The 144,179-nt window shown below is 35.6% G+C and overlaps 3 protein-coding genes and 2 long non-coding RNA genes across 5 annotated transcripts; 2 read left to right on the top strand and 3 right to left on the bottom strand.

Annotated features, from left to right (window-relative positions):
- Window positions 1-10,009: 10,009 nt before the first annotated feature.
- LOC123541145 (vitelline membrane outer layer protein 1-like) lies at window positions 10,010-13,224 on the bottom strand. Its single transcript, XM_045326549.2, has 4 exons — window positions 13,086-13,224; window positions 12,139-12,260; window positions 11,081-11,272; window positions 10,010-10,304 (listed from the first exon to the last, which is right to left on the bottom strand). The coding sequence occupies exons 1-4, from the start codon at window positions 13,150-13,152 to the stop codon at window positions 10,059-10,061; spliced, it is 627 nt and encodes a 208-aa protein (XP_045182484.2). The 5' UTR covers window positions 13,153-13,224; the 3' UTR covers window positions 10,010-10,058.
- Window positions 13,225-16,199: 2,975 nt separating this feature from the next.
- LOC128549738 (uncharacterized) lies at window positions 16,200-19,104 on the top strand. Its single transcript, XR_008367905.1, has 2 exons — window positions 16,200-16,601; window positions 18,807-19,104. It is a non-coding gene; the product is annotated as an uncharacterized LOC128549738 (long non-coding RNA).
- Window positions 19,105-49,876: 30,772 nt separating this feature from the next.
- LOC128549737 (uncharacterized) lies at window positions 49,877-57,094 on the bottom strand. The gene is made up of 2 exons (XR_008367904.1): window positions 55,018-57,094; window positions 49,877-54,431 (listed from the first exon to the last, which is right to left on the bottom strand). It is a non-coding gene; the product is annotated as an uncharacterized LOC128549737 (long non-coding RNA).
- A 2,069-nt stretch (window positions 57,095-59,163) lies between these two features.
- Window positions 59,164-127,574, bottom strand: LOC123541152 (uncharacterized). The gene is made up of 10 exons (XM_053527176.1): window positions 127,453-127,574; window positions 121,671-121,753; window positions 118,703-118,773; window positions 115,531-115,731; window positions 114,105-114,252; window positions 100,501-102,017; window positions 63,238-63,405; window positions 60,632-60,909; window positions 60,101-60,158; window positions 59,164-59,659 (listed from the first exon to the last, which is right to left on the bottom strand). Exons 7-10 carry the CDS (start codon window positions 63,376-63,378, stop codon window positions 59,600-59,602), a joined length of 537 nt encoding a protein of 178 aa, XP_053383151.1. The 5' UTR covers window positions 63,379-63,405; window positions 100,501-102,017; window positions 114,105-114,252; window positions 115,531-115,731; window positions 118,703-118,773; window positions 121,671-121,753; window positions 127,453-127,574; the 3' UTR covers window positions 59,164-59,599.
- LOC123540214 (uncharacterized) lies at window positions 94,669-99,056 on the top strand. Its single transcript, XM_053525962.1, has 2 exons — window positions 94,669-96,298; window positions 98,861-99,056. The coding sequence occupies exons 1-2, from the start codon at window positions 95,148-95,150 to the stop codon at window positions 99,054-99,056; spliced, it is 1,347 nt and encodes a 448-aa protein (XP_053381937.1). The 5' UTR covers window positions 94,669-95,147.
- Window positions 127,575-144,179: the final 16,605 nt, after the last annotated feature.

Raw genomic sequence — 144,179 nt, 5'->3', positions numbered from 1 at the left:
GCTTTGATCTCCACTTAGATGCCATGATACCTGACATACTTTTTTTAGCCCTTTGAGGGGGTTTTAATTGATGATGAAAACAAGGTCAATTACTTAGTTTATCAACAGAATAATTACCGAAACATTTTTTTTCTCGCTTTCAATACAAGTGGGTGGAGGATGATGATTATTGTATCTATATTTTTGGGACACTTCAAAATAATTATTTTTCAGGAAATATCTCTTGAGAAAGTGAAAATAACAAAATATTTTATGCTGTCTTAACACTTTAGGAAAATACGGTAGGGATTATAAGTACTATCGATGCAGTTATTATAGAGAGCAACAACAAAACAGAGTGAAAGAAAAATAGGAATGTCTGCTGTAAAAGGGAAATTTAAGAAGAACAAATATGCGTCTTTAAAAAGGAAGTGTAGTGTACAAAGAATATTATTTTCTACATTTTATATTTACTTACTGAACATGTAAAATACTCCTTTTATAAAAATGACAATATTTTATATGTCAATTGTTAGGGCAAGTGACTGTTCACTGAGGGCGGGTAGATTTTACTGGCTACTAGTCCTGCAGTGGTGCGAAATTTTTTTTACACCCTACTGAGTATCGCCAAATGTTGAACAATAATATGGTTTTTATAATTATGAATCCATCACTTCCTGTGTCCAGATTAATGATAGTGGGTACACAGAATTTAGACAAAAGATGTAACAGTTGCCACCATTTTATTCCTAGCAAAGATGTAACAGAGGCCACCATTTTGTTCCCATCAAAAGATGTAGCTGAGGCCACAATTTCATTCCTGTCACAAGATATAACAGAGGCCACCATTTCATTTCTATCATTAAAAATGTAAAACAGGCCACTATTTCATTGATACCAGGGGAAGGACAGCAAATATTTTTCAATACCTACCTCTTTCCCCACCCCACCCCCACCACCACCAGGTTGAACAGCTTTGGAGGTCTGCAGTGAGGTCATTATAAACTTTCTGTCTCTACCTGTGTCCAGATTAATGACATTTGAATACTCAAAACTCATAACAGAGGCCACCCTTTCATTACTGTCAAAAGATGTAACAGAGGCCACCCTTTCATTCCTATCAAAAATGTACCAGAGGCCACCACTTCATTCCTATCAAAAGATGTAACAGAGGACACTATTTCATTCCTGTTAAAAGATGTAACAGAGGACACTATTTCATTCATATATTTCTAACATTTCCAGGGGGAGGACAGCAAACATTCTTCCTTACCTACCTCTCCCCACCCAACCTTACATTACTAACAGGTTAGACAGCTTTGGAGGTCGGTAGTGAGGTCATTATAAACCTTCTGTTTCTTCCTGTGTCCAGATAAATGACATCTGAATACTCAAAACTTAGACCAAAAATGCATCAGAGGCCATAATTTCATACACAAAGGGTCTGACAGCATCTGTAGTGAGAACAACTGTCCTGTAAAAGGTTTTAGGGAAATTCAATGAAGGTTGGGAGTGTCGAGATTGTTTGCTGCATTCTTAGTCTATACATCCACAGTAGTGTCATTCATTTTACAAAAAAAAATGACTGATTATATAATGTAAGATCTGGTTAAAAATGTCTGCATACAAACATGTGCAAGTTTGTGCTTTGTTAAATTACTGGTAGAATTGTCAGCCATGCATGTTCTAACTTAAAAAAAATCAAAAAAAAAAAAAAAATCCCTACCTACCCTACCTACCTACCTACCTACCCACTCCTAAAAATCCGGGTCGGAGCACTACAAACAATGTTTTAATTTAGGCCTAAGAATAAAAATTGTTATTTAACTAGGAATGAAACATGATTAAGGTATGCTTTAAAAATAAAAAATGCAAATTCATTTTATTCATTGAAACTTTTCATCGGTGATATCTTTCAGTTTCTTCATTTGTATTTTCAGTTTTCTTTTCAAGCGCAGTGCAGTCGGAACATTCACAACATCTTTAGCTGGAAAGAAAATTGAGTTCTAGTTATTTTGTTAGCGGAAATACATAGTTCTGTACACAAAGTTTGGAATTTTAACTGATTACTGATAAAACGTAACTTTGTCTTTTCATATGAATTTAGTTCTGATAAGCTGATTCGAAATGGACGCTTTTATAAGCCAATAAATTTTAAATAATATCATTATCAGATCCCTTTAAATACATTAATGTGATTCAAGGTTAGGTAGAAGTTATTAGTATGTAAATATGTAAATTATTTGAACTACATTGAAGTGCAAGGAGCTGTGACTGCCATCATGAGGCTTGAACGACATTCACTGACGGGCACATTTGATGTGACCTCGTATGCATCCTCTGTGTTATCGTCAGATCTTAAATGAAAGACACAGATGAAAAAGATTCAGTCCCATGTTTTAAGTATTTAAAGTAATTTATCAATGATCTTTCGATTACAAACCCTTCATCAACAAAATGTAAATTACAGCATGGCTGAATTTGATTGCCAGTTAAATAAAGAAGAAAATCAAACTCCGTATATTCTGCGATTAACCACGGTTGATGCGCGGCGCGGACTGCTAAGAGATCAGTATGGCTTCAAATTGTATGACGTCTGGTTCATTACTACTCGCAAATATGAAGTTCAGCATGGTTTTAATCAAACTGTTTCAATGGTCATGTAAGAATGAAAGCTATCAAGGAATTCTCGTGCTTAATCGCCTAATTTACCACGGTTCATCGTTCAGATGCTTAGGTATTTAACCACTCCTGTTAACGCCCTCGTGGTTCAATTCCTGCGCATCTGAACTCTGAACAGGAGGGGCCCCTGGGGTCTTCCTCCACCATCAAAAGCTTGAAAGTCGCCATATGACCTATAATTGTGTCGAAGCGACGTTAAACCCAACAAAATAAATAAATAACTTCATGTTTAGTTAAAGCAGATATTGTATGTTAGTTTCATTTAATTACACAATTGTGATATTCCTTCTCCATTTTTAGGCAGAACCGTTGCATAAATTATTCAATATGTGCCATCCCGTGTGAAATCCGAATTCTGTGCTGTGCTTCTGGATATAGAACTCGTTGTGCTTTGGTACAGGTTTGCTTTTTCTTTTAAACATTTTTCTGCATTTGTCCATTTCCAATCTTCAGTGTTAGTTAAACTGCTAGTAGAAGTGACTAAATTATCAATCACATTTGCATCATGTTCCCATGACTGGGTGAGACATTTGAAAACTGGATCAGTTTTTGTTTGGTCTTGAGACAAATTTTAAGAAGAACTTTCCCTGCTATGAATAAAGGTAAATTGAGAACACATTTATTAATATATAACAGCAAATTTGAATAAAACTCACAGCTGTCTATAACATGTACATCTTTCCTTCAATGAAATACCACAATGGCGTGGTTATCAAATAGGACAGAGGTCCTAATGCTTTCAATCCTGCAATAAATTCAGGAATAAGAACGCCATGCTTGACAAATTTCAGACTCTATTTGAATCATCAACACTTGGATATTCTGTGATTTTAACGCTCATAAAGAAGACCAGTGCGGCATTGTCAAACAATATATTAAATAGATTTCCATGAAATCTTTTAATTGGTATGCTGTATAGATTATTCTGCTTGAAACATTCTTTTACAAAGACATTAAATGCACCATAAGCTCCACATTTCTTCACCACAGGAAAATGCTTTACTCGCTGTCCTTATAAGCCTAAGGGCACCTGTGGCCGTTTAAGGTATTGTACCCCTAATATTAATGTTTAAAAAATGATAATTGCTACGTATATTCTAGTTGACTGTGTTTTCCATTGTGTTGCAAATTTTAAACAACTTTTAGCGTGCCGTTTTGAGACAAATTGCAAAGTGATGGCCACTGTCCAAAAGGTTTGCAGAGAATTCATTATACCATTTATTTTAATAAAAGAAACACCAAACTATTGGTAACAAATAATAAAACACAAACACTAAAGGGAGATTATTCATAAATGGGGTAAGGTAGGGTTGTGGTTCATGGACGTTTGCACTTTTCTTTCCACTATGTTTGTATGCAGTGTGAAAGAAAATGGAATCAGAAGTTTTACAGTGATGGAGCAGACAGGTAAATTCTTAAAATGAAATTATTATGAAAGTAGGTCAGGCAGAGATATGATTCTTGTACATTGCACTTTCTGTCAATGTGCTATTTTATTGCGTGAAGTGTCAACAAAATGCTTTCACAAATTAGTTATGTACATGATGCTCGATATGCTACAATGTGTAAAGTGCACAGAAAATATTGTATAAACTGCTTTAAGTTAAATGATAATTCACCATACTGCTGTGTATATAAATGCAGTAGAGGTAGCTTTTATGACAACATGATAGAGTGTCCGCTTAGAGAGCTAAAGGTCCTGGGTTCGAATCTAGCTCGGGACAGACATTTTTCTCGGTTACATTATAGTATAGAAACAAACATGACACACAGATCCCAAGTCATGTTAGTCACATTTATTTCATTAATAGTCAATAATTCAAAATCATATCTTTGAGCCATGAAGTTAATGCAATCACTATGTAAGAGCCTTTTGAAAAGAAACAAGTCCTTTTATTCATAAATGTTACCAGATCAGGAGGTTTCGCGTCATCATCACTTGGTGGCAATGTAGTAAGGTCACTACAACTGAGAAACACACTTACACATTATTACATGAGTAAAGTTCACTGTTAATTTTTAATGAACAAGATGTTTTTTTTAAAACATAAATGCCCCCATTGGGACAAAAAGAAATTTTGACATTAAAAAGATCATATTGAATGTCATGGCCACATGTCTATACATTAACGTAAAGGGCATGTGACAATGAATGGTATATGTGAATATTGAAGATATTCATAAACAAATGTAAAACTTATGTCAAAATTCCGAAAATTTGCTAAGTGTTTGACCTTTAAAAAGGTCACCTTGAAGGTCAATATCATACATCTATATATCAGTATAAAGGATTTGTAACAAGGATTTTATGTGACTGCGAGTCGGCTAAATCATTAGGCAAAAAACAAAACAAGGTCCGTTTCCGGTCTTTTGACCAACCCTTTTTTTTACCCCCGACCCTAAACATTTTATCGGTGATAATGTTCCGCCTTTCCGATTTTTAAAAATATTTCCGTTTCATTTTAAACCTTTCGCGTCCGCCGCGTTTTGACCCGCGAAAATCAAGAAAAACTCGTATTCGACCCGCATAGAATATGCCCTGTGCGTCGGCTTGACTAGCGGAAATTTTCTTTGATGCGTCTCGAGTTCGAAAGCTCTGCCCCTTGTCAATCAAAATCCCGGTGAATTTCAATATTGTTCGCCAACACAAGCAGAAGTATGGCAGTAGGCGGAGCGTTGTATATTAATTAGCTACTGACAGATGTCAGTCACGCCACGCGCCGACTGACACGTGGTCATCTCGCGGTTGGTATAATTTAGTACAATAATGCCTAGTCATTTTCAAAGGTGTTTATCAAGCAATTAGATTATCGTGTTTGTACCACTTGTTAATTAGCGGTAAACAGCTTGTGTTGTAATGTTATACGTCTTGCCGACGTAAAATAAAAATTACCTTATCTTATTACTGATAGAACAACATATTGGATAATCAAAATCATTATTGTGTGTGCTTGATGCGATTATATGAGCCGGTCGGCCGTAACGATCCTTCGCAAATAATGTCATTGCCGATGCTTTGTTTGGGCCAAAAAATATAAATGCTTTAAATAAGCAAACATTATAAATATTGAATAGGTATGGTGAAATAATGAAATTTAAAACAGGATTTTTGTCAAGAATTTTAAATGTTTACTTTCGTTTTCCTTATTTGTCACCCGTTTTCGCGACCGTGATTTTCGGACATTTTAATCATTTTTTACAAGATTTTCTAGTTCAGTCTAAATAAGAGGCTATAAATGTCTGCATTTAAGAAGATATGATAACTGTGGCAAAAGCAGATCTTATTTTGAAGCACTTTTTGAGAGAGAAAAAACATGCAAAGGCATCAAACCCCGTCCACTTTCAGGCAATGTGCAAAATGACTAAGAATAAATTGCTCAAAAAATCTGTAATGACTGATGTACTAGTTTTAGATAAAGTCTGTGGAAGTTGTATTTATAACAGTATAGCTTAACCCAAGAAAAGCTGATCTTGACTCTTAAAAATCTTATTTTGACCCTTGAAAATTTAAGCTGAAGAGTCAATGACTCTCGAGTTTCAGAACCTACAGAACGCCTTGACGCGATTCTGATTGGTTGGCAGTTATATCAAAGATTGCTGCGCCCGTATTGCCGGCTTCATCAGGTTTTGGGCTTCAGTTCAAAGTTTGTTTGCATTATAAGACGGCCAAAAATTTAATAACAACGGTTCCACATCACAAATTAGTTGATGACATATTTCACCAGTATCCTGACTTACCTGGCCAGAGAATTTCAAGGCCTCTAAAGTTTGCATCCGCTGTTTCATCTAAATTATTTGATGTCGAATGTATTGTGTGGGTGAATAGTGTCAAAAATTATCTGTTTCATATTATATTTCGCATCATGTTATGTTTTAATACTAAGTCTCTTGTTCAATTTCATTAACGTTTAGGACTGCATGTTTTAATATTAAAATGGCAGAGCCGTAGTGTCAGGTATTTTCAATTGCTAATTTGAGGCAGGATCATAGTCGAGAGTCAGTATATAGGGAGAAAATTAGCTTTGAACAATTATTATTTCATTTTTGGATAATGGATTCATTAAATTTAAACTGCTACACACATCTCTGGAAACTTTAATTCTAAGTTTAAGGTTCTTGTAAAGCCTTTTCATTTCAGAATATCACAAACATTCATATATGAAAATGTAACAACACACAGATGAACTTCTTTCAAAATCATATAGACATATAAATCTGCTTTTATTTCATAATATTATAGGTATACAATGTACTAAGAAGTATTTGACATTTTACACTGAGTTTGACTAGTATTCTTGTTTTATTTTAAAGTACATGTATACAATTTTAATCTATTTCTAATGTAAAAGATAATCAAATTTTAGTTCAATGCCTATCATTTCTGTTAAAAAAAGGGCTATAACGACAAACACAACTTTCACAATAAAAAAAAGAAGATTTTCGTATCTACCTACCCTCTTTTTTTTGACAGGAGACCGGAAACAGACCTATTTTTTGGTCTTACTGGACAAATTAGTTGAACTTGGCTGTCCGAAATGTTTTCCATCCGTGCAAGGTGATTTGTTGAACACAAACTTCCCACTGTTGCTCCCATAAAACACTTTTCACACCAATAACATTTAAAGACAAAACTCGCACGACCCAAATTGGCAATATATTTTTTTTGTGCAAGTACACTGCATATCCGAGAACTATGCACTTTCGGTGGCGAATTGTGAAAACTGCTTACTGTGGATATCGCTTGCTGCGCGATTTAGTTGTGCACAAAATATTGCAATGAACCCCTTTAATGGATAAGGCTAAGTCTCGATAGACTAAAGTTGGAGTTGCGGTACCTGACTGATCGATACACACTTGAGTTGTTCAAGTAGAACGTGTTATATATGATTGCATAACTAATGCATATACAAGATCTTGGACGAGTCAAACATAGCAACCCAAGAAACTAAAGAACAGTAAAATTGTAACCAATAACTATAGGCGTATCATCTTGACTTTGTAAACACTCCAAAATGGCGAGGCCCAAACAAACAATAAACAAAAATCAATAAAAAGTGAAAATTCTGTCCTGGTACACTAAGTTACTTTTTATTATGAACTACGTGAATCAAATGAAATCCAAAACTTAATTAAGTAATTATTTACCGTAAATTAGTATTTCCGGTTTCCCGTTCTGTAACAAAAATGATAAATACTGTCTGTGAACTGAAACCGCAACATTTTTTTTCGAACGACTATTTAAATTGACCAGTTATAAGAAAACAAAATAAGATGTTCCATATCCGCAGAATAACAATATCTGTAACGAGCGGAAGAATCTTTATTTAAATACTGTGTGAACAAATTCGTGCAATAATTATTTACAAAAAAGAAGGGGCATTGATAAAAATGAAAGACGCATTTAATGCGGATCTTCGTGTTGTTGAAAGAACATATTTCGAAATACTTTCTTCAGGTTTTATATGATACTTTCTTTACATTCGAAACTGTACATCATCAGATATCTTGTACTTCAGGGTTTATTATGCGTCTTTTCAGTGATTTGTTTCGCCCTTTAAATTCAATTGCAAGATAATTTCTAGATAATTGTCTGAATACAAACTTTATTAGTTCAACAGTAGAATGAAAATGTAAAAGATTAGTCATCATATGGCGAAATCTTTCTTAATAATAAAATTTGTGAAAAAAACTTAAATTTATGTAGGAGGCATTTTTGCTAAATACATTCAGATACATGAGTTCATCTCGAAATTACTGAAATTATCTATAACAGATTGAACGAATTGGTATTTCAACCGTTTTAGTACACGATCGTTATATTTATTCTAATGTGCTGTTCGTCTACCCACTATACATCTGCTTGTCTTGTATGCTTGTTTGTAAATTCGAAATGTTTCTCACTCGTATGTATGCAGAAGTTAAATAGTAGCGTTAAAGATGGACCGTAACAGTCGTTAACGTAGCGTACCGTATACAGGTATAATAGTAGTTCATTTGTTATCATATTAAGTCTTTCATAATATTATGTTTGGTTTGATTATAAGGGTGAATCAGGTTGTGTTGTTTATACTATGTATGAGAGAAAATTTGCTGACTAAAATCTAAAATAAAGTGCTTAACTTACGTGTGATTTTTTTCGATTTTTTCACATACATAAAGCACAGACGAGATAAATCAATCCTATGCTACAAAAATATCTGGATATTGACCCATATTTTTGTTTAGGATTTCACACAAGTACTAATACTAGAGGCATGTAATTGGGATGACAATTTTGTCTATTTGTTGCAGAAAGTATACACTCTTTTCATCTTTACTTCCCTTGTTTCCTTTCGATATGTATGTTCCTGATGTCGTAAATTCAAATAGTAGCAATAAAATGTTGTGGTAAAAGAATTTGTGTCTCATGCAAAAGAAGCAGATTTATGGAAAATATGGCAACAATTTTGTCGATACGAAGGAGTATGTTTGGAGGTAGCTCGATTCCATCTTCGCTTTCATACCACAGTTATTTTCTAAGGACTCATGATACAGCAACTCAGATGTACATCATATCAATGTGAAACGCAGCTTTTCTCTACAGAAGAATGTTTGAGAGAGGAATATGATACTTGTCGTTCGTTCAAATCCATTCCATCATCTGAACTTGTAAAAGTTAACATGTAAGTATAGATATTCATATTGTTCTGAATAAATATGTTTAAACCAAACGATCGTTTACTTTTAAAAAAAATAATCTGCAATAAGGTCCTTTGGAAGCATAGATGGAAACTGAAAAAAGGATAACAGCAGACTGGGTTTGATTGAGTCTGATTATAAGAGTTAAACTCTCTTTCAATGCGCTTGTGCATTGTCGAGAATATGATAGAATTACTAACAAACGTGAAATGAACCTATTTTTAAATGTGTTTACGTAACCACGCGTGATGGCGTCAAAGTTAAAGTACTTTGAGCGGTTGATGAGATACTAAAATCACTAAGAAGAAAAATATTATCAAGCAAGCAGAGGTACACTGCGTTTTTATGGCACTGAACTAGTTTTAAAATCGCAGTTTTTCCGTGTTCTTATAAAGTTAAAACTAAATTATTAAACAAACTAATTCAGAGAAGCAATTATACGACATATCGCCTCAAATCTCGTTTTAGTCATTTGAATACAAATCATTAATAGAAAATCTACATGGAATACCTTTTTTCTTGATAATGTAAAGGGCGATAAAAGACAAATGAGATATTTCCTTACTTTTTACAAAACAGTTTGCATATTCGACTTAAATGTACAAAATGATTCTTTCTTACCAAATTGAGACATATAAAAAATAAGTTGCCAAATAATAAGGGAGAAAAGTTAAAGGTGAAGATATACATTTATTTTTTGTCGATTATAATGTAACATTTCACGTGCAGCAATAGAACTCTACATCATTAAGGGCACTGTCGTCTCCATTTATGGGTTCTTCTAATTTTGTGATAATACCACAAATGGCTGAATTAGAACTACAGTCTCCACTGAAGTCGCCATATGTACCATAGTGCCCATATCCTGGCTCTTTCGCAAGTTCGTAAGTCTGATCGATTGATGCGCCGAAACTACGACATTTGAATTTGATAAAGTTTGCTGCTGAATCGTCTGAATTTCCTTGCTAAAACACAAAAGGCAACCAATAGTTTTTAAGCTTTGCATTTTTAGTTTCCGTATCAGTCCTGGTTTATGAGCTGCAGTTCATTTTTAACACCAAAATCTTCTTTTATTGTTTTACATTTAATCATTATACGTTAAATGAAGTGAAATATTGTACTGGAAAAGAAAGCATATGTCCCTAAGAGCCACAACGATATGTAACTTAAAAACAATTCATACAGGTCGAGGTCTTGGATGTGGTAAAATAGTGGCGGGTATGCTAGAGGGGTATACGTGTTTTATAAATTTAAACAGTTGACACGAATATACATTACAAGAGCAGCTTTGTGTTCGAAACACAGACCTTCATATCTTATACAAAATATGTTACAGTTTTACAAGCAACGTTAGCCGATGAATGATTCTAGAGAGCCCAGAATCCTCAAATTAAAGTCAAAGAAAGTATGCGCCATCTGTATAAAAGACTAGGCACGTTTCGGATACGTGTATTTTCCCCATTTCCACCGGAGAAACAACAGATAAAATCGTCTGAATGTCATCTAGACCAAAAACACACCAGTCTAAGGCAAACACGTCTTGAAAGAATGAACTATTTTAAACCTTATTTAAACGCAATACCGAAACTGAAAAGGAAACACGTACACTCTTTCTATAAATGTTGAACTTCGGACTACCGATCATTCGGTCAGATGAGTGGTCAGTGTTACTTTTCGGACAAGCAGGCCTTAGTTTCAGTAACATCCGAATTCATACTTTTGTAGAAAAATAATAGCTTACGTTTTCTTCTACTTGCAAGCTGAAAGCAACTAATACATCAGAACCATCACATTTTGTTTCTCCAACCCATTTCCCCCAAGCCGACCTTTCTGAGGAGACAGCTCCTACACAATCACCGTTTAGCGATTTACATAGAATTTTTATGGCATTCAAAGATGTGTCATCGCCGCCTGAGCCATGCTTTACTTCGATCTGTAATAAATGGAGTCATTGAAAAAGGAATTTAACTCAAATAAAATGTTTTAGATTGAGGTAAAACATTTAATGCGGCTTAGAATTGTTAACATTAGCTAAAAATACAATGGCTCGTAATGTTAGCACACCCAATACTTTTAAAGAAAAATAATAGTTCGTGACAAGAAAGGGAGCTCTACCAAAACATTTTTGATGAAGACACAAATATTTGTGCAACACTACTTGTTCAAAAATGCAATTATTAAAATACACTTTAAACTTTTTTATCGTTTAATATAAAATGAGAAACAATAAATATGTTTGTTAAACAGCAAATATCTATTGCATAGGGCTGTTCGGGACTTATTGACCGTTGACTTTATATGCCGCCCTCATATCCAGTAGCCACCTTTGTCTGAAAATGCTTTCCAGAGAGGTGCGTTGGTTCCTCCCCCAACAGTTAGAGTTCGAATTATACCTTATGACAGAAATTGCGTAGGCAATTTCATACTTACAATTATCCGATTTGATTCTTGAGAGCTTCAAGAGCCTTCAAACATGCATACACGTCTGTATGAACGTACGCACAAACGCAAGCACGCACACATAACATTTTAAAATTGGTCTTTAGATAGGCAGTGCAGAAATAAAAAACATTTGATAAGTAATCAAGTACTCAAATCGAAACAGTAGTGAAACTCCTATTTCACTACGCTTCATTTGACGGGAAAAAAGCCAAAGTATATCTATGAACAAGTTACATGTTAATTTGATAAATTACTTTAAATGTTCATTAAACATATCACAGCAAAATATTCTGTGCTCGGAAGTCGTGTTATAGTTCAACATAAAAAGGTCATAAAGTTATCGAATGTTAAACTTGCTTTCATGTCATATCCATAAGCATACGTCCCTTCAGCACAAAATTCGGCGTTAGCCCACTTTCCGTAACTTCCGCCATTCGATACTGTCAACTTGGCTGTATAATTCCGTGCACTTATTGCATCTATCGTAATATAACAAGGAATAACATATTTTTGTAGTAAATAGCTTAAGGCTATACCTGTTACGTATAAAACGGAAATGCACAAATGTTAATGCGAAAATATTTCCAGATTGTTTACAAATTGAGTCGTACATATTATGATGAAGGTGATTTTCCCGAATTGTTAAATTCTTTTTCTTTTTTTGTATTTTGCCGCGATTACCACGTCTAGAGGTGATAATAAGAGTTTAAAGGAACTTATATTGAACTAATCATTACATACATATTCTTTGTACAAATGGATTAAACAATTAAAGAGTGAGCGAGTTACTTGTTCACACAGGTTGCATACACGTGGAATTACAATGCTACTGATACAGTGTTACTGACCTTGTTACATTAACCATCTTCAAAACAAGACATTTATCACAAATATTGAACAGCACGTTAAACACTTGTAAAAGTATCAATCAGTTATCTATTAATTGTTTGTTATTGAAAGCTGTTTGAAATCTTAAAATAGTTAGGATAACTATTTAAAAATAATAACGAGCAGGACTTTTATGTTATTTAGATAGAAAATTTAATATATAATGCTAGGAAGTGCTGTTGATATTGTTAAAACGGCGTCTTTAAGGTAGCGTAAGTGCAGAATAATATACACATCAACAATGTGCATAACTGCATGATATATACACATCAACAATTATACCAAGTATGCGTAACATATTTAACCCAGTAAACTAAGGTTTAGGTAGCAAACATACTTAATCCAGTTAAGCAATAATTCATAAATATAGCAAGAAAAACAATTCTGTATTATAGAAAATGTTAAATGCTACTTACCTGCATTATCCCAGGTGCAAACAGAGAAAAGAAATATAAAATAGGCGATAGGTTTTAATGTCATCATTGCCAGCGTCAGTTGTAACACAGATATACCAAATGAGTCCGGTATTATATATACTACGCGATGTGCTTACGAGTGGTCTCCTTTATGTCATTACGAACTATTAATTACATATCAGTTAAAAAATTGCACCATCCATGTCAGGATAAACTTCCCACAGACATCTGTCTTTAATCAAGGCTCGTTTATAATAGACTTCAAGTCAGACTGCCCTGACCATAAAATGATTTATGCCTTTTGAAAACAAATCCAATAATACCTGTTTTATCTTTAATTAAATCTCTCGCAAGTGCAGCAATAAGTATATTGCAATTCAAGTTTTGGATTTCGTTTGACGCATGAAAAAAAGAACAATACAATGTTTGAACAAACGACTTTTAGTTGGCTAAAATTAAAATATTCAAAAAACGCCATGGCAAAAGGTTACTTCCTGCGCTCTTAGAATAGTCTCTTGCGGGGACATGAATTTCTCTTCTTGCCTGCCTTAGTACAATAAACTGAAATTCGTAGTGACTAACTGTAAAATCTTTGAACACGATACATGCAAATAATATATAGGACGGTCTAAACATCTTACAAGTAAACGTTAAATACTTTACCATATGACGGTCGGAAATGGCTATGCCAAAAAACATACCCGGTTATTTAAATTTCATCTCCATACAAATTAGGTCGTGATATACTTTGTCGTAGAAGAGTCTAAAGATTACTTTAAAGACGCTCGCTACAGTTACGCAATTTTTTCCCCAATAATAGATTTTGATGAAATGTCCTGTATTAAAAGATCATGTTATAATGTATTGAAAAATGAAATAAAAATACTAAGTCACCAGTTTTGTTTCAATTTTATTTGCTCCTAGATATGATGCTATTTTTAACATTTTTCTAAATTTCTATACTCCTAAAATATATTTCAGTTAAGTACAATAACCAGCATAAATTTTATATCTAAGCAGTTTTATAACGGAAAACAATATATCTATTTAAAGCTTGCTCAGAGAAATCAAAAGAAAATGATTTTGTAAAGAAAGGAATACTTGTTCAGCAGACCCAAGGGCTACTTTTGCATATTTTTGTCAATTTTAAATTGGTACTCTGCTATTTTATCGAGTTTCACATAATAGAATTAAATCAAACTCTGCACATACCTTTGTTATGTCTACCTAATCTAAAACAAAAAGAAAATTGATAGGTCACCATATTAGATTTCGGTTAAGTTAAATCAAATTACAACGAGGTGTAGTGTGGTGGGCATTCATACAACGCAGGTTGGTACCAAATACGTGACGTTAAAGGGTTTCAGAAATCCCATGTCCGGAGCCCGGGGGCTACCAGAAAATTCTGTCGGGCTACCTAATTTTTTCAGAGCGTGCCCGCCGGACTACCTTGAAACTCCGTATCGGGTAGCCCGGAAATCAATAATTTAGTCTCCAAATATAATTTTGATAGTTGTCTATAATCCCCTTGTTTATCAAGAGATACACGCCCGAGGCTTTAAATATCTTACCACCTACTGTCACAATCGGCAAACAATTAACCGTTTAATCGTACCCGCAGGCAAATGTTTACAAAAACATGTGCACGAGTGATTTTAGGCTGATCCAATAACATCAAATTCGCTGATCGGTATTGTTTAAAATAATATGCAAACCAGTCTTAAAATTACGTCATTTCAGCGCCACCTGCCAAAGTGTACATTCGGTTTCGCTGACCTCAATATTTATCGAGCGATCAGAAAGAACAGATGTTTGATTTTGAGGCAGTTTAGTGCCAACACTGACTGTTTATGCTTTTCAATTTAAAAACTTGCCTAACATGCAAAAAAAAATCGACCATGATTTAGCAAAATATCAGAAAGTATACAGAATTTTGGACAAACATAATTTCGGATAAGTGAATATACAGTGCCAAGAAACTGAGAGACGTTATATACGCGGTTCTAGTCCGTTTATTAAACCAGACAGATGTTTAGAATCAGACAGAATTATTATGTCAGCTTTAAATAATTTTGAGATAAATCACAATTCATACAGCTCTAAAAAATTTGCAAGTTTATAAAAATTGATTTGCATTCCTTTTACATTGCCATGTTGCAATAATTTAACTATCAAGAGTACTCCTTATAATATTTCTCAGTTTAAATACATCTAGTTTTATCTTTTAAAATGATAAAAAGGAGTAATGATAATTGCTATTTAAGAGAACAAAATTTATAACAATGTGCGTATGGCTAAAATTATGAAATTTAAACATTCCATCCACTGTAGTATAGAAGCACATTGTAAATTAACCGAAATGACCATTGCCAAATAAACTTAAATGTTCGGGCTACCAGCTTAAAATTTTGGTAGCCCAATGGGCTACCAATAAATTTGCAGATTTCTGAAACGTAACGTGATCAATTTTTATTTCAAACAAGGGCATATATTCAGCCAAACTCTTGACAGTATTCTGTATTTGTCCACAGCTTAAGGCAGAGATATTTAACAAGAGGATCAAATGGCCCAAGGTAGCTCACCTTAGGAACATTTGGAATAAACTCGCTGAAAATGTGATTGTAGAAACTTTTTTTCTGGATTTCTATAGGAAGAAATCATTTCATCATTTCGGCTGCCGCATCCTTTACCTTTAATATATTGATCTTAAAAGCAATAGATGTTATCCACCTCATTTAGCCAATCACCCCACTAAGTTTGAAGAGTACAGGTTAAAGGCTTCTCGACAAATGCCACGGAAACTCTTTCAGTGTTTGAGCAAATGAATCAGAGATATATCAAATTATTAAACGGCAGATTTCTTAATTAGCGGATTTTAACGTGTTTCTGAAGTATTTTGATGTCATAGAACGATGTAAGTTTCCGCCTTTCTCCGAACAAAACATATAGTTTACGAATACTGATGTACGGTATGGGTACGGTACGGGATTAGAAACGGCTGTGACTCAATGCAGAGTTTGAGCGCCGGCATAAATTACAGACTCGGGTATATGCCGGATTGAAGCATTTTGAACTAAATTTTAAGTACTTTAAATATATATATTTTGTAACCATGGTGATACTAACCCTAACCTCTGGTCAGTATATCATACATATTATAATCTAAATGCGTGCGAACATGCAATAATTTGCGCATTTTTGCCGTACGCGACATTAGATAATCACTTCCGGGCATGCGCAGAAGACCGCTCCAACTCTGCAATGAGCTACATCGATTAGAAACAACTAAATGAGCACGGTGTTGGGATAAATATCGACCCGTCCGGAAAAAACTATCGTGAGCGCCTTTAAGAGGGTTTGGTATCTTGTTCTGTGTTATTGTTATAAAATTTAGCTGGATATTGCAAAGTTTATGAAAGCGAAAGCCCTGCTGAATAAGCATACCTGTAGTGTGATAATAGATTATAGACACTACGACGTGGCAAAAAGATGTTACACGAAGACATCTAAATGAAGGTGAGAGAAATTGTCAATACAAAAAATGATTGCCATTTTATTTGTTGGCTATCACATGTTGTACATGGAGTAGATCGCATAAGCAGCGTAAGTGCATTCTTTCAAAATGTTCAGGAAAGATATTTTTTTTTTCAATTTTAGATTATATCTGCTGCAGACATTTTACATCACTAATAAAATATTTTTCCTTAGTTTTGATTGAATATTTTAAGATTTGTTTATGAAAAGAAATTAAAAATCATACTTCTGTAAATTTTAAGTGCAAAACAGTGTGAAATATTATATATTTTTCATCTTTTTACTACCGCAAATGCAGTAATTCAACAGCTATACTGAATACATCTAGAAACGCAACACTTGGTCTACAGTCAATACTTCTTAACTTGATACTGCGCTTACTTGATTTTTTAAAAAAATTTTTTGGTTTATGTTTTGAATGATGGTCAGGTTTCTACACGATTTTGCAATACTACACAAAGGTCAAATATACAATGTATAAGAGAGTATGAAAAATCGAAGGAAACCCAAGGAAACTAGTCTTGTGTAAAATTCTTTTGAAATCAGTTTTCTGTATAAGTCCAAAGGACAGGAACAACAAAGGGAAGAAATTTAACCAAAAACAAAAAGAAAATCCAGGCTGTCAAGTGGCCTTTGATGAAAAGTAGGAAAAAAGTAGGAAAATAGTAGGAAATAGTAGGAATATTTTGGTAAAAAGTACGAATATTAAACGGTGTTACTTAAAGCTTTGAACTGTTTTTGGTACTCACAACTATACCTGGCAGACTGCAATTTGTTAAGACTCTACTTGTACATTCATCAACACAGAATGATTTTTTTATTAATTTATCAAAGGAATTTAAAACATCTAACGAAAAACATAATGCTAAATCAAAACAGCACTTAGATTCATTTTTACAAAAAACAATAGCTGTAACATTTTCTCATTATACAGACTACTGACTGGCCATGGTTTCATATCAAATAATGTAGGCTATAAGCAGTTTTATTCTTTTTAGTCCAATGCAACAACTAAAATAATGTATTAAGCATTATGGTTGTGTACATGATCCATTTTCAAATTAAAAATTCATAAAAACTGTACTGTTGGATGATTCCATTTAAAACTTATATAGATCTATATTCGTACAAAGTAAGCAATACAGCCACAAACTCTAATACATGCAACTATCTAACAAGTGTTTCAAGTTTCAAAGCATTAACTTTGATAGAAAATTTAGGAGAAAACTTGACCTAAATCATAAAACTTAACCAAGATATCTGTTATTTTTTAAGTCCAAAAGGGGCCATGCTTCTTGCAAAAAGCATGGTGGAGTTATGTTTCTTGCTGTACAGAGTCAGCTATTGGTGGTGAACAAGTGTTGCAAGTTTTTAAGCAATAGCTTTGATAGTTTAGGAGAAAAGCTGACCTTAACATAAAACCAACCAGGCAAGGCCAACGCCAACCTTGACGCAAATCGTATTATAACAATAACTTTTTTAAATCGTTTTTTTTTCTCAAAAAATCAGAAGAGCTAAAAAAGTTAAAAGATAGCAAACATTTCAGCAACAGTACGGTTCAGTTCCCTGTTTCCATCCCCATTTATCTAGCTTCTCCATCCAAGGATTGAATTTTGTTTTTCCACTTGGCATTTTAATTCTAGTCTATTCTCTCAGTCATTAAAATTGCATAATTAAGTATCCTGTTAAAATAACAAGTTTAGATACAAACCTTAACCACAGCATACATACTGATTAATCCTTCATTACACTCATGTGCTTAAATTACTCAAAATTGTTAATATATGCATTTTAAAAAGCTATTAATTGTTTTGTTTCTCAGTCATAATCATCAGTCTGTAATGACAGAGTTAAAATGATGGCATGAGCTATCAGCATAATCTGACAAGGAAGATGAAATTCAGCATTCTGACAAAATTAGATAATAAGAAAGGAAGATAAATTTAAATTTGATCTTCAAACATATCTGTTTTGAAATTTAGAAAAAAAAGTTTGTTTGTGGGGGGTTTAAAATTCAATATCTGAATTAATATTAATTGGTGAAAAGATTTCATTTTTTATTTGAAAAAAAAAAAACAGTTTTATTTTGTGCTTTTTGCCAAATTGACACATGTAACATGCATTGTATTTGCATTCATATCTGATTTCACATTAAGTTTTGAGCTGCATAACTAATTTATATTACAGTGTACATTCCGAAAACAGAACGACCTCCGGACCAGCATAAAAGTTCGGTATTTGGAAGTTTCCGGAATTCAGAAGTTTTGAAGTTTGCAGGCAAAGTGGACGTGGTGCACTAGAGTTATGTTTTCTTATACGTAGGATGAAGGGGATTATAATCTTTTATAGTTGTATAAGTGTGTATAAAGTAATTAATTAATTAATTAATTACAAACATTAAGGATAATCAAGTATGTATAGTAAATACATAAATAACAAAAATAAAAAACCTGAGTAAAATTAAAAAATAAATAAATGATCAGCCGCTCTGTCAATGTGTTTTACATTTCAATATCTGTGATTAATTTTATTTAATTCCTAATGAAATCGTTTAATTATATCTAGGGGGTTGCGACTTCAATTTAAATAAAAACGGGCATGAACATGTCAAATTTAATTATTTAATTTGATCCTATTTGTATTTTATTAGATAACGATTTTATAAAAAAATAAGTTAAAATTCATTTCATTATTCTTTTTTTTGTGCCGTTTTTTTTTTATTTTATAAAAAAACACACCCTCAGTGTTGGTTTTGGTACAGACTCAGATTCACGAATTAATTTTATTTTGTCCTCAAGGGACAATTCTGTTCTTTTGTTTTCGAAGCGTTTTTTTTTTTTGTTATAATCGGTAAATACTTTACATAAATTAGAGGATCTGAAATACTTAATATTCATCAGCGAAATATTTAATAATAATTTAATAAAACAATATAACATTAAGAGAGTGATAAGGGTAAGGGGTAACAACATAAACATACAGTAATCGAACATAGCATATAAAATGGCTGGAACAAAAAGCAGTTTAAATACCGACACTCATAACAATTCCCTTTGTATGTAGGACTTGAGGTGCCAGTCTAACTCTTGCCTTTAATTCAACTTGTTTAACAGACAGAGTTAATAAAATATTTTTTCGCTGAGCTAAGCTGTATTAAATGTAATTGATTGTATAAATCAAAACAAATATTCTGAGGTATATTTGCGACAGAGTATTCAGTGACTTCATACATGACATAAAGAACACATTTGTTAATGCCAAAATGTCTAAATTAGATACGTGTAAACATGTACGAGGTATTGTCGTCACTTGATCATTGGTTAGAATTTTTGTTTAGGTCCACCTTTTCTCAAATTCTGTAAGTGTTTACAATCATTAGGGAAATATGTAGGCCAAAAACCATAACTCTAATATGCATTTTGGTAGAATTATGGTGCTTCGTTTGTACTTAGAAAATTTGAGTTTATTGGTTAAAATTTTTGTTTAGGTCACCTTTTCTCAAAAGCTATAAGAGCTACAGCTGTGAAACTACACGTAGACGAAAGACAAATACACAAGGCTGAAAAAAGAAGAAAAAAAAACAAAGTACAACAATTAGACAACAAAAACAGAACAAACATGTAACTGGGCATAATGTAGCACTTTAAACAACAAACACAACCGGTAAATTAGCAACATCGTGTCTGTCATAGGTGCTTTTTAGTTTCATGTTCTCAAATATACGAGTACAATAAGATTTTATATAAGCATATAATGGTCAGGTACACTGGTAGGCACAAAAGAAAAATAAGGACTATTCACCAAATAATGACAAAACAAACCGGTTCAGTCTTTTCGAATTTTTTATGTTGTTGTTTTTGAGATCGTCCAAGCAAATTAAGATTAAAGCTTAATGAAGTTTAATGTTACGTTACTGAGTCGTTGCACATACTAGTATTAAGATATAAAATTCTAACAAATGTTGGAAGTGATGAAGTCTGATCTTATAAAGCATTGCGGATGTTTTGTTTGTTTGTTTCTGCATAAATTTCAAGTCAATTGTCTGGTGCATATGAATATAAGCAAATGGTTTAACTTAATAGTATGTTGTATTTTTTTCACATTTAAATGTGCAGTTGATTAATTAAGTGACTTACTATGTCTCACTCCCACCCCTCCCCCACCCCACCTCTCCCCACTTGGGGAGACATATTGTTTTTGCCCCGTCCGTCCGTCCGCCACACTTCATTGCCGATCAATAACTAGAGAACCATTTGACCTAGAACCTTCAAACTTCATAGGTTGGCAGGGCTAATATAGTAGACGACCCCTATTGTTTTTGGGGTCTCTCCATCAAAGGTCAAGGTCACAGAAGCCTGAGCATGGAAAACCATTTCCGATTAATAACTGGAGAACCACTTGATTCAGAATGTTGAAATTTCATAGGATGATTGGAAATGCAGAGTAGATGATCATTATTGATTTTGAGGTCACTCTGATAAAGGTCAAGGTCACAGTGGCCTGAACATGGTAAACCATTTCCGGTCAATAACTTGAGAACCACTTGACCCAGAATGTTGAAACTCCATAGGATGGTTGGACATGCAGAGTAGATGAACCTTATTGATTATGGGGTCACTCTATTTAAGGTCAAGGTCACAGGGACTTGAACAAGGAAAACCATTTCCGGTCATTAACTTGAGAACCACTTGACCCAGAATGTTGAAACTTCATAGGGTAATAAGACTTATAGAGCAGATGACCCCTTCTGCTTTTGGGGTCACTCTATTAAAGGTCATGGTCACAGCGACAGAACATGGAAATCCATTTCCAGTCAATAACTGGAGAACCATTTGACCTACACCCTTCAAGTTTCATAGAATGATAGAGTAAATGACTCTTATTGATTGTGGGGTCAATCCATCAAAGGTCAAGGTCATAGGGAGCTGAACATAGAAAACTCTTTTCAATCAAGAACTTGAGAACCACTTGACCCAGAATGTTAAAACTTAATAGGATGATTAGACATGCAGAGTAGATGGCACTTACTTTTTTGGGGTCACTCGATCAAAGGACAAGGTCACAGGGACCTGAACATGGAAAACAGTTTCAAATTCATAACTTGAGACCCACTAGGCCCAGAATGTTGAAACTAAGTGGAATGATTTGACATGCCAAGTGCAGCCAACCATCAGTGTCCCTTTGACTTATGCTCTTGTCCCCTTTTGACTTCTTGCCTATACGAATATGCATTAGGGGAGACATGCGTTTTTCAACAAAAGAATCTTCTAGTTGATTAAGTGGACATGTTGCATTTAACATACATGTATTTGTATTTTATAAATACGAACGACATCTCAAAATCATTTCATTTATTTTTTTACTTACTAACAGATATCAAATCACAAATTAAAAACTACCTTTAACAGACAATGTCAAAGCAAAATCAATCTGATATAGTTTCACTCAAAAGAAATACTGATAGGGAATTTTCAATATCACGGTACCTCAACAAATACTAATTAGTAGAAAAGCAACACTGGAAAGAGAACAAATCTAAAGTCATATAACATTAAACTAATGTCAGACTGGTCTAACCAACATTGATGAAGACATGCAAGCACAAACAAATGACAACAAAAAAGAGAAACGCTTCAAAGTCGGGAATATTTTAAGCAAACAATAAGTGGAAATGTCAGTTTAACATAATATCACATTATCGTATTCTAAATAAGTTTAGTTCAATGTCAAAATTAGTTCTTTGTAGAATTGTATAACACATAATATACTTTCAGTCATGCAATCGAAAATCTAGTGTTTGACAACAAACGCTACTAACATTACTTCCTTTGATCGAAATAGGATAATATGACATTACAAAGGTGACATATACACCTATTACAAGAAACCGATAGATTTAAAATCCAGTTATTGTTCCTTCTCTTGAGAAGGTACAGTCCGTGTCTGATAACTTCGGAGTGACTATTTGGACGAGTCCAAGTCAGGAGGGTAATCGATAATTATCATTAATCTAAGTAAACACTTTTATATTATACTACTAACTGAAACACTTTCTTTGAAGTAGAAGATTAGTACCAGTCGTAGCGCGTTAGCCTTTCATGTGCGATTTTTTTTATATTTCCATTGTCGCGTTGGTTCGAGTCCGACGTGATTTATACTTTTTTAAATCCTTGCTTTTTATCTATGTTTTAATTACATTTTTTCAAAGACAATTGAAAATATTCAAAATGCAGTAATACAGCACTACGGTATATAATAACGAACTGAAATTTGGAAAAATGATTATACTTGAAATAACCTTCAGAAAAGTTTGTAGTATGCATTAAGCATCATTCTTATACTGAACAGCGTTTCTCTTTGCAAAAAAGACGTTGATGCCTCGGACATGTTGACTACAGTAATACTGGCAATATACCAGAGGAATTTAACCTGCACAAAATTTCCGAGTGTTTTCTTGACTATGCATTCATAATACGATGTGTTTACACAGAGCTGATGCTTGGTCCCCTTTAAACAGAAATTAATTCAATAATATTTCTATCTAAATAAATAAAAAAAATATATTCCAGGAGAAATGAATGATTATGGTGGTTACCTTGAAAGAGAAACAAACAAAAAAACAACAACAACACTCCGCTCGATTCGAACCTACGGCCCGCAATATTCGACATTTCAAAGACTAATGCTTAACCACTGAGCTACCGGGACTGTCAGACGTGTTGCAATAAAATATACCCAATATTATTGTTTATGTAAGCTGCTTTACCTATTTTGTTATTTCTATAAGTCCAGAAAATATAAACAAACGTGACGTCACTCCGAAGTTATCATACACGGACTGTACACTTTGAATATTGGTAAATCACACTTGACTGAGCAACTGACCTGGAAAGCTGTAATTACAAACTGGCCAATCAAACTCCGTGACCCTAGAAATAACCTCTGACGTTAAAATTATTCTGACTGTCTGACTGAACGCGCTTCGTGAATTAAATATTACTAAACCCGAGGATGGAAAAGTGGCTTATTTTGAACAGGCCAAACATCTAATTTGTCACAAAGTTTAACATTTATCGTTACCTTCGAATGCATGGTCAATATGTGAAAACAAACCCCATTTCGACCCTCTAATTGTGCGCAACAAATTCACGCATCAATGGTACTCTACATTTGGACTGACCGGGTCAATGTTTATAGCCAGTGTTTCTTAATCGCCGTATTTACTCGACTGAAATTGGTAACGGATTTAATTTGTTGTAGGATGTAACAACTTACATGTATGTTAGCGTAATTACTTTGGAAATAGCGGACTTGACATTTTTAGGTTGAAGAAAACAACATAGTTCTTTTTCAAAATTCTAGTTTTTTTTTTGTATTTGGTACAGAAATAAACACTACCTTCGTGCAAAATGTAACGCCCCCGGGGGCGCTTAAACGCGGGGATACAGAATTTCAATAAGGTAGAATGGTCTTGTCCTTTTGTCCGATCCTGGGGTTCCACACACTGATGACCAATATTTAAAACAGACATTGCAACCAAAATTTTACAAGATTTTCATTATATATTTATACAGATGTGTCCTAGAAGGAATTTTTGCTCTGCTTTAACTTGTTTAAACCAAGGTTTCATGAAAGATAGTTTTAAGGAAGGAAAAGTATGTTAAAGGACGTCCAGCAGCCAAAATATAACATTTCATAAGATAACTGTTTGTACACTACACATCAATCAACTCGTTTTATGTAGGAGGAAATACAAAGGTTTTCTAACAAAACTTCCTATTTAGAAAACAAATAACCAAAAGTCGTAAACGGACAACGAAACACAAAATCCAGATTCACTTAGACGTATTCAGTAAAGAAAATTATTGCATCTAGAGAATACGGTATAGAAAACAAAATCATGATTAGTAAATAGCAGGAATACTAGAGCAGCATGAGAAAAATACGTCCCATTTATATTACACATATATAATAAATACCTTTACAAGAAGACTTTTATCTGCTTAATGCTTGTGCTAATGCTAATGCTTGTGAATTACATTTCTCGTTTATGCAAAGTAATATGAATATTTTACTTACAGAAACAAATAATTGACTGCCTGTGTAAAATGTGTGCGAAAACGTCACACATGTCAAATTTTGCAGAACTATATGGTTAGATTGATATAGTAATAAATATCACAAGGCAAAAGCACGTGCTAATTAAATGTTATGCTAACTGAATTGCGTTTTTTTATTACTTGACAACAGAAATAATTGACAAGAGTATATTTTTCAGTTTTCAAGTTTTATTAACTTTTATTGAATAAATCTAGTCCTGTTTAAATTTCACATTAAAATAGGAAGGAATTATTCTAATAAAATTAACACGAACATTAGTATGACTTTTTTTCAAAAAAACTGACATTTTCTTGGACCCTGCGTTAAAATTTGTTCCTGCTCCTTTAAGATCATAGAGTCTATATGCAATGTATTTATATAATAGATTTCCACTTAAATTGCAGCTAGGAAGCACATCTCATTATCTCTCAATGAACAAACTCAATCAAACTAAGCTGCGTTGTATACTTCCTTAAAGAATTTATAAAACCATCACACCAACAGTATTTAAGTGTCGTGAGCGTTCTTATATTATGCTTGTCATTTTTGAGACCATGGACTCCTTTTAATGTATCTAAACAAAGGATTCAGCTGAGGTTAGGGAGCATGATGAATGTTACACATTTTATAATCTACCATGAACAGACTGTCAATTCAAGTTGCGTTCGATGCTTCTCAACAAAAGGCTTCAAGTGTTGCTGAAATTTCCGGACTGGTAGGCAAGAAATATACTAAGAATGTTCCATAAGTACGTAGACATTATCTGCAGTTGTAACTCTATTATGTACAATTAAGGGTATCTGGTTCCGTTAACCGGTAACGCATACAAATCAGTAACATGTATGCCAACACCTGTAGTAATTAAAGCAAAATGACTTCACACTTTATAAAATCAAAGGTTATTTTATAACCATAGTAATGCAGGAGATGCCCTATCGACATTTTGACGACTTAAAAGAAAAATCATCAATCACTGCATGTAAATTGCATACATTTCGACAATAAAAAAATCACATCAACTCCGTGAAAGTAATTCTTAACACTTAAGTGACGTCCCCTTACAATTTAACATCTAACGGTCATTATGTTCTGAAATGAACAACGTTTATCTAGGGCAGTGATACGTGGTCTGACATAAAATTATGTCACAAGAACATCACGAAATCTTTGCAAAACATTAAATAGAGCAAGATCTTGGGTAAACACTTATAGAAACGTCTGAATTGGTGTAAAAACAAGAGCTTTAGCTGACCCATCTTATAAATAGCTCAATCATCAATTAGCAAAAAGTGTAAAAACTTGATAAGACGTAACACACCTAAAAATAATTGTTTCATGATTTCCGGAGAAAAAAATTACAAAAATGTCGAAGTTTGTTTGTTTTGGGTTTAACACAGTATTTCAGTTATGTAACGGCGTGCAGTTAACCTAACCATGTTCCTGGATTCTGTACCAGTACAAACCTGTTCTCCGCAAGTAACTGCCAACTTCCTCACATGACTCAGACGTGGAGGACGAATGATTTCAGACACAATGTATTTTTATCAAATCGTCAAGGAAAACATAGGCCCGCCCGAGGATCGAATTCACGACCCCGCGATCCGCAGTTAAGTGCTCTCCCTATTGAGCTAAGCGCGGGGGAGGGGGGGGGGGGGGGGGGGGTAAAAATGTCTAAGATCTACATTGTTCAGTTATAAGTACCTTTAACGTTTACCGAGGTTGATATCTTTTTGAAAAATAAGTGTTCTTATTCTTGAAATAATACACTGAATGTTTATCGTATACTTTTACAGTGTAAAAAGTAGTAGAATTGATTACGAAGAATATCGTAAACAAAGCTGACGTTATGAATACGTCGCTGACGTGGGCCTCTTTGCGTACCCCTTTCTTAAACAAATAACCACAAAACAAATATTATGCAAAATAACAATTTCAGATTTGGTACATCTGCAGATGACACATTATGTTTTGAAACGATACAACTCTGAGACGTCTTTGATGGCTAGTATTGACGTTACGGCATCAGTTTACGTAATTTGTGAACGACCCTCGTATTTCTAAATCATTGGGAAGTTAAACTTTTTAATCAACTATGTAAGAAGACTCTTTGGAAGCATAGAACGCTTCCAAGAACAAATTAAACTGGGTTCGAATGACTTTGATCAGGAAGGAATCCCCAACCCCCACCCCCTAACTCCAACAAGCTTCGGCTACCATGGAATTCTATTATAGAAGTTTTCGTTTACGAGATTATTTTCTCATAATTATATAATAATTTCTAGTACACAAACAAAACATTTTCTCGTTATTTCGATAATTACGAGATAAAATGTTCTCCCTTGAAACGATTCGGCTTTCGTACCATACCCTTAATACATTAGGCATACAAATCAAATCAAGAAATTTGACATGTTTATCTTTAAAAACTGTGTTAAGTGTTTTAATTTACAGCGAGGACTGAACACTTACGACCAAAGGAACATAATTCTATTATTCATACCAAAGATCGTAAGAGACTTTACGAATTTTTCAGGCAACAATAACTTTTAAAATTATCTATTGGTATGATGAGTATTTTCCAAAACAATTAGCCAGAATTATCTCAGAATATTTAATGGGAGTAACATATATACAAATCAGTTAGAATGATATCCAAACTATATAGAAATCTTTGTTTAAATCGTGATTTTATAAAAACCTGTTCTAGTTTTTGCAATTATCTTTGTCAAGGTATTGAACATTTATGCATCTATGCGAATATGTTTTCTTACAAATACTTGAAAATCTTAATAAAATATTTATAAAATGTACATATCCACAGGTGTTTACACAATAGCGAATACTTTTTTTCAGCAGGTCTGTCACATCTCCTAAGCGGATCGGTAGTAAAATAAGTTGCTTTTATGGACGTATCAAGACAAGGTTTTATTTCCTCAAAGAATTGGCAATAAAATCAACAGTCTTTAAAGGTGGAACTAGAGCTTAGAATGACTTAGGCTATTCAATATAAGATCAGATCTGTTCGTCTTTTTTATTATTATTTTAAACAAGAACACCACACACGGTAACATATTGGTAATTTGCAAATATCTTTAGCGGCAACATAATTTGGAACTTGGCGTACGCTTAGAATAGCAAAAATTGAAACTCAAAATCATGTTATTTCAAACTTTTTACGATTTCCACCTTTTGTTGAAAAACAAAAGATACAGTAATTTATCACAATTCGAAACGAACAAATTCCGTAAAAGAAAGAACAGAAACTCGTTACTAAATAGAAACATATCGGTTTTTTTTGGTGGGTGGGGTGGGGGGGGGGGGTATGGGGTGCAAAAGCATGACTGATAAAATTCAGTACTTTTAAGGTCCGTCGTTGACGAGGTGGGCAACTGATTTTAATGAAAAATGCTCACTAACAGATGGTAAGTAAGTACCCTTCAGTATTTTGACTAATATTTTTTCACAAAATTGATAACTACTTACCAAAATGAGGTGTTGTCTTTTGCAAAGCCCCTTTTAAACAGAAAGTCTAACCATTTTGTAGTCTCTTTATGTAAATTCCTTTTAGCTATAAAACTGCTGACAAAAGTTTCAGAATTGATACGGGAACGATAAGCTCGTGCACAATACAAGTGTTTCATACCTGTACAGGGTTACTCCATACATGATGTGACATTGTTTTGTTTTCCTTACATCATGTGTAACAAAAGCAAATACACATTTGGCTGAAATTAAGCAAGAAAAACTATGAATATCTAAGTCATGAGTAAAACAAATGTTACGTTAGAAGATTTGGTTAGCATAGACATAAAACTTTACTTTCTAGAAAAACAACGTAATGTTATATTTTCATATGAAAAGTAATGAGTATATGCAATTGTTTTACAAACTGTGTTACAATTGTCCAAGTAAAATTAATATTGATTTTAATACGTTTTAATTGCAATTTCCTGCAAAAATCTTACTGAAAATTTGTAATTGTTTTAAAGAGTCAAACAACCAAAATTCGCCTCTAGAATTATACATGCTTTCTACAAGTTGAGTGGGAAAAGCAAATATTTCCGTTGGTGGGTGAATTATGACATCCGCTGATATAAACAAGGCCCCAACCCATTTTTTTCAGTACTATGACAATTTATCTTTAACTAAATTTATTGAAAGAAAAAATGTTACAAAATGATTACATAGAGATATAATTCATTTAGTACAGCGATGATTATTGTTATTTAATAGTTCATTATTCTTTGTGTCATGAAGGAAATAAAAAAGTGAAATCTCAAGAGGTCGTCCAACCCGACAAAAATGATAATGTTGAAGGCTGTTCGCAGACGGTAGTTGAAATGCATGCTACTGGCACTGGCAACGCATTTTAGCGCTTGTTTTAATGTCTCTTCATTTTTTAAAAAAATCTAATTATAAGTTAGTGGTATGGTGGAACGTAAGGTTTGCATCCAACAAGTCCGTCCATCCGGAAAATTTATTCTTACGACAAGAATAAGATAACTCTAGATATCTTAAGAAAACTCTATATGCAGCCAGCAGGCAACAAGGAGATAAAAAAGTAAGACAATAAAATGCAGTTGCTGTAGCAAAGGACATAGCATAAATGCACTCAAAACGGCCCCTGTATCAATTAGAAAATTCTCGAGATATTTTAATGAAACCAGGAACATGACAATCATCATATTAATATATTGTTTTATATCAGCTAACACTCAGATTAATCTGACGCTACTAACAGTACAATGGCAATCCCTCTCTGCCACCCGCATGCCCACCACACACACTACAGTCATAAGAAGGTTTTTGGAGTAATGACTTTGATGTAACCATTCTACACAAAACCTTTTTAGTGAGGGATGTGCAGTAGAGCAATGGTATTTTCACAAATATTTCATCACTTGTGCTACTCTGTGATAGAAAATGACAGAGCACGTCAATGACAAGATTTTGTTTTAATGAACTGTAGACTCTGGTATCCCAATCATATTCAAAGTATCTCTATTGGGACTCAAGTTCGAATAAAAGTTTTAGATCCTTAATTTTGTCATCAGTGTTGGTGTGTACATTTGAATTGTGAATAAAAAATTTATATAATAAAAGACTTTTTTCGTTTCCCAGAAATTTCACTGGTTTGCGTTTAGCACACTTTTCAAAGAGCATTTCAGAAAATTAATGGAACTGCTTTATAATTTTTTGGTTCCTTTCAAGATTTGTTAAGGAGGACGTATACCTTAACAGTTGTATCTGCGCATGTCCAACCGGAAGCTAACTTAAGGATTTTCGACAACGTTTACGACAAACTAAATGTGTTTGTATATTCATTCTTCTGAACAAAAACAACAATATTAACCTGTCTCTGATCTGATGTTAACAGGTTTAAAAAAACATTGTTGCCTTAAAATTGACATCATAAACGTCATGGTGTCAGTAACCACGCAAAATTAATAGCTTTTATCTTTCAAGTACGTAATTCTGGGCATTTTTTTATTTGAGCTTTTTTTAAACAGCGGCCATTTTTTGCTGAAATATTTTTATGAATCTTTCGCTTTGTATAAAATACGGTAACTATAACAGTAGCTCGATCTGGGATGCTGTATTCGGCTCGAGTGGATTTTGCCAGATCGGATCTCACGAGGCGCGCATGCGCCGAGTGTGATCCGTCCTTGCAAAATCCGCGAGAGCCGAATACAAAATCCTAGATCTAGCTACTGTTGTAATGACCCTTTTATTATATACCTCCATCTTTTTGTATGTTTATTTGTAATCGAACGAAATCTTTAATGTCTGTTGATGTTAAAATGAAATGAGTGATGTTTTTGTGTGCGCTTTTTACATGTATATAACTGTGTCAGCTAATGCACATTAATGAAAGTAGTCCGGCAACATACAATACGGAAGGTACAATACGGGATTTTGGAAGGTACAATACAGGATTTTTTCAGCCTGTTCGTATTTCCTTGTGAAATGCAAGCTGTATTTTTGACAGAATTTATATAGGTATATAATAATGATCAATATTTTGCGGCTATTATATATACATATATAATTGAAATGTTATGCGGATGTAAGAAAATGGATGATATCAACTGATGCTATTGGAAAGATAGTCGGGTAAAAGGTTACTTGTTACGGCCGTTTTTAAATTAAAACAAGAAATATCTTTAAAAATGATGGTCGGCGAATTGTAATAAGGAGAGAAGTTTATGAATTTTTCATCTAACCTTCATCTTTCATCTTTCATCTAACATTTTGCAAAACTAAACACCGCACTTTAACAATTTAAATGGTTCTCTTTTAATTTTTCGCAAAGGTTTCGTAGGGTTGCAATTTTGTTTCGTTTATCCTTAGACGAATAATTACAGCAGTAGTTTGATGAAGATTCATGAAGCGGTTCATGGGAAGAGGTCATTAAACGTGTTTATATTTTTAGCTAAATTGGTCCCTATCCCCATTTGTAACAAAATAGCAAGAGACCTTACGATATTGTTACACATCGAGTTTGATAAAAATCCATTACATTTTAGTGGTTAATGCGAAGAAAGGCATATCTACTTTTAGCTATAGTGGTCCCTAATAGGGCCCAAGTTCCTATATAAATAAATTTGGAAGAGGACCTTATAATGATGCTCCAGACCAAGTATGACAAAGATCCGCCAAGCTGTTCATGTGACGCTGTATAAAGGCATTTCTAGTTTAAGCTCTAGCAGCCCCTAAAAGGGGTTAAATGTCCCAGCTGAACAAAGTTGGCTGCGGGCCTAATAAAGATGCTACAAATCAAGTTTGATTAGAATACATGAGAAAAAATCAATTAAAGGATTTTTTTATTTATTATTTTTATTTATTTCTAAAATAGGCCAACTGATCCCGCTTTAACAAATGCATATTCGCTATTCATGAATCTTTGGACAATGACGTCACACCTATAAAAAAGTGAAGGTCAAGCAAAACATACAATTGTAGTCATATCACATAGATAAACTGTATGCAACGTACCTTCATTTCCGTGTAATGAGATTCAGTCATTATATAGCATATATAATAAAACAGATTTCAACTGAGTTCAATATTTGCATACCATACTAAAGAAAGATATTCATATATAATAAATCAGTTAAATAATTTATAACAAATATATCAAAGCAAACAAGTACTCATTTTAATATGCAATCTGAATAAGTCACAAAAGCAAGAAACCTTTTCACATACAGACGACAATTGTAACAAGGAAAATCTTTTAAAAAGCACTTCTCTACATAAAAGACTCTTATCACACCCTTATTCATGTGATACGCAGACCGTATTCAGCTCTTTCTTTAATTTGATATATGTTGGTATTTGAACAGGTTTTTATCATATTTATTAAACTTACTTATCATTTTGAGATATATCAATATTCTTGCTAAATATACTGAGCCAAAGTTAGCTTTAAAACTGTGAACAGCGTCGTTTAGGATAAACGCTTTGCCTACATTTCACTCAGCGTAGCACAATCAACAGAGTGAAAGAAATTGACACTCTCGTCCAATCAGGCAGAGTGTTGCATAAATCTTCCATTTTGATAAATTTTCTATAATGCGTTATCAAGTAGTTTGATTTGCTAACTGAAGTCACGTGGCATAGGTAACGAAAACGAATTTAGAAAAATTAGGCAGTTTGATTTGTAATACCTATTTTTCCGTTTCCATTTATAACTTGATACTGATATACTAAAACTATGCTCTAAAATTGTTCAGATTTTAGTAGAAAATTTTGATTACTTGAATTTAATTAATGTTACCATAGAAACGTACCCCGTGACCTATATATCTAACTGTAAAATTCAAACTCGTTGACACTGGTCTTTTTAAGGAACACATCTTATGAGTTTAACCTTATTTCGACACTGTCCATGAGAATAATAATTGCAAGCACAGGGATTTTCCCATAAAAGTGTCAGACGAGGAGTAGTGCTGTAAGTATTATTACTACTAGCTAAAGTATAATAACGGGAAATTAGCTATGCACTTATAGACTCTATGGAAACTATCGGGTATGACGTTAGATATTATAATGTATCAAGTGATTTCATATTGGCCTTATTAATTGTCTGAGGGTTGTCGAACCTGCCCAAAGCCGAAGGTCGAGGACCAATATTATTGCCCGAAGACAAGTAAATAGGCCAATGTGAAATCACTTGATTAATGACGATATTATTATTCAACTTTCGAATGATGACTAGAACACCATTAGAACTCTTTGAGTAACTTTATTGCAATTATGCACACGCAGGTCAAATTACATTTATATCATCAATTTAACCCTTATGACCTGACATCCGAAAGAATCATCATTTCTGCCAGTAAAAAAGATAGGATTGTGTGTAGGTACTTGTAATTAATCTTTAAAGATATTGTGATTCTTCGATAAAATCAGCAATAAAGGGAAATTACCATATTCATTTTCTCTATTGATGTGAGCTGGTTCGTTTGATTTTGAGCTGTGCTAGAAGCTGCTTTAATTGTCACTTTTTTTGCAGGCTGCTGGTAACGAGACACAATATTGTACACGTGTGTTCATCAAAATAATACAACCGACCAAGCACATGTAATACACCTCTATGCCTCCTTTATTTCCATCCAAAATTGTTAGCAATTATTCGCTATTTCATGTATAATTCCAATTATGCATCATTTTCCTAGCACGTGGATTGCTATTGCAATTGCACAGATAATCCAAACTATCATAATATTTGTTTAAGATAACTATCATTCATTTAATTGATTTAAGTTTTGCAATTGTTTCTGAATGTTTTCTAAGAAAATGTCAGAATTTATGACTGGAGCTTGTTTACGAACTGAACTATCGAAAAAGCCGGAATTATCGTTATTATCTACAAAGGCGTACATCGACATCGTACGTCCGCTCAAAGTCGTACTTGGTTATTACATGAATCTATTAGATGACATTTTTGTCAAAACTGTAGAAACTATTGTAACTGTATCATTCTTAAGTAAAACAATGGCGTCGTTTAAAAATCAAATGGAAGTACCTTCTCCGTATCGGCCCTCTCCTTAGAACCAACCAAAATGCTTGAATCTCGTATTGGCCTTGTTATTGGCCCTGATTTTCTCATATTGGCTCAATTGAGTTTGGTTTAAGGTTAATCTGTCTCATATTATTTGTTTAATTTACCTAATATTATGTCCAATATTTCATTGTTGAATAATAATAAGTATTCTTATTATTCCAGTATATTTTAAGCTCTTCTATAGTCACACTTAATGAATGACTGACCGAACACTTGCTATCTCTCATATACGAAAACGTAAACAGTAAAGCTTTGAGACTGACTCTACATACTTTAAAACAATGTTTAATAACAAGACATCCAAATTTCATCATTTAACGAATAAAGTTATCCTAAAAATCATTTAATAACATGATCCCAGATTTAAAAAGGCATACATTTACCTTTTATCTTTTTTAGTCATAGAACGAATTCATTATATCAAATCAAATATTTTATAAAAATGTGTTCAAATATCGGAAAAAGTATTGATCGTTTTCAGTTCCAGCGTACTGTAAATACCTTAGTTTCGGAACAGCTAGAGTGACTGATTTGTTTGTGAACTGAGAATTAATGTAACGTATTAAAATGTCGATAACAAGCAATTTGGTGCTGATTAACTATCTGATACGTGAGTGTCAGAATAGATTTTCTGTAATGAACCGTTCCATTTAACGCCATCAATTTCAGATCGAGAAAAAGTGATGAAGACGGTGTGTCCAGATCTTTGTCAAGTATTAATCTTGCTGTTTTCTATTCTGAAAATTGACAGTCTGTTCAAATAGTTCTTTGTAAACAATTTTCGGGTGATAACTGCAATGAGTGTCAAACTTAAATAATTGTTAGCTAATGTAAATTTTTGCACTATTATTTTTTCAGTATGTTTAAGTGACAGCAAAACAAAACAACCACAGCTCTTTGATTTTAATCAGTGTCGTGCATATTTTCAGTGGCTTTAAGGCCAGAGTTCAGACTTTGCTCATATTTATTTCTGACCCTCCACGAAACAGAATTTAAATTATCATGTAAGACATTTACAGAGTGTGATGTCTTCCACTGTTTTCTGTATATCTTGTATTATGAAGATTGTATGTCATCATGGACTTTGTCTACCACTGTTTGCTGTATATCTTGTATTATGAAGATTGTATGTCATCATGGACTTTGTCTACCACTGTTTGCTGTATATCTTGTATTATGAAGATTGTATGTCATCATGGACTTTGTCTACCACTGTTTTCTGTACATCTTGTATTATGAAGATTGTATGTCATCATGGACTTTGTCTACCACTGTTTTCTGTACATCTTGTATTATGAAGATTGTATGTCATCATGGACTTTGTCTACCACTGTTTTCTGTACATCTTGTATTATGAAGATTGTATGTCATCATGGACTTTGTCTACCACTGTTTTCTGTACATCTTGTATTATGAAGATTGTATGTCATCATGGACTTGTCTACCACTGTTTTCTGTACATCTTGTATTATGTAGATTGTATGTCATCATGGACTTTGTCTACCACTGTTTTCTGTACATCTTGTATTATGTAGATTGTATGTCATCATGGACTTTGTCTACCACTGTTTTCTGTACATCTTGTATTATGAAGATTGTATGTCATCATGGACTTTGTCTACCACTGTTTGCTGTATATCTTGTATTATGTAAATTGTATGTCATCATGGACTTTGTGGCCTATATGTCATCATGGCTCTGAAGCCTATATGTCATCACAGGCTTTGTAGCGTATATATATATCCTGAACTGCGTTTATATCCATGTAAATGATGTGATCATTTGCATATTCATCATATAATAAAGCACGACTGTACTAATGAAAAGTTAAGACGAACCGACCCAGACGCCCAATGCAGGTTGCTTTATTAGATAATGACATCGGAGCATGGCTGTTTGAATGAAAAGTTAGGACGGGCCGACCTAGACGCGCAGATCAGGGTAATTGAGGGACAGAGTATGACATTGAGAGAAGTTTATTTTACATTATCAAGGTAAAGTATGTGATTTATTAGCTCTCTTTGTAAAATGAAGTTGTGCCAGAACTGGCATTTGGTATATATGTATTGACATGTGAATTTTTGAAAAATATACCAGTAAAATCCATTAAAAATTAAAAAGTAACCCGCATCAAGAAACCGAACCAGTGAAGTGGTAAAAATGAGTTATTTCCCGTCAAGATATCAGATATTTAGCGGCCATGCAGTTACAATTATTAAAGATAGACAATCTGAAATCTACGAAATTTCAAAGATGGAGTTTAAAACAACTATAATATGACAGATAAAAGAAATAAAAAAAAAAAACAAAAAATCAGAAGAACTGGATAAGAAATGTGCAAGACGTAACTTCTTGATATTTTCTAAAATGCGCGTGAGTAAAAATATCTAGATTTAAATGGCTTACGACGCGTCTCTGACAGACGAGGTAAACTATAAGTACTATCGAGGAGCCAGACACCATTTAGCGCATGGCCTCTTGCAGAATAATTATATGTAAAATACAGAAAAAAGGGGCGGGAAGGGGTAAGGGGTAGGTAAAAGGGATGGATGTTGAGGAAAAATGGAGCAAGGATGAATATTCAAAAGGGAAAGCCACTTTCCTTTAACGTAACCCTACAATGTAAACCACAGCAGCGCAGACATCCACATACGAAAGACAAACACACACACAACTAACATGCACACAAGTTAGGAAAAAACACTGTGGGGCATCGCACAAGACAGACACACACACGTACGCACGCACGCACAAACAAGCAGGAAAAAGCAACAGTCGGGCACCGCCTACGGCCAAAATTATGGTGAGTACGATAACTTATTTTACTAGGAGAAGGGGTGCAAATGCAAGGGAGCGCAAATGCAAGGGCAAAGGATGAGAGGGGCGATGGGGGTAGTGAGGAGAAAGAAGAAAGAAACGCCAACAACAAAGAAGACAACATACGCAACACAAAATACGAGACAGACAGAAAATATGTCAAAAAAATATTCTCAACATATTCTGGATTAAATCATCGGGATAATAAGCACGACTTGCGTACAAGCAATCGATCTGATCTTACATTTAAAGACCCACCACGAAATAAATCTATTCTTTTGTGTTTCAATAATGGTATTTTCACATGTTTGCAATAACGCATTGAGAAATAGAAGTATTTAGTCACAAATTGAAAGTGACATATATTAGGCCGAGACTATGTGTTTAATGTCTGAGTATGTAATTGAATATTCAATTCAATTGAATAAGTATAACAGCTGTTACATTTAGTTAAGTGCAGATCGTTATTTATCTATGTTTTAACACTATACTGTAGATTGACAGAACAATATTTCAAATTAAGTTGTAAAAATGCATTAATTTAGGAAGAGCCTAAATTATCTTTCTGTCATCTTGTAGTTTGGCTGTGTTATACATGTATTATCACGATATCACGAAGTTGATGTGTGTGTGTTGGAGGTGGGGTGCGGGGGAGGGGATTCACTTGGTTTTGGTAAGTCTTTCAGTCAACTTTCTGAGCTGACAAACCGGTGAATCGGGTAACCTGAAAGTCAGCTCCAATTTAAATCCAGATTTAAACCCGTTCTTTTTAACTAGAAAGTGGCTTAAACGCTTTGGTTGAATATTACTTGTTTTTACCACGCTGTGTACCTGTACTGTACGAAAACGTATTAAATTATTTGGCGACTTTTGGACCGTTCACGCTTCTGTAAAATCAACATTTATTGCAAAAAAAAGAGAAGTTAGAAAAATATCCATAAACCTTTGTTCCGCCACGAACCAGTTTGCATTTGTGTTTTTTTCCACGTGCAAACATTCATTCATAGATAAAAAGCCGGCATGTCATGCTCAACCCCAGATATTTTATATCGCAAGAAAGGCCAGTAAGCAAATAAGTCCACGCGCATACTTTTAAACAGGGTGTCCCTGCGTGCGAAGCTTGGATTAGTTCAATACAAGTGTGTACTTTCATTTTCGTTACCGGACAAGGCAGAAGAATGCATCGTATCTGCAGCCAAACAGATGAAGTCCGACAATGAAAATCTACTCGATAAACTTGAAGAGGATTGCAAGCTCCTTACGTCTGAAATAGAGAACTTGAGGCAGAGGTTTGACACAAAACAATATTTGGATAATGATCTGTTTATTCAAGCGGTACGAAGCCCGTGCAGTGTTTTGGAGTTAGAAGGTAAAATGAACAGCTTGATAACAAGAAAAATCCAAAAGAATGCTAGGAAAATTGAATTTTTTCTCAAGCATTACTAAAAGTGATGATACCTCTCAACTGGACATGCGCAAGCAAACAGAAGACCAGACAACAACTGACTCTAAAGAGCAGCCAACGAGGAATAAACAGAATAAAGAAAAAGGTATTTACTCTCTGTTTCTCGACATGACGTCAAATTCTGTTTCTGTCAATGAAATTTCTTTGGCATGTGTTCAGCGTATTTTGAAAGTATATGTTTTACCGAAATAGCAAAGATACCAATATACACAACTCTTTGCTTTAACACAAGGAAACCAGTTAGTTACTTTTTTGCTTTTTTATAATGAATGTAAAGTCTAGTCAGTCAATTTTTGATTTATAAAAGCATCCGGTACTAAAAAAAGTAAAATTTACTGTTGATTTATAGCAACTATTAACTCAAAAATGTACTTTTAGTGTGATATGAGTTTATGTATTTCAGATAAAGAAAAATGTATAGTTTTCAATGATTTTAATAAGATTTAATCCAGCCTGAAAACAGTGACAACATCTAGTCATAGTTTTTGCAATAGCAGCGGTATTATCTTTTCGTTAACCCATATCATATATTTTTAAGTCCCATAATGCTTTAAATATTATGTTAGAAACAGATAAAGAAACTGTCCAAATGGAAAATATGCATAATTTAATGGTTGGAAAAGCACTACTTTCAATATTACACATGAACTTATGCAGCTTGAACCATAAAGGGAGGTAATCAAAATAATGGATTCAGTAATAATTTCTGCAGTGTTGATAAAGTTTTCAAACTTATGACATATATATGAGAAAATGTTTATTGAAAATAGGATTTACTCAAAACATAATCTGTTTTATGTTAAAAAAAAATAAATGTGGCAGCCACAATTTAAACAATGGCATTATGGCTTTAAGGTAGTGGACCCGTAATGAGACTCCACAGTGTTGTAACGTGTTTTCGTTAGACAAAACTGCATTCTCTGGCGGTAAATATAAGTCAAGGAGCAAACGGTTTTCGCTTGAAGGATGGAGAATGCCGAAATTACACACGGAGAACAGGTTATATGCCCATGGTCTTACCCTTTCATAATCGTAAGAGGCGGCTTATTGAGTCTGAGCACTGTCTTGGTCTTATTGTATCTTTGTGTTTCAAGCAGATATAAAAATTAGATGGTATGCCTCATATTTTCATTTAGATATAATCCAAACTCTTAATTTCTTATCATTACTGTGTTAGTGCGCCGTAAAACCCAATTATAATATGACTAGCAATATTTCAATCATCACAACGATATTATGTTGACGTCATGTCGACGTAAAATTTGCGCCATGTATACATCTAGAGGTAGCGCTTTCAAATGTAATCAAATATTTTACGTAACAATATGTTTAAACGAAACGTCAAACTGCACAACTGTTTTGATAAATATACACATATACTGCGTTGGTTATTCGCATTGCAGAATAATTCACCATCATTTCCGCCTAAATTGAACTCTTCCGCAAGTCGTATTACCATTTCCGGTCATTGCGTGCGTGTATAAATAAAGGAGCGTGACGACCTACCATTTGGCGCCATGCATGCGCGAAGAAACAGTGACGACATATTTGATACAAATTTTATAGTGAAAGACATATAAGAATCAAAATATTAATTCATAGCAAAACAGAGTTTGAACACTATCTATAGACTCGGACTGTTATACGTCGTTCGAAATAATTTCACTCGCCCTCGATAAATTATTATGCCAAACGTATAACCGCCTATTGTGTATAAATAGTGTTAAGGAGGTAGGTTACCTTGTTACCAGGGTAAATTCAAATTAATTGAACCGCAGTGATTTTTTGTATTTCGTGTAATTAAATGTTTTAGCTGCTACAATCTCAGTTCCGTTTATCTCTCTCCCTTCAAGTACAATTTTTATCCAGGTTTGAAGTACATGACCCTCTTAGGGTATTTTATATAGAAAGAAGAAGGAAAATGCGGATATTTAACACTTTTCAGTGTATTTTGGTTTCATTGTTATCCGTAGAAGTCTGGATAATTAATAGTTTTACTAGTATGCGCATTAGCTTTCTAATAAAGCTTAAATGTATATGTCGCGGGGCTCGTGTTTCCATGGTAACGCATTTTCTCTCATTTTTTCAAGAATTATGTATGAAAACGGGGTTTTCGACGGCTTAGTGCCATTCTGTTATTGACCAACATGGAATATTTGGGTAATATGATTAGCAAAATACCAAGAACTTTACATGGTACTGTGTTTTTCTTAAAGTTTAGAGTAACCATGGCAACAGAGATGTTTAAAATAGCTTATATGTTGCTTTTTATCGTAATTTCTTTATAAAAAATATTATTATAAAATTATCTTTCTTGTTATGTAGCTTTAAAACATCTTATTTCTAACGTTAGTAATATTTTCGTATGAATTGCAGTTAATTTAACAAATTTCACAGCTTAAAATACTTACAGCAGTGCCCGTCGTCTGACATTTTTATTGAAAAAATCGTTCTGCATGCTGCTATTATTCTCATGGATATTGTTGAAATGAAAATAAAAAGCCGAAGCTGTGTTCCTTAAATAGACCAGTGTCAACACTTTTGAATTTTACAATTAGACATATAGGTCACGGGCTTCGTTTCTATGGTAACATCAATTTAATTCAAGACACCACAATTTTATACTGAAATTTGAACAATTTTAGAGCTTAGTTTTAGTATTTAAGTAACAAATTATCAACGGAAATGGGAAATAGGTATACAAAATCAAACCCTCCAATTTTTATTTGTAAATTTACCGTAATAAGTTACCTTTCAGCCAACTATATTCCCAATCACAGCAGTTACTATCACATATTTTCTTACATTCCGCAAAACATTTCAATATAATTACATAAAAGAAGCAAAATATTGATCATTTTTCAGAGCAAAAGACTAATAAAAAGTATTTCAGCAAATAATGACTGTTTAAAAATAGTTCAAATAAAGAAAAAGCACAGAATAACGTACATTTCAAAATAAAAGCCATTAATTTTGCGCGGTAACTGAACGTAAGTCTGCGTAAATGACGTTTTTTAAGGAAACTGTTTTAAAGCGTTTTTCTGGGGCAATTCATTCTTTTTTTCTGCATTTTTAAACCATTAAACAAAAATTGGAGGCGGTTAAAGATTTTTTTCCAAAAGAAATGGTAACAAACAATTTAGTTTGTCGTAAACTCGTCGAAAATCGTCACTTTAGTTTCCCGGTTTGGGGACTCGCATTACAAAACAAGGAACCCTACCCCCTTTAAAGCCGTCTTGCCTTAAATTTCATTAAATCAAGTAAAATTTAGATTCAAAAACCCCTGAAATGTAATGACAAGAAATTTCGCAGTGAAGAAATAAAAAACGGGAGTCAAAAAATGTGAATAACATTTCACTGTAAAAATTTTTAAAGGGCCCTGTTCCCAAAATTTCAGCCTTTCATTTTAAAATAAAGCCACATCTAATTGTACATATGCACAAAAGGGCCGCCAAGCTAGGTAAATTTGTTATAATTTCTAATTTTCTTCGAACTTTTTTAAAAAATCAAAATAAATGAATTAGATCTATATATCGACAATTTAAAACACGACCTGTTTTTTTTTCCAGTCACAAAAAAGGCGAAAAGTTGTGTGCTATTGTAAAAACAATTCATTTTTCTGCGTCACTTTATTACGTCATAGGTCAAACGGTTAGCGGCGCGTTGGGGAAAAGAAACCAAAAAAAAAACAGGCAAATTTTTGTGGAGTCGTCAGGATCTCTTAAAAATTTTTGTTACGTGTTAAAAACGTTTAGGTTACTCAAATATATTCCTTTTAGTGATTTGCTTTGAATAAAATCCAATGTTTATTCAACGAAAAATCACGGGATGAGATCTTTATTTCTAAATTTTTTAAATGGTTTTTTTGTTGTGTTTAAAACTTTGATATCGCCGCCTTTTCATGTTCTTACTTGTCATTTAAAATATTTCGGGGGGCCTCCGTGGCCGAGTGGTTAAGGTTTCGCTGCTTAAAATGACTTCCCCCTCACGATGTGGTTCGAGCCTCATGTGGCTTTTGTTTGAGGAAGAATACTGGGTTTTTCGGAAGGTCGGTGTTCTCCCAGGTGCCGCTGTGTTGAAAATGCCGGGGGCTCTGGTGTCTTCCTCCACCTCAAAGCTGGAAAGTGCCTATGACCAAAATTTGTGTCGACCACAAAAAAAATTTTATTTTTAAAATAGTTTCGAGTGTGTTTTAAAGACTTTGTGCGGGTCGATCTTACAAAAAGCAAGTAGGGGCCTATTTTAATACGACATTTTTTCATTTTTAAAAATAAAAGCGGCAGCTCCATTTCGTCGCAACAAAAAAAATGTTTTTTTAGATATTCTTGAATAATGCTTTATTTCTTAAAGGCTTTAAATTTAAAATTTCTGAAAACTTTTTGTTAGGAAACACATGAGAATTTTGATTTTTACTACTTTTTACAAAGCGTTTGTCAGTTTTATCCGGTAAACTGTCTCGTTTTTAAATTTCCCCACTTTTGAAGTCATTTTTTCACAACTTCGTATTAGCGTTTTGGTTACGACAGGGGGAAAATGTCTTTAAATTGCGCAAAGGGGCCCGGGGGTTTCTTTCCCCGAAGCGGTATCTTCTTTTTTCTTGTTTTGGAATTTTAAAATATTTTAGAAAAAAAAACTATTCTAATGCTCATTATGCCAAAACTTACTTGAAAAAAAAGTTTTTTCACCCAAATTTGGGGCCTGCTGCTTTAAAAGGAAAAAGTGGAAAAAGCTGTTTTTTCTCAACATTTTTTTTTTGCCATTTTTAAATGTTTTTTTTTAAAATTTAAATGTTTTATCTTATTTTTGAAAAATTTAAAAAATAAAAATTTTTTTGTTCCTGTTGTTATTGTTTGATTTTTACGAAAGCAGTCAGGGGTGTTGTTTGCAAAGCCGTGTACGGCCACCCTAAATTAACGTCTTATTGGTAATACTTTTTTTTTTTTGTTTAAACTCTTTGTTCTATATCTAGGACGCTTTTTTATAAATTTGCAACTTTGACTGTTTGCAATAGGGTTTATAAGTTGTAAATTGGAAGGGTATTTCATTTTAAAATATTTTTAAAAATGAATAAAAAAAAGAGAAACGTAAAAGATATGTTAGGAACGTATATAATAGTTTAAAATTTTTTCTTTAAAATTTGAATATACTACAAGTTTTTATCGAAAAACGTGTTCCGATCCCATTGATGACGAAATTTCGTTGTCTTTACAAAAAAACAAAAAGGTTTTTGTATTTTATGTTTTATTACTCCTCCCCTCTGGTTTTCATTGTAGCAAAAAATTTTCATTTTTTTTTATGACTCTTAAATTCCGCATTTTTCTTTGGTTTGGGGTCCGTGGGGTTAAAAAAAAGTGATGTAGCAGAAAAAAGTGCTATTCTTAAAAACAATTTGAAAAAAAATTTGGTTTTAGAAAAATACAGAAATCAGTCCAAATTTTACCATTTCTTTTCGGTCGTAAAAACAATTAATTCTAAAATATCGTCCCTGGATTGGTCTGATTAGCTGTAAATGTTTACCCACAAACAAAATTTAAAACAACAGTCCCCTTTAAAGTGTAGTATAAATAAAATCTTTTGGGAATACTCTATTCCATTGACCTCCAAAAGGTGGCATTCGCCTCGGTTACGAACATCATCTTAGTCAGGTCAAAAACTTGGATCTCTCTCTATCAACTTACAAACTTTTGCAATCAGAGTGTATAATTCACTTGTTTTTTTTTTCAGACGATAAAGGGCCCGCCAGGTCAGTGACGGCGGAAATTTTGTGTAACAAGGTGAAGGAAATGGGATGCTACCCGGTTTTACGGGGTGTGGTTTACACGTTGGGCAGGAATGTGTTGATTTTATCTAAAAAATTTACTTATTTCTTGGGGATAATTAAAGCTGGTTTAAGAACTTTCATTTATCAAAGAACGGAATGACGTTAGAAAACATTGTTTTCCGTCGCATTGGTTTGTTTTTTAAAGGAACCCGCATCAAAGTAAAATTTGGAACTGAAAGTTTTAAAAGTTAGAAAAATTTAAATTTTGTAAAAAAGGACTTGCATTAGCAAAAATTTACTTTTTTGCGGAATTCCTTACCAAGAAACAAACAATAATACTCGGTACCTCACGCCCCGCAAAATGTGGGACTTCGTTGATTTTTGAATTTAAAACATTTTTTTTGGGCGTTCTATCTGATTTGCAAAAAAAGTGTATAATGATATCTTAAAATGTTCAATTTACATCAAGTATAATGTTAAACTCTTTCGTACTCTGGTCATACGGTTTCGTAAAAAAAATTGAAAAAAAAATCACAACAAGGTTTATTTCATACGGACTTAGGCCATTTAAGGTTCCATGAGAAGCCATCGAATTTTTAAGTGAGTTATTGGAAAAAAAACTGAAGGAAGTTTTTATTAAAAATGAAAAATGTTGACTTGAGAAATTTTTTTTGCTAAAATATCTTAGGACACGGGACATTCTTATGCAACTCGCCGGCTATGTAGTTTTGACAACACGAAAATGACTCACGCGACTTCGCTTTTTCCCGGAAAAGTTGAAAATAAAAGGATATGCAAACTTGAAAACGAAAGCCCCTTTTGGTTGGTAAATACCGGGGTCACGAAGGGTCCCCCGTAAAAGTTTGCGGTGGTTCTTTTTTTTTTTTTGAAATTGGGGGTAAATTTTTCGCATTTTCAAACGTTAAAAAATGCCTGGGGTTTAGCACGCGTCGCTTTTCATTTTGCGAAAAAATTCTGAACTCAAATAAAACCAAAACCCCAGGGGTCCGTAACGGGCAAGGGTACCAAGATTTTTTGGAACTTTGTCAATCGCCCAAAAAGGCCTTTTTGTTTTTTCTGAAAGTGCAGTTAGCCCGGGTGTAAAATATTCCGTATTTGAGACTTCTACCCGAAATTTTAGAATTTTTTTTTCAAAGGGGTTTTTGTTTTTAAATTTTTTGATTTTACGGAACGTGGAAAAGGCCATCGCGCTTTTAGTTTTTCCGTTCAGGGCGGAAGGATTCTTTTCCCGGTTATTTTTTAAAAAAAATGAGGTTTAAAGGGGGACCTTCAAAATCCAATTACAAAAATCTAAATGGTTTCCTCCGGACTTTGACCTTTGAAAGAACGCATGATCGTTTCTATTTGAAAATTTTGTAAAAAAGTGGTAAAAACTTATGTGCCCAAAAAGAGGTTTTTTTATTTCTCGCAGGGTTTTCATTAGGGGGGGAAAAAAAAACAATATCTTAAAAAACTGTGCAAAAAGAAATCTTTGGGGTTTCAAAAGTTTCAGAGTCATAACGAGTGTCGTGTCCAAAAACCCCCACGCAAATTTCTTTCTCGACCTGTTTTGAAATGGAATTTTATTTTTTTGGTTGTTTGTTTTTGTAATTTTTGTTTTTCTTTTCCACCCAAAACCCCTTTCCCGGTAAGATCCTTAAAATACCAAATTTGAAAATAACTCTATGTTGTACCACAGAAAAGTGGGCTTGGTTTTTCCCACGGCATTATAAAAAAAAATTCAAATAAGTTTTTAAAGTAAAACTAAGGGGAGTTAATCTTTAAAAAAAATCCCCCCCCCCCCCCGGAAAAAAATGGTAAGTCCCACAAAAATCCTTACCGGTAGTGACTGGTCAAAATACCCTCAAAAAAGGATGTAAAATGAGTTGACTAAGAAAGTGGTCTCGTTTTTCCCCCCGACCAGTAAAAGAAAAAGTTACAAAACAAAAGGCCTTAATATGACATTGACCTTTGACCTGGCACCTGGTTCTTGCGAAGCACCCGTCCGTGGCGGTGAAACATTTGGCCAAGTTTCATCAAAATCCTTCCTTGAAGAAAATAGCCCGGGGCAGTCATTTTGTATCGACCTTTTTGGGCCCCTAAGTGTGACTTGACTTTAGACCAGGGGACCCGGTCTTGCGCATGACACCCGCTCGTGGGGGTGAACATTTGTGCCCAATTAAACAAAATCCCCCTGGGAGAAGAAATGCTCCGACAAAGTTTTTTTCTTGTATCCCTTTTACCTCTAATGTGCCCGCCTTAGACCTAGGATCTGGTTCTTGCGCATGAAATCCGTTTTGAGGGGGAACAATTTTCCAATTTCATCAAAGTCCCCCCATGCATGAAGAAATTAGCTCTGGACAAATCATTTTTGAAATTTGACTTTTGACCCTTTAAATGGACCTTGACCTTAGACCCAGTTCTTTTTGGAAGACACTCCGTCCTGATGGTAACAATGTGCCAAGTTTCATCAAAACCCTCCAGCATGAAAAGTTCTCCCGGACAAAGTCGTGGACGCCGCCCACCACCCGCCCGCCAGGGGCGTTCCCAAATAATCCGTTTTTTAAACGGGCGTATAAAAAGCCCTGTAAATAAACAGTTACAATGTAATGGTAAAAATGTTGATTTTGTATGCCTTGTTTACTCGGAGGAATAAGGCATTTTGTGAGTTCCTGTGGGGGTGAAAAATCATCAAAAAATGTTTGAATGGACAAGGCTAAATTTTGATTATTTAAAGGGTCAAATCCAAAAGTGTAAGGGGCTTTTGGGGGGGGTTTTTTTAAAATTTGGGCCCAAATATATTCCCCAAACATTGTCAAAGGTTTGGTGAGTCGGATGTGAAAAGTTTGCTTTGGAGCGGACAAGGGTAAATTCGTTTTCGATAATTCAAGGGCCATAATCAAAAAGTCTTTGGGCGATTGGGTGGTTACGAACTTTGGCGAATTTATGCCACAAACATTTACAGCAAATTTGTTGAAGATCGATGGAAACTTTGACTTAGAGGCGACTTTCTTTTGGACGCCGACCCCGGCCCCCCACTGGGTTACATAATCGCCCGCTTTTTCAGAGATGGGCGAAAAAAAAAGGGGAAAAAGGGTTGCTCTAATTTGTTTTATCATCACGTCAAAACTGCCACAGTTGCTGGGTTTTTTTAAAGATCTTTTTTCAATATTGCATCAAAACTTTCGAAAAACCCAAGGAAATATTTCAGGGGGGTCTTAGAAAAGTGTTTTTGATTGGCTGGTTGATAAAAAGTTATCTTTTCTCTGAAAAAAGACGAATGTTGGTTTTGGACCAAAGCAAAATTACGTAAACCTGCCAAATTTGTGTAAAGGTCGTTGATCAATTGAATAGCAGGGGGTTGCATCAATTTTGTGTAATGGCATTTATCAAGAATGTAGGTGTTGAAAATACCTAACCTATCGGTAAACTTTAAGTTTGTGTGGTTGTTTTGCCCCGATGAAGAAGTTCTCCCCCATTCAAAAGATGTGCCGAAGTAAATGAGGGGGAAGTGATTTGAAGTCAGGGACCTTAACCACTCGGCCACGGGGGCCCTGGCAAGGGTTCTAAGTCAGCGGCAGTCTGCCACGGAGGCCCCCACCTTGGTATTAGAGTCTGGGGCATAAACATGATAATTCAATAAACGACAAACATTTTAACATATTTTTATTCAGCAAAATAAAATCACTATCCTTAACAATTATCGAATGAATAACCTTTCAATACAATTAAAAGTATCTTTTTTTACATTTCTTTTTTCTTTTAGGAAATATATGACCAATTTTAAAAAAAATTTTCCCCAATACTGGTATATAGAAAATACTTTATCGACTAAAAAGATAATATAATTGAAAAGAGACAATTGGTTATATAAAGTGATGAAATGTTAAGTAATGCACATACCCCAAATTTTTAAAATTATACAATGGACCTTTCTTTTTGGTGTAAAGCAGAAAAACAAAAAAATGTTAGAAGTATTTTTTTACACAGTATTTCTAAATTGGCAATATGGTCTGGTAAAACAATTCAACTTTCTGATCATTTCAGCCAGAAACCTGGTAAATTTTACAAAGTCATTTTCATTCTAATAATTCAGACTAGAAATTTATAAACACAGTTTTAAACACCAAAATCTTTACTCTTGCAAAAACCCTATTTTTATTCCACCCATGAAAAAATTAAAATTTTGAATTTAAAAAATTGTAACTGAACACATTTTTTTTTCTATCCGAAAAAACACGTTTTCTATTCTTTTTTACGAAAAAAACTTGCGTTCTATTTAAAAACTACTTAAATTTTTATATAAAATATTGTTCACACGAAACAATTTTGTCGTTTCTATTAAACACACTTTTGTTTTATACTGAGATACAGTCTTGTCTTTTGGCGTGTTCTAAAATAAACCGACTTATTTCTTTTTTCTACAACGAAATTTTTCAGTTATTGAAAACCTCATTCTTCAAAACGAACATATTTTTTTTCTCGTTTCTGAAATAATTTAAATTTTTAAAACTGAAAACACTAAGTCTTACCCGCCCGCTGACTATATCGGCCCCTATGGTGCAATGTCGGAAAAGTCGGCAAAAAGTGCGAGAGGACCGGGTCGGGGGCCCTTTTAAATGCCCAAAATATTGAAATCGGTAATTTGACCATCATTGTAAATATTTGTATTGGATTGAGATCGGGCCGATATTGGATTTTCCGACTACTATTTTTTCAAAAAATCTTTATAAACGTGAAAAAGAATCTAATTGTTTTTTTTGTGCTTATTTATTGGCAAAAATGTGTATCCGAAATTAAACAAACTTTGGTTTCAAATAAAATTTCTAGCGGTATTTATCAAACTTTTTTGTAAAAGGAGGTAATAATTGATGTTTTTATTTAAAAATGCCGCCATTTAAAAAAAAATTTTTAATTTAAAAAAAAAGAAAATATAAATATGTTGAAATTTTTTTAGTGTTAAGATATACGAAAACTTACATAACTGTTTAAAACATGTAGTATTATAGTTGTGAAAAATATTATTCAATAAAATCAAAAAAGCACAACAATGTGCGGACACATTTGTTCCAAGAAAAATAATCTGGAAAATTTTTAAAATATGTATTTTTATATTTATTTATTTATTTATTTGTTGGATTTAACGTCGCACCGACACTTGATAGGTCAAATGACGACTTTCCAGCTTTAATGGTGGAGGAAGACCCCAGGTGCCCCTCCGTGCATTATTTCATCACGAGCGAGCACCTGGGTAGAACCACCGACCTTGTATATTTTTAGAACACTTTGATAAAGCACTGCGTGTCACATTATTTCGCGACCACGATATGGTCTGCCAATATCGGGCCGATATGATTTTGATGTTGGCCAAATATCGTTTGCCAATATCGGACCGATGTCACTACGATGTTGGCCCAATACCGTCTGCCGACGTCGGTCCGACATCATTCCTATTTGCAGCCGATACTGAAGCCGATATCGGGCCGTTTAATAGACAACGACGTTGGTTTGATATCGGGCCGATACAGAATGCTGGCTGGGTATTTCTCTGTACTGGAGCAGACATAATATTCATATACTGAAACACGTTATAAAGTATAGTTTGTTTTGGAAAAACATGTCCATTTTATATTAATATATACAATACAAACATTTTCAATAATCAAATATATATAAAATTAAATAAAAGAAATAAGAAAAAAAGCTACACATCACAGAATACAATCAAAGAAATAAAACCCTATAACTTATTGTTACAATATCAGTCTATTTAGACATGAAATATAAGAAAAATCAGATTTACAAAAAAACTAATTAAGAAAGACCAAAAAAACGATTTTGCAATACTTATTGTAATACTGATTATCAACAAGAGCTGTCATTGGACAGCGTGTTCGACTATTCTCAGTGCTTGATAGTATAATATAAGCTATGAGTAAAACTTAAACATTACAATAAGCATATTCTAAGTCGAAAAGGGGCCATAGTTCTGTCAAATGCTTGATAGAGTTGCCTCCTCCTTTTTACAGACTGGGGTCATGATGGTAAACAAGTATGCAAAATATCAAAGCAATATCTCAATGGACTTTGAAAATATTTGGGGTGGTACGCAAACTCTAACATTACAATAAGCATATTCTAAGTAGAAAAGGGGTCATAATTCAGTCAAAATGATTGATAGAGTTGCCTCCTCCTTTTTACAAACTGGGGTCATGATGGTAAACAAGTATGCAAAATATCAAAGCAATATCTCAATGGACTTTGAAATATTTGGGGTGGTACGCAAACTTTAAAATTTGTGTGACGCTTACGTTCACGCCGACGCCGGGGCGAGCAGATACTCCCCTAGTCGAGCTTAAAAATCTGTAAGAAAACTTTGCCATGGATATTTTCAATACTTAAATATGTTTCTGATATTTCCCTGTTACTGTCTATACTGAAACAAGACTTACTATTCTATTATTATTCTATAATACAGTCTTATCCTTTAGCCTGCTAAATTTCTAAATTGACTGGTGCATCATTAATTTGGGAAGTGCCATTTATTATTCAAAAGGATGTTCACTGAAAATTTACTAACTGAATAGCGAACAATGCCGACCATGATCAGACTGCACATCTGCATTTGTCGCAAAGGCAGAATCACTTGTCGCTGGTAGGCTTAAAGTTATTCCTATAAACTAGAATAGAACTCTTAGACAAAAACACAATTACAGTTTTATACTAGAAAATACTTACTGTTCAATACTTAAACAGACGTATAGTTCCCTACTAAAATATATTTTCGTGCTGAAACATGACGTTGTTCCATACTGAATCAGGCTTTTTATTCCATACTGAAACACTTACAGTAATCCTATTCAGTACTAGAACAGACGTATAGTTCCATACTGAAATTGATTTTTTCTATACTGAAATAAGACTTTTTGTTCGAAACTGTATCTAACTTTTTTGACTAAATACTGCAATGTTATTCAGTACTGAAACAGACTTCTTCTGTTCCATACTGTAAAGACTTTTTGTTCTGTACTAAAACAGACCTATTGTTTTAAGAAAGCATAAATTGTAGAGTAAGATATTTACTGTGACGAAGACCTCGCCCAAAGAAAGGTTCCCTCACTACAAGACTTAAAAACCAAGTAAGAAACTTCTATGAAAGGGACGGTATCAGCAAAATGACCTCAGGTATGAAAGAAACAGTTAGTAGCAATGGATTGAAAAAAACAGAAAAGGATTCTGTCTGATAGAATTGACAAAATCCATGAGAGATTTCTGTTTAAAGATATGTTACGCATCATGCAGCAGATAAGGACCATTTTGGGTGCATCAACCACCGGAAACTGATAGAAACACATGTGTTTGTAAAAGTCATGAAACATGCAGTTTTAAGTGAACGCTTTATACAGCGCAGACATTCTACCATCAACGAGATTAAATGATACCGTTAAAATTTTCGCATGTAACATAACAAGTGTAGATTGCATGAACAGGAAATGTGATAAATGCAGACATAAGCCTTCAGAAGAATAAGTAAAGTCGATGAAAATGAAAAAATTTCATGGTGTTAGTGGCAGACAAAGAAAGAATCCAGGAATATAAAAGGTGAGAAAAAAGACGCAATAGTGACTGTATAAGAAGAGGTTCTGGACAATGTCGGATCTTTATTTGAAAATTTTGACACAGAAATGCAAAGATTCAAAACATACACACTTAATATAAAATCCAGTTGGATCACTACACTGCATCTCAAAGAAAATATGCAGACAAATGAAGCCTTGCACACACTGATTTCGCTGAAAACTTCCCTGGAAAACTGTCAACAGAAATCTACAGTATGCAGTATCCAGTTTTGTGCTTCAAAATCCCAGATAACACTTCACACTGGTGTCTACTACACAAATAAAATCCCAGACTTCTTGTTCAGTTTCAGATTCCCTAGATTATAACCCAAGTGCCATCTGGGCAATGTTTGATCTTGTGCTTGATGCACAGAAAACATCCAAACTGACTTGATACATTTTTTTTAGTTTTGTCTGTCCAACATAGCGTATTTTATTCTCATTATCATGCAATTATTTGACTAAAGTTCATTATGATCAACTACTGACTGTGCACATTGTAACGCTACAGACCTAAGAAAGAGGTACATTTTTACATATGTATGTATGTATATTTTGAACATTAAAAATTCCTACATAGAAGCAAGCTTGCGCATTCGTGCAAAACTTTCACATGACATTGATTGAGGCTGGAAATACATAGGTATATAATAACTAGCAATATCTCTCAGACATCATTTTAACTGTCTCCCGGAACTTTTGCCAAATTCAAGCCCTAAACCCTGCCTCTGTATGGGACAGTGCATACCTGTTTTAACTGAAGAAGTTGGTTCGGGTTGTAATGCAGGTGAACCCTTTAAGATTGCATTATTTGTATTTTAATATATCAGAAATAAACAGTTGACAACAATTTGCAAGAAGTGTTTCAAGAGAAAGCAGTTTTGTTACAAAAGAGTTTGCATTTGTTGTAGATAATAACGTAATTGGCCGCTATGACAGTTATCTACAGGCTATTTCCATCCTATTCAGTGTATATTATGTCTTCAACCTTAGAATTCCTACAAAGGTATGAAACGATGTTTAATAGGAATTTCATTTGACAACAATATTTGCTGTAGATGTAAACATTGGTTGAAATTAAGAAATTTGTGTTGGAGAGGCACAGAATGCAAAAGCTGCTTTCATTGTTTGACTCTTGAGAACATTGTAGAAGGTACAATGTTGATCTTTCAGGAAATTTTGTTTTTGAAATTGAGATGATATCAACCTGGATCAGGAAAAAACAAAATTTAGACACGTACTAGTCATGTATTAGAACTTGAGTACAACCGCAGTTTTATAAAATCAAGAAATATTTCTTTTTTTGTTGAATCACAAAATGTTGATTACAGATAAAGTAGGTCAGGTGGGGTCAAAAATTAAGTTGTCGGAAAACCACATATTACAAAATTCTTTTGAACTCTCTTTTGTCCAGATGACAGACTCTGACTTCTGTGTAATTTGATGCGAATAATTTTCTGTCTGGTTAAATTTTTAACTCTGATCAAACAAGACTAGATAAAATCGCCTCGGTAGCCTAGTGGCAGAGCGTCCGCTTCGAGTGCGGGAGCTCGCGGGTCCGATCCACGGCCGCGTCATACCAAAGACATAAAACATGGTACTAGTAGCTTCCTCGCTTGGCGCTCAGCATTAAGAGGATAGTGCTAGGACTGGTCAGCCCGGTGTCAGTATAGTGTGACTGGGTGGGGTATCATGCCACGTGTCTATGGCGTGATATTCCAGTGAGGCAGCACTATAAAGTTGGGCGTTGTGCTCACTGCTACAAGCAGACACCGTCGTTTATATGACTGAAAAATTGTTGAAAAAGACGTTAAACACGAACACACACACACATACACACACACACACAAAATCTTAAATATGCGCTTGTCATTTATGTGTAATCAATTTTCATAGTTTTCCTAATAAAAAGTTCTGGATCTGCTAGTAGTGCTAAAGTAGGAAGAGCAGTCATCGCGGTGCAAATCATCGTGCACGTGTGAAACACGTCGAAAAATTAGGGGCAATCATCGTGGAGCAATCATCGTGGGGCAATCATCACCCAGACCCGTGACGCGTTTACCACGTGACAATTATTTTTAGGTCATGAGTCACGCGTAGGGTGGAAGATCTCGCTTCTACTAGGCGTATAAAAAGTCGTCGTTCTTTTTCAAGGACATCATTGTACATGTGTTAGTTCTCTTAGTGAATCTATTTATGGAATTTAACAATAGAGACGTGTTACCTCCTAATTTATGAAGAAGAATTTATTAGGATTTTGCTAGAAAGCCTCGGATTTCTTTAATACACTTACTGGAATTTGAGTTGTATGAGCTCGCGTTGTTCTCTGTTTTACCTACAGATTTCTATTCTGCCTTATACAGCGATCTGAAAATAAGAAATTGGTTGAATAATTCAGAGACTTTTGAAAAGCTTAGATCTGTCCTAACTGAAGTTAATGAAAAGGATCACTGCAACTTTAACCTCGACGCCATTAGCGTAACCAATTGGATAACGTATGTAGTTGACAATGTGAAGGTGTATAAAAGAATTCATCACTGGAGAACGGGAGGTGAAATTTCAATTACATATCAGTGGTCGTTTTTACATCTCGAACAGAGTAATTCGTGTGAAAATAACCTCTTCACAATTTAAACATGGAAGATAAAAAGAAAGACCAAATTTTAGAACGATATTATTTTGAAGCGAAAAATCCCGCCGCTCATGCAGGTGCTCAAAAGCTGTTTAGTGTTCTAGAAAAAAAGTACCCCGGAACATCACGATCAGCTACGTAAAACAGTGGCTTAACGATCAAGATGCATTTCCGTTGCAGAAGCCACGACGTCACAAGTTTAAAACGCCAAATGTACGAGTTACGGCCATTGGAGAACAATTGGACATCGATCTTCTTTCTGTGTCTAACCTAGCTGATGAGAATGACGGTGTGCGATTTCTTCTTTGCGCCATTGATATATTATCGCGGAAACTGTGGATGAGACCACTGAAAAATAAGACGGCAAAGGTCGTTTTAAGCGCTATGAAAGACATTCTCAGTGACATGGCACCAATAAAAATAAAAACAATCCGTGCGAATAAAGGGAGTGAGTTTTCCAACCAGTGGTTTAGAAAGTACATGAAAGACAATGACATCTACTTTTTTACCACAAATACTCCCAAGAGTAATTTTGTGGAAAGAAGTCAACGGACTTTGAAAGAACGGCTGTACAGAATGACGAGACACAAAAGAACCTATCGTTTTATTGACGATCTTCAACATTTTTTTTTTAAGCATAAACGCGAGTCCACACCGAGGATTAAATGGTTTATCTCCTTACGAGACAACGAAGCCGATGTTTGGGCGCGAATGTATTTAAAAAAATCTAATAAAAAATGAGTAAACCTACATTCCATTTCAAGATCGGAGATCTCGTGCGCATTAGTTTTACCAAACAACCTTTACAACGCGCTTATCAAGAACAGTACACCACAGAGATATTTAAAGTAACAAAAAGACTTCTAAAACAATGTACTAGAGATTCGTTCAAAAAGAAACCTTATATTCAATTATCACTAAAAACTGTACTTACTAGTTCTGTTTCTTTTCGAGTCTTTTCTAAAACCAAACCTACCGCGAACTTTTGATAAAAATCCTTCTTGATCGTATTTTGCTTCCATTTTATAAAGTTACTGTTGAGAGTAAAATCATAAATGTCGATAGTGACTGAAAATTCGCTTCATTTATATAGAGGAGTACCACAAGGCGTTGCTTTACACCCTATTAACTTTGTGGTTTTTAAGGCGACATGATGTCTAAAAATTTGTTTTGAAGACAGGAAACGTGTCATTAAACTTGTCATTTCGATCAGATAAATGTTGATAAATGAGCTTGTTTACTCGACACACCTGCTCTGTCAGCACATTTTTGTGGTTTAAGTGACGTCACTATGTTTAAAAAGACAGGAAATTCGTTATTTATAAATTGTCATTTCAATCAGATAAAGTTTGATAAATGAACTTGTTTACTCGACACACCTGCTCTGTCAGCGCATTCCTGCGGTTAATGTGTTGTCTCCTATTTTTGTTTTTCAACATGGGAAATGGCTTGCTAGTTTAAATCAGATTGTACTTCATAAAATTTGATAAACGATTATTTTGTGTACACACTTGCGTAGGATATAAGTCTTAAACATTTAAAGATAGGAAAAATACCATTTAACATGCTATTTTAATAAGATTATTGCTGATAGTTGATAGCAGAACTTCATTACATACAAAGTTCTACAGGTTAGCACGAAGAATGGTGCTGTTGAGGTACGTAGAAAAATTTAGTGTACTTTAACCTATTACTAGACAAACACCGGGTAAGAGAAATGGCATTTAGTAAGGATTATTGATTATCTCCCTTTATACTCTTCAAATACTAAATCATATTCGGTCTGTTTTATAACTACGCCTTAAAATGTGGTGCAAAATTGGACTCATTTTAGCAGCATTTTCATCTTGTATGGCAAACATTTCTTTGCAAAATCTTTGTGATGAACAATACACGATTCTCCTGTATTGCGATAGTGGTGTGTTTGATCCCAACGTGGAATAAACATTTGTTTATGGAAATTTAAATGATGAAATTAGCAGGATATCTTTTGAAAGATCCTTATCAAAATTAGATTTAAGAAATCTTCCAGGTGTGGACACCATCAAAGTTCAATCTGGAACTTTACCATGTTTGCACATACACCATCTTCAGACAGTTGAGGTCTTTGATGATAGCAATCGAAATGGAACGCTTTGCCGGGTAAGCACACTTAGCAAACTGCAACTTTACATGGCTACTTCAGTAAGAATCAGTGTAACATACATCAATCTGTAATAAAGGACCTTCGTTTATCTTGGTTATTCAGACTGACTTGAACATTAGCTTACTTGTTCAGACAGAATCTTATAACTACAAGGGAAATATTTTGACCAAGTTTTAAACAAATATCTTCACGACTTTTGAAGAAATATAAATTCTTATGTCGAAAGCTCGATCGGACAATTTCACCGGCCTGGTATATTAAACATCAGGTCTTATTAATATCTCTCTCTCCCTATGTTCTGGGGGCTTTATCTCACTCTTTCCCTCTGGTCAGATCGCTCTTTGTCTGTACTAGTAGAGGATGAACATGTCTACGTCTCCGTTAGGGGTTTGACATTAAAGGAAGATAGATAGATAATACATTGACTTTACTGGTAATGAAACTTGACATGTACAAATGTTTTTCCTATTAGAATTCAAACTTTATTTTTCTTATGAAATTGGGATTTTTTTTTTCAAAATTGGGAAAAAAACATACTTTTTGACATTGGGAACAGAGCCCAATAATGGCTATAAAAGTGACTGAAAAAAGCCCTGAACCGAGTCTGCTATTATTTTTCTTGGTTGCATTCTTTGCTTCTGAAATATCTTTTTACAGATTTTATTCAGTTATTTATAACAGAAGAGACAAAGTTGTATATCTTTATTTCCAGTCAGCAACTTCTCCTCAAGGTCAAATGAAAAATGAACATGGTCAAGCAACTACTCCTCAAGGTCAGATGAAAACTGAACATGATCGAGCAACTACTCCTCAAGGTCAGATGAAAACTGAACATGGTCAAGCAACTACGCCTCAAGGTCAGATGAAAACTGATCATGGTCAAGCAAATACTCCTAAAGGTCAGATGAAAACTGAGCATGCCCAAGCAACTACTCCTCAAGGCCAGATGATAACAGAGCAAACAAGAGGTAATTGGCAAATATATACAGAAACCTCTGATTTATTGAGTATTATTATTACTACGCTTAAACAACATAATACCACGTCTGAGAAAGAAATGAGGTCTTTCTCCCTATTTGCTACCAACAATAAATCTTCAGTAGAAGTGACAACTTATCAGTTTAAATTGTCCAATGGTAAAAAATCAAGTGAGGCATTATATGTTATACTACCCATTGTAGTTTGCATGGTGTTAATACTCAGTTCAATTGTTGTTTTCATAGTGTACAGAAAGTATGTATGTATCTGTGTAAAAAGACAGTTTAGTCAAAGGCTTCAGTGGGAGTCTCACACTTATAGCTTGAATAATATGAATGAAATTCAAGAAACAACTGATATGTAGCATTTTAATATTTGATTTATTAAACTCTTCATAATTATTTCATTATAAACTATTCTTTCTATAGTAATGCAAGTAAGACTATGTTACACAGATATTATAATGGAAATAATTTGTTTTTTATAGATTCCAATAAGATCATCACCATCATAACCATTGTAGTGCCGGCAATTATTATGATCATCATATTCTTTCTATTCATCATTATTAAGTGTAGAAAAGGACACAACCCTTCTTCAAAAGATGTAGAAATGCACACAAGATCAGCTAATAGTGACCACTTTGATACTATTGGAATAAGTTTACCAGCAACTACATCTGCTATAACTAATCCAATATTCAATGTATCTGCAGAAAGCTCAGAGGAAAGCTTATTCCAATTTATGCCAAGTTCAGTGGCTACATTTAGACAACATAGCAAATGTGAATAACTTAAAGATTTCTTTTTTTTGTAGATGGTTTGGGTATTTTCATCTACCTCATCTATCATCAGCGTCATATACATATTCAGAGACAGACTGGCTCATCTGTTTGTTGAGGTTTATACTTTCATCACTTATGTCATTATGAATATTTGTATTTCTATGTTACATCATCTAATTCCTTATGAACATGAACAAAATGTATGAAATCAAAGGAGATACCCTCAGCGAATTAGAAGACAACCAGACAGATTACAATATTAATGAGAACTTTATTTGTTCAGATAATACAGGACATTTCCATTAACTTTGGAATCTAGTATCTGTAATCATGGTAATAAAAAATCATGGTAGCAAAAAAAATCATTACATAGCTATATTTCTAGATAAATCTTTTTTCATTTTCACAACAGGCTTTGAGGCAAATTTTCTTGCAATAAAGAAAGCTGTTTGCAAGAGTTTACATATAGTATTGTTGGTTACAATACATTTCTAACAAAGGATAAAAAGTATTATTCCACTTTTTGTTAGAATAGTGTCAAATGCTATGTACAAGTTTTAATTCTGTTTATTCCACTTGTTGTTAGAAAAGTGCCAAATGCTATGTATAAGTTTTAATTCTGTTATAATACAGGACATTTCCATTAACTTTGGAATTTAGTATTTGTAATCATGATAATAAAAAATCATGGTAACAAAAAAAAATCTTTACATAGCTATATTTCTAGAAAAATCTTTTTTCATTTTCACAACAGGCTTTGAGGCAAATTTTCTTGCAATAAAGAAAGCTGTTTTCAAGAGTTACATATAGTATTGCTGGTTACAATACATTTCTAACAAAGGATAAAAAAGTATTATTGTTAGAATAGTGCCAAATGCTATGTAGAAGTCTTAATTCTGTTTATTCCACTTGTTGTTAGAATAGTGCCAAATGCTATGTACAAGTTTTAATTCTGTTTATTCCACTTGTTGTTGTTAGAATAGTGCCAAATGGTATGCGCAATTTTCTGTTATTTTGCTGTTTTTTAAAAACATTTTCTTGCGGACACAAATTTTAAATGCAGATTATCTTTTAAAACAATACTGTTACTGGATGTTCAATAGCTGATACTCAGTATTTGATGTTAGTATTTGGTGTTAAAATTCATATCTTCCATTTGCTCAAATCTGAAATGAAGAAAAAGAGTCATTAAATGTTTATACACAGACCTTCAAATGCTAGTAGTATTCTGTTGATATATATAGATTAGTTCTTTTTTGATATTGGTACTGTATAGTGTGTGCAATTTTCTGTTATTTGATGCTCAATATAAAAAAAAATTAAATAAAAAAATGTTAGTATGAAGTCTTTGGTTTAAAGTATTTTCTGCGTTGAATTAGTTTAATACACTACCTCATAAATATGTATATTTATGTCTGCTGCAGCAAATGACATTTTGAAATGACTATCTCAGATGTTTTACATATTTATCAAGATGTATGTACCTCATAGCCTTTAAAGCTAATGCAATATTTTATGCTCAATATTGTCTAGGTAATCTAATGCTCAATATTGTCCTTGTAATTTAATGTTTAATATATTGAAATAACATGACATTGGAATCTTACCTTAAATGCTGGCGTACTGCTCTCCTGAAATTCTTTCCAGTTTCACATATGGCTGTAAATCCTGAAAAGCATAAATGCTGATTAATTAACGCTTTTAAATTGTTAAATAATTTTTCCTTCACTGTTTCTTAAGCTCATTACATCTTTTCTTAACCCGCACGATTAGCTCATAGAGCATCTGTCTATGAATAGAGGGGTCGCATGTTTGATTCCCAGGCGTGGCGAATGTTCTCCGTGACGATTTGATGTAAGTCATTGTGACTGGTCATTCATCCTCCACCTCTGATTCATGTGGGGAATTTGGCAGTTACTGGAGGAGAACAGGGTTAGTTCTGGTATGGAACCCAGGAACACTGGTTAGGTTAACTGCCCGCCGTTACATGACTGAAATACTGTTGAAAATAATGTTAAACCTAAATCAAACAAAAACAAAGCATCTTTTCTTTAAAAAAAACAGTATTGAAAAGACTTAAAGCAAACAAGTTAACTTTAGACTACTTACTTTATCACTAGTACTTGTTGGCAGCCGATAATCAGCAGCAACAGCAGTAGCAGCATCTCTGTAATGTAAACATGTATTATACATTGTTTCGTGTATAGTTAAGATTTAAGAATAACGAGGTTGTTAGTATCAGGTTGTACCAAATGTTCATACGTTAGTTACTATTCGTTTTATTGTTATAAGACTGTTTTGTTTTGTTCATATATTCAAATAAAACTATTTTAGTTGTTGTTATTTGTTGTTGTTCAGTGAAATCTTTCATAGACACTCAATTGTAAATACAAGTCTAAAGAAGTGCTTCAGGACTCCCAACTTCCGAGAAAACTACCAAGTGTTCTCACAAAAAGTGTGGTCGTTTGCAGTACTTGAATCCATAAGCCTCATGGAGGTGAAAGGCTACATTATAAATCAGTGACCTTAACCACTAGACCAGTGACGCTCCATTTATCTGAATAATAGAGACGTTGTACTGATCATTTCTAGGGATCATATTTATGCAAACTTATAAATCTGTTTAAGGAAATGCTTTACATGTTTGAAGACGTCTTCTCTGGAGTAGGTATTTCCCGCTCTTGTTTCTGCTGTAGGAAAGCAGTAATGGTAGAAATCAGCTGAGTTTCAATGCTGACAACTTTATCCAGCTGCTGGGGGGTTTGCGTGCTGCTTGCCAGTTTGTACAGCACTGCCTCTTGCTGCTGAATAGACGAATCCAACTTGGCTGCTATTTCACGCAGCAATGCCTCTTGTTGCTGTCTGGCAGCAGTGATGCCTATTTCCATTTGCGTGAACTTGTTTAGCAGTACTTCTCGCTGTAAACAGAAAGTAAATGTAAAAGTATTACAAAAATGTAAAGCTTTTCTAAATCTCGCTCTGATAGCTCAGTGGAAAGAGATTTGATAAGTAAAGCAGTGAGTTTGATCCCTGGTTGAGTCATGATCTGGGACATTTATTAACAAGAGGACCATGATGGTCCTGAATCGCTCACCTATCCCCACATGACCCAGTGTTGAACTGAGTATGACGTCGTTATTTTTATTATTTGACATAGTGACCTAGTTTTTGAGCACATGTGACCTAGATATCATCAAGATAAAAAATTCTGACCATTTTTCATGAAGATCCATTGAAAAATATGGCCTCTAGAGAGGTCACAAGGTTTTTCTATTATTTGACCTAATGACCTAGTTTTTGAAGGCACGTGACCCACTTTTAAACTTGACCTAGACCTAGATATCATCAAGGTGAACATTCTCACCAATTTTCATGAAGATCTCGTGAAAAATATGGCCTCTAGAGAGGTCACAAGGTTTTTCTATTTTTCGACCTACTGACCTAGTTTTTGACCGCACATGACCCAGTTACGAACCTGACCTAGATATCATCAAGCTGAACATTCTCACCAGTTTTCATGAAGATCCATTGAGAAATATGGCCTCTAGAGAGGTCACAAGGTTTTTCTATTTTCAGACCTACTGACCTAGTTTTTGACCCCACGTGACCCAGTTTCAAACCTGACCTAGATATCATCAAGGTGAACATTCTGACCAATATTCATGAAGATCTCATGAAAAATATGGCCTCTAGAGAGGTCACAAGGTTTTTCTTTTTTTAGATCTACTGACCTAGTTCTTAACCCCACGTGACCCAGTTTCGAACTTGATCTAGATATCATCAAGGTAATTTATTTATTTATTTTGTTGGGTTTAACGTCGCACCGACACAATTTTAGATCATATGGCGACTTTCCAGATTTAATGGTGGAGGAAGACCCCAGGTGCCCCTCCGTGCACTATTTCATCACGAGCGGGCACCTGGGTAGAACCACCGACCCTCAGTAAGCCAGCTGGATGGCTTCCTCACGTGAAGAATTCTACGCCCCAAATGAAGTTTCGAACCCACATCGATGAGGGGCAAATGGTTTGAAGTCAACGACTCTAACCACTCGGCCACGGAGGCCCCCATCATCAAGGTAAACATTCTGACCAATTTTCCTGAAGATCCATTGAAAAATATGGCCTCTAGAGAGGTCACAAGGTTTTTCTATTTTTAGACCTACTGACCTAGTTTTTGACCGCACGTGACCCAGTTTCGAACTTGACCTAGATATCATCAAGCTGAACATTCTGACCAATTTTCATGAAGATCCATTGAGAAATATGGCCTCTAGAGAGGTCGCAAGGTTTTTCTATTTTTAGACCTACTGACCTAGTTTTTGATCCCACATGACCCAGTATCGAACTTGACCTAGATATCATCAAGGTGAACATTCTGACCAATATTCATGAAGATCTCATGAAAAATATGGCCTCTAGAGAGGTCACAAGGTTTTTCTATTTTTAGATCTACTGACCTAGTTTTTACCCCCACGTGACCCAGTTTCGAACTTGACCTAGATATCATCAAGCTGAACATTCTCACCAATTTTCATGAAGATCCATTGAGAAATATGGCCTCTAGAGAGGTCACAAGGTTTTTCTATTTTTAGACCTAATGACCTAGTTTTTGACCCCACGTGACCCAGTTTCGAACTTGACCTAGATATCATCAAGGTGAACATTCTGACCAATATTCATGAAGATCTCATGAAAAATATGGCCTCTAAAGAGGTCACAAGGTTTTTCTATTTTTAGACCTACTGACCTAGTTTTTGACCCCATGTGACCCAGGTTCGAACTTGACCTAGATATCATCAAGGTGAACATTCTGACCAATTTTCATGAAGATCTTGTGAAATATATGGCCTCTAGAGAGGTCACAAGGTTTTTCTATTTTTAGACCTACTGACTTAGTTTTTAAGGCACATGACCAAGTTTCGAACTTGACCTAGATATCATCAAGGTGAACATTCTGACCAACTTTCATAAAGATCCCATGAAAAATGTGACCTCTAAGAGTGGTCACAAGCAAAAGTTTACGGACGCACGCACGCACGCACGCACGCACGGACGGACGACGGACGCCGCGCGATCACAAAAGCTCACCTTGTCACTTTGTGACAGGTGAGCTAAAAAGTGAAAAGGGCGTTAATCTATATTAAGATAAAGTAATAAACAGAAAAATAAGATTGCAAGTCCGGTTTATTAATAAATACCGTAACTCTCTCAAATAGGTTAACATTTAAGTGAGTAAGTATTTACCTCATTTGAAATTGGTATAAGCTTATTGATAGAACATTTGATAAAAGCTTCAGCCTGTTCGCTTTTTTGTTTCAGCTTCACAACTTCACCCTTCGCCTGCTCGCATTTTTGGTTCAGACTTAGAATTTCACTCTGTGCCATTCTCAGATTTTCTTTTAGTGTATGTATCTGAATATAAAGATAAAAATATCATTAATACTTAAGTATAAAAATCAGTTGACTAAAATAATTTTTAAAATACAGAATTAACCTTCCCATAAATATAATTTAAAAGCTCAATCAACCTTTCCATAAATATAATCTAAAATCTCTATAATTGTCTTGATATTTTTCAATTAAAACATTTCTCAGATAGTTCGTTTTATGTAAGATTCCAATAACTGTTGTACATACCTGACTTTCCAACTGTCGATTTTTTTCTATCGTAATGCGCGATGTATTTCTTTCCTCTAACAGAATGTTTATTAATTGATTTACAGCCATTATCCACTTTGATATCAGACAAGATGTGAAATGAGAATGATGGGTTTGATCGTACACAGGCAATAGGGGTAAATGTCTGTCAAGCATGATTACTTTTTTCATTAAAAAGTTCTTAGCAGGGAACTTTAAATTCCATTAACGCCCATCTAGAATTCATGTAACGTTTGAAATAGAATAAATACTATTATACAAAAAAGCTATCATGTAACTATGAAACATAATATCTTCAAATTCATCTATCAGTCAGTGGCCGGTTTGATAAACTGTATGACTATCCTTTTACTTATCTGTAATTTCATATATATATTAATTTTCATAGAAACACTTTGTAATATAAATTGATTCCAATGTTATTGACCTTTTTATATTTGATAAACAACATCTTTTTCTAAAATGAAACTGTATAGGCTGTAACAGGATATTATCACATCTTAGGTCATCAAAATAAGGTGAGCGATCTTCATGTTAAACTCTAGAAGTTTCTTGTACAAATAAAAAAAATGCAGCTCACCTCTTCACATGGATACCCGTTCCAATAACTATACTACCTTAAGCCCGCTGAGTACGCTGAGAACCAAATGAAGTGGAAGGCGTACTTGATTCTATATCGGTTTATACACCGGCTTACGCCGGTCAAAGGTAAATAGTGTAATTTTCTGCGTATAGGTCACAAGACGCAGTGAATAATCTGCGTATGGATAGCTTGCGTGTATGATTTTGATTTGAAATAGCATGCACTACTCTTTTGCACATGCATGCACGTTTTTTGCACCCACGTACGCAGCAGGATTTTTTGTTTTGAAATAATATAGCTGCAAAATTTGCTGCTTCTTTTTATTATCCATATTGATTCAATGCACACACGTTTACGCACTGTACTGTGATTAATTGAAAGTACTAGATTGAAAAAGTGTCTATTTAATATGCACAAAACAAAAATATAAACACAAAATAATGCTATCCTGTGAAAAGAAATCCTCATTCAACTCATTATAACACGCGCGCACGTACACATGCAAATACATGGCGGGGCGGGGGGTTCCTTTGCCTTGAGGAGGTACTTGTACTCTGAGGAGGTTTTCTTTACCCTGAGGTTTTCTTTACCCTGAGGAGGTTTTCTTTACCCTGAGGAGGTTTTGTAGCCCCCACCCCCACCATTCTACAGCTACTGACATAATGTCGTTTATCAAATAGTCACGGAGAATATACGCCCAGCCCGAGGATCGAACTCACGACCCCGCGATCCGCAGACCGACAGTCTACCTACTGAGCTAAGCGGGCGGGTTACAGGGGGCATCTGCTGGTCACTATCAACTGCCCTATTAGGTTGCATGATCCTAGGCCCAAGCATTCTAAAGGTATTGTCTAGAAACGGTTTAACTTTTCGGGTCACTGTTACCTTGACCTTTGACCTACTGATCACAAAATCAATAGGGGTCATCTGCTGCTTATGATCAACCTCCGTATTAAGTTTAATGATCCCAGGCCCAAGCGTTATCATCCGGAAACCGTTTAACTGTTCCAGGTCATTGTGACTTTGACCTCAAATCAAGAGGGGTCATCTGCTGGAAATGACCAACCTCCCTCTCACCTTTCATGATCCTAGGCCCAAGCGTTCTTGAGTTATCATCCGGAAGCTGTTAACTGTTCCGGGTCACTTTGACCTTGACATACTGACCTCAAAATCAATAGGAGTCATCTGCTGGTCTTGATCAACCTCTCTTTTGAGTTTTGTGACCCTAAGCCTATCCATCTAAAGTTATTGTCTGGAAATTGTTTAACTGTTCTAGGTCACTGTGACCTTGTCCTTTGACCTAAAAATCTAAAGGGGCATCTGCTGTCATGATCAACCTCTCTATTAAGTTTCATGATCCTAGGACCAAGCGTTCTCAAGTTATCGTCCGGAAACCATTTAACTGTTCCAAGTCATTGTGATCTTGACCTTTGTCCTGCTGACCTCAAAATGTACAAGGGTCATCTGCTTGTCATGGCCAAATCCCCTATTAATGTTCGTGATCCTAGATCAAGCGCTCTTGAGATATCATCCAGAAACTGACTGGTCTACATATTGGCCAACATACCGACTGACCGACATCTGCAGACCAATATACCCCTCCTTCTTCGAACAGGGGCATAAAAAATAATGTTAACATATATATTGAAGGTTTTTGTCGGAATCGGTATCAAGACGACAAAGATTTAGCGGAGAACCTCACTGGTCAATACAAATGTTCTCTCACTCATCAATGAAGTTGCAGACCTTTTGTTGATAGGATAAAATGGGAACCAAGCAACATACTTGAGAAGTCACTTCTTTTTTTTTTTGTGGTAAAGTTGTGTCATTTTGTCTCATTTGTATTTGTGAGCTTTGTGAACAACGTTTTGCCTTCTATCAATTGCAGGAGTTTGTTTTCACCTTCACACGTATAAGAAGTCACAGAGAAGGATTCTTGTGACTTCAAGCCTATTTTAATTAGAGTAATTCTGCACAGTGAAACTTCTGCGCACCCCTCGTGCTCTACGGCGGAAACAGGGAAGGCCTTGCTACTTCCTTTTCCCCTTGCGCAGACACATTGCTCAGCTATACTCTTGTGCAAGTTTAGTTTACATAAAGTTTTGTTAAAATCTTTCTCAAATATTGGATACTGAGGTAAGGCATTTCTTCTGTATTCAGTATGGACTCTGAAGAGATTTACCAGGACATCTCCGATCCTACCTTTATTAATTTTACCGACTTACTTGATATACGGTCTGTGTTCCCGAGTTTGTCCCGAACGTTCGCTAAGACGATCGCCAGGTAAAGAAAACGATTTGGAAACATAAGCCATGAGGCATTCAAGCATATGCCTAATATCTAAAATAGGGAGGAGATTATGAAACGGATAGTGTTCACAAAAAAAGAAGACATCCTGGGTCCAGTTGATTGGGAAGACAGGGATTTAGATTTGGAAGGGGTAGCTGAAAAGTTAGAGCCTATAGACTGATGTGAAAATAATACGGTCAAAGACTAAGACTCACAATGTTCTACCCTCATACCTAGGGCTCCGGCGGGGGACAGAAAAATATGGACACCCCTTGTGGCACGCCAAGGTGGCGAGTGCTCAACGTCCGTTGGTCAAGATAAAAGTTTCAATCGTGAAAATCCATAATCACCTAGGTATGGGGATTTAAGAAAGGATACTTACAGAGCCTACGGGTCCTTTCAGAGCTTACGGGGCTCAAGGTTCCAATCCAAAGGGGCTAGGTCAAACCACCATTGGCCAGGATGTCCCACCGGCATATTGGGAAAGCATTGGGACCTGCCAACCCCAGTTTATTTAATTAAGTACCTACCCAGATACCCAAGGGTCCATTGGTCATATGCAGCTTTTGGCACCGGCAAATCAAATCAACGCCCACTATACACCCCTACCCTGATTACTATAATCTGTGCCTATTGCCACACCCTACCCTGGATACCCCTGACTGGGGCACCGCCCACAGGGTCAGCTGAAACTACTTCACAGTGGTACCCCCCGTCTGCGGCACCGCCAATGCCCACATCTTAGAAGCGTCCACCGGCGACCACAACCTATGGGGGATCAAACCCAAGCAACCGATCCCTGGCAACTCCCAAAATCAACACCAGCACTTGGGGTCCACCTGGGACTACTCAATCTGCATGGTGCTCATCTCCGGTGACACCCGTACACGGAGGTTTACCCTCTAGTAATGCTCCTCCTTGGCACCAGCCACCCTCAGCCCCATCTGGGGGGGGGGAGGGGCTCCCCACACTACTCCCGCACACTGGTACCCTTCACCTTCGACTGAGGTCAGTGGGGGCCACCCCAGGTCACCCAATCCAGTTGGCAACCACCCATGTAGGTTACCCTTACCATTCAAGCCCTCGAGGTTGGGGCCCACCCTCGCCGGCGCCCCAACCATGGGATGCAACAAGGTCACCAAATCCTAAGAGGGACACCAGTATCCCGGGCCATCGCACCATCTAATTCTAGAACTCCTAGGGGTTCAAAGGATACTAAGTTACCCAAGGCGTTAAACTATGATAATCACTCTGATTGGCGGTCATCCAGGAAACGGTCTGAATGATATGCGCAAGTGAATTGCTGGGATGAGCAGCTATGTAAGGATCAATTTAGTGGGTAAGCCATGTATTTAGCTATAATTAGCACTAGGCCTAATATTAGTTATATGGAGTTAATTAATGCTTACAACGCCGTTTCGAGGACAGCAATCTCCCTGAAACCTACCTGATAGAGCTTCAATCTGTCATTCAAAAAGCTAAAGAAAGTATTGAAGACTGGGTGGACCGTACCTTAAAGTTTGCGATTTCGAGCTTTAATTATGTTGCAAGAAACTAATGAAGAGTCACAGGCAATCATGAGGTTCTGCTAAGGGATGCGTGACCTTGATGCCGGGGAATATGTCTCAAACTTAAGACCACGAAATGTGCAGGACTGTCTTGATTTTTGTTGTTTTGTTTTGGGTTTAACGCCGTTTTTCAACAGTATTTCAGTTATGTAACGGCAAGCAGTTAACCTAACCAGTGCTCCTGGATTATGTACCAGTACAAACCTGTTCACCGCACGTAACTGCCAACTTCTCCACATGAATCAGCGGTAGAGGACGAATGATTTGAGACAATGTCTTTTATCAAATCGTCACGAAGAACATACGCCTCGCCCAGGGCTCGCGACTCCGCGATCCGTAGATCTCTGCTCTCCCTATTGAGCTAGGCGTGCGGGCTTGCAGGACTCTTTTGAAAAAGTCAAATGGTTCCAACACAACGATAGGGCCATACGTGGTCGTAGTCCCTAACCCGGGAGAAGGGGTTGGGGGAGAATGAGTCCCGGTCATCATACCATGTCTGTGCTGCAAAGGAGGTCAACAAAAAGGTAGGAGGGACTAGCCAATCTAAATTCAGCCCCACCCTCAGTAGCAATAGGGAGAGTTCGGACGGGGCAAAGTCCCTAAAATCAACAAATGACACATGGCATGCAACAAATAAACCTCACATTTTTTAAGGAACTGAAAACTGTGTGTTCGGGACCCAAAGCACAAGGTAGGTGTATCATGTCACCATGAACTGTCAGACAAAGCTGCAGCATCAAAATTCATGTATACTGGTGCATGGAAAATTGAGATTTAAATACTGATAGTCTGAAGTCTGGAATCTTCAACACCGTGGAACATTATAATGACAACCGCGACAAATGCCATCCAGTATCTAGGTGCAGATATGATCAAATTAAAAAAAAATGAGCCCAGCAAAATCATCATAAAGGATCTCGCCTTGACAAAAGTAGTAATAGATATAGCGTGTTTGGGCCATTCTGAACCCATTTTGACCTTTAGCCCTTGGTTCAAAGTGACCACTGCTGACCAATAAAAAAACAGTGAGAAAGTACTGAAAAAATATATTTAACTTTCAAAATATCTTTAAAACCTTAACAAAATCTTTATTCTTTCAAGATGTTTGCAGCCTTATCATTGTCTTCTATCCCGACATTGGCACGGACACCATTGTCTACTTTTTCGTTGACAATATCGTCGGTATCATCATCTGACACGTCTGAAAGTGTCGAGTCCCGTCCATTGCGATGCCATTACAGTTAGGCTCATTACCTTCAGCGTTTAAATTGAAAGTTTTATCTTCAATTTCGAGTTCTCACCCATAATGGCTCTAGTTTCGCTTCGAGCCAAGTTTAAAGAAGCCTTTAGACCTTCAATTGTTTTCTTCAAACTGGTCATTTTATCCTTCAAGTCACTAACATTCCGCTGACTGTCGTCAAACTGAATAGTGAGGTTGTACATACTTTGGTGAAAGTCCTGTATTTGGCAACGTATTCTCTTACCATATGACACGTGTACAGTATTTTTTTATCATATGACACGTGTGTACCGAATTCTCTTACCCACCTACCACGTGATCACGTGGTAGGGCTAGAATACGATGTGCACGTGTTGTACCCCCCATATTACACTACGCCTAATGCAAATATTGAACTGAACCTTCACATGTTTTTGTTTTCAGGTTTATGAAACTAAGCCATAGCATGAAGTCATGTATTTTGCAAAATTATGTCCCCTTTTGAACTTAAAAACTTCTGGTTAAAGTTTTGCATGTGAGTTATTATCTCCAAAAATAATGCAGATAATTGATTGAAACTCTAGATATTTTGACATTAAAGGGTAACATTGCTGCCTTTGAGACAATTCGAATAGTTGAGCATTGGCTGTCTTAAATACGGACAGCTCTTGTTTGACTTAGGTTTAGTGTAACAGTACAAATCTGTTTACTATTATTTTGATTCTAAATTCTGTAGCACGTAATATATATATATATATATATTCTACATTTTAGCAAGAAGGAAAGAGTGAGAGTTGTATGAGTTTACAACATCTGTAGAAACAGAGGAAGATAGTGATGTCAAAGAAATAACTGTACAAAGACAGAGAAAAAAAAGCCTGTTATGGAAGATTATTATGCAGGTATATATTTTACAAGAAATGTACTTCCATTTGAATAGTGGTATCATTTAATTTAGTGAATTCAGGTGCCCTCCCATGCATACATTAACTAAAAACACACCTCACAGACAGTGAAATCACTGCATGTTCTTAATTTATAAGAACAATAACGCACCATTGATAGTATGTATGAAAAAATCCATTACAATTTCTGTAACTTAGCTGACAGGATAGCCTGCAGCAGTGTTCATAACTGCTAATTTGTTTTAACATTGCCTTATAGGATTTAGCATAATAATTGATAAATGTACACAATCATCACTTTCCAACTATCATGTGCCATTTTTTGTAGAATTCAATATTGCACTTGTATTCAGTTTTACATGTATTGCCTCATTTTCATGTGTAACAGGTGATGACTGTGATGATCCAGAGAGACCGAAGAAAAGGTCACTTAGCACATGTGTTCAGGTAGATGACCAACAATAAAAGGAAGACTCAAAAAGAATTCAGTAAGTAAAGTATTTAAATGAATGATTAATCCACCTTTATTTAAAAGAGCATCAGTTTTCATTGTTTGGGTGAAAGGAACAGGTGCATTAGGAGAAAATACTATGATTCATGAGAAAAATTGTTGTAAAGCTAGAACATTCAATATTAGATAACTTTCTAGCCTTTTATTTGATTTTTAAGACCATGAGAAAAATAAGTACATTAATTGTTAAGTAAGAAGAATATATATAGTTTATTTTTTTACACAGACCTTTATGTTATTTATTATCTACCATAAAGTTTAAAGGAGTCTTGAGATAATAATGAATATAATTAATAATTACAGGTAAAGACTTGCATTAGATCCATCCACTAAATATACAGCATCACTTGCTGAAGATCTGTTTTGCACCAATCCTGAAGGATTTTCAGTGTTAGGGGTTGATGCAACATTTCTGAGTACTACCGGACACTCACAACTTACAGAAATTCGATGTTATCTAATAATAAAAGATGTCATCCCAGCTCTAATATTCACCAACAGAGATTATTAAATGTTTACAGTTATTTTCATCTGCCATTTGCATGCTTAAGTCCTGCCCAGAATTAAACAATCTACTTGCGCATGGCAGTGATGGTGAGTAAAGTATAACTTACTCCTTTGACAAATGTTTTGTTGGTATAAAGCACCTGTTATGTGATATTCGCATGAAAGATAAAATCAAAAGTAAATTGCAGAGTCTTGACATCAGTTCTGATATTTCAAAACAGTATACTATAAAGATATATTATTATTATTATTATTAATATTATTATACAAGATTTATATGATAAACACATTCAAATGCGCTAAAAGAAACATGTATAGCAAATGCAGCCACACAAGACATGAAATTCATCCTCTACTAGTACAGACACATATATTTGGTAAACAAACTGGCCATGTTAACATCCTGGACTTGTTGAGTGTCTGAGCTCTAAATCGTCTGACAAAAAACTGAAGCAATTAAAAGACAGCTGGGTAGATAGGCATCCAAATGGTGAGAGGAATTTTACATACTTTATAAAAAACAAAAGTGAAATAATAAAAAGTTCCATGACAGCTGATATAAGGTCCATGGCACGATTAAGATTCCCATCCAAAATGTATAATCAAAAGGCCAATGAATGTATTAACCGTGTTGTAATTTATAGAGGTTTGAAATGGAGAAGACTTAATCCAACAAGTGAATGAAGTATTGCCATGCAATACAAAGTCCCCTACTGGAAGGCACCTAATTTTTTCTACTGCAGTATAACATAATGAACTGATATCTGTCAATGATGTATAAACAATATTGTACTACATATACAATATGTTATAACATTATAACAACACACTTGGATTAAAATGTGCATATATAAAAACCCACAGTTGTTTTCATATTGAATTTTTTTGGCTGATTATAAAAATGTTATCATGTAAGTTATTTATAGTAACAACAAAGGGAAATTAATCTTTAAAAAAAAAAAAAAAAAAAAAAAAAAAAAAAAAAAAAAAAATTAATAATATAAGTGCACTAGAAACTCTTTACCAGGTAGAGATAGGTCAAAATACACCTAAAAATTGGATGTAACATGCATGCTGTACCACAGAAAAGTGGTCTCGATTTTTCTCTACTGCCAGTAATAAAAAAGTTACAATAAAATCTATTTATAGTAACAACAAAGGGATGTAATTCTAAAAACAAGGGTGCCTCATGGTGGTGAACATTTGGTCCAAGTTACATCAAAATCCCTCCATGCATGAAGAAGAAATGTTCCATACAAAGTCATTCTTGAATTTGACCTTTGACTTCTAAATATGACCTTCACCTTAGACCTAGGGACCTGGTTCTTGCGCATGACATGTTGTCTCATCCAGGGGAATATTTGTGCCAACTGATATCTAAATCCTGCTTTGCATGACAAAGTTATAGACCGGACAGGAAAAAAATCCTCTTGACCTTTGATCTCAAAGTGTGACCTTGACCTTTAAGCAAGGGTACTGGGTGTTGCGCATGACATGTCGTCTCATCATGGGAAACATTTGTGCCAAGTAATATTAAAATCCCTTCATGGATGGCAGAGTTATGGACGGGACAGGAAAAAAACTCTGTTGACCTTTGACCCCCAATTGTGACCTTGACCTTTGAGCTAGGGGTCCGGGATTTGCGCATGACACGTCGTCTCATCATGGGAAACACTTGTGCTAAGTAATATTAAAATCCCTTAATGAATGTCAGAGTTATGGACCGGACACGAAACAGACCCTGTTCATGCTATGTTAACATTTGACTGCTAAGTGTGACCTTGACCTTTGAGCTAGGGGTCTGAAAGTTGTGCATGACATATCGTCTTATTATGAGGTACATTTGTGCCAAGTAATATTAAAATCCCTTCATAGATGGGAGAGTTATGGACCGGACAGGAAAAAAACCTTGTTGACCTTTGACCTCCAATTGTGACCTTGACCTTTAAGCTAGGGGTCCAGGTTTTGCGCATGATACGTCATCTCCTCATGGGGAACATTTGTGCCAAGTAATATTAAAATCTCTTCATGGATGGGAGAGTTATGGACCGGACAGGAAAAAAGCCCTGTTGACCTTTGACCTCCAATTGTGACCTTGACCTTTGAGCTAGGGGTCCGGGATTTGTGCACGACACATCATCTCATCATGGGGAACATTTGTGCCAAGTAATACTAAAATCCCTTCAAGGATGGGAGAGTTGTGGACCGGACAGGAAAAAAGCCCTGTTGACCTTTGACCTCCTATTGTGGCCTTGACCTTTGAGCTAGGGGTCTGGGTTTTGCGCATGACACGTCGTCTCATCATGGGGAACATTTGTGCTAAGTAATATTAAAATCCCTTCATGGATGACAGAGTTATGGACCGGACACGAAATTGCGGACGGACGGAATGACGGAATGACGGAATGACAGAATGACGGAATGACGGAAAGACGGAATGACAGAAAAGAGCATTCCTATAGTCCCCAAAACTGGTTTTCAACCAGTAGGGGACTAATAAAAGTTGTGCAACATTTGAAGCATATAGTGAAAAGAAAATATGAATTATAAGCGGAACTGTCAATTTTGGGCAGAGGACTAGTAAAGATAGTTGGACAAATACACTTAACGCCATGTCAATGAAGTCAGATACTATCAAATGACAAAGCTGCGAAAGGAAAAGATAGAAAAACGGTTCTTTTCTGCTGAAGTCAAGAATGTGAAAGAAAATTGTGTAATTCTGGATATAAATGACGAAAATTCATTTAGTCTCTCTATCTCACCTGAAAAAAGTAAAATTATTACTGTACCCTTTCAAATTTTGAAGATGCTTCACAAGGCAGCATATTTAAAGCAAAACGAAGACGATATAATAAAAGCTCCAATCCCAAATTCCACAATGTATTATCGTATCAAGTGTATCAAACTGTCAGTGTCCTCATGTGTCCTCATGCTGTCAGGTCAAATTGAATGTGACCAGAACAGTATGCGTTTTTCAACATTCAAAATATGTTCACACACACTCAAACAAAAGCGAAAAGGGTGAGACCCAAATAAATATTGTCCTTAAGTTCTAGAACGAACAACAGAAACTTCAAATGCATATAGCTCGGAATCATACAGAGCTGTTGAATAGGGTTCTTGTAAGGTAACTACAAACGATGCTTATGAATTAACATTTATACATAAAGTTATTAACAAGAGGACCATGATAGCCCTGAATCGCTCACCTGTCCCCACATAACCCAGTTTTGAACTGAGTATGACGTCGTTTTTTCTATTATTTGACATAGTGACCTAGTTTTTTAGCTCATGTGACCCAGTTTTGAACTTGACCTAGATATCATCGAGATAAAAATTCTGACAAATTTTTATGAAGATCCATTGAAAAATACGGCCTCTAGAGAGGTCACAAGGTTTTTCTATTATTTGACCTAATGACCTAGTTTTTGAAGGCACGTGACCCGTTTTCGAATCTGACTTAGATATTATCAAGGTGAAAATTCTCACCAATTTCCATGAAGATCTCATGAAAAGTATGGCCTCTAGAGAGGTCACAAGGTTTTTCTATTATTTGACCTAATGACCTAGTTTTTGAAGGCACGTGACCCATTTTTCGAATCTGACTTAGATATTATCAAGGTGAACATTCTCACCAATTTCCATGAAGATCTCATGAAAAATATGGCCTCTAGAGGGTCACAAGGTTTTTCTATTTTTAGATCTACTGACCTAGTTTTGGATCGCACGTGACCTAGTTTCCAAGCTGACCTAAATATCATCAATATGAATATTCAGACCAACTTTCATGAAGATCCCATGAAAAATGTGACCTCTAGAGTGGTCACAAACAAAAGTTTACGGACGGACGGACGCCAGGCGCACGTGCCCCACTTTCAAACTTGGCCTAGATATCATCAAGGTGAACATTCTGACCAATTTTTATGCAGATCCATTGAAGAATATGGCCTCTAGAGAGGTCACAAGGTTTTTCTATTTTTAGACCTAATGACATAGTTTTTGACCACACGTGACCCACTTTCGAACATGACATAGATATCATCAAGGTGAACATTGAGACCAACTTCCATGAAGATCCATGAAAAATATGGCCTCTAGAGAAGTAATAAGGTCTTTCTACTTTTAGAGCTACTGACCTAGTTTTTGACCGCAAGTGACCGGTTTCGAATTTGACCTAGATATCATCAAAGTGAACATTCTGACCAATTTTCATGAAGATCCATTGAAAAATATGGCCTCTAGGGAGGTCACAAGGTTTTTCTATTTTTAGACCTACTGACCTAGTTTTAGGCCGCACGTGACCCAGTTTCGAACTTGAACTAGATATCATCAAGGGGAACATTCTGACCAATTTTCATAAAGATCCATTGAAAAATATGGCCTCTAGGGAGGTCACAAGGTTTTTCTATTTTTAGACCTACTGACCTAGTTTTGGACCGCACGTGACCCAGTTTCAAACTTGACCTAGATATCATCAAGATGAACATTCTGACCAACTTTCATAAAGATCCCATGAAAAATGTGACCTCTAGAGTGGCCACAAGCAAAAGTTTACAGACGGACGGACGCACGCACGAACGGACGGACGACGGATGCCACGCGATCACAAAAGCTCACCTTTTCACTTTGTGACTGGTGAGCGAAAAAAATGTTACGGTCTACGACAAACAGTTCACCCAAGAGGAACGACAAATACCATATGACTTAATATCAAACATTTAGAAATTCGACCACGTTATGATAAAAAGACCAAGAGGGCTATGATGGCCCTATATCGCTCACCTGTTATCATTGCACTTGAGGACAAGAAGGTCCTCAGAAAAAATATGTAAGTCCAAAGGACAGGAACAACAAAGGAAAGAAATTTAACCAAAAAGAAAAAAAAATTCTTACAAGGTACAGATATGTCAAAATACACCTAAAACGTGGAGATACCATCCATGTTGTACCACAGAAAAGTGGTCTCGGTTTTCCCCTACGGCCAATAATAAAAAAGTTACTAAAAATAAGCTATTTATATTAACGTAAAAGGGAAGTAATTAAAAAGAAAATTATTGTAAGTGAACAAAAGAAGGATCTGCCAAATAAATCTGTTGACATAAATGAAATTTCAGATCAGTATCTTCATTAGTTACGGAGATATACCCATTTTAATTTGAAATAAAGGGAGGTAATTTGACATAAAATCAGTCCATAGTTATCTACCCTGATTGACTCAGTCCAACTAATGATAATAATGAAATTCCAAATAAGTCCTATAGGACTTACTGATATAAATCCATTTTGACTACAATCAGGGGAGGTAATCAGATATAAAATAACTCTGGAACCTACGATTGGATCTGATTTGTCATGGAATCCAAGAATTATTGTTGTTGAAGATATTTTGGAAGTTTGTACCAAATAAAACCATAAATGAAGTCTCTATATGGCTGCAAAAGCCAAAATAGCCAATTTTGGACCTTTAAGGGGCCATAACTCTGGAACCCATGAAGGAATCTGGCCAGTTCAAGAAAGGTACCAAGATTTTGTGGTGATACAAGTTGTGTGCAAGTTTGGTTAAAATCAAATCATAAATGAAGTTGCTATTGTGCAGACAAGGTCAAAATAGCTAATTTTGGCCCTTTCAGGGGCCATAACTCTGGAACCCATTAGGGGATCTGGCCGGTTCAACAAAGGAACTGAGATCTTATGGCAACACAAGTTTTGTGCAAGTTTGATTAAATTCAAATCATAAATGAAGCTGCTATAGTGCAGACAAGGTCAAAATAGCTAATTCTGGCCCTTTCCGGGGCCATAACTCTGGAACCCATAATGGAATCTAGCCAGTTCAAGAAAGGAACCAAGATCTTATAGTGATACAAGTTGTGTGCAAGTTTGGTTAAAATCAAATCATAAATGAAGCTGCTATTGTGCAGACAAGGTCAAAATAGCTAATTGTGGCCCTTTCAGGGACCATAACTCTGGAACCCATAATGGGATCTGGCCAGTTCAAGAAAGGATCCAAGATCTTATGGTGATACAAGTTGTGTGCAAGTTTGGTAAAAATCAAATCATAAGTAAAGCTGCTATTGTGCAGACAAGGTCAAAATAGCTGATTTTGGCCCTTTCAGGAGCCATAACTTTCGAACCCATAATGGGATCTGGCCAGTTCAAGAAAGGAACCGAGATCTTATGGTGATACAAGTTGTGTGCAAGTTTGGTTAAAATAAAATCATAAACGAAACCACCATCGTGCAGACACGAAATTGTTGACGCACAGACGACGGACGACGGACGAAGGGTGATCACAAAAGCTCACCTTGTCACTATGTGACAGGTGAGCTAATAAAACATGGTATGCACCAAACTTAAAAATCAAATGCATATTACCATTCAAACACCGAATGCGTGAAAAGAATTCCCAACGATTTTAAAGCATCCATTTCCGGTACAGATGAACACAGAGATGTGCTAGACCATGCTGGTTTCTTATCACACTGACTTCTTTTGAGTTATACGCTAGCAAGTAACTGTTTGCTCATATGATATATGGTTCTACAATACTACATATAATATTACATGTGCATGTATATAAAGTTTTCTACATACTTATCAATATGAATCTCCATTGCCATTCACCGGTATGTTTGGAAGTTTAGCAGGTTTAAAGCAATCTTTATGTTCAAAAAGCAGTTTACATAGGTTTATTTCCATGCAGTGTATTAATTCATGGGCATATAGTATCTTAATATGATTCTTGTTTTGTAAGTGTCCTTACACATATCACTGTGTCAAAGGTGCTGTTCACTTCTGAGATGATGCATTTTACATTTTTAAGATGAAAGAGTATTATGTCCTGCCATTTATAGCTAAGACAAACTGAACAGATAACATTTTGATAATGATCATTATGTATTTCATCATGTCAAATAAGAACTAGAAGATGCGTTTGTGGATAAGCGCATGTCTCCCCCAATGCATAGTCGTATAGGCAAGAAGTCAAAAGGGGACAGGAGCAAAAGTCAAAGAGACACTGATGGATGGCTGCAATAGGGATCATCTACTTGGCATACCCAACCATCCCACTAAGTTTCAACCTTCTGGGCCTAGTGGTTCTCAATTTATGAATTGGAAATGGTTTTCCATGTTCAGGCCCCTGTGACCTTGACCTCTGATCGAGTGACCCCAGAATCAATACGGATCATCTACTCTGCATGTCCAATCATCCTATTAAGTTTCAACATTCAAAGATCTATGGTGAAGAGCTGCTTGAACGTGTAGATATCAAACAAAGTAATCAGACATTGTCTAAAGATTAAAGAAACATCTTTACTGAAGATGAATCGAAAAAAGTGTGTTACTTAGAGTTTCATTTTGAAAAAAACTAATCAGAAGGTACTGAATTATGAGGACAAGCTTAAAAACTTGAATAAAACTACAGATGCTTTTGAGAAAAGCGCATGTCTCACACAACTGCCTAATCATCTTGCGCATGCGCTTTCGTGCACCCAAAACGTAACCTATACTACTAATTTCAAATGCGCTTTCGTGAAGGAAAAACGCTCCCTATACTACTAATTAGTAGTATAGGGTGCGTTTGGCCTGCACGAAAGCGCATGCGCAATGAGGATTTTTCGCTAATTCAAGGGCCATAATTCCAAAGTGCCTGAGCCGATTTGGCTAGTTATCGAACTTGGCCGAGGTCTTATGGTCAGACACATTTTGTTCAAGTTTGGTGAAGATCGGGTGAGAAATGTTCGATTTAGAGTGCGGACAAGCTTTGTGACAGACAGACAGACATACAGACAGACACAGACAGGAGTAAATCAATATGTCTCCCACACCACTGTGTGGTGGGAGACATAATTCAAGTTTCCAAAGGAATAGCAGATAACTCTTTGAAAAAATGTGAAAAGGTCTTACAAACAAACCATTTTATTAAAGTAAATGACAAATTATCAATAATTAATTGATTTAGTGTCTAATTAGTGTCTAATTATACGAGGCTTTTTAATCTGAGTTACACCTGAATTTATATGACAAGTTTTAAGCTATTAGTACTTTTCTGTATGTCTATTTCATTTTAAAACATAATATTGTTTTTGTCAAAGAGGATTTTTTTAACAGTTTTTAGGGCTCTTCGTTTAGATAAAAACTCAACTTGGTAAAAGCTACACATGTGAATGTCAAAGAACAAACATTGACATGGTGCTTTGTAATTGAAATTGAGGTGACCTGTGATTAAACTGTCCCAATGATCACCTACACTAACGCAAAAAATGACAAATGATAAGGCAACAAAACTGATGGCCAATTGTTCCTACAGACTTCAATCTGACTTTAGAAGGAGTACGCTTTAGTGATACATTGTATATGGATGTCGATCTTCCGCAAAAAATGTTGTTTAATGGGGATGCAGCGGACTTCAAAATATTAAAGCAAAAGGTAGAAGGGTCTTAGTCTTAAAACAATCTGTGCTTTATACTTGAATATAAAATCTTGATTTGAGGAGATTCTCTACAGTCCAATTGTGAAGGACTATTCCCCATACAATACGAGCATCAAAATGAACAGGCAGTTCGTAGCTAGAAGAGTAGAAAGGGGACAAGAAAAACAACTGAACAATCCAGAAAAAAGTGATAAAATGCTTTTGTTTGAAACATTCTTTTATTCTATTTTCATAAAACATATTTTTCATCCATTATTGATGCCTGCATCCAGGACTTTTTGAAGAATATGCCTACAAGTACAAACACGCCAGCAAACACTCCTGTGCCACCAAAGACTCCTGAACCCCCTACTGACCCAAGAATGTGTTGAAAGCAGTGGCAGCAATATCAGTGATGATGACAGAGATGCTGCTGATCTAACACCTTTGGTAAATGTGCCTGCTATGGTACCAAGACAAATGCATAAAGACACATTGTCATGCAGATGAGAGGAGTGTAGAAAAGTAAAAAGAAAACTAGGACAGCTGAGGGAACAAGTGTGATCACTTTAGGCAATGAATATGAAACTCATGAGAAATAATAAGGGTATATTTTCTTCAAATTCAGTCATTTTTAATACTTTAATTACTTGAATATTATCAGATAGTATTATATTTTACAAGTTAATTATATGCTTCAAGTATCAAGATATAAATAAATATTAAAACAGCAAAATGTTGTGAAACAAACACATTATACACTTGTGCTATAACAAGAAATCAGAATGACTTGTCATGGGTTTACACTGTGTTCATATGTAGTGCTTACCCTTATGCGTTTTAGTTTCTGCATGCTTACTGTCATAATTTGCTGCAAATAATGCCACAGTTTCTTGGTTCTAGCTTAAGACATTAATTTTGTCATTAATTTTCTTGTTTGTCTTTACTGTTGTTTAGGGATAACCGTGATAACAGCGACTAATGGATGATCTACCTCCTGTTGATCTATGCCTCAAATTAGCTGTTGTGAATATTGCTTGACTTGTATTTAACAGATATGTTTTATTACTTCACCACCAAGAGATAAATTACTTCTAAAATACTGATGTAATGTAGGAAGTTTTTAACTGCATCACAGCTAGAAATCGTATGTTTTTCTGTTAAAAAAAATGGAAAATGCAGATTTTCTACATGTACAAGTACACAGCTGATGACTGTAAATTTATTCTCACATTGAACAGCATGATGACAGATGAATGAGTTCCTGTATGTCAGACCAATTGTTCACTATAAATGTTTTTTTCTTCATAATTAAATCACTTATCAAGTGTTCTACAATTGCTCGTCATGCTACTCTTCAGCAGACTGAGTTTTATTTATATAGTTAAGTTATCAAATTGATATATCTAAAGTCATTTAAGCAGGGTTTGCATTACATTTTGTATGCACATTTCTTATAATGCTTATATGAACAATTTATCAAGTCTGTTTTGTAATGCTTATATCATGTATATGAACATTTTTTTAAGTATGTTTTATAATGCTTATATGAACAGTTTATCAAAAGTATGTTTTGTAATGCTTATATGAACAATTTTTTAAGTATGTTTTATAATGCTTATATGAACAATTTATTATAAGTATGTGGCCATTGCGGAACATATTTAACTTCCGACATTCAAAATATCTTGAGGGTGTAACTTTTCATTCCAAAGCACTGTTTTCTGGATTTGACATTGAAGTTCATTATTTGGTGTAGGATGATTTTATTTTTCTAGTAGTGAGTTTCGAGTTAAAAAAGATGGTTTCAAGTTGACAAAAGTTGATTTTCGAGTTAAAAAATATAAAATGGCAAACATTCTTTTTTATTCAAAGCAAGTCAAGGTATGGCGAAATTGGTAATCAAACTTGATCAAAATGGAGATGAAATATTGACAAGGCAGTCTGAAAGACATCTATATCCCCCGCCACTATCATGGATTGTAAAACAGTTGATGGTATTGGGTGGAAGTACTGACGTTGTTCAGTATATTTTATAGACCGTATGACGACATCAATGAATTTGTTCTAAACAATACACTGAAAAATCACAGAAATAAGTTTAATATAAAAAGAAAATTCATTCAATGGGTTTAGAAGATACAGAGCGGACACAATATGGAAGGCTCAAACCTTTGACATTGAGCTGTGGCCTTGACCCGACATGACTGACTCCTGAGTCCAACACATCTTGATGAGGTGATCATTTGACGCAAATTTCATGAAAATCCTTGTAGGGGTTTAGGAGATACAGAGCAGACACAAAATGGAAGGCTCAAACATTCGACCTTGAGTTGTGACCTCGACCTTGAAACAACATGGCTGACTCATGAGTTCTGCACATCGTCTTGATAGGTGATCATTTGACCCAAGTTTCATGAAAATCCTTCAAGGGGTTTAAGTTATATAGAGCGGACACAATTGTTATGGACGCACGAACGGACGGAGACCATTCCTATAACCCCTATCACTCGTGGCGGGGATTAAAAATGAATACGTCTATTTTCAAACTGATGGATAACATGATAAAACAAGAGGTTTCAAGACAATAACTTTGTGGACATATCATCCGATCTCAAGGAAACTCATCTGGTTGGCAATGACGGATGCTGAAAGCGAAGTACTGAAAGTCATATAGTATTCTCGAAAAGTTTAAACGGAATGCTACAAGATTATAAAGAAGGACACCAATTACATATTTAATCCGACTGGATTTGTTTTCGCCAAAAACCATGCAAATTGGAAAAGTATTCAGCAAGTATTTGGGGTAAATGCTTTCGAGTAAATGTATCTCGTGAATTTCATTTAAAGCGAACTGTTCAATGACATAGCAAAACATTAGACCATGTTGTCGAAACCTTTATAAGTCTTGCTAATAATTTTTTGGACTCGTTAACGGTTTCGGGAGTTTGACAAATATTCAAATAAATTAAAGGAGTTTGTTTCTGATCATCCTATTCTGGAACATTGGTATAGTTGGTCAGTATCAACGCAAATCTCATATTTTCAAAGCATTTAAACCTGAAAATGAAGTTTGTCATGCCAAAATGCAAACAGTAGGGAGGCAAAAAATGTTGTTGTTAGAAGCTGCAAAAGAAGACGTGTGCTTGCTATAAGACAAAAAGCTGAGTTAAAACTGTTTTGAGACAGGGAGGAAATTGGTCTAGCCGAATAAAGAGACTGGGGAAAACACAGTTCAGGGATATTGGTCTAGCCAAATAAAGAGATGGGGGAAAACACAGTTCAGGGAAAGAAAGGCTGTATCATTTGCCAAAGAGTAAGATAATGGAATGCATATACTGCCTCCAAAGAAACAAATATATTACAAACACCGGCAAACACAAACCCCTTGAAAATAAAGCTACCTCTGATATATTGCATACATTTCATTTAGTATTTTTCCACCAAGTATTCCTCTTAAAAGTATGTTACAGCTGTGGTAAATCCTTTAAGACGGATATAAAACCCAGACAAACGATACGATACCCAAGCACTTTTGCTATCGCTCATATCGAAATAAACGAGGGGGGGGGGGAGGCACAAAAATCTCTAAATGATTGAATTAATTTCTCAAATCTTACAACCATGTTTTATCAAACGTTTATCAGCATCATAGTAATTCAGTGCATAATTTCCTGCTTTGTTTATATTACATATTTGAAATGATGAATAAAGCTTTTGTTTATTGGGCACAAAAAGAATTCCTCTTAAAAGTATGTTACAGCTGTGGTAAATCCTTTAAGACGGAAATAAAACCCAGTCAAACGATACGATACCCAAGCACTTTTGCTACCGCTCATATCGGAATAAACGAGGGGGGGGGGGGGGGGGGGGGGGAGGCACAAAAATCTCTAAATGATTGAATTAATTTCTCAAATCTTACAACCATGTTTTATCAAACGTTTATCAGCATCAAAGTAATTCAGTGCATAATTTCCTGCTTTGTTTATATTGCATATTTGAAATGATGCATAAAGCTTTTGTTTATTGGGCACAAAAAATACATTTCAATTAATATTAAGAATAAAGTGTGGTTATCACGATGTGTATTGCATTGCTAACAGTATCATAGCTTTTTTATTGTGACTGGATATTTTGATATTCTAGCCAAAAGATACCAAGCTATACATGTAGTAAAATTGGTACATTTTAAAACTAGAACAAGAGCTGTCACTATTGGTGACAAATGCCCCCGAAGCAGGCCCAAGTATGCCACAGTTGTATGCGCAAAAAAAAATCAAATATCATTGTGTGACCTTGACCTAAGAGAGCTGGGTCATAAGCATGACACATCTTCTCAATATGGTTAACATTAAACATTATGTCATTTTTTTAATTATATAATATTTTTTTCATACGTAATCTTGTTATCTTAACAAACATGTGACAGTGAATAGTTTGAGCAATTATTTTAAAAGGGAATCACATTGAGAAAAGACGTTGAAAGCAAAGAAACTGCTACAACGAACTCTACTGTTGCTAATTCTACAATCAACACCGCTGCTGCTATCAAAGAAGGGACAACTGGTAATGAAAAGACGACATATTCCAGAGATAAACCATACTGAAAAACTCAAAGACAGCTTTTAAAATATGGAGACAGAATGCATCATGTGCACTAGTGATTATGTAACACTACTGAAACGAAATGGCTATATTAACGAGTGTTTTAAATCAATAAAACTTTATAAACGCTGCTCCTGCAAGAAATACTTTTATTACGATAGACTCTTATTTAAATAGGCACTGAAGATAGAGTGAATTGTATATATTATTGTCATCCTTTAAATAGAGTGCAAGGTCATAGGTGGTTCAGAAAATTTATACAACAATAATTATTGTTTTGTATTGTTGTTGTCGTTTTCTTGTCACAGTCAGGGTACAAAACAACAACAAATATAATCTTTTAGTCAATAAACAAAAAAATGACTAATGTCTTTTTTCAAAGACGAAACCAAAAGATTTTGTTGCATATGTAGAAAAAGACAATGGACACATATTGTAACATGTATATTTCACCCTAATAACACTATTCCAAATAGAATTATTGTAGTAAGGTTATGTTTAATTTGTGATTCTAACGTGTTTGATGTATTGATGTGTAGGGAATCTAAAGTTGTTTTTTTTTATTATATATGAACAGTTTATTCATTTCTTCATATCAGTTGTTATATGTTTTGATAACATCACTTCGCTGTGTTGTGAGGCCATTTAATAAGAATGAGAAATCGGGCGATAGCAAGGACTCGTCAAACGCTTGAAAGCGTTTAGCTGACTCAAAAATGGATAATAGTGAGAAAATATTAACTTGTGATGGGAACAGGTTACAGGAAAGTGAGGAAACATTTACTTGTGACAAATACATTACAGGACTGTCCCTTCACACATAACAGCTTTAATGAAAGAAGAGACTGTAGTTTTTGCTCTGGCTCATGTTGTTCATCCATGAGTCCTATCAGAGGTGATATTTTTGACATTGTAAAACAAAGAAATTTTGAAAAGGAGTTAGAAGACGAACAGAACAAACTACTTGAAATGGATGTGTCACAATCATTAGATGCGGATATGAGTTACATACTCGATTTAGAAACTCCACCTGCGCAGACAGAAGGGGGATCCACAGACATTTTGAATGAATGCTTTCCAATGACTGTTTTAAGTATAAAATTCAAGAAGCGGGTAGTGAAATATGTGAGGTAGAACATTTAAATCAAATGGGAATGTTAATGTGTAAAATCTGTAGTGCGAAAGTGTATCAAACATGGAGAAAATGCTATGAACATGATGAGGACACGTCTTTCACATTCCCAACGATTAAACAAGAGGACCATGATGGTCCTGAATCGCTCACCTATCCCCACATGACCCACTGTTTAACTGAGTATGACGTCCTTATTTCTATTATTTGACATAGTAACCTAGTTTTTGAGCACATGTGACCTAGATATCATCAAGATAAAAATTCTGACCAATTTTCATGAAGATCCATTGAAAAATATGACCTCAGGAGAGGTCACAAGGTTTTTCTATTATTTGACCTAATGACCTAGTTTTAAAAGGCATGTGACCCACTTTTAAACTTAATCTAGATATCATCAAGGTGAACATTCTCACCAATTTTCATGAAGATCTCGTGAAAAATATGGCCTCTAGAGAGGTCACAAGGTTTTTCTATTTTTAGACCTACTGACCTAGTTTTTGATCGCACGTGACCAAGTTTCGAGCTTGACCTAGATATCATCAAGATGAACATTCTGACCAATTTTCATGAAGATCCATTGAGAAATATGGCCTCTAGAGAGGTCACAAGGTTTTTCTATTTTTAAACCTACTGACCTAGTTTTTGACACCAGGTGACCTAGTTTCGAACTTGACCTAGATATCATCAAGGTGAACATTCTGACCAATATTCATGAAGATCTCATGAAAAATATGGCCTCTAGGGAGGTCACAAGGTTTTTCTATTTTTAGATCTACTGACCTTGTTTTTGACCGCACGTGACCCAGTTTCTAACTTGGCCTAGATATCATCAAGATGAACATTCTAAACAATTTTCATGAAGATCCATTGAGAAATATGGCCTCTAGAGAGGTCACAAGGTTTTTCTATTTTGAGACCTACTTACCTAGTTTTTGAACCAACGTGACCCAGTTTCGAACTTGACCTAGATATCATCAAGGTGAACATTCTGACCAATTTTCATGAAGATCTCATGAAAAATATGGCCTCTACAGAGGTCACAAGGTTTTTCTATTTTTAGACCTACTGACCTTGTTTTTGACCGCACGTGACCCAGTTTCGAACTTGACCTAGATATCATCAAGATGAACATTCTGACCAACTTTCATAAAGATCTCATGAAAAATGAGAGTGGTCTAGAGTGGTCAAAAGCAAAAGTTTACGCACGGACGACGGACGCCACGCGATCACAAAAGCTCACCTTGTCACTTTGTGACAGGTGAGCTAAAAACGAAAAAAGGAACAACAAAAAAGGAAGGAGGAAGAAGAAGAAATAGATGTAAAATGCTTTCTTTATTCAAACATTTAGCTGAAAAGGTACCATTTTATGTCTTGCGAAATGTAATGGAAGCCTGACGTGGGTGTGTAAGCAAAAAGCGAGGCAAACATTTGAAATAGGTCTAAAAAAACTTAATTTCTATTTTTACACCTCTTAAAATACGACTGTAAGAACTTCATATTCTTATTTCAACGTGAAACTTTCATCAGAGAGCAATGAATGTTTCCGATAGAGTCGCTCTTACAAGTACTTGTTGTAAGAATTACATATGATCCAGAATTCACTGTCCAGGAATTTCAGTTATATCTTGAATAAATCGTTTTTTCTGTTATTTGACTTGTTGTATATGCTAATGTTCATGTGGCATTTAAACAGGCAGTAAAACATTATAATATTGCATTATGTGTTAAAACTTTTTTTCCACAGCTTATTCTGCCAGTAATGATTCTATGCCATAAATATGGACATTGTTTTACACAAATTCTGCAGCTTGTAATCAAGTTGGCTTCATGCATAGCCAAGTATGCAAATCATGCAAATGTGGGTGCATATACATAAAAAGATGAATCTGCTATTATATTACCACTGTTTTATGTGGTAAGTAATCTTGCAGAATAAACTATCATAATATGAATTATCCATTTACGGACGTAACTATTGGAGTCCAAAATGTTACGTCTGTGACTGCATTGACTATCACTGAAAGTTTATTGACTGACTGGCAATACAGGTACTGTTTGGAAGCTTGAATCGATTGTAATCGTTATAACATGAAATTGACTGAAGTTGTTTATTCAGTCTCGCGATATTTTTGGGAGTCTTGATACAACTCGATTAGCGTCCCTCATTGCTACGTCAAGAATTTCTGTAAATCGCCGTCTCAGGAACATTATTCTAACTCGATTGAAGCAACAAACAAACGCACCGGAAAAAGCGTTCCACACATACTTCGATGACGTAGCACACATTTGTTAACTGCAGAAATACGCTTACGGAGAGCATGGTGTAAAGAATGATGCTGCCGCTATGTTGAGTTACGTCGCAACTCGTAAGTTTTTCGATGAAATTCAGTGTTTTTAGCGACTGTAGAAGAAGTTCTGCATCACAAAACATATATTAAACAAACATCATGCAAAACAATTCTCGTAAAGAGTTTTAAAAATTGTACAAACAAAATAAAACCAGTGTAACAGGGATCGATAATTGTCCGAGTTACGTCTTTTTGCAAAATGCATGCGGCTTGTTGTTGCTGTTATTTATTGTGATATATACACGTGATAAAACGTAATATTCTTGAATGATTTATGAAAACCTATCACCCTAATTGTTACCATTTATTGATGTTATTGCTGCTTTGCACATTTGAGAAAAGACGTATCTTTGACTACTAATGTTATGAATTCCATGCGTATCTTTGTTACATCAGTGATATAATTTGACATGTATTTTATTTGAGGGACTGTCATCAAAAAATAACAATGAAACGGGTTTAATTGTAGAGATTATAGTTCAGTAGGGTCAGTATAAGAGCTTAACAAACAATCTCCATTGTATTTTCAAATAAATATTACAAGGATGTAACTTGACACAAAATGAAGTGTCTTTGTTACACTTTTATGTTGCTTTTGGTGTCCAAATTACGTCATTGTCACAATAAGAGGTATTTCTACTATGTATAGCTTAAACCAAATTTCTAACAGGACAAAACTAAAGTTGGTAATGTATATGGGGGCTTTACCCAAATCATCAGTGTTAAACATGCATTATAAAATAGACACTTTACTATTATTATCATGATGTAACTTGGTTGCCGAAAATTGTGTCCAAGTTACGCTAAAAGTGAAGGCACAGGCGTCTATGTTACATCTTATATGCAGACTGAATTGATTGATTTTTAAAACAAAGTCAATTTAGTGTAAGTATGCCTTTAAAAGACTCCTTGTAAAGGTTGCGACCTTGTGATTTTTGTTTGGCCTACATGACATATAAACTACATAACATAGTCAACATTTTTTACAAAGATGTAACATTGACACTACATTTTGTGTCTCTGTTACTCTATTATTTTGTATTTGGTGTCCACATTACGTCACAGTTGACAGTGACAAGTATTGTTCCACCCTGTAGTACAAACCTTGACAGAATGACAGAACATAACTTTTCAAGGTATTGGAAGCATTCTCTTATGACTATTGCAAACAAGATGTGAAATAGAGGACATCTTTATATCATTATTATGATGATGTTACTTGACTCCAAAATTGGTGTCCATGTTACTCTAACAGTATAAGTACTGGTGTCAATGTTACATCTTGTATGCAGACTGAATGGTATTATTTTTTCTTAATTTTAAATTAATAAAATTCTATCTTTTTAAGGTTCCTTTTGAAAGTGTTGATTGACTTATTTTTGTTCGGTAGACATACCTTATCGACATCAAATAGTATTTCATCACCAACAACTCAGATGTAACAATGACACAACTTCTTGTGTCTATGTTACTGTCAATTGTAAATATTGGGGTCAATATTACATCTCAAATATAAATTGAAACGCATGTACATGGAATTGCATAACAATATTTTGTATTTATTTTCAAAATTGCCTGCAGAAGATATTGTAGATAGAAAGTGTATTAAAGGCTTCAGTTTTATTAAATGCCATTGTTATATATTTGCATTATAGATGTAACACTGACTCTGGAAATTGTCTCAAAATTGGTGTCTCCATGACATCTTTAAACAGTGCTCTGTGTTTTAATTTGGAGTGTACAAAACTAGTTTAAAATAGATTATGAAAACACAAAATGGCCTCGCAGCAATTGCAACCACATACATATAATGTAACTAGAATTTCAATACTCTGGTTGAGTGTTTACTGTTGAGACCTAACGTTGACACCATTAAATGTATTTCATGATGTTGTGAATAATTGCGATGCTAGCCTGATGTATAATGAAATTCTCAAGGCTATAGTCAAAAATAAATAATAGCTACACCATGAGCATCTTACCTCAGACTTGTATAATTACAGCGATCTGTCTGATATTTGTAAACAAATTTTGCGGAGAAATTATACTGGAGTCCCTATATTGGCTGGTCCGTCCGTCCACTGTTCTTACCTTTTGAAAGGAAGGGCTTATTATCGAGTTCATTTCTGGTACAAAGTAAAATGATAAAAAGATACAGCCGGAAGATGAATGATTTTGTTTCACTAATTAATGCCAGTGGTCATGGCCTCCTTTACGACTTTAATGTTTGTCCTTTTCAGTAACTCTTGACAGGATGAATGGATTGAATTCATTTTTAATAGACAGGTGCATAATTATAAAATTAAGTAACTCTAGAAAGGATGAAGGGATTGAATTCATTCTTGATAGACAGGTGCATAATGATAAATTGCAGGCCCAGTTCGATTTCTGCTACAATCCACCAGTTTTTGTCCAATCGGTAAGTTAGAAAATGAATGGATTGATTTTTTTTTCAAACTTTTCAAAAATGATATGGAATGAAAAGCTAAAACAAAAGACTTAACATACTCGTTTCTTTTTCAGGACGCTGCATTTAGTGTAACATGATGAATGAATCCAAGTCACAGAAATCAGTGTAACATGATGAATGAACCCCAGTCACAGAGATCACGTGGGTTTTGATAAGTTAAACAAAATATATAAATGTATAATGAGAACTATATATTAACCCTTAAAATGCTGAAACTGAACTAACAGCATTTGCAAACAGCTTGGAATCAGACCAGACGCACATTTAATCAGTGTCTAGTCACCATTTTACCAGCATGCAAAGGGTTTACATTGCATGTCCGCCATCCGAAATGTTGCCAAGTATTACGTGGCAGCAATGGCAGTCTGTCAACTTGGACACTTCATTTCAGAATGATCAAGTTCTCTTGGATCTAGATTACTTACATACCCAAAAGTTATAGTGGATAAATTACAAAGGCCCTCAAGTTAAAGTTTGAACAAACAAAATGTAAGCTCTCTCAGATAAAGCGCATGATCACTGTTGCTATATAACTTATTTAGCTAAAACAAAAGGTTTAACATACTCATTCCTTTTTCAGGACAGTGCATTTGTGTAACAGAACGAATGAATCAAAGTCACAGACATCAGAGTGTAACATGATGAATGAACCCAAGTCACAGAAATCACAGTGTAACATAATGAATGAGCCCCAGTCACAGAGATCACGGTATATATGGGTTTTGATAAGTTAAACAAAATGCATTAATATATAATGAAAACTATATAATAACCCTTACAATGATGGAACCGAAATTACAGCCTTTGCAAACAGCTTGGAACCAGACCAAACATGGATTAACTCGGGGTCTTGTCAGGTTCCAGGCTGACATCATGCGTATAGTGATCACTTTGGCATCATCTGTTTGTCAATTTGCCTGCCTTGTAACTTTGGACCACACATTAAAATTTAATTTTTATCATAATACATGCATGTTAAGTTGTACTCAATACCTCGTGTATCATAATTAAACATATATATATAATGTATAAGAGATGACGGTGCTCATGGATTACTAGTTTTCTTTTGATAATTTTAGGTATTCCTTAAGAGTTAACCTCAGACCTGCGCAGAAAGAAGAGAAGTTTACAGCTCGCACCAAGCTGTCACAAAAAGACCGCTATCAAGCATTCAGGAAGAAACTTTTCCAAGACAAAAATCGATATGAAGAGTTCAAGAGAAAAGACAGTTTAGACAAGCGAAGGTATCGCAAGTCATTAACTGATGAACAGCACAATATACAATGAAAAAACTAAACTAAGAATGCGAGCATATAGACAGCGTCAAAAAGAAAAAGGTATTGTGGAAAAGCCCACAACTAGACAAAAAACAAGAGCTGTCGGAGGACAGCAACGCTCGACTATTCAACAGCCTTGTCAATTGAATGAATACAAGTTGAAAAAGGGGCATAATTTTGTAAAATGCAAAGTAGAGGTATTGAACCTCTGTACTGCATGTCATATCATGACAGTGAACAAGTGTGTGAAGTTTCAATCCTTTCCAATTTGTGGATACTGAGATACCAGCTTACATACAAAAACTTAACAAAAAAGTGCTAAGTCAAAGGGGCATAATTTTGTAAAAATGCCAAGTAGAGTTATGGGACCTTCACAGTGCATGTTAGATCATGACAGTGAACAAGTGTGTGAAGTTTCAATCCATTCCAATTAGTGGATACTGAGATATCAGATTACATACAAAAATTTAACCAAAAACTGCTAAGTCGAAAAAGGGGCATAATTTTGAATTAAAAGAGAGTAGAGTTATGGGACTTGCTTAGTGCATGTCAGATCATGATAGTGAACAAGTATGTGAAGTTTCAATCCATTCCCATTAGTAACTACTGAGATACCAGCTTACATACAAAACCTTAACCAAAAATTTCTAAGTCGAAAAAGGGGCATAATTTTGTAAAAAGCAAAATAGAGTTATGGAACCTGTGCAATGTAGATCAGTTCATCACAGTGAATAAGTGTGTGAAGTTTCAATCCATTCCCACAAGTGGTTACTGAGTTACCAGCTTACATACAAAACCTTAACCAAAAATTTCTAAGTCGAAAAAGGGGCATAATTTTGTAAAAAAGCAAAATAGAGTTATAGAACCTGTGCAATGTAAGTCAGTTTGTCACAGTCAATAAGTGTGTGAAGTTTCAATCCATTCCCACAAGTGGTTACTGAGATACCAGCTTACATACAAAACCTTAACCAAAATCGGGACGCGGACGCGGACGCAGACGCCGACGCCGACGCCGACGCATGGGCGAGTGCAATAGCTCACTATTCTATGAATAGTCGAGCTAATAATGAAATTAAGGGATTACTGGAGAAAAAATAAGCAAGAACAAAGGAGCCATATGACAGACGAAGACAGGAGGTCTATGAATGAAAAGAGGCGGGCAAAGAACAGATCCAGGAGAAAGCTTTTTGAAGAAGCAAAATCAAATGAACCTTCAACCCCAGTTCAAAACAGAAGGTATTTGCCTAAAACAGCGGAAAAGTTTGCAGACACTATCGAAAATGCTGTTAAAAATTCAACCCCAAGACGGAGGAAGTTATTAATGAGAAAGGGGCTTGTTCTGTCACCTGAAGAGAGGTCTGAAAGAGATATTGAATGCAAAGTTGTGTCGAGAGTTAAACATGCTCTTCAAGAGCTGAAGAAAAAACATTGCAAAGAAGGGAGAAAACAGTACCAACAATTCACACGGAACCTTGTTGGAAAATACACAGCAGAACACTCTATGAGAAGGGCTTTAGGTATAAAGTGGGAATACTGGCAAAGAGTATCAGCTCTAGAAAACGATAGTGAAACTGAACAGTTGAAAAGGTCTGATGCTTTCTCAGAAAGCAAAGTAGAGAATATACAAACATGTTATCAGTATGAATCTGTAACCCTTCCAACCAAAAAAGCTGTCAGCAATAAGAGTTTGAATCAGAAAAAGGTCTTGACTGAAACAATTCAGCAAATTCACAAACGTTTTCTAAATGAAAATCCAGATTTGAAAGTGAGTCTAAGTCAATTTAGGAAACTCCGCCCGAAAGAAGTTTTGACTGTGAAGCATCTAAAGTTTATGTCATGTTTGTGCGAATATTGCTTGAACGCACAATTCAAAATTGATTCCATAAACCAAGCTATGAAATACCACAAAATTGACCTTGAAATAGAAAGCAAGTATCATGCAGTAGCCATTACATTGTGCGACAAACTCACCGGCAATAGTGAAAGATCGTGTCTTGAAAGAAAATGTGAGGAATGTGGACAAGCAAGCTAAAAACTTTTTCTAAATCCTCTCATTCAAGCCGTGATAGTAAGGAACATACTTGGAAAAATGGAAACTGGGCTTGGTTAGGACTGCAAGTAAATCAGTTAAACGTCAGATATTAGTTGAAGAAAAAGGAAGCCTGAGTGCATTAACTGATGAACTGCTTGAGTGCTTGGAAATGCTTGCTCTTCACTTGTTTACCGCCAGGTGGCTATACAAACAGTTCAATGATATTTCAAAGAATGTCCCTGAAAATGTGGTTGTTACCATAGCAGATTTCTCCGAGAACTACCACTGTGTCAGCTTACTAAATTTATAGCCAGGTATCTGTTTTCCCCATGACCGCTTATTACAAATGTCCAGACTGTGAAGATGTTGTGCAGGAATCTGCAGTTTTCATCTCAGATGATTTGAATCATGACGCAATGGCAGTTAACCTCTTTTCGAAGCTCATGTTTGAGCAATCTGACTAAAGTACTTGACCTTCTAAACGAAGATCTGAGAACGACCCATTCACATTCGTCTTATGTATATTTTGGATTTCCAGTATTGCTATTTTTATTTTATCCAATCAGACGACATGTTCGAATGTCAAAGAGTAAGAAAAATGTGCAGTTATTCCAGGGCTCGAACCCAGGACCCCTCGCTTATAAAGCAAGTGGCCTACCGACTGAGCTAACCGGCTATCTGATACATTATGACATAACAATTGTAAATATCAAAAGTCAAGGCTACAGGTAGATTTGCAAGATGTTGTAAGTTAGGCTCTGATTGGCTAGCGAAAGGGTCGTCAGAACGAGGCAATGAATAGGTCGTTTTCAGATCCTATGCGTAGCGTAATAGGATATGTACTTTAGTCAAATTGATGTTTGAGCACATATCAAGTCACGTCAAGTTTGAACAAGAGATACAATTTTCTGACGGGTGTGCAGCTCAGTTTAAGTCAAAAGTTCCTTTTTTCCATGTAGTTGAGACTATTACACATAAAATGGAGAGAGCTTTTTTTTGATCACGACACGGTAAATCACCTTGTGATGCGTTAGGTGGCTTTATTAAGAAACAAGCGGAAACTCACGTCAGAAGCAGAAAGGGAACAATACAGTCCGCCAAAGCATTATACAACTTCTGCAATGAAAATCTTACACTGCACACAAACGAGAAATGTGAACACAAGAAGCGAGTTTTCTTCTATGTGGATGAGGTCCAGAGAAGCCAATTACCAAAAGATTTGAAGACATTGAAAGGGACTCGCCAGGTCCACCATGTCAGAAGAGTTGCGCCGGGAGTAGTACAAAGTAGGTTTTTAAGTTGCTTTTGCAAAGTTTGTTTAGGGGCGGAAGAGGGAAAGTGTTACAATGAGTCACATGTTGGTGAATGGGAATATCACAGCCTTGTCAAACAGAGTATGGAGCCTGGTACCTCTTTGAAACAAAAGAAGACTGGCAAGGGGAAATGCAAAACCAATAAATCAGGGTCAGAAGACTTCAACAAATTTGGTCCACTCCCAGATTATGAAACAAGAAACTTTGTCAACACCTCCAAGTCTGTTGATATGACTGTGGCAGTTGGTTAGCCTTGCCAATATATTGTCTCGTCCCGTTGTATCTGTTTATCCAACTTATGGAAGTCACACAGTAAGGAATGACATGCATCGCGTGTTTCATCCATTCGAAGAACAGGATTGTGACAAAGAGCCAAGAGTTCATATCATATGGACAAACATACATGGAAAAATTGTTCCTGAAAAAGACTTTTCAGTTAATCATTTTGTTGCACTGATGCCACTTGACATTAAGTCAGATGCAGATATTGACATTTCTTTTGATTCTGATTTAATGGATGCAGAAGATACCTCCATTAGTGACAGTGTGTGGAATTTAACGCAGTGTCTTGACTTACTGTCATCACCGTTGAAAACTGAGACTCCAGTCTTTGGTCCTAGAGAGTCACCAGTGCTCAACTCCAGCATGTCACCAGTTCTTGAACAAAGCAAATTGCCACATCTCGAATTCAATAAGTCATCAGTTCTCGAACCCAGAGAGTCAACACTTATTGAACCAAGCAAGTCAATGTCACCAGTTTTTGACCCCAGCGTGCCGCCAGTTATCGAACCTATCAAGGCATCGATTCTCAAACCTAGTGACTCCCCAGTTCATAAACCTAGACATTCGCCTGTGTTCGAACGTAGCAAGTCACCAATTCTTGAACCCATGGAACCACCAGGTTTTGGACAAAGTAATTCCCAAGGTGTTGAACAGCGTGCGTCACCAGTTGACAGATCCAGTAAATCGCCAGTTTTTGAACATGACGAGTCACCAGTTCACAAATCCATGGTATCACCAGTTCTTCACACCAGTGAGTCACCAAGTATTGAACAAACTGAGTCACCAGTTATCAGACCTAGCAGGTCACCAGTTCTTGAGCACAGTCACCAGTACCCAAACACAGCAAAGAACGAGTTGTCAGATCCATTGGTACACAAGCTCCCGAACCCAGGGAATCATCTTGAATACAATCAGTCACCAGTGCTCGAACCAAGCAAGTCACCAATTCTTGAACCAAGCAAGTCGAAGTCACCAGATTTTGACCCTAGTGTGTTGCCAGTCACTGAACCTATAAAGTCACCGATTCTCAAATCAAGTAACGCACCAGTTCATGAACATAGACAGTCGCCTGCTCTTGAACGTAACAAGTCACCACTTTTTGAACCCAGGAAACAACGAGGTTTTGAACCCATTGAGTGTCCAGTTCCCAAACCAAGCAAGTCAACAGAGCTTGAGCAAAGCCCAGATCCAGGGTTAGTTCAGAAGATTGCTTAGTCGTAATGATTCAAGGTTAAAGTTCTTTGGTAATAATTGTTATTGCTTGGGTCTCAAGGTTTTTGTTTATTTGTCACAATTTTGAGACTTGTCATGATACTAGGTCATTAGATCAATTATGAGGTAAACCTTGTTTTTCTAGAGGAGCTTTTATGATCACCCTGTGTCTTGCATAAAGAATTGAACTATTGACACTAAATGTCACAAAGGTCACAATTTTGATGTAGGTCATCTTGCCCAGGAAAGGTGCATAAGCTGACCACCGTGATATCACTGGAAATATATTGTTGAAAGCAGCGTAAATCCTAATTTAAACAAACAAGAGTATGAAAACGAATGTTTATTTAATGAGTATCCCCTTTGGTTTCCAGTTCTTTTTACATGGAAGTGTGAAGACACATTTGGAAAATACATTCATGAATATATTTTAGAAAGTTTAAATTGCTTTTATTTAGGTACAGGATTGGTGATTTTCTTATTGCCAGCTGTGGAAAAGTGAATATACCTTGTTTTGTAAGTGCCAGGTTGCAGTTGCCAAATTCTTTCTTGTTGATGTTTTACTCTTCAGTAGTTATTGCTTGTTAATTTATGAAAGTTAACCCGCACCATGCTGGATAAACAGTCGTCTGCTTGAATTGTCATCTGCTTCACTTAAAATTTCTATCAAAAACTTTGAGAAAATATCGACTGAGAGGCAAACCTGACCAGAAGAGTAACTTGGCTTCTGGTCTGGTTCCAAGCTGTTATGCAAAGACCTAGCAATCAGTTCCAGCATGCATGGTTAGGATTAATTTACTTTACTGCTGTTATTTTACCTTTCACCATTTATTGTTTGTTACTTTGTTCTTTTTGATAATTATATTTTTAAATTTATGGTTTTCCTTCATTTGAAAAGGTGTTGGCTAGCTAACCACTGCCTATGATTTTGAGGTCACAGGTTAGATCCACAGTTTGTGATATTTATTTTCTGAAGGTTGTTCATATGTTGAAACATTTTTGAATGTTAAGGCTTGGTTCCTGATCTTTAGCAGTCACCATTTACTGAAAATACTGTCGAATGATACCCTGATGAAACAAGAGCACCACCTTGCGGGTGCTGACGCTCATCTGATTTTTTTTTGTATAATAGAAATATTGTCCTACCCATGATTTTCTAAGTCTAAAAAGGGCCATCACTCTTGCAAAAAGCAGGAGAGAGTTATGTTTCTTGATGTACAGTGTCCACTTATGATGGTGAAAAACTGTTGCAAGTTTTAAAGCAATAGCTTTGATAGTTTATAAGAAAAGTTGACTTAAACATAATATTCAACCAAGAAAATGATTTTTCTAAGTCCAAAAGGGGCAATAATTATTGCAAAAAGCAGGATGGAGTTATGTTGGTTGCTGTACAGGGTCAGCTTATGATGGTGAACAAGAGTTGCAAGTTTTAAAGCAATAGCTTTGATAGTTTAAGAGAAAAAGTTGACCTAAACATAAAACTTAACCAAGAAATCTGATATTTTCTAAGTCCAAAAGGGGCCATAAATCTTGCAAAAAGCAGGATGGAGTTATGTTTCTTGCTGTACAGGGTCGCTTATGATGGTGAACAAGTGTTGCAAGTTTTAAAGGAATAGCTTTGATAGTTTAGGATAAAAGCTGACCTAAACATAAAACTTAACCAAGAAAACTGATTTTCTAAGTCCAAAAGGGGTAATAATTCTTGCAAAAAGCAAGATGGAGTTATGTTTCTTGATGTACAGGGTCTGCTTATGATGGTGAACAAGTATTCCAAGTTTCAAAGCAAAAGCTTTGATAGTTTAGGAAAAAAGCTGACCTAAACATAAAACTTAACCAAGAAAACTGATTTTCTAAGTCCAAAAGGGGTAATAATTCTTGCAAAAAGCAAGATGGAGGTATGTTTCTTGCTATACAGGGTCAGCTTATGATGGTGAACAAGTATTCCAAGTTTCAAAGCAATAGCTTTGATAGTTTAGGAGAAAAGCTGACCTAAACATAAAACTTAACCAGGCAACGCCGACGCAGACGCCGACGCCGACAACCGCTCAAGTGATGACAATAACTCATCATTTTTTTCAAAAAATCAGATGAGCTAAAAAGAGAACCATGATGGTCCTATTATGCTCACCAGACAGCAATCAGATTGTGCAATTTTAATACTTTTCTTTTAACATTTGATTGCATGTCTTATTTACAGACTTATTCATATTTTCCAGACAATAAAATCTCCCCTTCTGCCCCTCACACACCAACCCACTCTTCTCCCAACTTTATGGGGCCCAATCCTGGCAAGTTTTGCATGAAATTTCTATGTCAGTTCATGGTGCACAATAATTCATAACCATATCCTTCTAAAGCAAAGAAAACAACTTAAGATAGCAAGTTTTTCTTTTAATTCAGACTGTGCGGGAGAAGTGATCGAGGAGGCAATACTGGCTATGACCCTTGGCTTAAGCAGTAATCACTTTCAGAAGTTGTGTGACAACATTCAGATGTTATCTCTCATTACAAATATTTCTTACATGTTGTTTTACTAATTTCAGATTGTGCAGACTCCATCTGGTATGCAGCCACTGCCAGAAGTTGGGGTTTGGGTGCAGTACCTTAAGAAAGTTCGTGCCTCCCTGTGGTCCATCCAGGAAAAAGCATTCTTTTTGGAATTCCATCACATTTGTAGGCGTATTGAGCCACCATCAGTTAAAGTCATGGGACACGTGTATATTACGATATAAAATTTAAATAAATGAAAATCTCATATAAACATACATCTACTGATGTAAACGATCAAAACTGCTAATAACGTGAAACAAATCTTAAAGCAATTTGGCAGTTTGTTTTGTTCATGTTCCAATCGTTTCACTTTATGTTTTTCATAACTGACTAGTTACATGGTTTGGTTATGTTATATTGCTTGTCTGCAAAGACTGAAATTGTCGAGACTGCAATTTACATTTTGACACATGTTTATGGAATAAAATCTTTAAAACCTATATCACAGTGTGTTGTCCTAGATGATCAGCTATGACTTGACACAAATAATGTCTGTATATAAATCAGTTATTACAATTGTATCTATTCTACACAACAGGGTGATGAAGAATATCGAGTCCAACTTTCAGACTCGACATTAAGCATGCTTGGAAATTTTCGTCTGCTAGAAATGCTGCCTGCTAATTTTGCAAAGTTATTCCATTTTGCTCCAAAAAAATGGGAAGAAATATTATCAGAGTAGCAAACAGCTTGAAACCTTACCAGATGCCGATTTAATCAGCATCTGGTCTGGATCCAAGCTGTTTGCAAAGCTTGTTAAATTTGTCTACAGCATGAAAAGAGTATAGTACCTTATATAATGCAAGATACAGCCAGCACAAAATCCGCTAATCGGATAATAATCTACTAAGTAATTTTAATGTATGCTGCTAATTTAGTATTAATGATGATATACATTGAAGATCCACTGAAAATATAGCCAAGGTCCCAAGCTAGAGTGTTAACCACTTGCCACGAATTCTTGTCAAAGTAATAAGAACGAAGCTGTTACTAGAAAATGAATGTAGTTTCCTGCTCCTAACCTGAACCCCCAGGTCTTGTTGAAAAAGTACTTAAAACAACTAATTCTTGTGTGTTCATAACACATAATCTGTCAATAACTAAGTTTGTTACTGACAAAGCCTTATTAAGAAATATAAAAAAAATTCTAATATCTAAAACAATTCTCTTTTAGTTCTGTTGTCATACCACCTGGAGGTCAGTTCCTTAATTTATTTATTTATTTTGTTAGGTTTAACGTCGCACCGACACAATTTTAGGTCATATGGCGACTTTCCAGCTTTAATGGTGGAGGAAGACCCCAGGTGCCCCTCCGTGCACTATTTCATCACGAGCGGGCACCTGGGTAGAACCACCGACCTTCCGTAAGCCAGCTGGATGGCTTCCTCACGTGAAGAATTCTACGCCCCAAATGAGGTTTCGAACCCACATCGATGAGGGGCAAATGGTTTGAAGTCAACGACTCTAACCACTCGGCCAGTTCCTTAAACCGTGAGTACCTGATAGTAAAATTTTGACTCAAATCTTTACCACAAGTTTGTCAAAATATTGTATCAGGTGTGCACTTACAGGTGTAATACATTCTGAAAGAAACTGAAACAATCAACGACTCCCTATATATTTACTAACTTACCACTTGTTAAAGGTTAGAGAATATCGATGGTGTGTCCCCTGCTATATTTTTCATTACACAACTTTTTCTTCAATGTTCTATACTACATAAAGTTATTCTGTTAAAATTCGCAGCATGGCAAAATGTCAAAATCAGAGGTCCCTCCTGCCGAATGTTTCTCCTGACGAATACAGATTCTGAAGTTCCATCCATTTCCACTTGAAACCTATTTTGACACCTTTGTTAACTAATAGTGAAGATTATCCTTTACTACATAGATTCCACCTTCTTTGGCACATCAGTTTTGACCAATCTATTTAAGCCTACTTTTTAGAAAGCACAACTTTCGTCCTAGATCTAATTTCGTTTTATTAGCCTTAGCTTTTGTGTTTATGACTAAGATCCTAGTTTTCTTCACATTTTCTGTTTCTTGGTAGTTACAGGCAAGACATCCTTTCTTTCTCTTATCAACATTAAAGCCAGCATACCAAATGCTTTTATTTGTACGTATCTTTCTCATAGATTTCTGTGTTTGCTTCACCACCATTTCCTCCGAGTCAGAACCTTTATCTGCAATTCGTCAGGTTATTCTTACTTTACCACTGTGATATAAGAAGTTCAACCTTATTACAAATTCAATGTCCAAACTGTATCTCTGTTACCAACTCTGTTTGCCTCTTTGGGTGAACAACAGTTCTAGCATCATTTACATTTTCAACCTTGACCTGTTTCAGAATACCCCTTTTCCAATTTGCTTTACAACTGTTTTCCTCACATTATCTTTGATCAGAAATACCTGTTCAAGATATGGACAATTCTAAAGCATCTGAGCTTTCCAATGCATAAATACTCAGTAAAGTATGACTTTCCTGTTTAGTTGCATCCTGGTCCATTCAATCGATTCATCTCCGACATTTTCAATACATGCAGCTTTTCTGTCCAACTTCCGTTTCATGAATGGAAAGTTTTGAGTCTGTCTCTATTGTCATTTTCAGTAATTTTAACCATCTTTGATATAGCTGTATCAGATTTACCTGACATCTTCAATATTTGAAGTTTCCAAAGCATCTTTACCATTTGTTTCTCTTTTTCACTACTGACTTTTCCTCCAACTTTTCAGGTCACAATATAACCTTTACCTTCTTTATAAAACTGTCAGCTGCTTTTTCAGATTGATATCAACTGCCATTTTGACATGTTTTAAATATTTCTAAACCTGTATGTTTTGGTTCATTGATAAACATTTGACTTTAACCTGATCTGACAGTATGAGAACTGATTGATAAAAGTTGCATATATAAGCATCAAATTGGTTTCTGTTTCAATGTGTGGTGAGAAAGCATTTGTAACTAGATCTTTCAACCTCTCTGTCAAGATTTTCATCAAACAGTTTAAGTTATAACCATTCCATCCTGTTTTAGAGCACTATTGCTCATAATAGTACAGCTCCAGTATATATGGATTTCTTTTGAGTTAACAATGTGATAGCTTAATCAATCATCGGTCCTCCATCAGAAAGGAACAGCCATTTCAGCAACCTGCAATGGTAAATTGCGAATTTGAGATTTTCATATGTTTACTGACGATACTTGTTACACAGGGGTTTTTCAGCCATTCCCCCAGGGTCAAAGACTATATTTTTCAAAATTACACAAAAAAAACAAATATAAACAAAGACAGCTGTCATTTACCTGACTGTTACTGTTTGGCACTGAATATAACTTGACAAAAAGTTCCATGAAAGGTAATATTATGAATTTTCTTGGAGCTCTGGTGGCCTTTAAACAAGAGGCCCAAATGGGCCCAAGTCCCTTATCTGAAGTGGACCTAGACCATCAGACCTTGCTACTAAACAGGTTTGGTGAAAACCCTTCAAGAAGTTATCTAAAACAATTTTTTCAATGATTTGACCTAGTGACAAATTTTCTAACTTTAAGTACCCCACTTTTGAACTTACAGACATTGAAACCTTACATTGTGACTGAAGATTAATTTTAGATTAATTTTGGCCTCCTGGTGGCTATGTTCTTTAACGAAATAGAATGGCTTAAGCAATTTTGGTAGAAAGTAACCTAGAGATCATTCCTACAAAATATTTTTGAAATCCGGCTAACAGTTTCTGAGAAGGAGGTTTTTTAAAGATTTTCCTTTCGGCTGCCATGGCAACCAGAGTTCAGAATTAATTTTATTTCTTTGCGCAATTTTGAAAGGGGCCACCCAAGGATGGCCTACTGACCTAAAGATCATAAAGGCATACATTCTGACCAAGTTTCATAAAGATTAGGCCGTAAATGTGGCCTTTAGAGTGTTCACAAGCTTTTCCTTTCATCTGACCTAGTTTTTGGCCCCACATCATTCACTTAAGAACCTGACCTAGAGATCATCAAGACAAACATTTGGACCAAGTTTCATAAAGATTGGGTCAAAAATGTGGCCTCTAGCCTGTTCACAAGATTTTCCTTTGATCTGGCCTACTGACCAACTTTTTGACCCCACATCAGTCAGGGGTGTAACTGTTTCAAGTTATCACAGTTTATAACCCACTTGAGTTATTGTTTATACTTTCATAACATTTTGAATGAGACTAATGCAATTATTTTCAGAATCCTTGAACTTTAATCTTTCCAGCTATGCAGTATAAAGTTTTACGCAAGGCTGATGAAGTTTTACGCAAGTCTGATAAAGTTTTACGCAGAAGTTTTAAAGCTATAAAACTCTTAACATCCCATTATGCTTATCAGGTAATGATCGGACTAAAAGAGAATCTGATTAACCACAGTTTGCTACTAATTTCACTTTGAAGGTCACTTTGTGAGAACAGCAAATGGACTTTCTTTGAATAACTTACCCGAGTTAACTATATTTTATAACTAATACAGGTCATAAAATGCTTGAAAAAGTAACTGAAATAGGTTATATAACTTAAAACAGTTACACCCCTGACTGCACATGACCCAGTTTCGAACCTGACCTAGAAATCATCAAGACACTCATTCTGAACAAGTTTCATTAAGATTGGGTCACAAAAGTGGCCTGTAGAGTGTTCACAAGCTTTTCCTTTCATCTGGTCTACTGACCTAGTTTTTGACCCAACATGACCCAATTTCAAACTTGACCTAGAGATCATCAAGACTAACATTCTGACCAAGATTCATAAAGATTGGGTCACAAATGTGGCCTCTAGAGTGTTCACAAGCTATTCCTTTGATCTGGCCTACTGACCTAGTTTTTGACTTACATAACCCAGTTTCCAATTTGATCTAGAGATCATCAAGACAAACATTCTGACTAAGTTTCATTAGGATTAGATCACAAATGTGGCCTCTAGAGTGTTCACAAGCTTTTCCTTTGATCTGGCCTACTGACCTAGTTTTTGACTCAACATGACCCAGTTTCGAACGTGACCTAGAGATCATCAAGACTAACATTCTGACCAAGATTCATAAAGATTGGGTCACAAATGTGGCCTCTAAAGTGTTCACAAGCTTTTCCTTTGATCGGGCCTACTGACCTAGTTTTGGACTTACATAACCCAGTTTCGAATTTGACCTAGAGATCATCAAGACAAACATTCGGACCAAGTCTCATTAAGATTAGATCACAAATGTGGCTTCTAGAGTGTTCACAAGGCAAATGTTGGCAGACGACGGACGCTGACGGATGCCGGACAATGACCGGTCACAATAGCTCACCTTGAGCACTTTGTGCTCTGGTGAGCTAAAAACAGTCAAGAATAAACATGATAAAGAAGTATTACCATGCAATACAAATCCTCTACCTGCAATGACCTTGACATTGCGATTCGGTAGTCCCTTTACATACAAAATTTATTATTTCATCAACTAAGGTCAGCACCTGTGGAAAGTTCTTATATGCAGGTGCATGTGTATGAAGTTTCACATAAATGCAGTTTGAGGGGAAATGAGGAAATGCTGAAAATTAATTATTTCAAAGTAGTGGTTCACAGAAACCAAAAAAATGTTTATTATCATTTTCTATTCACTAATAAAGTTTCATGGACATTAGTCACCTACATTATAGATTTCAGGATTCATATTATACACAGTATTTTCACGTTTCCGTTGCCAAAGCAATCAAAATTTTTGTCCAAGAAAAGAATGATATAACATGCATAATCTCTAAATTGCCACTATACACAAAGCAAATGTCATGAACCTTTCTTATATACTTTTGGAATATCATAGAATTCAGTAGGTTTTTTTGGACGAACAGTGAACCTGAAGTCCTCTTTGGTTGAACCGAAAGGTTACTAGAAATATGTCAGTGTCTGGTTACAGGAAAATTCGCAGGCATAATAACCCACTGCTAACTGTGGTATAAATGCCATTGTATCAGGTAAGTAGGTTATACTAAGGTCAAAAATAGAAAACTTGACTTACAGTAACCTCCCTTATCAATAAATAGAATCAACATTTTGACGAATTTTAAACAAGAGGATCAGTCATGATGACCCTGAATCGCTCACCTGAGTAATATGAGCCACATGTTTCAAATGGAAAACCGACGCTAAAATATGAGAAAGTAGGTCAGTAGGTCAAATTCATGGTCACTGAAAGACAGTTTTAGGATTGGTGTGCAAAACTGTCCATGTCATCAAAATTTCAAGGCTGTATCTTAAACAAGAGGGCCATGAAGACCCTGTATTGCTCACCTGACCTACTGACCTAAGATCATCAAGATTAACATTCTGACAAAGTTTCATTAAGATATGGTCATAAATGTTGTCTCTAAAGTGTTAACTAGCTTTTCCTCTGATTTGACCCGGTGACCTAGTTTTTGACCCCACATGATCCAGATTCGAATTTGACCTACAGATCATCAAGATTAACATTCTGACAAAGTTTCATGAAGATAAAATTATAAATGTGGCCTCTAGAGTGTTAACAAGCTTTTCCTTTGATTTGATCTAGTAACCTAGTTACGGATCTCACATGACCCAGATTAAAACTTGACCTATAGATCATCAAGATTAACATTCTGACCAAGTTTCATTAAGATATGGTCATAAATGTGGCCTCTATAGTTTTAACAAGCTTTTCCTTTGATTTGACCTGATGACCTTGTTTTTGACCCTACATGGCCCCGATTCAAACTGGACCTTGAGACCATCAAGATAAACATTCCGACCAAGATTCATGAAGATAATCATAAATGTGGCCTCTACAGAGTTAAGAAGCTTTTCCTTTGATTTGACCAGGTGACCTAGTTTTTCACCCCTGATGACCCAATATCAAACTCGTCCAAGATTTTGTTGAGGATTAACATTCTGACCAAGATTCAATAAGATTGGGCCAAAATTGTGACCTCTAGTGTTAACAAGCTTTTCCTTTGATTTGACCTGGTGAGCTAGTTTTTGACCCCAGATGACCCAAAATCGAACTCGTCCAAGATTTAATTCTGAGTAACATTCAGACCAAGTTTCATTAAGATTGAGCAAAAATTGTGACCTCTAGAGTGTTAACAAGCTTTTCTTTTGATTTGACCTGGTGACCTAGTTTTTGACCCAATATCGAACTCGTCCAAGATTTAATTGAGAGTAACATTCTGACCAAGTTTCAATAAGATTGGGTCAAAATATTGACCTCTAGAGTGTTAACAAGCTTTTCCTTTGATTTGACCTGGTGACGTAGTTTTTGGCCCCAGATGACCCAATATCGAACTCGTCCAAAATTTAATTGAGAGTAAAATTCTGATCAAGTTTCATTAAGATTGGGCCAAAATTGTGACCACTAGAGTGTTAACAAGCTTTTCCTTTTATTTGACCTTGTTTTTGACCCCGGATGACCCAATATCGATTTTATAGAGGGTAACATTCTGATCAAGTTTCATTAAGATTGGGCCAAAATTGTGACCTCTAGAGTGTTAACAGTCAAACTGTTGACGACAGACGACAGATGACGACGGACCACAGACACAGAGCGATCACAAAAGCTCACCTTTGAGCACTTCGTGCTCAGGTGAGCTAAAAACAAGAAAGTAGGTCAGTAGGTCAAGGTCATCAAGGTCACAGTCAAGTGATCCCTAATCACTTGGGTCATCAGATAATTATAATTAAACAGTCTAGGAAATATGACCTGATAATTTTTGAAGTATTTTTTTCCTATATAACTCATAATCATATTAAGTGACCCCCGGGCGGGGCCTTTTTTCATCCCAGGGACATAATTTGAACAAACTTGTAAGAGATCCACCAGGCAATGTTACATACCAAATATCAAATGCCTAGGCCTTGAACTTTCAGACAAGAAGATCTTTAATTTGTTTCCTATATAAGTCTATGTTAAACTTGATACCCCCAGGGCAGGGCCTCTTTTCACCCTAGGGACATAATTTGAACAACTTTGGTAGAGAAACACTAGGAAAGGCAACATACTTAATCAAAAGCCTAGGCCTTGCAGTTTCAGGCATACAAAAAGATTTTTTAAGTTTTTTTTCCTATATAAGTCTAAATGTAAAACATGAGACCCCCAGGACAGGGCCTCTTTTCACCCCAGGGGAATAATTTGAACACTTTTGGTAGTACAAGGCAATGCTACATACAAAATATCAAAGGCCTAGGTCATGTGGTTTTAGACAAGAAGATTTTAAAAGTTTTTTACTATATAAGTCTATGTAAAACTTGTGAACCCTGGGGCAGGGCCTCTTTTCACCCCAGTAGCATAATCTGAAAAATTTTGGTAGAGGACCACAAGGCAATGCTACATACAAAATATCAAAGGCCTATGCCATGTGGTTTTAGACAAGAAGATTTTTAAAGTTTTTTACTATCTAAGTCTATGTAAAACTTGTGACCCCCGGGGCGGGGCCTCTTTTCACCCCAGGGGCACAGTTTGAAAAATCTTGATAGAGGACTATAAGATGATGTCACAAGCCAAATATCAAGGCTCTATGCCTTGCGGTTTTGACAAGAAGATGTTTAAAGTTTTTCCTTTCAGTTGCCATGGCAACCAGAGTTCTGCATGGAATAAAATTCTTTGAATAATTTTGAAAGGGGACCACCCAAGGATCATTCTTGTGAAGTTTGGTGTAATTCTGCCCAGTGGTTTTCAAGAAGAAGATTTTTTAGAAAATCTTGACGGACAGACGACTGACGACGCACAAAGGACGACTGACGACGGACATTGAGCGGTCACAAAAGCTCACCATGAGCCTTTGGCTCAGGTGAGCTAATAAAACAAGAGCTGTCACTATTAATGACAAATGCCCCTGAAGTAGGCCCAAGAATGCCACAGCTGTATTCGCAAAATATCACATATCATTTTGTGACCTTGACCTAAGAGACCTCGGTCATAAGTGTGACACATCTCAATATGGTTAACTTTTGTGTTTGTGTCAAATTATTTTCAAATCCCTTGATAAATGGCATAGTTATGGACCAGACAAGAAACACTTTTGACTTCTAAGTGTGACCTTGACCTTGGAGCTAGGGGTCTGGGTCTTGCACATGACACCTCATCTCATTATAGGGAACATTTATGCCAAGTAATTTCAAAAACCCTTCATCAATGGCAGAGTTATGGACCAGACAAGAAACAGACCATGATAACATTTGACCTTTGTGTGACCTTGACCTTGGAGCTAGGGGTCTGGGTCTTGCTCATGACATGTTGTCCCATTATGGTGAACATTTATGCCAAGTAATTTCAAAATCCCTTAATGAATGGCAGAGTTATGAACTGGACACAAAACATACCGTGTTAACCTTTGACTTGTAAGTGTGACCTTGACCTTGGAGCTAGGGGTCTGGGTCTTGCGCATGCAACTCATCTCATTATAGGGAACATTTATGCCAAGCAATTTCAAAATCCCTTCATCAATGGTAGAGTTATGGACCAGACAAGAAACAGACCATGTTAACCTTTGACCTTTAAGTGTGACCTTGACCTTGGAGCTAGGGGTCTGGGTCTTGCTCATGACATGTCATCTCATTATGGTGAACATTTATGCCAAGTAATTTAAAAATCCCTTAATGAATGGCAGAGTTATGGACTGGACACGAAACGTACCCTTTTAACCTTTGACTTGTGTGACCTTGACCTTGGAGCCAGGGGTCTGGGTCTTGCGCATGACACGTTGTCTCATTATGGTAAACATTTATGCCAAGTTCTTTCAAAATCCCTTCACTGATGGCAATCAGAGTTATGGACCGGACACGAAACAGACCATGTTAACCTTTGAAAACAATAGAATGACCACTTAAGGAATGAAAGAATTAAGTGGTTACAGAATGAATACAAAGGATTTCTATTGTCTTAGGCCACACCTCCTACCACCTAAGGTACCAATCGTGTGCTCGTCCGGACGCACGGATGGACGGACAGTGCGATTTTAATATGCCCCCGAATTATTTTTCTCTTCAAATAAGGAGAGGAATGACAAATAACATTGCTTAATATCACATGATAATTTACATAACATATATTTTTGATGTTTTCTTTTTGCCATTTTTTGTTTATTCACTAAAATCTATTGTGCAATATCGTGGGTCCTTTAACACACTATTCACTGTGTTCTATTTATCATTTCGAAACTATTCATAACTATCTTTACGTCGAATAAAAACATAATAATTTTCCGCCATTTTCCATCATGTTTTCTGCACAATTAGATCTAGAAAGAAATGCTCAAAAATATGCCTTGAATGGGCTTTACTTCTTTCATTAATTGATTGTAGCCATTTTTTTATGTTATTAATATCTTTGTAAGCCATTCTTTATCCTAAAACAATAAATATAGAAAATTCAACGTTTGTTTGATGTTAGTTTACCCATCAAACCAATCGATTTTCTTGGATCATATTAAGGGAATTGGGTCAAGTCCAGTCTCATTTTTTCAGGCCAAAAATTGTCCTATACTAGTTACGACACAAAATCCCTCCCTTCTTACAAAAGCTTACTATATAGTATAATACATTGTTTGTTCTGATCAACTCATAAGAAATGATCTTTGAAAGAAGTTTGACAAGGTAAAATACCCGGTAAGTACATACAGAAATATAAATGGATCAGAAACAAATACGAAATACAGTCTAATAAGCACTTTGATCCTTCTGGTGTTACAAAATTACAGATGACATTGTTTGCTTGCAGATCAACTCAGTGCCATGTGATCATTAATGGATAAGTTATACTGGACTATTTACAACTTTGAGCTATACAATATATATGATATCCTCTAACAGGTACTGTGAATAGGGCATGGCATTGTTTATGTTTACATCTGTGAGTTTTAAATAGTTGCTCTAGTAATGACCCAAGTGTTGCCTAGCGGTCCTTCCGCTTGGATATACAAGAGCGCCGCCAAGCGGGGCAATATACGCCCGAAGGCTTACATCATAGGATGGGAGCAAAATTTTAAGAACTTTACTGTTGTAGCCCCAAAGGACTGGAACAACAAAAGGAAAACTTCAAAAAACAAAATCTTAGTCCACAAAAAAAATATTCAAAGCCTACAAAAAAATCCTTATCAGGTACAGGTCTGTAAAAATACACCTTAAAAGTGGAGGTACCATCCATGTTGTACCACAGAAAAGTGGTCTCGGGTTTTTCCCTACGGCCAATAATAAAAAAGTTTCAAAATAAGCTATTTATAGTAACATAAAAGGGAAGTAATTCAAAAAAAAACATTATTGTAAGTACAAAAAAAGAGATCTGCCAAAAAAAAACAAGAGCACAGCAATGCAGAGCAATATACACAAAGCAAAGTCATATATGACCTTTGACCCTTAAGTGTAACCTTGACCTTGAAGCGAGTCATCCGGAACATGCGCTCTGCACATCGTTACAATGTGGTGAACATTTCTGCAAAGTTTCTTTGAAATCCTTCCAGCAGTTCAAGAGTTCCAGAGCGGACACGAAACAAACTGATATGACTTTTGACCCCTAAGTGTGACCTTGACCTTGAAGCAAGTCATTCGGAACATGCCCTCTGCACGTCGTCTTGGTGTGGTGAACATTTGTGTCAAGTTTCTTTGAAATCCTTCAAGGGGTTCAAGAGTTACAGAGCGGACATGAAACAAACTGATATGACCTTTGACTCCTAAGTGTGACCTTGACCTTGAAGCTAGACTTCCAAAACATGCGCTCTGCACATCGTCTTGGTGTGGTGAACATTTGTGTAAAGTTTCCTTGAAATCCTTCAAGGCGTTCAAGAGTTACAAAGCGGACACGAAATTGCTAACGGACAGACGGACGGACAGACGGACACCAGCATCATAACATAATACGTCCCTTCGGGCGTATAAAAACTCCATACATTGTTTTTGTTTCCACCTAATTTATTTTCTGTCACCAATAGTATAACTTCTAACTGACAGAGCTGACAACCTTAATCTAACATGAATTAGCCTTTAGCCTTTCAACTTGTCATGCCTAGGCCGCTCTGCTTCCTGCTCTGAAACTGTATAATTTTACTCCGTTTTTATACAGATCAGGTGAATATCTCATTTACATAAGCAGAATAATGAATTCTGGTTAAAAGCAAAAGTAACAAGCAAATTCGATGAATTGGTATCCCCCTCCGAAAGGGTTTTGGTGAGGAATGGCAAAAAAATATATCCGACAAAAAGTTAAAGATGTTACTAAGAAGCAAATAATTTCATTAGTCAAAATCAATTTATAAGAAAACGAATGTTTCAAGTGTACGTAATAAATGTATGTAACGTTGATCCTGATTAATGAAATTATTTTGAATGGAATATGTTTACTATAATAAGCTTAGCTTTTAGAATTAAATGGAGTTATTTGAAATGTGAGCTTGAAGTGTAACTAGAACAAAACATTGTCTTCGAGTAGTTTGGCACCAAGTGTTGCTGTTTAATATGTACATTTGAAAGTCCTTAAGAGAGCACAATCAAGTAAGATATCTTGAACATGGCTGGCAGCAGGGTGGATGTGGTTACAACTTCACCTGTTGAAGGTTTGAACATGTTTTTAAACAAGAGGGTCATGATGACCCTGAATTGCTCACCTGAGTAATATGAGCCACATGTTTCAAATGGCAAGGTCAGCAGGTCACATTCATGGTCACTGAAAGACAGTTTTAAGATTGGTGTGCAAAACTGTACATGTCATTCAAATTTCATGGCTGTATCTTAAAAAACAAGAAAGTAGGTCAGTAGGTCAAGGTCACAGTCAATTGCTTGGGGTCATCAGGTAATTATAATCAAACAGTCTAGGAAACATGATCTGATAATTTTTGAAGTATTTATTCCTATATAACTCATATAACAAATGAACCCCAGGGCGGGGCCTCTTTTCACCCCAGGGGCATAATTTGAACAATCTTGTTAGAGATCCACTAGGCAATGCTACATACCAAATATCAAAGGCCTAGGCCTTAACTTTCAGAGAAGAAGATTTTTTAATTTTTTCCTATATAAGTATGTATAATTTGAGACCCCCAGGACGGGGGCCTCTTTTCACCCCAGGGGCATAATTTTAATAATTTTGGTAGATGACCACAACGCAATGCTTCATACCAAATATCAAAGGCCTAGATCTTGCGGTTTCAGACAAGAAGATTTTCAATATTTTTTCTATACAAGTCTATGTAAAACTTGGGACCCCCCGGGGCAGGGCCTCTTTTCATCCCTGGGGCATAATTTTAACAATCTTGGTAGAGGACCACAATTCGATGCTTCATACTAAATATTAAATGCCTGGGTCTTGCTGTTTCAGACAAGAAGATTTTCAAAGTTTTTTCCTATACAAGTCTATGTAAAACTTGGGATCCCCCGGGGCGGGGCCTCTTTTAACCCCAGGGGCACAATTTGTAAAATCTTCATAGAGGACCATTAGATAATGTTGCATGCCAAATATCAAGGCTCTACTCCTTGCAGTTTTGGACAAAAAGACTTAAAGTTTTTCCTCTCGGTTGCCATGGCAACCAGAGTTCTGCATGGAATTCAATTCTTTGAATAATTTTGAAAGGGAGCCACCCAAGGATCATTCCTGTAAAGTTTGGTGTAATTCTGCCCAGTGGTTTTCAAGAAGAATATTTTTTTAGAAAATGTTGACGGACACACATCGCACGACAGACACTGAGCGGTCACAAAAGCTCACCATGAGCCTTTGGCTCAGGTGAGCTAAAAAAGAATGGAAAAAAGAAATTATTTTCTTTGTGGGAGTGAGGGGTGGGGGTGACCATGTGAGGGTACAAAAATTCACATGTTGATTATAAACATTGATGAAAATTAAAAATGAAAAAAAATGTTGGGAGGGGGAGGGATGTGCATGATCGGGGTGGTGGTCATTACTGGGTGGAGGAGCGAGGTGGGGGAACTGTACAACTTTGCATGTTGATAGATATTCATAGGTTTGAAAAAAATTTAAAATAATTTTTTTTTTGTGTGGTGGGTAACAAGGTGGGGGTACACAACTTCACATGTTTAAATGTTGATGGAAAAGAATGAAAGAAGTTTAATGAAATTCTACCAAATGGTAAGTTTGTTATGTTTTAGTGGCACTTCATGTGCCCTTCGTGAGAAAAACAACATGTTTTTTCTGTAGTGACAAGTTTATTAATTAACCTCGATTTTTCCTTATTTTGTCTCGCCTTTTTCTTACTTATAAAATATACTCTTTCAATAAAAAGAAATTATATTAACAGTTACTTCTTTACATCTCCAATGGAAACAAAGATTTTAAGTTCATTTAAATGAAATTAAATTCTTCATCAATTTGTGTACAGTGGGGAATGGTTTGTCTAACTGGAAATAATTACTCTTAGGATAATTGGCTGAGCACCCAAAAATTGCTAATTGCAATTAGTTACTCAGCTTTACTTGACACTTCCTGGATTTTAGAGTTTTGACAGGACTGAGTGCAAGTAGTTACTCAGCTTTCCGTTACTCTTCTCAATTTTAGAGGTTGACACTTCCTTAGAAGTGGGTATAAAGCTTGTAGAATGGTTATTCAAATCATTCTACCAGGTTTCTCTTACTATCATCACAGTAAACAAGGATAAAAGGTCACAGTAGTCGCGGGTTAAAAGGTAACTGTGTTACTTTTTCATATTTCATGTAAGTTTATATTAAATGTAGTGTTTCCCCGATAAATTGTCAACAACAACCCAACGTTTTTTAAAAGGGAGGTGTGATACATCAACAGAGAATTTTGGACAGTAAATTTCATTTTCTTTTATAGTAATACAGTGAAGTTCATTTGCAGATTTATATTATTAGGACAATGTATAACACTATTATATTTACAATTTCAGAACAGTTGAACAGCCAATCCTATAAAATAGTTGGGTTTTTTTTACCTACCGTTGATCATGTTGTTTATGTCTTGCATGTGTTGCATAAATAGTGTGTCTTAATCAAAGTTTAGGGTTTTGAAGCTATTTTATATTGTGTTAACAGACATAAAAGTGAAAGTCCACCTAGCTACAAAGAAGAATGGCCGACAGCACCTATAGAATAGGGAGCAGTGGCCAACATGGAGGCCGGACTTTTACAAAGTCTATACCCACTATTGGACACAGCAACTTACAGTCGGGTAAACGAACAATAGGTCGCATTGTGGTGACATAATTAACAGTTAATGGACATGGATAATGCACAGTAATCATTGGTGATAAACACAAAAGTAAATAAAACATACCTTCGGGAAATCATGATTCTCTTGACGGACACTGTATACATTAAAGTTCATTATACAAATCACTGTCCGGCAGTCAACTGTCAATCATTTAGCACAAAGTCCAGTATAAAGGTCCCTCTAGAATCGATTCTTCAAAGAACAGCTTGTTCTACAAAAAGTACACAACGCTATACATTTATCTATCAATAATTTCATTTATGTCTTGGGCACAAGTCATCTTAAGCGATACCATCAGAAAATAGCTAACAGCGTGGATGACGTCAATGTGTATCAGCTTTACAGAGAAACAATTAAACGACAGATGGGCATGGACTCGTGTGGCACCATACGGGAATGGAGAACTAAACTTGTTCCACCTGGTAGAGAATTCAGCAGCGCCGTGGCGCAAGTTAAGTGGACAGTGCAAGCAGATTATAGACTGTTTTTTATTACTATAAACGGGTTGGCAGAAATCTTGGACATTACCAACTCACATTTCTGCCTGATAGAATACGTCGAGTTGTGCAGCCCACAGAAGGTGCGGGCTATTCTTGAAATATTTTAGAATATTTTAGATTTTATTTCTGAACGTTTTGATAAGAAACTTATTTCTAAAACTTTCAGCAGTTTTTATACAACTGTTGCATGTAAACTTGAAAAACTCCCTAAAAGTGTAAACAAATTTTGTAAATGTTTTGTAAATGCATTTTATGCAAACAAAGGTGTTTTTCCAAATAGTTTCTCTTTTTCAGTCATGTCAGAAAGTCAAGTTCACTCAGTGCAAACAAAGCTACTGGCTTAGATAGTATACCTTCCCGTTTCATTAAAGATGGGTCACCTATCATTGTAAGTCCCTTAACCCATATAGTTAACTTGTCCCTTATACAAGGTGTTGTACCTGATGATCTTAAGTCTGCTAGAGTTGTTCCCCTTTTTAAGAAAAATGATAAACTGTCTATTGGTAACTACAGACCAGTCTCAATTTTAAATATAGTTTCTAAAATCCTTGAAAAAGTGGTTTCTGACCAAGTTGAATCTTATTATAAGGATAAAGACAATACAAATTTCAGTCTGGCTTTAGGACTAGGTTTTCTACTGATACTTGTCTGATCTACTTAACAGACTTTATCAGGCATGAAAATGATAAGGATAATGTTGTAGGTATGGTTCTATTAGACCTAAAGAAAGCATCTGACACTGTTGATCATTCCATCCTTTTGATGAAACTTCAAGCTTCTGGTCTTGGTAATGACATTTTAAGGTGGTTGAAGTCCGAACGACCCCACCCCGGATTTGTTTCCCATCCCACACTGTCCCAAACCCTGTCTTACACAGGCAGTCATATAAAAATCTTATAATCTCCTACATTGTGGAAAGCCAGCAAACCTTTAAACTATATGTAGGAGTTGTTTTATTTAAATAAGTTTCAAAATTTTATCAGACTCACCTGAATCACTGACAGCATCATATTCACAGACTGCAGTGGTAATTACTGCAAGTATGCAAGTATATTTTGAACTTCTTCAGAAATGGCTGCATCATACCAAAAGGCCTTCTACCATCTAACATTATGCACACAGAAGAATTTCTCATGGAGTTTAAGTTCTATCACATCTGTGAACTGACCAACTATTGCAAAGATACCGTCCTGAAAAATGTATAATTCTAAGCAAAAATGGGGCATAATTCATGAAAAGTGCTGATGTTGAACAACTACTTTAAGTTTGAATCAAATCCTCTCTATAATAACAGAGATATAATGAAAATGCATTAAAATTAACCTTAAATTCTAAATAAAAGGGGACAAAATTCATAAACAAGAGGGCCATAATGGCCCTATATCGCTCACCTGTCATCATTGCACTTAAGGACAAGCAGGTCAAACAAGAGCTGTCGGAGGACAGCAACGCTCGACTATTCAACAGCCTTGTCAATTGAATGAATACAAAAGTTGAAAAAGGGGCATAACTTTGTAAAATGCAAAGTAGAGGTATTGAACCTCTGTACTGCATGTCATATCATGACAGTGAACAAGTGTGTGAAGTTTCAATCCTTTCCAATTTGTGGATACTGAGATACCAGCTTACATACAAAAACTTAACAAAAAACTGCTAAGTCAAAGGGGCATAATTTTGTAAAAATGCCAAGTAGAGTTATGGGACCTTCACAGTGCATGTTAGATCATGACAGTGAACAAGTGTGTGAAGTTTCAATCCATTCCAATTAGTGGATACTGAGATATCAGATTACATACAAAAATTTAACCAAAAACTGCTAAGTCGAAAAAGGGGCATAATTTTGAAAAAAAGAGAGTAGAGTTATGGGACTTGCTTAGTGCATGTCAGATCATGATAGTGAACAAGTATGTGAAGTTTCAATCCATTCCCATTAGTAAGTACTGAGATACCAGCTTACATACAAAACCTTAACCAAAAATTTCTAAGTCGAAAAAGGGGCATAATTTTGTAAAAAAGCAAAATAGAGTTATGGAACCTGTGCAATGTAGATCAGTTCATCACAGTGAATAAGTGTGTGAAGTTTCAATCCATTCCCACAAGTGGTTACTGAGTTACCAGCTTACTTACAAAACCTTAACCAAAAATTTCTAAGTCGAAAAAGGGGCATAATTTTGTAAAAAAGCAAAATAGAGTTATGGAACCTGTGCAATGTAAGTCAGTTTGTCACAGTGAATAAGTGTGTGAAGTTTCAATCCATTCCCACAAGTGGTTACTGAGATACCAGCTTACATACAAAACCTTAACCAAAATCGGGACGTGGACGCGGACGCAGACGCCGACGCCGACGCATGGGCGAGTGCAATAGCTCACTATTCTATGAATAGTCGAGCTAAAAATCATAATCAAGATCTATCAAAAGAATCATGAGAAAATATAGTTGAAATTTTCTTAAAGGTACAGAATGATATGTCAAAATACACCTATAAATTGGAGGTACCATCCATGTTGTACCACAGGAAAGTGGTCTCGGTTTTTCCCTACGGCCAATAATAAAAAAGTTACTAAATAAGCTATTTATAGTAACATAAAAGGGAAGTAATTAACCAACAGACAGAAAGACGGACTGACAGAAGGACACCGAGGCGATAACATAATACGTCTCTTAGGGCGCATAAAAAGGAATGGAGAGCTAATGGTGATACAAGTTGTGTGCAAATTTGGTTAAAATCAAATCATAAACGAAGCTGCTATTGTGCAGACAAGGTCAAAATAGCTAATTTTGGCCCTTTCAGGGGCCATAACTCTGGAACCCATTATGGGATCTGGCCAGTTCAAGAAAGGAACCAAGATCTTATGGTGATACAAGTTGTTGTGCAAGTCTGATTAAATTCAAAACATAAATGAAGCTGCTATTGTGCAGACAAGGTCAAAATTGCTAATTCTGGCCCTATCAGGGGCCATAACTCTTGAACACATAATGGAATCTAGCCAGTTCAAGAAAGGAACCAAGATCTTGTGGTGATACAAGTTGTGTGCAAGTTTGGTTAAAATCAAATCATAAATGAAGCTGCTATTGCGCAGACAAGGTCAAAATAGCTAATTTTGGCCCTTTCAGGGGACATAACTCTAAAACCCATTATGGGATCTGGCCGGTTCAAAAAAGGAACCGAGATGTTATGGTGACACAAGTTTTGTGCAAGTTTGATTAAATTCAAATCATAAATGAAGCTGCTATTGTGCAGACAAGGTCAAAATAGCTAGTTTTGGCCCTTTCAGGGGCCATAACTCTGGAACCCATAATGGGATCTTGCCAGTTCAAGAAAGGAACCAAGATCTTATGGTGATACAAGTTGTGTGCAAGTTTTGTAAAAAGCAAATCATAAATAAAGCCGCTATTGTGCAGACAAGAAATTGTGGACGGACGGCGGACGGACAGATGGATGACGGACGAAGGGTGATCACGAAAGCTCACCCTGTCACTACGTGACCGGGTGAGCTAAAAATCGGTGCCAAAGTTATGGTCCTTGTGTCATATGATGTGAGTGATAAGGTGAAACAACTATCTTAAGTTTGAATCAAAATCGGAGATAGAGTGAAAGTGCATCAGAACTTTAACTTGAAATTCTAAGTAAAAGGGGAGGAATAATTCATGAAATATTGGTGTGAGAGTTATGGCCCTTGTGCCATACGATGTGGGCAGTGATGAGAAATAACTATTTTTAGTTTGAAACAAATCCATCATGTAATTACAGAGATAGTGCAACAAAACTTTAGCCAAGGTGCGGACGCGGAAGGATGCCGATGCCTGGTCGAGTAGAACAGCTCTCCATACGTCGCATAGTCATGCTAAAAATAAGTTATCTACAGGCATTCAGGAATTTCTTTGCTTAACATGGATGTTAATAATTTTGATTTATATTTGTGTAGATTATATATCAAAATATATATCCAAAATTACAATAACATCTTTTCGCTTTAAGACCTACCAACATCCATTTTTTAAGTGGGGAAAGCACACACTTACTGATAAAATATTTTTGAGTCAAGTGACAAGTTCTGACAACATGTAAAGATATTTAATTTCTCTTATAATAAAGTAACATGTAAATATCTGACAGACTTTCATAAGGCATATATTAACTAGTAAGACTCGGTACTTACCCAATTTAGACATAACTTTACCACGGAGATGACCATGCATGTTTCTCTGCATTCGGCTAGTACTAGGCACACTGAAAGACAGTAATGTAACATTTCAGAAATAACAAAATATGTACAAGTACAAAACAAAAGGTATCTAATACATATTTTCAGTACTAGGCATTTCAATATTTTGTGAATATTTTGCACATTTTTTATGTATAGAAATTATAAGTCAGCATGATTATCAGGCTATTAGAAAATGAAAATATTAAGGCAGATTTGTTTATGGTAACTAGGACCTACACCTATTGCTGAATTAACCCTTATCATGCCTTTGCGAGCAGTGTAGATCTTGATTAGCCAGTACATCTGTGCAGTCTGATCATGATCTGCACTGTTCGCCATTCAGTCGTTATAGTTTTGGTAAGCACCCCTTTTAACACTTAATGGTACTGTCCAAAATTGAAGGATGGACAAGTTCATTATAGAAATTTAGCAAGGTAAGGGTTAAATCTTGTCCTATTACTATTTGCTCCTGAGCCTTAGTAGGGTTCTCTGCAAGTTGATTCAGAATGTTCAACTGGAGCCCATGCGGGTATACCTCTACACACGTACCTTGCACACCTTTACATGTGTTGCTATTTTGACACGAGTTAGTGGGCTGGTTGTTAAAATGTCATGCTGCGATGCATGGAAATATCACAACTTTTAAGAACATTATGGAAGTATTCAATATATCTATATTTTACAGGTGTGAATTGTCAATTCTGATTGTACTTGAAATACTGTCATACAATTTTTTTGTTTACATTTCCAGCAGGTGCGCGTCTCAACATCAGAAAAAGAAGTAATCATAGTATTGTTTTATAATTTTTTGCTTGGTTTTACAAGCAAACTATCAAAAATTAAAAAATTTCTAACTTTTTAAAAATCTAATATGGTTAATGCCTGTCGATGTATCTTGCCAAAACAAAGTAAAGAAAAGATATGGACAGAATAAACTAGAAAATGCTTTTGTGAAAAAGCGCATGTCTCCCCCAATGCAAAGTCCTATATGCAAGAAGTCAATAGGGGTCAGAAGCGAAAGTCAAAGAGACACTGATGGTTGGCTGCAATAGGGATCATCTACTTGGCATGTTCAGTCATCCCGCTAAATTTCAACACTCTTGGCCTAGTGGTTCTCAAGTCACTGTTCAGGCTCCTGTGGCCTTGACCTTTGATCAGATGACCTCAAAATAAATAGGGGTCATCTACTCTGCATGTCCAGTCATCCTATTAAGATTCAACATTGTAGGTGAAGTGGTTCTCAAGTTATTTCAAAAAATGATTTTACATGAACAGGCCACTGTGACCTTGACCTTTAATAGACTGACCCGAAAAAAAATAGGGGTCATTTACTCTGCACGAACAATCATCCTATGAAGTTTCAACATTCTGGGTCGAGAGGTTCTCAAGTTATTGATTGGAAATGGTTTTCCATGTTCAGGCCCCTGTGGCCTTGACCTTTAACAGAGTGACCCTAAAATTGTTAGGGATCATCTACTCTGCATGACAAATCATCCTATGAAGTTTCATCATTCTGGGTCAAGTGGTTCTCAAGTTACTGACCGGAAATGGTTTTCAATGTTCAGGCCCCTGTGACCTTGACCTTTAACAGAGTGACCCAAATATCGTTAGGGGTCATCTACTCTGCATGACCAATCATCCTATTAAGTTTCAACATTCTGGGTCAAGTGGTTCTCAAGTTACTGACCGGAAATGGTTTTCAGTGTTCAGGCCCCTGTGACCTTGACCTTTCACAGAGTGACCCCAAAATAAATAGGGGTCATCTACTCTTCATGATCAATCTTCCTACGAAGCTTCAACATTCTGGGTCAAGTGGTTCTCTAGTTATTGATCGGAAATGGTTTTCAATGTTCAGGCCCCTGTGACCTTGACCTTTGACGGAGTGACCCCAAGATCAATAGGGGTCATCTACTCTTCATGATCAATCATCCTATGAAGTTTCAATATTCTGGGTCAAGTGGTTCCCTAGTTAGTGATCGGAAATGGTTTTCAATGTTCAGGCCCCTGTGACCTTGACCTTTGACGGAGTGACCCCAAAAACAATAGGGGTCGTCTACTCCAGCAGCCCTACAACCCTATGAAGTTTGAAGGTTCTAGGTCAAATGGTTCTCCAGTTATTGCTCGAAAATGAAGTGTGACGTACAGACGGACGGACGGACGGAAGGACAGACGGACGGACAGGGCAAAAACAATATGTCTCCTAGGGGAGACATAATTAATATCTCTACTTTTGTTACTATGCCCAACTATCAGCCTTGTCAACTGTTGGGATACAAACTTTGTACAACAAAATTTACAAAAAAAATAAGGATACAACTCAAATGAAATTCAGCCCAATCTGTAAGTGATGGCATTTTCTACTGTACACTGTGGTCTAGTGCAACAAGTATTGTAAACAATTTGAAATATGACAAATCAAAGGCCATAACTCTGCTGAAAATCACTGAACTGAAGCATACCAATGTACTACTAGGCTTGGCATTGATAACTTTAATGTAAGGTATAGTGGAAATCTGCCCAATGGTGTACATGTAAGAAAAGTTGCCAAATTATCATAAAATTTAGCAAATAAAGGGCCATAACATCCTGGAACATGCTGACAACATGCATAATAAGACTTGAAACTGATCACTCCTGTGAGGTTTGGTGGAAATCTGCCAGGGCTATTATACAAGAGAAATGGCTAAAACATCATAAAATTTGACAAATCAAGGGTTATAACTCTGCTGAAAAACAACGAACCTGAACATGCTCATGATATACTCAACCAGGCTTGGCCGGAAGTAATTCCTGGAAACAGTTGCACAGACAAGGTAAAATGCAACAAATAAAGTGCAATAACTACACTTAAAATCACTGAAGCTGAACATGCAAACAATACGCAAAATTAGATTCAACTTCAATTTTGTTTAAAACCTACCTTTACACTTTTTTTTTCAATTTCTGGACTGCTGTCCACAAATCATAACAGCATTATATTATATACATGATTGTTACTCTGTCCTGAAATGAATATTATAATAAGTGATTTTACTGAATAAACAAGGCTACTAGTCACATTGTCCAATCAGGCTTAAAAACTCAGTTGAGCCTTTATTGTCCAATGGGGCTTATTTCTATCAACAGAAGTAGGGAATATTGTTTTGTTCATATAAAACTAGAGCTATCACTTAAGGTGATGAATGTACCCCCCGCATGCACTGACACAGTACATTGCAATTTGACGCACACAAGATTGCATAATTACGTGGACTGTATGTATATAGACTGTATGTATACAGTAAAGTAACAAAAAACAAAGTCCCATAACTATGCAGAATATTTATCTAAAAGAATGTAACATGCACCATGTACAACTAGGGTTTGTACTGATCACTTGTGTGAAGTTTCATTAAATTGTGTGTAAGGGTTTGGTAGATTAGGCATGCACAAGATTGCATATGCAGACTGTATGTACATAGTGTGTTAACAAGAAACAAAGTCCCATAACTCTGCAATTTTTGTCGCTGAAAGAACCTAACATGCCCCATGCACAACTACTGTTGATACTGATCACTTGTGTGAAGTTTCATTAAATTGTGTCAAGGGGATGAGGAGAGATGGTGCGCACAAGATTGTGTCTATGTATATAGTACAGTAACAAAAAAACAAAGTCCCATAACTCTGCAAATTTTTTTTCTGAAAGAACCTAACATGCCCCATGCACAACTACTGTTGTTACTGATCACTTGTGTGAAGTTTCATTAAATTGTGTCAAGGGGATCAGGAGAGATGGTGCGCACAAGATTGTGTCTATGTATATAGTATAGTAACAAAAAAACAAAGTCCCATAACTCTGCAAATTTTTTTTCTAAAAGAACCTTACATGCCCCATGCACAACTACTGTTGGTACTGATCACTTGTGTGAAGTTTCATTAAATTGTGTCAAGGGGATGAGGAGAGATGGTGCGCACAAGATTGTGTCTATGTATACAGTATAGTAACAAAAAAACAAAGTCCCATAACTCTGCAAATTTTTTTTTCTAAAAGAACCTAACATGCCCCATGCACAACTACTGTTGGTACTGATCACTTGTGTGAAGTTTCATTAAATTCTGTCAAGGGGATAAGGAGAGATGGAGCGCACAAGATTGCGTCTACGGACAGACGGACAGACAGACAGATGGACAGACAGACATCCTGAAACCAGTATACCCCCCCTTACAACTTTGTTGTCGGGGGGTACAATGACAGTTTTTTTTTTCTTGAAAATCCTTAGATATTTTTTGACATTGTTTGAACATATCATAAGACGTTTTTGAAAAAATGATCTATTGCGCCGATTTGATAAAAATTTACCCTTTTTAGAAACAAAATTATAGAAAATGGTTGGAAATGATGACACTTCCGAGTTCGGAAATCCCTGCCAGGGTTTTTTTCTTCAACCGTTTTTATAGCCGTTATTTGGCTATATTCCCAATGTCAACAAGAGTGCTAGAATGTCACAATATACGCCCGTCACAGCAAATTTCTTTACTCTAGCACCTGTATTTGCAAATGGAATTTTAATTTTGTGGTTGTTTAGTAATCATTGTAAGTCATTTGTTTTTCTAAGTCCACAAAAAAAACTCCTTACCAGGTAGAGATACCTTAAAATACATCTAAAATTTGAAAGTAACATCTATGTTGTACCACAAAAAAGTGGTCTTGTTTTTTCCCTACGGTCAATTATAAAAAAGTTACAATATAAGTTATTTATAGTAACAACTAAGGGAAGATAATCTTAAAAAAAAAAAAAAAAAAAAAAAAAAAAAAAAAAAAAAAAAATTGTAAGTCCACACAAAAATCTTTACCAGGTAGAGATTGGTCAAAATAAACCTCATAATTGGATGTAGCATGCATGTTGTACTACAGAAAAGTGGTCTCGATTTTTCTCTATGACTAGTAATGAGAAAGTTACAATATAAGCTATTTATAGTAACAACAAGGGGAAGTAATTCTAAAGAAGGGAACAGCGCATGACACTTCGTCTCATGACGGTGTATAATTGTGCCAAGTTACATCAAAATCCCTCCATGCATGAAGAAGAAATGCTTCGGACAAAGTCATTCTTGTATCTGACCTTTGGCCTCTAAGTGTGACCTTGACCTTTGACCTAGGGACCTGGTTCTTGCGCATGACACTCCGCCTCGTGGTGGTGAACATTTGTGCAAAGTGATATCAAAATCCCTCTATGCATGAAGAAGAAATGCTCCGGACAAGGTTTTCATTCTTGTATCCTTTGACCTCTAAGTGTGACCTTGACCTTAGACCTAGGGACCTGGTTCTTGCGCATGACACTCCGCCTCGTGGTGGTGAACATTTGTGTCAAGTTATATCAAAATCCCTCCATGCATGAAGAAGATATGCTCCGGACAAAGTTTTCATTCTTGTATCCTTTGACCTCTAAGTGTGACCTTGACCTTAGACCTAGGGACCTGGTTCTTGCGCATGACACTCCGTCTCATGATGATGAACAATTGTGCCAACTTTCATCAAAATCCCTCTATGCATGAAGAAGATATGCTCCGGACAAAGTCATTCTTGAATTTGACCTTTGACCTCTAAGTGTGACCTTGACCTTAGACCTAGGGACCTGGTTTTTGCGCATGACACTCCGTCTCATGATGGTGAACAACTGTGCCAAGTTTCATCAAAATCCCTTCATGCATCTAGAAGATATGCTCAGGACAAAGTCTGTGGACGCCACCCGCCCGTCCACAAGGGGCGTTCCCATAATACGTCCCATTTTTCAAACGGGCGTATAAAAAGTATGTTTTTTCCCAAAATGAGTGCAAAAATTCCCAATCTACATTCTGAAATTTTTTCTATCAAAATTGCACAAACACTGACAAAATTATGGACAATTTTGTAATGGAACTATGTTAAAGAGGTTGTACAATGTGAAACAAGTGTATGAGAAAGTACTTAAACATCCTTACTATATCCTATGGGACAAAATATTTCCCAATTTGGAACATTTACGTGTCAAAATTCCCAATTTTGGGGGTATAGGCTATGTTCCCAAGTTAGCTAGAAAAAACCCTGCCTGCTCTGCAGGTGTCAGCCATGATCTTGGCTGTTTATTGAAATTCTTTATGACTTCAAAGTACAACATCATTGTCAGCATATTTCCAGTTTAAGCATTCCCATACAGTACTACATACTAGTGATGGGCCGATTAGCGGATATAATCGATTGACGGCTAGAAAAGTCCAACCGATTCCGATAATCGATTATGCTTTCTCAGAGTCGCTAGCGTGAGAATTTTTGTTTACCTAGAAATATCCGAAATATGGACTACCTGCATGCATAACGGATAAAACAGAAGTGCCGACAATCAAACGTTAGTATTTCGTTTCAGTTATCCAATGAAAATGGATTTAACATCTTACAGTTAGGATCAGCTGTTAACATGGCGGTGTCCAAAGCGTCAATAAAAGTGGGGCAAAAACAATTGGTGAAACTTTGATAAATTTTCGTATTTTACAACGGTATGCCCGAGGGAATTTATCTGTTGAAACTGGACATTAATGCCGTCAAATTTCCGTGTCCATGATGTAATTTCAATGGAAAGAACTTTGGTGTTTTTATGCAGTTGCAGTTGTCATCGAGTTGTCATGATTTTTTTCTGCCAAAATTCCGTTTACCCAGTATCGCTGACCAGTGTATATATGGAAACAGATTAAACTCTGATTTTTATCTGATCATTTTTTACAAAGCTTCATGACATTGTTATATGCCATAGCAACAAGTAGTTGGAACATGGTGCTAACCAAAATGAAAAATATTACCGAAAAATAACTGAATTCATTTAATGATTTTCTACAATCACTATTTTTGTCAGCCAGAGAAAGACTGAAATATCTGTACTAACTTGCTGTATGCTAGATATGTTACAGGTACAGGTATACCAGTCAACTGTCAAAATTTTAATGACAGCTATGAATCTATGATACATGTATAATAGTTGTTTCCCTGTCTGCAACTAATTAGTCATTACTAAACAAGTTTCTGTTTACCAGGAACCAGCTTTAAAACATCTGATTAATAGTAGTTCTTTATTTTTCAAAAGAGCATATTATGAATTTTAAGTAAAACAGTCACTTTAAAGACATGACTATCTGAATAAACAAGTATGGAAATAAATAACATTCAACCGATTATTTTTCTGATACATCGCATCGGTTTGCTAACCGATTCCAAACGATGTCCCATCACTACTACATACAAATGTTTTTCTAGCCATAATTTAGTACCGGCTAATATCACCCTAGAAATTATGATTAGAAATGGGATTATCGTCGCACCACGTAATTTTACGCACACCTATTTCGACGCCATTTTGTTTTGACCTCGTTCTCGATTAACTTGGGGTTTCCGATGATGTAGTTACTCGGTGTAACGACAGAAAACATCATGGTTAATTTTACCAATAAAGAAGTTGGAAAGTTCAGATTTGAAGATATTTATCAACTTACATTTACCCTGAACATGATTTTTAATGTTTCTACTAATGCAAATTTTCATCCGTTTTAAAAAGGTCACAATGGAAGCTCAGATTAAAAAAGTTACTGGAAATTTTGTTTTACGTCTGCAGCCGACTTTGGTGCTATCAAGGTCACATCACTACCATGTGACATATGTGACTTATGTAGTCGCACTATTTTATGCACTGTTTTGGATGGTGTACGCATTATATATATATGCGATCATTACTACTCACTTCATTTTTGTTCTCTTGTCAAGTAGGCTGCGAACACTGGGTTCATCTAAAGTTTTGTATAAAACAAAATGTGCCCAATTCCTCTGTATTAAAACACTGCAGTCCAGAAAAATGCAAGAAAAAACATCAGACAGTGTGTATTAAAAAAGCAAAGTGAATATTTATGTTCTTAGCCCCTTATCATGTTCATAAATGTTTAAATGTTTTCAGATTTATTTATATCCTTTGGCCTTAATATTGACTATCTACTTGCATCTGCTTTTGTGTCAGGTTTTATTGCAGCGTCCATGACAGTTATGGTGTAGCACATTACTTACAGTGATTGCACAAATATTTAAGCCAATCAAAAGCTTCGTAACAAGTATCATGTAAGATGCGTCGAAATAGGTGTGTTAGAAAAAAAGTATGGCCGACCACACTAGTTGTAGTTTACCTTTTGATTTCTGGCAGTCAGTTGTTTAGAATAAGATGTTATTGGTATGATTCAATGCATAAAAGGTTTATGCACATGCAACATCTAATAGTGTCACGTATGTTACTGAATGAAAAAGCGCGGTCGGCTAGACTTTAGAATCTGTCCGTAGCTATTCTCGTTATTTGGGCATTCTTTTATTTATCGATATGGATATGGTGGCATGGATATATTTTCCTCGCCAGGTTTAGAAAATGCGGGGGGTGTGGGGGGCTGCAGCCCCCCAATTATGAAATATACAAACTAAAAAAGCCTTACCTTTATTTAAACCATACAGGTACTGGATATTGCAAATTATGCAGATTTTACCTACGGACAGATTCTAAAAGTGCTCCGCGCGGTCATGTTCCTTGTTATGTGCGTCGAAACTGGTGAGTCTGGGATATTTAATATGAAATCTTACAAGACCACCTTTGGTTTATCGCCGTTCATTCAATAATTTTCCACTGTCATTTAGAAAATCTGGCCTCGATCGAAACTTCTACCTTCACATAATCCAATTCCCATGATGCTCCACCTAGATTATTTCACACAAGTCCATAATAATTAAATAATTTTGTCAATATCTACATTCAGTTTCAGTTTCTCCTCGTGTTTTGGTTTTCCACTTCCGGCACCGGTTAATAGGAAAAGTGTATTCTCCGGAAAACCCGGAATTTTACGGCTAATCTCCGGAAATCACTAGAGGTCATAAAATAGTCATTTTAAAAAGGATTTGTCTACTTTTGGTAAATATCTAAAGTAGAGCCTCTGTATACCGATATATGTAAAGTTTATCTCAATAGCATAAAGTTTCCTAGTAATAAGAGGCGAAACAATAATTTATTTGATAATGATTTTTTTAAGAAAAGATGCACAACTTTGGTCGAAAATTTAAAGTATTATCGTGATAGGCTTAAAACCTTTATAAAATGTCTGCAGTATTTATACAGAAAATAACCATGCAGTGAGGGAGCCAGGCTAGTCAGAATGGGAATTGCGATTATTTAAAAAAAAAAAAAGACAAAATATATTTTTCATGTTATAATTAAACAGTTATTTTTAAAAGCAATCGCAAACAACAGGTTAAAATTGGAAATACAGTTAGTACTAGGGCAATTAAGCAATAAAAAAGGTGTTCCACATGGTTCAATTTTGGGGCCTTGCTCTTTAACATTTTTATAAACAACATATTTTATTTTATCAATAAAGGTAATCTTTACAGCTATCCTGATGACAATACACTTTCTTTTTCCTCTCTTGAGATTATTTTCTTCTCTGCTTCTACCACTGGTGCCCTTTGTGCTTTCTCTATTTACCATAGGAAAGCCTATCTGTTGTCAACTGGACGAGTACACTGGTTGGACAGACTAGACATACAAACGTCAGTAAGAGCCCTGTGATATGATTGCTTGAGAATACATTTTTTTTGTTTTAAGAAATACATATTGTGATCTCTTCGCACTTAAAAAACTTATGTACTGGTTATATGCATTTTGTTAAAAATGGTTAAGTTCTTTTGGTGGTACCTGTCAGGATGTTGGTTATATGACCCAGGGAAGTGCCTACGCCTTTAGTATCTTGAACAATGGTTTGGGTCCAATCGCTAAGGTGACTATGTCTTAGACTAGCTGACAAACGATGTAGAATGTCCTTTGTTAAAACGTAAAGCTGGTGAGACCAAATATCTCATATATAGAATTTTCCTCTGGCTACCTTGCCTAAATGATTCGTGTACCAGTGATTCGTAAATGATTTCTTATTATGAGATAGACAATTTCAGGGATCAGGCAAATCACTAAATGTTTCGAACTAACAATTTTCAGTTAGCTCAAACTCCTATAGGCTGGAGACTCTATACTTGACTGGTCTTTTTGTTGAAGTTCCCGTCAGACAATGTCTTTGAATCAACAACATACGAGTCCTATCGCATAGATGCTCGGCCTCTTTCCTCTTAAACTCTATATGATTGCCCTGGCTCCTGGATGCTCAGCGCCTATATGCTATCATATGTAGCATTCAACTACCATATAGGTATTATCCCCGATGCCTTGGCTGTACTTCGCCAATAATGCTGAACCGTCTATAATCTCAGTAGATTACCAAACTCTGGGTCTCTGTCTCAGCTTCCCGATGCTCAGCCTATATCTGCTATCGTCTATAGCATTCAACTACCCTTAAGGTAAAACTCCTATGCGCTGGCCCTATAGCTCGAAACGTTATCGAAATTCTGCTACTCTTCTTTAGTCTAAGAACTTCCAAAGTCTTCTTTTTAATAATTTATCCGCCCTGACAGGGTAACTGCAATAGTCTCCTTCTCAAGGTACTGGGATAAATTATTAGTTGATTCCTCGATGTGACTTCTTCTACCGCTGGATACCGAATGCCTACTCCGTCATCCATCTACCTATTTATACCCCAGCAGACGTGCTATTTTTAGAACTAGTTTCTGATTGGTCCAAATTTAAACATAACGTATTACAACGAGTACCTGCTCTATCAAATATCTGGTTCCCTTTAATTTTTGTATATGGCATAATGTGCGAAGCTGGGACCCAGCCATCCACATAATGAACCCAAATCAGCCGCAAATGACCCAAATTCTATTATTAACAGCAATTCAACAATAATTTTATCAATGACAACTTGAAAAGGGAGTCAAGCACTATCTGTGCTTATGAGTTACGTTATCAATGTATAAAATTTACAAATTATTCTGACAGTACCTTTAACTATACTCAGTAGTGGAGCTCCTGGTTTTAAATAATTTAGTATTTATGAATTACGCAGACTACCATGTAGTAATTTGTTTTAAACTATGTACTAATGAAAATATTTCATTTACAGTTCTTATATATTTGTTGCTAGTTGCTTATACTTGTTTTCAGTAGTCGGTTAAAAAGCTCAGTCAGAGCTTATGTTGTATTGTTATATGTCTTGCCGACTTAAAATAAAAGTTATCTTATCTTATTTTATTTTATTTTATTTATCTTTTGACATTTGCGACATGGATAGATGGCAATATGGAGATACGCACTGTTTTTTTCTTTCTTTTTTTGTATTGTTGTTATGGCAACAACTCTGGTTGCTATAGTTTCCTATGACGGCATTTTGTATATATGTTTTACTTTGTGTAAGTTTTTATGTACCTGTTTATCATGTACGCATCCTTTAATACTGCTATGGGGTTGCGCTTGGAGGGGGCTGCGCTCTTGGGATGTGGCTTTTCCTGTTGAATATAAATCCTTGTTCCTTTAGGTTTCCGAAGGGGGAAATTACTTTGTGTTCGTCTCACTGATTGTTAACCCCAGTGGATAAAACAAAAAGGTGTTATCCACCACACATAATATGTAATAGCTTTAAACTACGTCCCTGAAGTGAATTAAGATTATTCCTCTCAACTGTACCCTATGTTCACTTTAGTTTTAACCCTTTATGTTTCAGATTTTGCACCACACTCATTTTGCCTTCGTTATTTTATGGTCGCCAGCCTTTCTGTACTTTCAGTACTTTGAAATATTTTTGACATGTGGTACACTTAACAAGGAACCTTCTCGGCCAAGTTGTTAGGTTTGTTGTTATAATATCATTTAGCCTTAGACTCCGTGGGTTCGAGCCCTGAGATCATCACGTGAGCCATCCAGCCGGCTTGTATAAGGTCAGTGGTTCTGCCAGATGGTCATATATGCCTGAAGTAATGCCGAGGGGAAAATTGGGTCTTCTTGCACAATTAAGCTGGAAAGTCGCCATATGTCCTGAACTGTCAGCGTAACTTAAAACTTTAAACATGCATGTACAACTTTAAAAACAAAGACAAAATTTCAACAGGAAAATAATTCAAAAAACGCTGCCACCCACTCTACCGTGATGGAAATATGGACATTTGCAATTGTATACACGCACATAGTGGCTGAGTACATGTACACAGTGGCACAAACGACACCGTAATAACAAAAAGTATAACAAACAGACACAAAGCATACATAAAGAAATAATTCAGAAGGATACCGCCTTTGAACGATCAGTGGCAAAACACCGCTGGGGAGTTCAGACCAGTTCAATCTGGCGCAAATCCTTACTCTCCAAGCCTACTTGTTTTTTAAGAACTGGGTCACGTTGAAATGTTTCGCTGGGTTTTACATCAGAGTCACTAAAAACGAAACATTTTAGTAGGAATATGGCAAATTTCAAGATTTGAATGGTTGAGGAAGGTCCCAGGTCTAGTTGGATTCTACGCCACTTGAACGGTTTCAACCCCCAGAGTAACGAAAAAGTGATTCGAAAGTCAACGTTCTTAAACCACTCGGCCATGCATTGCTATTGAATAAAACACCACAACATGCGATAATAAACTATATATCTTCAATGCTGGTTCGTGCTAATGTCAATTCAGCAAGTCAGTATAGTGAGTTCTCGTCGCATATATATCAGATCTGACACTGGCCAAACAATAGTTATAGTTGTGCGACGAATATTAAACATACATGTACCTCATAGTTATAAACAGATTCATTAAATACTGTACGGCTCTCTACATTTACCCAAAGCTCAAGCATATATACAGGATCGTGTGAACTTACATCAGATTCTGTATTAAATACTTATACTGTACCTTGCTAATAATTAGTACGCTATTTCAACACCTTCCATTACAGAGCCTTTTCTAGTTTTTGTGGATGAAAGGCCTTTGCTACAAATAAGACATTGTTCGCGGTAGATTGTCTGCATAGAGAGAGAAAATATCGACGAATCAAGTTAATTGGGACCTTCAACGATGATTAGATTAAAAATAGTTAAACATTTTTTTTTCTCATTTTACTTGCAAAGCTCTTCTAGCGGAGTTACATCTAGAAACAAAACAATCTTTTAGTTCGCAATATCATGCTAAGACGAATTTATTTGTGTGTAGACTACCATTTACTGTAATATTGTCCACAAAATTGGTTATGTCTCTGATATCCTGAAACATGTGATCTGTAGTAACTTAAAGGTTAATCCATTCCATTTATCACATTTATGAAATTCTTTTTATGAGTTGCCCATAGGCAGCGAGACCTGATGTTAGTCCAAGCTGCGTTTCTTTCCATCTGTCTTTTGTTTTTCTTTTGTCATGACGATCCCTGAAGGAAGTGAAGAAAGATATGGTTAAAAGTCTTTGACTTTCTTCTGCCATATGACATTCCCTGAAGGAAGTGAAGAAAAATATGGTGAAAAGTCTTTGAATTCAACACAGATCGTACTGGAAGAACATCCTGGAAAAGCACACAGGACCTTCTTCATATTACTATATTATTAATCATTCAAATAACACTCTCTCCGTCAACACACATCGGTAGCACCCCCCTCGCAGATTTTTCTACAGTTCTGTCCGTCTTTGAGTTTTGCTGTCCGTTTGTTATCTCGTCATTACTTCCGTCCGCTTCATTTTCCCTGATAATCATTTATATAAACACAAACATTAGAACTAATTTCAGGTGTTGCCTGCGAAAATATAAGGACAGTTAGTCTGGTAAAACTTAGTTGACAGCGACAATACCATCACCCGCTCATTGAACATAGTTCAAAACTACGGTTCGCGGGGGGTCTTGAGTTCAATCCCCGGGCGAGGCGAATGTTCTCTGTGACGATTTGATGAAAGACATTGTGTCTAAAATAATTCGTTCTCCACCTATGATTCATGTGGGGAAGTTACTTACGGAAAACAGGAGTGTACTGGTACAGAATCCATGAGCGTTGGTTAGGTTAACTGCCCGCAGTTACATAACTGAAACACTGTTGGAAAACGGCGTTAAACCCAGAACAAACAAACACATTAATACACCATTTCTGCCGACGCTTCAGTGACTGCTACCCAGTGGCTGTCTTTGGAATGACCCAGTGTCAAGGATTAATAAAATTATTATAGCATGGTTTTATTTACCAGCTAGTACCTAAAAATTAATATGCAATACAGTGACAAATGTTGTCAGAAATTGAGACATAGAATATTTCTTCCATATCATGAAAACTCATGGTCACATTCTTATGTCCAGACAATGCGGAAAATTCTCTTTTTATACAAAAATAGCCCAGTGTCATTACCATCTTTCTACAAATGATATAATATACATTAATTCATTGGCCAACAATATAATCTGTGTTTACTTATTTCTACGAGAGGATGTGTTCACGTGTACTTGGGGCGAAAATCACCTACGGACTATATCAACGATCCATCCCCTACACGCACTCCTCGCTTTTGCGCTTTAGTTTCTTTGAACTGAATTAGCGCGACAAGTGTCACCGCTGTACACACAATTTAAAAAACCTGGATAGATAGATACTTATAGTCCTCCAATAGTGAAGAACATAACATATATACAATTATTTACAGAGTGCATACATCCCACGTAAAAAAGCAATATCAACATTTTGAATATTTGTACAAATTTCATTTTAATTTCAAAGGGCATAATACCGCTCACCAGGAAACGAAATTATTGATTCCTCACTCGAGAAACCTTGTACCCAGATATATCTTACCAAGGGCATGAATATTGCTTCCTCATTTGTCTCAACAGCTAGTAGCACAACAATAGATGATTGTCCTTTAACTGTTCTTTAACTGACAAAGTTTGAAATGGAATAAATTCGACTAAACCCATAATTGATATCATATAAACCATAGATATCAGACATTGCCTCCTATTTTCATTGCCTTTACAAAACCAAAGTGCATTATCAATTTCACTTTCAATGTATAAATTACACAAACGGCAACACAATGTACACAACTCTGGATGTGTTCTTGCAATTTCCCACATGGTTTATCTACCTCTATTATATCAGTTACCCGCGCTCGTTTGTTTTTAAGAAAAACACTCGTAATGAGAATCCTTTTCTAATTATACTGTCCAGAAAATAGTCCGCTCGCGATATAGTCATGCAGGACATGAAGCATATTATTCTTTTGAAGAATTCTATAAACATCCGGAATAAATCCAGTATACTGTTCATCATGGTTCATAAAGGACATTAACCGACTGGCAAAAACCTACTTCGTTAAGCAGGTCGGTAGCAGTCGACACAGTTGGCCCAGAAATTGTAGCTTCTTTAACTAAACGATATTTTCAATGGATCCCATGTTGAACGCACACAATGTGAAGTCTGTGTTTGTGTTAATTTTTAACGATTGTACGTGTTTTATACAAAGTCTGTGCGCTGCTTCCAAATGATCAAAAAGCGTTTTAGAATATTTGTTCCACAGTTCGCAACCGTAGAGCCTTAGGAATTATAACAGAATTGTATACTGTTCTAGATGTCAGCGGGTTAAATTGGGTTGGATGTAAACCACTTTGAGTTACACTCAGTAGAGTTCCTCTCAATTTGGTCGCTGCTTCCTGCAACAATCTACCTGTTGACAGATATCGATCACATACAAGACCAAGATGGGTATAAGTCACTACTTCACTTATCTCCTCATTGCCAAGTTTCTACTGTCTATTACTTTGGCGGTTGTCCAGTCTTGCTGAGAACTAAAATCGCACATTTCGACATATTATAGTCAAAGCGCCACCTACACGAGTACTTGTGACAGATATTTAGCATTTCATCAAGTGCGCGTTTTGAGAACGAAACCAGTATCATGTCGTCTGCGCCTGTTGGGGAGCACAACTGATAGTTATACAGACAAAAACCAAGACCGCTTTGTTCCAGTTCCTGTATGAGACCGTTTATATAGGCAAGATAGCAATGCGGCGAAGATTTCCGCCCTTGTCGCGTACTTGACATATAGGAAACCATTTCGAAACAAAACCACAGTTCTTCATGCAACTTGTCATATTTCTGTACATCCCGAGTAATGCAAGAAGTGGCGTATCGTCAATAGTTTGTCTGAGTTTATAGAAAAGGCCCAAATGCCACACAGTCAAAAGCTTAACGACCGTCTAGGAAACATATGTAAAGCTTAGATTTATGTTCCTTCGCAAAATAAACACTTTCACGGACTATGAAGGACGTCTTTTTTCCTGGAATCCGCCATGCAATGCTGATCACTCAAATTCTGTAACATGCTATCTTTGCACCTTTTCAGCACAATCATTTCAAAAAAATTTCAAAATAGAAAACCTAACTGGTGTTAAGGTAATCGCTCTGTAACAATTCGGGTCATCTTTACGTTTTTGTTCATCTTTATGAAGAGTTATGATTACACCTCTTTTCATTTTATCAGGAACGTATCCAGAGCGCAACATATACGTGAATATATTGGCTAGAATATGACACCGGCTTTAAATGTTCATACTATATATTATCACAACTAGATCTACCAGCTTTCCCACTTGGACATGACGTAATTACATCGATGACGTCATCCGGATGCTCCGTTAAGTACTGTGAATCGGGCACACTCATTACAACTTTGTCTTACACTTTCTGAAACATGATTCTCCCAGTCTATATCGTAATCTGGTGACAACGAAGGCGTATACAGTGATTCGAAATAGAGTCCCCGTAGCTCAGCTGTTTTTGCTTGATCTCTAAATAATTCACCATTGAACTTTATCCATGCGCCCGCACTCTACTTTTACGCCGCGAATTGACTAATTTCCAGATTTGGTTGGAATCTACTTCCGCCGTATGATTGATTTCATTGTCAAGGCCAATCAACTTTCTGAAATTATTGAACGACTGATTATATATCTATGTATCAAATATATCATAAACTCATGATGCAACTGAAACTTGTATCTTTAGTCCCGACACGAGCTTATGTTGTACTCGTTTGCTACCTTGCCGTCTTTAGACATAAGTAACTGTACCCAGAACCGACAAATACCCGTGTACCGGTTGCTATTAATCATATAGCACTTGCTATAAGCGGATCCGCATTACGTGTGCTAATATATATATATATATACATTTTATGACGCCATATTGTATTATTTGCCCTGGTGAGTAAATAAACGAAACCAGTAGGCAAATATTAAGTAACTCATGTAATGTTATTTATTTCTTCTTTATATATATACACGTTCAAGGCGCTTTACATAGCGCGAAGACAACCACTCAGGGCGCCACATTCATCCTCTATTCGTACAGACACAGACCTGACCAGTGGGACAGAGTGGGAAAAAAACCAGAACAGGAAGAGACAGAAGTCCTTTTAGATACAGGTCTGTCTGGTTAAGTTAGCCTAGCTGTTTGTGAATAGACAGTCTGGTTCTTTAGGATGGCCGGGGTATAGCACCGATACACGCGAATCCGTCTTTCTTGGGAAGAACCAGTACTGGTCTCTCAGTTCGATGGGTGACACTCAAAAGAATCTCAGAAATTCCCAGTGCCTGGACTGGGATTCGAAGCCAAGACCTCTTGATTGACAGGCAAGCGTATTACCGGTTGATCACCGGCTCATATATTAGACCACAGGAATATATTAGACTCAGAAGCAGCCCAGAATACTGGACATGCATCCAATGCGAAAATTTTCATTGGATGTCCCTGGACTGGATGAAACTGTGCATGAAACCCCGCAAAACAGAGGAAGAAAGTTTTATGTTTATATGAACAGTAATAGTATGCGGAATAAATGTGGACATACATAAATTAATTATTGCTGAAAAAACTCATTTCTGAAACTAAACTTGAGGATAGCTTTCTTGAAGCGGATAACTAACACTTTGGAGGGTGGACAGGAACGCACATTAGGAGGTATTGCCGACCTGGCGGGCGATAGGAAGACACATTTCGAATACTATTTTAAACAGACATGTGAACCATTTAACAGCAATTTGTTGACTTCATATCGTTTTTAGTCATTTTGTGACATTAATGGATGTTTTTTCGTTTTAAGCATAATACATTCCATCATTATTTTCATAACAGTGTTTTTATCTGTTAGAATAAACAATAGAGCCACGTATCGTTTTCAGCTCAATAACTTGAGCATCATTTGACTCAGTCTCTTCAAATTTGATAGCATGATTTGACTTATGAAGATGAGGACTTCTTTTGTTTTCCGGGTATTTAGGTCAAAGTAGTGATCTCGGGACTGAAAATGGGATAATCCATTATTGGAATATACATGTTTTACAAATATCTCTTGTTAATATAAACAAACTTTGTCTATGCTTTCGTTTTTGAAATAGCCAGAGCAAAATAATATTAATGGGACTAAAACGTTTAAAGTATATTTTGTACTGTAAACGCCACCATACAAAATAATCACTCCTGTAATAGGCGAATATCGATACAATTTAGCCTAAGACCAAGGTAAATCATCTATTTAAATAAAAACTAAAACCAGTATAAACGAAGGAACACCCGCAATCTCTCCTAAGGAAACATTTCTCACAACATTTTATCAAAATAACGATATCATTAGAGACTTTCAAATGTCGATTTACTTTTATGTTATCGGTTGTGGTGCTTTCGAGTGTTCCTGAGAGATAAAATAACTGTAGTCTATCATGTTTTTATGCTGAAGTTCAGAATTAATTCAAAATGCAAAAACTCGAGTGTTACAAATTTGAAAGGTTTTCATAGACAAAAGCAAACAGTCGAAAAGGTCTAACTATGGACCGTCTTGACACCGATTGTCCCTCAAAAAGTGTCCGACTGCTCTTAATACATCTGATAGGTAAAACATACCAATATTTCTTTCATGTAAATAAATCAAGTTTTAGGTTAATTTTATTGGATAATTCAAATAGCCTCTATTTTCCGAGCCGTATTTAGAGAATTTGTAAATGCTATTATTGTTATCTATTTGATTTTGCCCTTTTCATTACCTTTCTTTAACAGTCTGTTATCATTTTGGCTGGCAACGCTCTATGTTTAAAAGGATCTCAATATATAACAGTTTTCGCTTCTGCCGTTGAACCAATTTCTAAATTAATTATCAAATGCGTATCGATGTTCTGCCTAGCGCAAATTTGATAATATGCTTGTGCAATTTTGTAGTGTTTAGGTTAAAATAACATTCAAATTTGAGTAAAACGTGTAATAATATTGCAAGATATAGTTTTGCGAACAGAAAAGTGATATAAGTATCCATGTATAAACAACAGTTATGATAACGCTTGTTTTATATAAGACGCCTTACATTCAGATTCTACTTGTTAAAAGAAGAACCCAAAACAAATAGAAAATAATAATATTTTCTAGCTACTCTGGTTCATTTATTACTTGTTATCATTAGATCAGAACAGATGGAAAGCAGCAATAAACTGCACTAATCTTATTTTCCATATATAAAGTCAGGAATTAAATCAATCTGTTGCGAAAGTAGATCCAGTGTTTACAAGATTAGAATTAATCCGAAACAAATTCGTTGGTTCATTGGTAAGGAAATTAGAGCTCATGGCTCTAGACTCAACTAAATCGCGTTCTCAAGGGCCAATTGCAAATCAACAAAAAATCATTTTATTTATAGATTCACTATTATTACTGACCTTATTCAACAATTACACAGATGAAACATTGCAGAGAATTGTCAGAACCGTGGGTTTCTGAATTACCCACAAGACTTTGGTATTATTTTCATATCAATGTTTGCCTTTTGCAAGATAGATTGGTGTTGGCTTATAAACATTTACAACCTTTCTGATAGAATCTAAAATCAACTTTCAAATATCATAAAATTGTATTAAAGAGGTATGTTAAACCTAAATTCCACCAGTACACTGACAGGTTTCATCTCTGGACAAAGCTTGTTCTTAATCATTTCAAATTAATACACATAAAATTGTTTAGTTCTATGTTTTTTTACTAGAGTTTTGTCAAATTTACTAATCGTCTAATGAACTTTAAACTGAGACTTGCGAGGTTCGTTTATATTAAATGTTTCCCCTTACATTTTGGAAATATTCTATCCTAGTTTTTGATAACACTTTTTCATCGATGCTTATGTTAAAATACGTGATGTTTCACATTATGTGGGTTATGAAAGAGGATTATATGAGAGAAAGATTTGTTTCTGAAACTTTAAATTCCGCTTAACTCAGAAGGAATCCGTTTAATATTGTTAGAATTAATCAAAGAACTGAACATTGTCCGTTACAGCTTTCCTTACATGTTCAAAAGGGGTGACAAGAACGCGCAATAAAACACGTAAATAACAGTACAGTTTTAATACAATATAACTCGGTAACTTTGTTTTCCAAATGTCTGTTTTTGCAAATACACAAGCGAGAAAAGTCTTGCAGTCAATGAGTGCTAAATGCTCGTTATAGGCTAACTTAGAGACAAAGCCGCTCATGATTATGCTAAACATTCTTCATTGTTTTATTTCATTCATGAATTCCAACATTATTAATCTAAACATCACGAATCTATTAATGTATAGCTCTTATTATGTTTTACCACTTCATTAACAAAGTTTTTATGGGAGTTTCATATCAGATTTTTTGTGTACTGATTACTCATAAGTGAAGAAATTAAAAGTGGTGTTAGTTTGCAGTCTGCGTCGGTCGCTTTTGTTGTTAAAGAATTTTATTGTCAGTTGTTGAATATTAAGTGAAAAATACGCCGCATTACATCATCAGTTAATTTACGATGGAAGTCTAATGAATTTTGGAATGAAGATTAATTTATTGAGGGTAATATACAATCAGTCACTTAGAGCTCCAGGACTATAACTTAACAGTTAAGGAGAAACAATTACGCTACCTACAGTCTGGAATATAATAAATCGTTCAATAACCCCTCTCTGACAGTTTTAAAAGCTAGGTAGAGCCAAATCTAATGTTATATATTAGATCTTTTGTATATTTTTGTTACAATAATATCGCATAATTTGTCATACATTTGCGTAATGAAATACGATTTACGTATGATTTGTGCCTTGAGAATTATCCAAACATAATTTCCAGATGAACTGAATGACCTTCTTTAAAAAAAAAAAACGCATAATGCCTGGGCATGATTTACTGAAAATTTCTAAACAGATGTATTTAAAAATATTATATTATTGGAAACAAAAACATATTTATTGCCAGTAATCCATATGGCGCAACAATAGTAAAAGTACAAAAAGTGTGTTATATTTGTTTGTTTGTTTTGGGTTTAACGCCGTTTTTCAACAGTATTCTCCACACCTACTCAACCAGTGTTCCTGGATTCTGTACCAGTACAAACCTGTTCTCCGCAAGTAACTGCCAACTTTCCCACATGAATTAGAGGTGGAGGACTAATGATTTCAGACACAATGTCGTTTATCAAATAGTCACGGAGAACACACGCCCCGCCCGAGGATCGAACTCACGACCCCGCGATACGTAGACCGACGCTCTACCTACTGAACTAAGCGGGCGGGCTAGAGTGTGTTATATAATAGTTATCTATCATGACTGGCATAAATCGGGACAAACTTTACTATAAATATGGCATACATAATCAACAAGTAAAGTCTGTTATCAATTAGATACATTTCTCAAGAATTAATTGTTCTGCGTTGGATATTTATTATCTTTTAGAACAGTAATGTTAAAAATATGCATGTAAACATGGTTTCCTCAAATCATTATAAAATGGACAAACAAATAAAATTATATTCTATTTCAACCGGATTCATATTATATTTAGAAAGCAAATGTTGGCATCTTCATACTTGGTTAGGCTTTATCAGGTAAAGTGGTTCCAACGTTATTTGAGTAATGAATTTTACGCAGAACAAGTGAAGAAATATAGACGAAATTTCTCCCAGTCTTGTATGTATAATTTAAAGGTATTTCTACCCATTATATACCGAATTAAACGAAAAGGATCGATGCACCTGGAGCTCAAATGTGACAGTGTTTTGTACATTTCTGTACAGTCTGGTGGGGGAAGGAGATTTTTGTCAGTTTTTGAGAATATCGAATCATTTAGAGAGCTTATCGAGATCAACTAATTATTGAATTACTTTATATCTAAAAGGCTGCTTTTGTTAGACAAAATATGCTTATCTTCATAAAATTATAAAAATTACAAGGGTATGTTTCTGAAACATCAACCGAAAACCTAACGCAACGAAGTTTTAAGTGGGTCACGACGCAACACAATCAAGTGGTTACCATTCTGTTTCTTACTTGCCGAACATTATTGCTCATGATGAAGTAAATCTGACCTCACACAAAATAACCTAAGATTATTAAACTGATCCCGTCCTTATTTGCATTTTTATTTTCGTAAGCATTAAATATATTTTTGCGGACATTATTATCGTAAAAATATCCAAAGTAGTCCCCGACAGCGAAACTCTCAGCACTGGGACGTGCAAACGACTAGCATTTTCTCTTTCCATCCATGAACGAGAAGAAAATACTTCCCAAGTGCTAATGACGTTAAGTAGTACTTTTCACATTTACTGGAAGTGTAAATTTATGCCGGATCAGCAGTTACCACAAGTTTGTCACATGAAGGAAGGATCTACTGTGTACGGACCATTTAAAAGGTAACATGGCTTTGTTTAAAATGTGGCTGTCATTTATTATTTTTTTGTTAAAACTATTTTCAATAATAGTTTTCTTATATATTTGTTATACGTTTGAATATTTGATTAACATAGTTGGAAGTATTATTGAGTCCACTGTTTTTTTTTTTTTTATTATCACTGTTTATGACTTAGACGAAATATGTTCACTTTTCATATTGAAAGTAGTGAATAACTATTTGATTATGCATATTCTGTGTTTGGACATCTCCTTTGTCTGTTTTTAACATAAAATGTAAGGCCTTATGGAACTTTAAGTGACTGAAGTACAGAACCCTTTGTCACAAATGGCACTTTCATTGACATTGCCCCCATTGTGTAAAGCCGTGTCTATTCAGTGATTTCTTGGACTTAATTGGCTTCCCATGTTCTGGACAAACATAAGAATCCATACTTCAAACTGAAAGAGAATTTTAAAACACGGCATTGTACCTTTATTTGAGCAGGATAATACATGAATATGTTACCGTGTATATTAGATTTCTTTTTATATTGGAGATATATATTGAATTTTATTTCATAAAAGAAATAAGACGAACGTCATGGTAAGTCAACCGAACAATAAATTATTTTTTTCTTGCCACCAAAGCGTGCACCATAGCCGTCATAGTCTAACAATAAATTCCATCACAATATCGATAAATAGAGTAACCGCAGCTGGTGTGTCAAGTTAGTTACGCCATAAGCTTTACTATGTATGGACTGTGTTACAATGATGTGATTCAATGTATGCAAAAGAGTGTAATTATATTATTGTATGCATGTGATGTCGCAAGAGACTTGCCGTCTAGAATAAGGCTTTTGAAATCCATTTTTTCCCAGTACGGCCGCGAGAGAAACTATTCATGCATAGATATATACCCCAAAATTGCATCAGTTCTATACAAATAAAATTTAAATTTAACGCGACTAATGACTGACTTTAAACCAATAATAAACCAGCACAAGAGGCCCAAGAATTCTTCGTTTCTTACTATGGCAAAAAAAATAACAAAACGGGCATTCACAATGTACAGTTAAACATGAAAATTTGCATGCCGGACAGGATTTTCCCGTTTTTTGCCGATGCTGAAAAAACTCTTTTACATGCCAGATAGGATTTACTGTGTTTTGCCGGTGCTGGTAAAACTCGTCTTACACCCCGGGGCGTAATATGATTGCCGTGCTGTAATTTGTGAATGAATGCTTAAATTCATACGACACTACAATAAAATAGTGCTTAAGAAAGTAATGATTCTATTTCATTTCTTATATTATTTTAGGAATACCGCATTCAAGAAAAATCTGTCATTGGTAGAAGTTGCGGATGGAAATATCTGACTCTCGGGTACTAGTTTCTGTGGTATCTCGGCAGAGCCTCATTACCGCCTAAACAGTTACCCTCGAGCCATACCCGGGCTGAAAAATCACTATCGTGTTGTAATTCATGAATGAATGCGTAAATTTATGCACAACAATAACAAAGCAATACCTAAAAGACGCATTCGTTTTCATATTTGATTGTTTTAAGAATACAGGACGTAAGAAAAGAAATTTATCACTGGATAGATGAACACATCTGGCTGTGTAATTCTTTTGCGTTAAATCTTCAGAGTATCGTTGCCATCTAAACATTTACATTCGCGGATATTTCTATTTTCACCTAGCAGTAGTGAAAAAGTTCAATAATTAACAATTTTCTAAATTATTTAGCATCATCGAAGAAAAACATACAAAGGATAAATGATAATCCATTCGTTAATTTATAACACTGCTTTTTCCTATCTCATACTAACGAAACACCTTGGGACTCGAAAATGTTCCAAATAATGCCATACGCAATGCAAGTTGAAAGGAAACTTGATTTATGTAAAATAAAAACAACTAAAGGTCATAGTTTTAGAGGAGTGAAATATATAAAATGTAACTTAAAGTGCATTCAAGTTAAACTATGTGTTCCCAAAGAGTAAATTTGGTGTAAATCTAGGTCATTGACGATTTTTATGAGGAATAAGACTCGGCACCCATTTGATTGCGTTGCATCGCGACCTTATCAGAAATACGTTGCGTTAGGTTTTTGGCTGATTTTTTTCAGAAACAAACCCGAATAATTCTTTCTTGCACACCAGACTGGCGTTTCCGGTGATTTTACCCATGCCGGCAAAACCCATCTGGCACCCCCATGCCAGATGACTCTCGTGCTGTTATTGAAAACTAGTGGTTTGTTTATGTAAAATACGAAAAGAGCAAGTACCTTGCAGGAAAAAATAATCTGCCAGAATAAAATACTAACATGTATACGATATGCAAGAAAAAATATGAAAATAATAATTTGATCCCGATAACACGGTGGGGAAACCACGTGACTAAATCGGATAACGTGCACGCAAAAGTGCTAAAAATAGGCCCGCTTTAGGTATGTTTTTTCACTATAACTTTTTTGATCCGCAATTGTTTTTAACGAGATAACGTGCATAAACCCCGCAATAAAAAGCTCTTTCAGCGGATATATGTAACTTGATGAAACCCCCTCCCGTTTTTACGTAATCCTTGCCCAACCGATTTGAAAGATGCAAAATATTTTGGTAACGAACACGTCTGTTCACAAGTTACGCATCTAGGACAGATTCTGCAGAGAATTTTCGCTGGAATGTAGGTTTAGAAAAAAGCTTGTCATTGTCCAAAGTCCTGTACCAAATATTTAACATGACTATTCACGAATATTGAAGATATCGTAAGACAAAGGGTGCGGTAACGTACACGTAGCGGTTTTCAGGAGGTAACGTACACGTCATTTTCCCCCAG

The sequence above is a fragment of the Mercenaria mercenaria genome, chromosome 16, assembly GCF_021730395.1.
Source record: "Mercenaria mercenaria strain notata chromosome 16, MADL_Memer_1, whole genome shotgun sequence".
In the NCBI taxonomy this organism is placed as follows: domain Eukaryota; kingdom Metazoa; phylum Mollusca; class Bivalvia; order Venerida; family Veneridae; genus Mercenaria; species Mercenaria mercenaria.
This window is presented reverse-complemented; position numbering and strand designations above follow the sequence as displayed.

Bases quoted from the DNA above. Each gene is read 5' to 3' on its own strand.
- LOC123541145 (XM_045326549.2), bottom strand. From the start codon at position 13,152: ATGATGACATTAAAACCTATCGCCTATTTTATATTTCTTTTCTCTGTT. The intron at 11,273-12,138 runs GCAAGTTTAACA...CATTTATTACAG, and splicing joins CTTATGGATATGACATGAAA to ATCGAAGTAAAGCATGGCTC. The intron at 10,305-11,080 runs GTAAGCTATTAT...TTTGTGTTTTAG, and splicing joins GCTTGCAAGTAGAAGAAAAC to CAAGGAAATTCAGACGATTC.
- LOC123541152 (XM_053527176.1), bottom strand. From the start codon at position 63,378: ATGGCACAGAGTGAAATTCTAAGTCTGAACCAAAAATGCGAGCAGGCG. The intron at 60,910-63,237 runs GTAAATACTTAC...TTCTGTTTACAG, and splicing joins TTATACCAATTTCAAATGAG to CGAGAAGTACTGCTAAACAA. The intron at 60,159-60,631 runs GTAAAGCATTTC...TTTACATTACAG, and splicing joins GAGAAGACGTCTTCAAACAT to AGATGCTGCTACTGCTGTTG.
- LOC123540214 (XM_053525962.1), top strand. From the start codon at position 95,148: ATGCATCGCGTGTTTCATCCATTCGAAGAACAGGATTGTGACAAAGAG. The intron at 96,299-98,860 runs GTTAGTTCAGAA...TACTAATTTCAG, and splicing joins GAGCAAAGCCCAGATCCAGG to ATTGTGCAGACTCCATCTGG.